This window comes from Capricornis sumatraensis, chromosome 1, assembly GCF_032405125.1.
Source record: "Capricornis sumatraensis isolate serow.1 chromosome 1, serow.2, whole genome shotgun sequence".
Taxonomy (NCBI): Eukaryota; Metazoa; Chordata; class Mammalia; order Artiodactyla; family Bovidae; genus Capricornis; species Capricornis sumatraensis.
The window spans coordinates 103747459-103887378 of record NC_091069.1 but is presented as its reverse complement, the minus strand read 5'-3'; the positions used below and the strand labels follow the sequence as shown (position 1 = coordinate 103887378).

At 50.2% G+C, this 139920-nt stretch overlaps 6 protein-coding genes, 1 non-coding gene and 1 pseudogene across 9 annotated transcripts in view; 4 read left to right on the top strand and 4 right to left on the bottom strand.

Moving 5' to 3' along the window:
* STARD7 (StAR related lipid transfer domain containing 7) overlaps positions 1 to 4501 on the bottom strand; it is a 19994-nt gene extending 15493 nt beyond the window's left edge. The window contains exon 1 of the mRNA XM_068969651.1: positions 4173 to 4501. Within this exon, the coding sequence (XP_068825752.1) occupies positions 4173 to 4501 (329 nt within the window). The remainder of the gene's footprint in view (positions 1 to 4172) is intronic.
* A 16713-nt stretch (positions 4502 to 21214) lies between these two features.
* On the bottom strand, positions 21215 to 33851 carry TMEM127 (transmembrane protein 127). Of its 3 annotated transcripts, XR_011144936.1 has the most exons (4): positions 33016 to 33259; positions 24269 to 24433; positions 23185 to 23584; positions 21215 to 21791 (listed from the first exon to the last, which is right to left on the bottom strand). XR_011144936.1 is itself a non-coding variant. In XM_068972392.1 (3 exons), exons 2-3 carry the CDS (start codon positions 24423 to 24425, stop codon positions 23277 to 23279), a joined length of 465 nt encoding a protein of 154 aa, XP_068828493.1. In that variant the 5' UTR covers positions 24426 to 24433; positions 33757 to 33851; the 3' UTR covers positions 21215 to 23276. The 3 variants fall into 3 exon arrangements, 2 of the variants coding, with proteins under 2 accessions (XP_068828493.1, XP_068828488.1); XM_068972392.1 differs by lacking the exon at positions 33016 to 33259 and adding an exon at positions 33757 to 33851 and having other exon boundaries at positions 21215 to 23584; XM_068972387.1 differs by having other exon boundaries at positions 21215 to 23584.
* Positions 33852 to 34146: 295 nt separating this feature from the next.
* On the top strand, positions 34147 to 40889 carry CIAO1 (cytosolic iron-sulfur assembly component 1). The gene is made up of 7 exons (XM_068975254.1): positions 34147 to 34363; positions 35288 to 35436; positions 35890 to 36001; positions 36112 to 36200; positions 36445 to 36646; positions 37714 to 37801; positions 38609 to 40889. The coding sequence occupies exons 1-7, from the start codon at positions 34225 to 34227 to the stop codon at positions 38847 to 38849; spliced, it is 1020 nt and encodes a 339-aa protein (XP_068831355.1). The 5' UTR covers positions 34147 to 34224; the 3' UTR covers positions 38850 to 40889.
* Positions 40890 to 41922: 1033 nt separating this feature from the next.
* SNRNP200 (small nuclear ribonucleoprotein U5 subunit 200) lies at positions 41923 to 69551 on the bottom strand. The gene is made up of 45 exons (XM_068975763.1): positions 69391 to 69551; positions 68713 to 68876; positions 67023 to 67194; positions 65972 to 66164; positions 65438 to 65493; positions 64202 to 64300; positions 63410 to 63562; positions 63205 to 63304; positions 62904 to 63040; positions 62235 to 62318; positions 61964 to 62137; positions 61526 to 61663; positions 61158 to 61313; positions 60290 to 60460; positions 59087 to 59280; positions 58749 to 58872; positions 57604 to 57753; positions 57257 to 57367; positions 56344 to 56475; positions 55992 to 56180; positions 55481 to 55678; positions 54696 to 54848; positions 54503 to 54583; positions 54150 to 54233; positions 53453 to 53559; positions 53185 to 53303; positions 52751 to 52905; positions 52442 to 52631; positions 52094 to 52267; positions 51001 to 51161; positions 50506 to 50733; positions 50016 to 50207; positions 49756 to 49934; positions 49469 to 49620; positions 48520 to 48628; positions 47682 to 47790; positions 45024 to 45213; positions 44762 to 44926; positions 44467 to 44588; positions 44056 to 44199; positions 43787 to 43963; positions 43264 to 43424; positions 43098 to 43179; positions 42377 to 42469; positions 41923 to 42294 (listed from the first exon to the last, which is right to left on the bottom strand). The coding sequence occupies exons 1-45, from the start codon at positions 69433 to 69435 to the stop codon at positions 42151 to 42153; spliced, it is 6411 nt and encodes a 2136-aa protein (XP_068831864.1). The 5' UTR covers positions 69436 to 69551; the 3' UTR covers positions 41923 to 42150.
* A 2945-nt stretch (positions 69552 to 72496) lies between these two features.
* Positions 72497 to 73077, bottom strand: LOC138075563 (protein BEX3-like; annotated as a pseudogene).
* A 649-nt stretch (positions 73078 to 73726) lies between these two features.
* TRNAR-CCU (transfer RNA arginine (anticodon CCU)) lies at positions 73727 to 73799 on the top strand. The gene has a single exon. It is a non-coding gene; the product is annotated as a tRNA-Arg (tRNA).
* Positions 73800 to 96179: 22380 nt separating this feature from the next.
* ITPRIPL1 (ITPRIP like 1) lies at positions 96180 to 97862 on the top strand. Its single transcript, XM_068967388.1, has one exon. The coding sequence runs from the start codon at positions 96219 to 96221 to the stop codon at positions 97860 to 97862; it is 1644 nt and encodes a 547-aa protein (XP_068823489.1). The 5' UTR covers positions 96180 to 96218.
* A 13483-nt stretch (positions 97863 to 111345) lies between these two features.
* NCAPH (non-SMC condensin I complex subunit H) lies at positions 111346 to 135130 on the top strand. The gene is made up of 17 exons (XM_068964894.1): positions 111346 to 111447; positions 111578 to 111668; positions 112355 to 112447; positions 112769 to 112907; positions 113392 to 113516; positions 120256 to 120445; positions 121789 to 121880; positions 122658 to 122863; positions 126562 to 126710; positions 127231 to 127334; positions 127641 to 127763; positions 130102 to 130212; positions 131352 to 131525; positions 132166 to 132279; positions 132594 to 132682; positions 133098 to 133173; positions 134737 to 135130. The coding sequence occupies exons 2-17, from the start codon at positions 111600 to 111602 to the stop codon at positions 134794 to 134796; spliced, it is 1914 nt and encodes a 637-aa protein (XP_068820995.1). The 5' UTR covers positions 111346 to 111447; positions 111578 to 111599; the 3' UTR covers positions 134797 to 135130.
* The last annotated feature ends 4790 nt before the right edge of the window (positions 135131 to 139920 follow it).

The following is a 139920-nucleotide window of genomic DNA, read 5'->3' as shown; positions in this document are numbered from 1 at the left end:
CTTAAGTAACAAGGGAGAAGTAAGGACAAAACAGATTAAACCCAGAATAGCAGCAGAACCAGATTAGTAAGAGGATCAAAGAAAGATAGTCAATGCCTTCCTTTCTTCAAAACAGTCATTTCAACATTTAAGAAAGGCTGTATGGAAAGCTATGGAAACTGAGGGCATAAAATCATGAAAACAGAAAAAGAAGTATAATCATATTAGGCTCATCTAGGGGAATCCTACCCTAAGTGTAGAGCTTAATATAAGGCCCCAAAATGACTCACATGAAGCCATTCCTGTAATGAGTAATTTACCAAAGTAACACTGCTGTGTTTCAATGATCCCCTCCTCAAATTCCCAAGTTATTGGGCATTCCCAATAATTCTCAAATTATTGTCAAAGTTGAAGACCTTGAAGAACAACTGTCATGGGACAAACCCAGAAATGAGACATCAATAGCTCCTTGCAATTCTGACCCAACTGGATAACCATCAGATAATGAAGACAATCTCAAAAAAAAAAAAAAAAACACCTCAGCTTTTACATAGTTCTGATTATCTAAGAATGTATGAGAGTAAAAACATCCTTAAGTGACAGTGGGGGGAAAAAAAAGTCCCTTTAAGCCAAAAGGACTTTTTCTTGATCATTATTTATCTAATTAATAGCACAGTGAAAAGTTTAAAGGCTGAAATAGGAAAATGGCCAATTTTCTTCATGCAACTTTATTGGTACATATTTATTCAAATTTCTAGAGCAATGAATTGTAAGTTTTTTTAAAAAGAAGAGGGAAATTAATGGAACATCTTCCGCTAGTCTTTCATATTTCTTAACTTGCTTTTTGTTCCTGTAATTTTTTTAATGTTCCAAAATAATTTAAAAAATTACTATTAATATTTTTCCATAAGATTTGCCCTGTGCTCACAGAATGCCAGTCAACACCAAAAACAGTGGTTAAAAGTTATTTTGTCTGGTCATTTAATTAAAGTCAATCAGGTAAGAAAGCATTAAAAAAAGCATTAAAATACCTGATTTCTATACCTGGACCATCAATGAGCACAATTTACTTCTTTCCTCAAATTTTTGTGCTGATTCTCAATTAATGAGTTCCTATTTAAGATGTTCACATTCAAAAAGGGAGCCTTACAGCCCACCACTGTGTAACAGCCGCCGTATCAGAATGAGTGTGTACCAGGACAAGCTGGTACAGAAATGGCACAGAAAAGCCAAAGGCTGTGATTTAGGGGCCATGGGACAATCACGCTCTTCTTCCACGAACAATGAAAGAAATGCACATGTCCCGAAGCACAGTGGACTCTGCTCATTCTGGAAGCCACCCAAAATCATCTAACCAGCGCCAATGGAATCTAAGATCTTCCAGCCTCAGCAGCGCATCCTGTAAAGCAAGCAAAACGAAGCACCAAGCCTAAGCGCGGATGGGAAGGGACTCGGGGGGGAGAATGGACATCGAGCCTAAGTGCGGACGGGAAGAGACTCTGGGGGGAGAATGGACACCAAGCCTAAGCGCGGATGGGAAGAGACTCTGGGGGGAGAATGGACATCAAGCCTAAGCGCAGACGGGAAGAGACTCTGGGGGGAGAATGGACACCAAGCCTAAGCGCGAATGGGAAGGGACTCGGGGGGGAGAATGGCTATGTGTATATGTATGTCTGAGTCCCTTTGCTGTTCACCTGAAACTACCACAACATTGTTAGTTGGCTATACCAATATGAAAGTTTAAAATATACATAAAAAAACCACCAAACCTAAAAAGGCTAACCGGTACCCAGAATATCTTATTCAATAAAATACTGGGGATTCCCTAGTAGTCCAGTAGTTAAGATCCATTGCTTTCATTGCCAAGGGCGTGGTTTGGATCCCCAGCCAGAAAACTAAGACCCAGCAAGCCACACACAGTGCGCTCAGAATTAATTGATTAATAATAAAATACAAACATGACAAGCTAAGAGAACAAAGGCCGTTGAAATCACCGTACAACCTACATACAGTTGACAGCATATCACCTGCCACCCCCTCAATCAAGATAACATTTTTAAAAATCCTCAAAATGGACTTGAACAAATTTTAAGTATATGACTGAACTCAAGCATGAACTGGACATGGAGAGTTAAATGAGGGCCTTTACTGGAACAAGAAGGCTGGAGAGGGTCAAAAAGGGCACCTTAAGTGCTCTTACTGGCCTTTGTCTAGGCTTCTGTATTAACCCCAAGTGGGTTAATACAGAACAATACCTCTTTAGGAGCTGGATTAGAATCAAGTGCTTCAACTGTCTGATTTCTTTCTCCCACAGAGGGTAGTTGACAATGGACTCAAATGTTTACCACATCTATTTCTTATCCTATTTTTCCCCTCCAGCTCCTGGAAACGGGAGACCTACTGAACAGAGAGGTTCTAGAACATATCATCAATAAAAATACATGACGAAAAAGTATGAAACCTATCACCCGGGCCCCAACACTACTCAAACTCCTATTCCCAACAGGGCACCCAGAGGCCCTTTCCTGGTCTTTCTTTCCCAAACCAAATCCAACTAGGAATTTTTCCCTCAAACTTCATGACTGTGGAACATGGGTATTCCATCATCATCAAAAACAGAATGCAAATTCAAACAGTTGATTGGTAATTTTACAACTAAAAAGTTACCTTCCCATATTTCTCACACCTGAGAACAAAATACCCCGAAACACTAACAGAAACTAGGCAGATCACCTCTCATGCTTTGATACCTTAACGTTTTTAAGTAAGGTTGTTCATGGTTATGAGTTTAAAATGCATTTAAATGCATTTAACAGTCCTTTTTACTGCTAGGAAAATTATTACCAGCTCTAAAGATACACTTCGCATTTACCGACAACTCACAATGTTGCCTGGCAACTGGGTGCTACACTTCCAGACAGATCACAGTATTAACTTTACTGAAATATTTCCCCTTTCACCTAACCAAAAGTGTGAAATAACATAAGAAAAGACTAGAACAGACTTGTATCGGAATTTATCTGAGGTAGGGGGACTATCCGAGGTTCTTGAAATCAGTTTCAGAGTACAGGGGGCAGAATATGTGGAGAGACACACATTTTTTGTTAATATAAGCACACTGTAAAGCAAGACCCAAAGCAAGGTTTCCTCATGATTTTACATGAAAACTGTAAGGGCTCAGTTTAGAACCACAGATTAACAAATTCAACTAATGGTACCATACTTCTCACAGAAGTTTTTGATGATGACAACGTGATTACAGAGCCTAAGGAAACCGTAGGAGTTCTAGTGGAAGTAGCAAGAAAAACTGACCTAATTCTTCCAGGTTAAACTGCGTGGGCTACTGGTTTGTCCCTGGAGGGCAGAATCTCCAGTCTCATAATCCTGCCATGAGTCACAACGACAGAAGAGCTCTCCTGGCATTTCTCACGAAATCCCGTTTGGAACAATGTAACTTTGTAAATTGCTTATCTACATCCTCAGGTCCATTTTAAAACCTGTTTGGTTTTTGCACCTTCTATGCGTGCGTGCTTGCTCAGTAGTCCTAATCTCTGCGACCCCAGGCCCCTCTGTCCATGCAATTTTCCAGGCAAGAATACTGGAGTGGGTTGCCATTTCCTCCTCCAGGGGAATCTTCCCCAACCAGGGATCGAACCCACGTCTCCTGCATTGGCAGGCGGATCTTTTACCACTGTGCCACCTGGGCAGCCTTTGCATCTTCCTGAAAGAATGAAAGATTGCATGAGCAATAGCTTAGATGTCTTCAATACCAAATTCCCACGTTATTTTTTTTAATTAGTAAAAAAAAAAAAAAAATTGGCCGCACCCTTGCGGCATATGAGATTTTAGTTCCCTGACCAGGGATGGAACCTGCGCCTCCCTGCATTAGAAACGCATTCTTCTTAATCATTGGACCACCAGGGAAGTCCCCAAAACGTTATTTCTATAGTGGCACGCTCCCCCAAAGTCCCCCTCTCCACTAGCCTACACCTGCAGTTATTTCTAATTCAACAAATCAAGTTAACCCGCAGAGGCAATGTAGAACGTAACTTGCATCGTCACTTCCAGTACCACCCGGTCAACGGGAGACAGTGATCACCAAGGCCGGCCCCAGGTTTCAAGGTTTCCACCTCCCAGCCCCCCGCCCCCACCCCCACCCCAGAGAGGAAGCACGACCTCGCCACCAAGCCCACCTCTGCAACTCCTCCTCCCGGATCCTCTCCTCGTCCCACACGAACACGCCGGCGAGCGCCGCCATCAAAGCAGAGGCATGGCCCGGGCGTCCACGCAGCCGGCGCCAGAGGCGACCGAGGAGGACGCGGCGCGAGCTCTCCGAGTACAGGCGGCCGTAGAGCTGCGCGATCTGCTGCGCGCGCCGCACGCGCAGGCCCGTCACGAAGCGGCACTGATTGGCCAGCAGGGCGAGCAGGCCCCCACCCCGCGCGCCCGCGCGCCCGGCCGCCGCCGCCGCCGCGCCCACCAGCCAGGCGGCCAGGCCGGCCGGCGGCCTACGCGGGAACATGCCGCCCGCTCACCCCGCCGGGGCCCCGTGCACACGCCGCGCGCCCGGCGGAGCGCGACACCTCGCTCACGGCGCCGAAGGAACAAGGCCGGGAGGGTGCGGGCGCCCTCGCGCCGAGTCCTCCTAGTTGGCCGGCCCCGAAGTCGCCTCGCAGTCTAACAGGTCCTTCATCTCCCTCTGCAGCAACCGCCGAGGAGAAGTCTCCTTCAAGAGAGAGTCGGTCGAGGCACCGGCCGCGGCGGTGGGCCCGCGACCACTGCAGCAGGCTCTCCGCGGTTCCGGCTGCAACGCTGGAGGGCCGACAGCGGGACAGTTTCGGCCCCCTGCCTCCTCGGCCTCCCCAGGCCGGCGCCAGGGGCCGGGGTACAGAGCGCGCGAAAAGCGAAGAAGCTGGCGCAGAGATCCCAGGCGTTCCGCGTCCACCACATGCGCTGCCAACTTGCGCCCTACACCCAGTCTCCGCCTCCCGGCCCTGATTGGGCGCGGCCCGGACTCCGGGTTTTGATTGGTGGGTCCAGGTGCTCGTCACTGCCCCCTAGCGCGGCGAGCCTGGAACCCTCTCTAGCAAGGTAGGTGGCGCGGCGGCGAGAACTAGTCAAGGGCGGCTCGGAGAGTGACCGGCGGTCCCCGCCGCCGCCGCCATCTTCCGGCCGCCCGACCCCGCCCCGCTAAGGTCGGTGGCCAGGTGCCGCTTAGAACCCGGCTCAGTGCCCTCTCGATTGTTTTAAGAGGCTTGCGATCGTCGCCTCTAATTTGAGTCTAGGGGGAGGGCGGGATCTTGGCTTTGCGTCCTCGAGGCTCTGGAGATATCCAGATTGGGGACTGGGGGCGGGACAGTGTGGACGCCTTTGGTGGATGGAGACCCTGCCGAGCCTTCCTCGGCCTCCCTGCTAGCTTTCCCGGAAGCGCTGTACGTGCCAAGACCACTGAGCACCGACCCTCTCTCTGCGGCACCTCGACCGAGAGCGGGCCAGTGGGACATCCTTCGAGCCTAGGACACTGTCAGGAGAGCGCGTGGGCAGGTGACCCACCTCAGTGTGGAAATACAGTAGCCCTCTCGTAAAAGGGCAGCAGAATGGAGTTACTTGGGCCAGATGGCCCTGGTCGCTTAGTAGCTGTCCTTCTGTCTTTGACCCGAAGGTGACAGCGTGAGAAGGTAAACAAGTTTCCTAAAACCTACTTGGCACAACCCAAGAACAGCCTGGCTAAATGATCTTGAAGAGTACTAAATGACTTTTCTGTGCAGAACCTCGTTAAAGCGAAAGGGCTGGGTGTCCAGTAGGAAAACCTACACGAAATTGTTTTATTTTTTAAACTTATTTTAAGCTTATATGTTACAGTACTGTAAAAGGAAGTCTTCATTTAAAATTAAAAAAAAAAAAAGGAAGTCTTCATGTGAGAGACTGCTCATTCCAAGGCAGTGAGTGCATTTAGAAATTTCGCACTTAATGTACCTACATGAGCAGTTTTATGTGGTCTTAATAAAAGATATTTCTCCAAAAAGAAAAAAATTGCTTTACTGGGAGCTGAAATTTAGATCTATCCAGACTGTCTGCTTTTACTCTGGGGATTGTTACTGATGTTTATTTTCCGTTGAAATAAGGAGAAATGGGTATATAATAGAAAATGGTATTTGATGCTTTGTGGAGCCAAACTTTTCTCACTGGTGGTAGGATAGCTGGAAGCGGATGTGAGGGTGTATGGTTAGGCCACTCAGGATGGTGGTTCACCTCTCTGTGCATGCCCGGCGAGACCTACACCCTACTCACATGATTGACCTTCCTACACACCTCCTAGGTACTTGCCCCAGGCCCCAGCTAGTGATAGCTTATCAAAGGGGTGGTGAAGGGCATGTCCTTTTGCTGTTTTCCCTGGTAACTAATGAGCCCACCTGAAATCAGTTCCCCTACACCTGGCCATCTCCCCTTCCCTTCAACAGCAAAGCCTGCCACCATGTCCTGCCTGCACTGCATTTCACAGTGTGGGGTGTCGCTTCAGAACCTTGCTTGTGTAAGCTCCCCCATCCATTAAACCAATGATGTCTCTGTTGCTGACTCCGTGCTCTTCCGTTTGGAAGCTGGGCAAGCACAGAAGCCTTGTGGGTGCAGTCCGACGAAGGGGAAAGGCTGGATTTTCCTTCTCTCTGGCTTCCTTTGATTTAAAGGAGCTTAGGGCTTCTGCTTTTGTTCTTTTGGGGTTTTTTTTTTGGGGGGGGTTGTTTCTGTTTACCAAAATGAGTTCTCAGAAACACCAGCTGAGCCACTCCGATCCAGCCATTTTTCCCCTTTGTTGCCTCTTTCTGCTCAGTACGTAAACACTGTCAAGATCACTGTGAAGAATGGGACCTGAACTCTTCCTTTTTCCAGACACCACCCATCTCCTTCCTTTTGCAACTGTGGTTTGTTTTTGAAAGTGACGCCAAGCTGGACCCTGTGGGGCTCCCGGGTGAGTAGGCTTTTTTGGCCTTCAGCTTCCAGGACCTTCTCTGAGTTCCAAAGGGGAAAAGACTTGCTAATCAAGGGAGGAGCAGTCACAAAAGGACCTGGGGCAAAATTAAAGGGACCAGAGAGATTCACCAAGATTAGCAGACTGGACCACCTCAGACCTTGTGTTGTGTTCAGTTGCTAAGTCGTGTCTGACTCTTTATAACCCCACGTGGACTGCACCGTGCCAGGCTTCCCTGTCCTTCACTATCTCCCCAAGTTTGCCCAGATTCATGCCCAATGAGTCAGGGATGCTATCTGACCATCTCATGCTCTGCCAGCCTCTTCTCCTTTCGCCTTCAATCTTGCCTCGCACAGACCCTAATTTTGTCAGCAGCCTCGCCCTTTTTGAAGCTTCCCGGAAGGATGGGAGACTGTTACTGCTTCGATCCCTATCACACACTTTGCCTGACTGTATGGCCTCTCCCTGTTGGCCAGGGAGGGGAGCACAGTTCTTGAAGTGCTAGCCTACTGCGTTCCCCCTTTGCCTGGCAAAGTAATAAAGCCACCTTTCCCTTCTCCTCCCCGTAACTCTTTCTCTGTATTTCTGTTTGGTCTTGGTGCACAGAGAGCCAAGATTTTGGCATCAAAAGGACGACATGAACATGCTTGCTGTCTCCATTGCTGTACCTACCTATCCCTTCAGCTTTAGAAGTTTCAAAATCCATTTCTCTATACCATTTTCTCTACCACTTTGTTGTTCAGACCCTAACAGTACTCTCTAGCCTAACCTCTCTTCCAGTCCATCAACAAACTTTGTTTTGCTTGTGTATTCCCAGAGCAACGTTGAAAAAATATATTCCCTTGGTATATTTTTGACTTGATCCAAAATTCTTCATCATTAGCTTGTCTTATATAAGTTAGGTTCTGCCTATTAGACCCACCAAAACATAAAGCTGAGTAGGCATAATAATCCATAGTAAGTGGTGCATCCAGAATTGGGATGCGAGGCCAGGGGCGCAGTAAGCCACACAAGCAGATGACCTAGACATCCGTGTCACCTAGCATTTCGGCACTGAAAACAGGAAGACACAGGGCACAACCTTCCAAAGAGTAGCATGGCCGTTGAGGACACAACATAAACTGGTTAGACTAACAAGATCCAACACAGCAGACAAGTCGACTTCCACTTGAGCCTCAGTGTACACTCCTAATACATTAGCTAAATGACACACCCACAAGTGCCGTTACAGTTCCTAGGCCCAGCACAAAAGACCAAAAAGTGGGTGGTGACCCAATTCTGGGGCCCCTCTCCAGAAATAGTAGGAATAATCCTCCCACCTTATTAGCCTATGAAATTACCCAGCCCATAAAAACCACCCCTCCCCCCATATTTCAGGGCCTCTCACCTGAGATGGCCCACCCTCTTGTCTATGGAGTATCTCGCTGAATAAACCTGCTTTCACTTTACTATGACTTGATCTTGAATTCTTGCCTGCATGAAGCCAAAAACCCACCCTTGGCGGCCATCCCAAGGACTCGCCTGGTGTCTGGGACGTGAGCATCCTTTCACCTACACATTCTCTTTCCTGATACACATTGATGCCTCTCCCTCAGCCCTGCCTATGGTTGCGTAGAAGGTAGAGTCTCTTTATGACCATCTGACCAAGGAGGAAAAAAAGCAAAGCTTGGGCTTCTCTGGTAGTACAGGGGCTAAGGCTCAATGCTTCCACTGCAAGGAGCGCAGGTTTGACCCCCTGGTCCCAGAAGTTCCACATGCCACTTGATGCGGAAAAAAAAAGCTTGATTTGCTTATAGGTCAAAGTGGTGTGTGGGTGCAAGCTGAAAAAGAACCGCAGCTGCACTACAGCCCCACCCTAGGGTGATCTTGAAAGATGGTGCCAAGGGAAATTGTCCCAGTGAATAATTCCTCTCACACTTGGTGTAAACAGAAATGTAGGCAAGGTTGGAATATATATGGACTTAAGGCACTAGCAATAACCTCAGCTATGCAGATGACACCACCCTTATGTCAGAAAGCAAAAAGGAACTAAAGAGCCTCTTGATGAAAGTGAAAGAGGAGAGTGAAAAAGCTGGCTCTTAAAATTCAACATTCAAAAAATGAAGATCATGGCAAATAGATGGGGAAACAATGGAAACCGTGACAGACTTTCTTTTCTTGGACTCCAAAATCACTGCAGATGGTGACTGCAGCCGTGAAATTAAAAGACGCTTGCTCCTTGGAAGAAAAGCTATGACCAACCTAGACAGCATATTAAAAAGCAGAGACATTGCTTTGCCAATGGAGGTCCGTCTAGTCAAAGCTATGGTTTTTCCAGTGGTCATGTATGTATGTTAGAGCTGGACTATAAAGAAAGCTGAGAACCAAAGAATTGATGCTTTTGAACTGTGGTGTTGGAGAAGACTCTTGAGAGTCCCTTGGACTGCAAGGAGATCAAACCAGTCAATCCTAAAGGAAATCAGTCCTGAATATTCATTGGAAGGACTGATGTTGAAGCTGAAGCTCCAGTACTTTTGGCCATCTGATGCGAAGAACTGACTCATTGGAAAAGATCCTAAAGCTGGAAAAGATTGAAGGCAGGGGGAGAACAGGACAACAGAGGATGAGATGGTTGGATAGCATCACCAACTCGATGGACATGAGTTTGAGTAAGCTCTGGGAGTGGGTGAAGGACAGGGAAGCCTGGCATGCTGTGTAGTCCATGGGGTCGCAGAGTGGACAGGACCAAGCAACTGAACTGAACTGATGGTACTACCATGGCTTGGCTGGTTGCACAGGAGCCCAGGAGGAGAAAGAAGACCAAGGACAAGAAGGTGTTGGATACAGGTATGTGGACCGATTATGTGTTAGGGCAAGAAGTGAGCAGATGCCCACCAGAGGGCACCTGCCGTGCAAGAGGCAGTAAATAACCAAATAGAAAGAATGACTCACCGATCAAGATCAGCCAGATGCCGTGACCACCTCATACTGGCAATGAATGGAGTAGCCACAGTGGCAGGGATGGGAGCAACACGTGGACCCAAGAACATGGGCTCCCACTCACAAAGGCTGCTAAAAGTTCCTGCCATTGCTGAACGTCCAGTCTACCAGCAACGAAGTCAATGCTGAGCCCCTAGAATCAGCATTCCTCCTAGAACACAGTCAGCTGCTTGATGCCAAATTGACTACAATAGATAACTTCCATCCTGGGAACGGGCCGCGATTCATTTTGATTGGAGTTGCTGTGTTCTGGGTATGGTCGGCCTTTTTTTGCCTGCCAGGTCTCAGCCAGCACCGCTATCTTGAGTGTTTACTGAGTGTCTGACACATTGTCACAGGGTCCCACATATCATCGAATCCAGACCAAAGGACCCACTGCACAGCCAAGGAGGTGTGTGACAGTGACACGCGACCATGGGATCCACTGGCCCTGCCGCATTCTGTACCACCCAAAAGACACCAGCCTGAACAGAGAGAGGGAGTAGCCTGTGAGGCACAGCTGGGTGCCAGCACAGAGATGCTGCCAACTAAGGGTGGAGCAGCACCTTCCAGGACACAGCTGGCACTCTATCGGTCAGTCAGTACGGCGCTGTGTCCCAACAGGAAGGATAGAGAGGCTCAGGAACCAAGGGGTCGAAGCAGGAGTGGTTCCATTTCCCATTAATCCCATTATTCCACTCGGGTATTTATGTCAGCAGAACTCTGAACTTTGAGGATTTTGAGGTCCTCTTTCCCAAAGAGGAAGTATTTCCATCAGGAGATACAGCAAAAGTCCCATGGAACTCATTCACAGTTGGCACCAGGCACTTTGAGCCAAAGGACCAGCAGGCAAGAAGCAGTAGTCGCCATCCTGACAGCAATGCCACATAGGCAAGTGCCGCCGCCGTGACCGAGAAAGGGCATGGTGACCAGGAGCTCAGCAGAGGTGCTTCTGCCAGTGAGAAGAATAGGAAATGGGGAGTAGGGGAGGGAGACGATGAGTATCAGTTGGGGCCTCAAGCCCAGCTGCAGGGCCGTGGTTCGTCCCATTAACCATCCGTTTCTGCTCCCAGAACTTACACAAATTGGGCCTGAGAGGCGTGAAGAGCAGCAGACGCGAGGACGCACGACCCGGTTGTCCTTCATGGTGGAAGGTCTTCTGCCGCTTGCTGCTGAGAAGGGGCTGGCTTCTAGCCCCCACTTATCAGCCCTCTCCAGGAATTCCCCTCAAGTGAAAGGAGAACTTCACCCAAAGTCACACCCTCCACCCTGGGGATAGCATGCATCCAGTGACTGGCTGAAGCTGGAATATAAAGGCCTGGGCCCCTCACCCCAACTCAGGACAACTCAAAAAGCCATCCCAGGACTCCCCTGGAGGTCCAGTGGTTAAGAATCCACACTTCTATTGCAGGGGTCACAGGTTTGATCCCTGGGTCAAGGAACTAAGATCCTACAAGCTGTGGGTGTGGCCAAAAAGAAAAAAAAAATGGTGATCCCAGCTTCAGAACTCTGTGGTCAGCTAAGGTCTTTGTTAGAGCCCACCTTCTCCATCTGACAAAAGCTGCTTCCTCCCCTTCCTCCGTAGGTGTGAAACTCCCAATCCACATGCTAGTCTCTGTCTCCAAGCCTGCTGCCCAGGGAACCCTGCCTGAATCAGGCTCTGTCGTGGAGCTCAGTAGAGTACACCTCTCCAGAGAGTGGGCTTCCTAGGTGGCTTAGTGGTAAAAGAATCCGCCTGCCAATGCAGGAGACGCAGGAGATGCGGGTTCAATCCCTAGGTCAGGAAGATCCCCTGGAGAAGGTGATGGCAACCCACTCCAGTACTCTTGCTGGGAAATCCCGTGGGCAGAGGAGCCTGGTGGGCTACAGTCTGTGGGTCACAAAAGAGTCAGGTGATTGAGCACACACCATGCACGGACGTCCTGAGAGCTGGTATGGGGAGTTAGGCCATGGGCCCTCTCTCTGCCTGGCTGGGGCACTGAAACGCCCATCCAGCGGTCCTTCCGTGGTGTCCTTTAGCACACGCCCTTACCCCTGTTCTGTGTTTCCTTAGGGCCTGCAGGTTGCAGGTCCTAAACTGCGCATCATCCTAATTTCAGGATGTGGCAGAGAGACAGAAAGCACCTATTTATTGGCTTAGTGATGGTGTGTGTAGAATTCAGTTTTTAGGCATTACACCTGAGGACAGGCATTCCTGGAGGTTTAATGGACCCACTCTAAGTGGATTAGGGTTGTTGCTGTTCAGTCACTAAGTCTTGTCTGACTCTCTGCGACCCCACGGACTGCAGCACGCCAGGCTTCCCTGTCCTTCACCATCTCCTGGAGCTTGCTCAAACTCATGTGCATTGAGTCAGTGATGCCATCCAACCATCTCGTCCACTGTCGTCCCCTTCTCCTCCTGCCCTCAATCTTTCCCAGCATCAGGGTCATTTCCAATGAGTCGGCTCTTCGCATCAGGTAGTCAAAGGATTGGAGCTTCAGCTTCAGCATCAGTCCTTCCAATGAATATTTCAGGGTTTATTTCCTTTAGGATGGACTGGTTTGATCTCCTTGCTGTCCAAGGGACTCTCAAGAGTCTTTCCCAGCACCACAATTGGAAAGCATCACTTCTTCGGCACTCAGCCTTCTTTATGGTCCAACTCTCATATCTGTACGTGACTACTGGAAAAACCATAGCTTTGACTAGAAGGACCTTTGTCCCAAAGTGATGTCTCTGCTTTTTACTACACTGTCCAGGTTTGTCATAGCTTTTCTTGCAAGGAGCAAGCGTCTTTTAATTTCATGGCTGCAGTCACCCTCTGCAGTGATTTTGGAACCCAAGAAAATAAAATCTGTCACTTTTCCCTCATCTGTTTGCCATACAGTGATGGGACCAGATGCCAGGATCTTAGTTTTGAATCTTGAATTTTAAACCAGATTTTTTCACTCTCCTCTCTCACCCTCATCAAGAGGCTCTCAGTTCCTCTTTGCTTTCTGCCGTTAGAGTGGTATCATCTGCATATCTGAGGTTGTTGAAATAGAGTTAGGTTTTTTTTTAGGCTGTGCCGGGTCTCAGTTGCAGCATGCAGGATCATCGGTCTTCACGGCAGCATGCGGGATCTCTTAATGGTATCATATAGGGTCTAGTTCCCTGACTAGGCTTGGAGCCCGGGCCCCCTGCATTGGGAACTCGGAGGCTTACCCACTGGACCACCAGGGAAGTTCCGAGGGTTAGCTCTGATGCCTGTGCTTTAGTCCCTTTCCCCCAAGAACTTGGAAATTAATTTGCTTGAATCTGATGCAACCCCTGGGCTCCAACTGTCAGGCCAAAAGATAGCAGTAATTACCTTCTTTCCCTTCAAAATGATGTGTAACCCAAAGCTCTATTCATCTATTATTTAGAATGGAGAGTGTTTACAGTATTCACCCACTTATTCATCAGTATGTGAAATCTTTTCAGGGCATGCAATTTCCCCCTAATTCATAACCTAAAAGCAGTGCATGAAAGCATCTCTTTGTGTCATCAAGATGGGGCTGCACATGGAACTATAAGACCAAAGACATCTCAGATCAACTCGTCCCAGAAGCACATCAAAATCCCTGATGAGCATCATGCTCAGACAACCTCCAGGAAGCCTTCCTTTGGAGCAAGCCCTCCCTGCCTCGTGGAGGCAAGAATTGCTCCCCTTTTCCCAGCTGGACAGTGGAGGGCCTGGAGCCCAGGCAGTGAAGTGGCACGTGACTCCTACTGCTGCCTTCCCTCCTAGCAACCAGTGCTTTTCTGGCTCAGCTCAGGTTGCCCTCATCTTCAGCCTGGCCCAGTTCACAGCGGGAAGAAACCCAACTACTGGGGCCGCTGCACCTGGGAACAGACTGCTCATTGCAGTGTAGGGCTGGGATAGGACCAGAGATGCACAACCGTGTGCAAGCAAGTCAAGACCTGAGTAGCCCAGCTGGAAGGCAAGCAGGAGAGCAGTCATTTAGGACCATGAGACAGGGAGGTGACTAGAAACTGCATCTTAACTTCCCTGGTGGTCCACTGGCTAAAATTTCCCCCTCCCAGTGCAGGGGGCCCAGGGTTTGATCCCTGGTCGGGGAACTAGAGCCCACATGCTGCAACTGAGAGTTTGCACACCACAGCTAAAGATCCTGCGTGCTGCAACGGGGGCCTGGTGCAACCAAATAGATAAATGTGAAAGACAGAAAGAAACTGCATCTAAGAGTGCTGGCCTGAAGCCTCTTCAATGCCTCCTGCTCGGAACCCAGTTCAGTTCAGTTCAGTTCAGTTCAGTCGCTCAGTCGTGTCCGACTCTGCAACCCCATGAATCGCAGCACGCCAGGCCTCCCTGTCCATCACCAACTCTCGGAGTTCACTCAGGCTCACGTCCATCAAGTCAGTGATGCCATCCAGCCATCTCATCCTATGTCATCCCCTTCTCCTCCTGCCCCCAATCCCTCCCAGCATCAGAGTCTTTTCCAATGAGTCAACTCTTCACATGAGGTGGCCAAAGTACTGGAGTTTCAGCTTGAGCATCATTCCTGCCAAAGAAATCCCAGGGTTGATCTCCTTCAGAATGGACTGGCTGGATCTCCTTGCAGTCCAAGGGACTCTCCAGAGTCTTCTCCAACACCACAGTTCAAAAGCATCAATTCTTCAGCGCTCAGGCTTCTTCACAGTCCAACTCTCACATCCATACATGATCACAGGAAAAACCATAGCCTTGACTAGACAGACCTTAGTTGGCAAAGTAATGTCTCTGCTTTTGAATATGCTATCTAGGTTGGTCATAACTTTTCTTCTAAGGAGTAAGCATCTTTTAATTTCATGGCTGCAGTCACCATCTGCAGTGATTTTGGAGCCCCCCAAAATAAAGTCTGACACTGTTTCCACTGTTTCCCCATCTATTTCCTGTGAAGTGATGGGACCGGATGCCATGATCTTCGTTTTCTGAATGTTGAGCTTTAAGCCAACTTTTTCGCTCTCCTCTTTCACTTTCATCAAGAGGCTTTTTAGTTCCTTTTCACGAACCCAGTAGACCATCTTAAATACCACCTTCCATAAGGCCATTTCCACCTTAGGAAAACTTACCTGTTTATTTCCATGTGCAAGGAACTCCACTAGGGGTCATATTCCTGTCCTGTCTCTACCCCTTTATTTACTTTCAATGAAAGTAAAAGATGACCATTCTGAGGACTTCCCTGGCAGCCCAGTGGTTAAGACTCTGAGCTTCCAATGCAGGGGGTTGAGTTTGATCCCTAGTCAAGGAACTAAGATCCCACATGCTGCAGAGCACAGCCAAAAAAAAATAATGACAAATTTTCAAAGTCCGTAAAGCTGCCTGTTGTGGTGGAGGTATGGGGTAAACAGGGGCACTGGGCATGCATCGGGCAGCCCACCCCTCCTTTGTCTTGGAAGTGAGCTGCCTGCACTGTACAGAACCCCACTGCTCTTGCTGATGAGGCTCTACCCTCCAGAGCTCAAGGGCCAGGGCAGGCTTTCTCTTTGTCTCCTGCTGCCCTGACTGAGTGGGTCAGTCAGCCTCATTACAGGATCTGTAGTAACAGCCCACTTAGCAAACAAACCTAAAACCATATCCTCCAACTCAGCCTCTCTACCAGTAATAAAGGAGATATTTTGGCCTCTGTTGGCCACTCCTTTATTTCTTAGACCCGCAAAGACACCTTAGTACAGCTTTCCTGACCCCATCATCTTGCCCTTCTCTGAATTCCCACTGCACTGTTTTGTTGTAACTCTAGAATGACCTTCCATCACTTGGGTTTCCCTTCCCTTCCCAGCTGAGAAGATCTCAGAGAAGACGCTCGAGATTAGCTGGGGAAACAAAGATGAATAAGGTGAAAAGCTTGAGGCAGACACAGAAACAAACAATGAGGAGGCCACGTCATGAGGGTGCTCAAGGGGACTTTGGACAGGGGTGCTGAGGAATGGAGCCTGACCCTGCAGGGGAGGGAGAGTTCAGCATGCAGACCACCAGTTCAGCATCCTCTCCGTTTTTGGGAACCACTGTGTCTCAGCTGCTCAGCCTCCATCCCACCTTCTCTTAGTGAGATACTTTGGTTTCCTTTTCATGGAACCACCCCTCCCTACCCCTCCTTCCTTTCATTCATATGATCCTATTCCCAGCATCAGGGCTTGACGAGTGACCCTCGACCAAGCCAGTCAGGGCATCCAATCCTCCTGGCCAGGAATGTGAACCCTGGGTCCTGAAGCGTGAACCCTGAGACATTTGTAAACGGCAGGAAAGAAAAGCTCGCTGTGTCTTCAGCTGGACTTGGTGCTCGGAGGAAAGCCTGAAGCTAGCCGGTCCCTGTATCACCATCAGGGAAAAGCCTGGCTGGGAAATGAGTGGGGCCGAGACGGAGAGAGGTGGTCCAGAGAGCCCCCGTGGAGCCCCAAATTCACTGCATTACTTGACTTTCCTGGTCCTCAGCCAGTAAATTCCTTTCTTGCATGACCAATTTGAATTTTGAGTCATTTTTCCAACTTAGATAATATCAGAAAAGAGGTTTCAACATGAAGAAGGAAAAACAAGTGTTGGCGAGAATGTGGAGACATTAGAAACTTCATATGTTGCTGATAGGAACATGAAATGGTGTGGCTACTTTAGAAAACAGCCTGGCAGTTCCTCAAAGTCTTCAGCAGGAGAGTCAGCGTGACCCAGCAGTTCCTCTCCTAGGCATGCATAAAGGAGGGCTGAGAACATGCTCACAGCAAGGCCTGGACAGAAATGTGCATGACAGCACTATCTACAGTAGCCAAAATCAGAAACCTGGGTCCCTTGCCTGACTGATGGATAAGCCAAGGGTGCTAAGTAACTATGGTGGAATACTCGCCACACAAATCAGTGAAGGAGTGCCATATGTTACAACATGGATGAGCCTTGAAAACACTATGCTAAGTGATAGAGTGAGTGAGTCAAGTTGCTCAGTCGTGTCCAACTCTTTGCAACCCCGTGGACTGTAGCCTGCCAGGTCCCTCCACCCATGGGATTTTCCAGACAAGCATACTGGAGTGCGTTGCCATTTCCTTCTCCAGGGGATCTTCCCGACCAGATACAAAAGGACACATAGTCCATTTACACTAAATGTCCAGAACAGAGAAATCCATTGAGACAGAAAATAGATTAGCGGTTGTAAAGGGCTGGGGCAGGGACAAGAATGGGAAGTGACTGCTGATAGCCACAGGTTTCTTTCGAGGGGTGACAAAAATGTTCTGGAATTAGTGGTGATGATTGCATAACCTTGTGAATATATTAAAAAGTACCAAATTATACTTCACGAGGGTGCATTTCACGGTACGTGAATTATGTTGCCATTTAGTCACTTCAGTCATGTCCGACTCTTTGGGACTCCACAGACTCTAGCCCGCCAGGCTCCTCTGTCCATGGGATTCTCCAGGCAAGAATACTGGAGTGGGTTGCCATCCCCTTCTCCAGGGGATCTCTCCGACCCAGGGATTGAACCCACGTCTCTTGCATCTCCTGCATTGGCAGGTGGATTCTTTATCACTGGGCCACCTGGGAAGTCAGGTGTGTTAATTTTATCTTAATAAAAATTAAATATGAAAAGAATGTTGCCATTTGGTACATGTAGCTGAAAGGTATATGGGAATTCCTTGTCCCATCCTTGCAACTTTTCAGCAAGTGCACATTTTTTTTTTCAAAACAGAGGTGTTTTTTTTTAATGTACATTTTAAAAATGTACATCCTTTTTTTTTAAGTACATTCAAAGTCATTCTGTCTTGATTCCCCCAGAGTGGATATAGAAGGTGGCACCTCCTTCTGAGGAAGCTGGAGATTAGGATGACAAGAACATTAAAGTTATTCAGTTCTGCTCCTCATTTACAGATAAGGAAACTGAGTCCCTGAGGGCAGTGCTGACCTGTGCAACCCCATGGACTGTAGCCCACCAGGCTGTCCATGGACTTCTCCAGGCAAGAATACTCGTGTGGGTTGCCTTTCCCGCCTCCAGGGGATCTTCCTGACCGAGGGATCAAACCCCAGGTCTCCGGCACTGCAAACAGATTCTTAAACTGTCTGAGCCACCAGGGAAACCCTTTTAAGGTCCCACATCTTTTTTTTTTTAATTGGCTACAAGATGTGGCATGTGGGTCTCAGTTCCCTGACCAGGGATGGAACCTGCGCCCCCTGCAGTAGAAGGCAAAGCCTTAACCACTGGACTGCCGAGGAAGTCCCAAAGGTCACACATCTCGTTGGTAACTATCTCCTCACAGGTTGCAGATTGTTATTGCATCCTTTTGTCTAGAGCTGTTTATTTTTCTCCCAGTCTTTCATCCATGTAGGTTGCTTACCTTGACTCTCCAATTTCTCATCATCTTTCTGAAGTACGTAGGTCCCAGGTTAGGGGATGGAAACCCATCGTACAGACATGTGTATTAGCTGTTGAACACGTGTCAAAGAAGGCATCATTCCTTCAGAATGGCATTTCAGGACCTCTGAGTTATTCATGCAGAAATGCACACAACCCGGTGGCGCATGGTGTCAGCTCCCTGCCTGTGCCCTGGAGCCTGCTCCCTCCCCATCCCACTGGGGTGGGACTGGGGTGAGGTAGGTGGTTCCCCCAAACAGCCGGATGCACGGAGGCGGTGTGTGTCTTTAGGGGTGCCAGGCACTACTCAAGCAGAGCACTGAGCTCAAAGTAGACAAGAACAAAGTTGGGAAAGTCAGAAGCCAGGTGGACCCAGGAATGGAGCTGAAAGAAAAGGGCAGAGCATCAGAGAGAAGGAAAAGTTAACTTTCTGAGAACAGAGCCAGGGTGATCCAGGCCGTTTGCCTGTTTGAGTGTGGGCCAGCCTGATTTCAAGGCTCAGCCCTGTTCGAAGCTGGGACGCACAGAACGTCTGCAAGAGAGCAGAGCTGGCCGGTGGCCACATGTCACAGTGTCCCAGTCAGGAGGGCTGGAGGCCAGGGGGCGGGGGCGATTCCAGGCATTTCATCTCCATTGTGTAGGCCGGTGCCAGCAAGGGTCTCTTCACTGGTGTAGGTCTCATACATGCCAACCAACACTGTGGTGCCATTGCTGAACCCAAGATCCCAAATGTCACCATCCCCATCTGACCATAGGATAGAGCTCCAAACCCTCAGCCACACTGGAGGGGAAGGGCCATGATCTCAGATGGGCTAGAGAGACTCATCCTGGTCTTTAAACAAGAGGTTAGTGTGCACCTGCGGCTGCCGTCTTCACTGTCGTTGGAGGGAGACTGCCTGAGCACGGAGCAGAGGCATGGAGAGCAATCACACCTCCACGTCATTGTCTGAGTCCCCTCGCCACGAGCCCTGCTGGCTCAGATGGTAAAGAACCCGCCTGCAGTGCAGGAGACCCAGGTTCCATCCCTGGGTGGGGAAGATACCCTGGAGAAGGAAATGGCAACCCACTCCAGTACTCTTGTCTGGAGGATCCCTGGCAGACTACAGTCTATGGGGTTGCAAAGTCGGACACGACTGAGCGACTAACACACACACAGTCACCAGCCACCTAGTCATCCAGCCAAGTCACCCTTCAGTTATGGAACCAACAAATTCCATTTAATTATGATGGCTCTGCGTTAAGGGTTCGGTATCTCGCAACCATGTTCTGACAATAAGGTTAACATTCCAGACCCACACAGGCTGGGTCCAGCCACTAACCAGCCCCCTCTGTGGCCGTCTCAGAACACCAGCTCGCTGTTCCCTAAAAGCCCTGTCCCTCTCTGCTGACTACCTCGTTCTCTCAGGAAAGCCTACCCATTCCTCAAGGACCATGTTAAGTGTCTCTGTCTCTATAAGCGCTTCCGTCTCAAGGCTGAGCCTACAGTCTGAAGGGGCATCCAGTGCCCCTTGCCAGGTTTCTGCCTTCCTCACAGCTGGGTAGGAGGGCCTTGGTGGGGACAGAAGCTTGTGACCCATTTAGTGGCTGAGACACCTGTGGGCAAGATGTCAGCTGGAAAGACTTTCTAGTTAAGTAAACTGCTCTCCCACAAGATGCAACAGCCTCTTCCTCTTGTCCCCAAGTCCTCTCCCTGCTGCCCTTCACCTCACACACACAGCCTTCTAGCTGTGATGGGTCAGCAGGAACTGGGGCTCCCGTGTTCCCTACCCCGGGGGCCCTGCCTTTCAGGGTCCCGGCCTCCACATGCTCTCAGATTCTCCCACTTGCCAGGCTGACCCTCCTTCCGTCACCAGTCATTCAGATAAACCCTCTTTTCTCTTCACAAAATCCTCCCAGGGCTCCCACTGCTCCTGGCCCCTGCAATGGGCCCCCATGCCTTTCTGGCCTCTTCTCCCACCACATCCAGGCCGCCAGTTACTCCTCGGTGCTTCCCCTCGGCAGCAGTCCCCCACCCCACTTCCAACACCCCCTCACACGAAGCTGCCTCATCCAGCCTCCCCTCTGGGCCGGCACTTCCCCAGCTGTCTGTTAGTCACTTACTTGTCTTTCCACGGACAAGTCCATCTCCTAGACTAAGAATGTAAAATCTTTGGTGAACGGCCTCTGAATGTCATCACATTTCACTCACGGAGACTAAACAGTGCTTTTTATGCAAAGCACCTTTCATTAAGTGTCTGAAATGAAATGAGAGAAGAACACATTCCCAGCTCCTGAGAGACATGTGTACTCTCCCCAGTAATAATAATAATAATGAAAAGGCCAAGTGGGCTGCTCCTTCCAGGGAGCCCTGAGCTCTGTCACTGTGATGCACACTGGGGCCCGGGTTCCAGCTGTCACTGTGAATGGATAAAGGGAACGTGGGGAACCGTCAGGGATTTCCATGGCTTCTAAAGAATGTGCATCTTCTTCTGCAAGTCCTGGCCCTGAAGTCTGTGCACACAAGGGCTGAACTTCTGAACCGATGCTGTTCTGCAGCTCACGGGACATAGAGGGAAGAGCTCAGGGTCTGCAGTCAAGACCTGGGGGGAGGCATCCTTGGTTCCCAGCCTTGGAACCTCAGGGTGGAAGTTGTCAGGGTTAGAGGACTGTTTAGGTGCGGACGCCTCGCACAGAGCAAGCAGGTTCCAGTTCCCTCTAACCTTTTAAACACTATGGCACACTTCCTCAATTTGTGTGTGTATATGCGTGTGGCCATGCCCCAGAGGATCTTAGTCTCCTGACCAGGGACTGAACTTGTGCCAGCTGCAGTGGAAGCGTGGAGTCCCAGTCACTGGACCGCCAGGGAACTCCCTTCTTCAATTTCTCCTGCTTCTCCAGCAGGCAGGGAGCAAACCAAATTGGGGAAACTGGGACAGAAAAATGACAGGGAGCCATTGGCAACCGCATTCTTATTCGTGGTTTCTGGCTTTTTTGTTTTGTTTTGCTTTTTAATTTTTTTTTTCTAGGAAAAAAAAAAGAACACAACCAGGGGCATTTATATGACAACTATCAGTGTCAGGAGGGCAAGGGAAAAGAGAAAGAAAGGCTAGAGGCTTGGGGAGCGAATAAAAACTGGAATCTGAACCACATGGAATGGCTCACAGGGTCCTGGGTGTGGGTCCTCGTGAGATGACCAGTCGTTTTGGCATGCGTGTTCAGTGCCCGGTCTCCTGTCTGCCAGCTCAGACCCCCAGGGTCAGAGAGAGCTGTCCGTGCCCTGGAAATCTTCCAAAGACAAACTCGCACGTTACAGCAAGATGAGACTGATTTGAGCTGCATGGCTGTGCTCAGGTATCACACATTCTTGCCTGAGAAGAGTCCAGAAGAGTCACCATGGAACGCTTTGGCATCACACTGAGCCCCAGGAGGCCGCTCACTCAGGCACAGGCACGGCTTTCACCGCCCACACGGACATCTGTCCAGACCCCCTTGGGCAGTCTGGCCACGGAAGGACAGGGGGCATGACAGTCCCTTCGAGCCACAGGTCAACAATGGTGTCCATTCTCCAGTCTTACTCTATGGCCTGTGAAGGACATGAAGATCTGTTTGCTTTTCTGCTCAACCCTGGACACTGATTCCCAAGAAGCGTGGCCATCTGGATCCACACCGAAGCACTCAGGTTTCTCCCACTTGATGCCCTAGGTCTCAGGGCAGAAAACTCAGCTGATCCAGGGCCATGTGTGGCAAACAGGACAGCCGGTGACGGCCAGGCAAGAAAGAGCTGGTAGCGCACTGTGAGACCAGAGTACATTCAAGAAGGGGAGAGGGGTGTGCAGCAAGCCGCCGCCCCGAGTCACAGTCCAGGGGACCCGCTGAGCCTGAAGGACACGGGCAGGTCTGCTCGTCTTGACCAGGCGGCTCCAACGCCTCAGGCGGCAGGGGTCCCCTGGTTGTGGTCCTATGTGGAGGGCAGTAGGCTTCCTGCCCTGCTGCAGCCCCTGTTTCTACACGGAGGCCAGGTTATGTCTCAGCGCTGCAGTTCTGAGGAGCACCACGCTGGCCAGCCAGCCAGGCCACAGTCCTCAGCCTGCCGCCGGGCAACGATGCAGCTCTGGGTCCCACAGGAAGGCCCCCAGGAGCCACGGTCACTGGGAGGGAGGGAGGGAGGGACGGAGGAGGGCTGCATTCTGCAGGGAGAGATTCAGGGAGCAACGGCCAGGGACTGGAAGGGACAGCGGCCCTAAACACTGCAGGGCCAGAAGGAATGGGATCAATAGACGACGTTCTCGTCACTAGTTTAAAAAGAGAGTATTGGTGGTGCTGCTTGGCTGTTTTTCCCTTTTAAAACCACTCACATTTTAAGAGGTGATGGGGCTGGGGAGATGTGGCCCTCGTCACACTGGTCCTTTCCGGGCCTCAGGAGACCCACTGTCCCCACCGGGTCTCGGGGCACCAGCCAGGGATGGGGCGGGGCAGGCACATGCTCTGCTTCCTGGAGGCCACCCCTTCTTCCCGCAAATACAGGACCCATGTGCCGGGCAGTCCAAAGACTAAAGTGCAGAGAAAGCCACAGAGCGGGCGGCCCTGTGCTGGGTTTTCCCAGAAGGGGCGGGAGAGGGGCTCGGTCCAGAGTTACCGCTGGGGGACATATGGGGACAGCTATGAGGCGAGCCTGCGGGGCATGGTCCCCTTTCCCTTGGGCTCCAGGGATGCTTCTTCCATCAGGGACTGTCCACTGTCAACAGCACCCCAGGGAAAACCTCAGCCTCAGAGATCAGGCCCACAAAGGGGGGAACGTGTATGACCGTCCCTGGTTGGTAATGACCAGTGACCGTGGAGGGAGAGGCAGGTTCAAGAGGGAAAAGGGTGTGTTATCTAAAGTCAGTGAGCCCCAGGTTTCGAGAGCGGGGATCCAGGAACAGCCCCGAAGTAGAGCTTCTCCCGGGGAAGGTTGGTGGCGGTGGTCAGGATCCTACCAGTGAGGCCTGCTGGGAAAAGGAGCACCTCTGGGTGGGGGCGGCGCTGTCGAGTGGGGAGGGCGGCCCAGGACCAGAGCCCACGGTGGGCACTAGGGTGTATAGGCCGGGGGCGGCTGGAACTGGTTGATGACCTCGTACTCTGCCGGGTAGGGCTCGTTCTCCTCCATCTCCGAGAGCAGCTCCAGCGCTTGCTCCTCCTCCTCTGTGGGGTAGTGGCGCAGGAGATTGGCCGCTGTGGCCAGGATGGAGGCCCCGCCAGCGCCAGCCACCAGGTAGAAGCTAACAGCAAAGGTGACGTAAACCTGGGACCCGTGGTACTTCTTATGTTGCTGCTGCTGGGCCAGGATGAGTTCGGAAGCCCAGTAAGAGAAGCCAATGACTGTGGCACACTGCAGGACTGGGGGGACAAGGGGAAAAGAGGGTTAGCAGGCACCCCGCAGCCTGGATGCTTGAGGAACCAGCTGCAGCCTTCCCACCCAAACCCAATTCCCAGAGAACCTGCCTGGCTCCACACCCTGTGCCGGGGAGCTTATATGGCCAGGGTGGGGGACAGAGGCCTGACCCTGCCCAGGCCGGTTAGATTCTCTCTGTCTTAAGAATTTGGAATTGGGCTACTAGGCCTGCTGGAGGTGACTGGATGCCTAAGAGGAATAGGTATCCGGAGTCAGTACTAACCCAAGTCAAATCAACACAGCAGCCCCGTCATGAGGGACGAGAGAAGCCTTTTACCAGCAGAGCAGCCTGGTCTACAGGAATGGGGAGGAGAGGGAATCTAAGACCATGCGTTCCGGGGAGACACAGCGTTTCCTCTCTGGCTCCTTCTGGGCCCCATGAGCCCAGCCAAGCTTCAGATCCCGTTCTTGGAGAATGATGACAGTTCTTAGAAGTTCTAACATTTGCTCCCTCCAGCTTGGCCGAGTGGGCCTGCCCTGCCACCCCAGTGCTCTGTGAAAGGCCAGAGCTGGAACAAGCAACAAGAACTGTCTGCGCGTGGAAAGCCCTCGGTCCCCACTTGCAACTCCAGACAGGATGCCCCGGCCCCATGGCAGTCGCTCCCGCACTGGAAGTGGCCTGGGCTTACCCGTGAGAATGTGGGCGAAGGCATAGCGACGGGTGATTTTCAGGGCGGGGTGCTTGGGCCCGAAGACATCCAGAAGGAACGCAGAGAGGCTGCACAGGATGCCCAGGAAGCAGAAGGCAGCAATGACCCGCAGGAGCAGGACTGTCTGGGGATTCATGCAGAAGTCTACAGGGGAAGAACCAAATCCTCAGGGCTCCCAGGAACACCCTGGGGCAGGAAGTCCCCACCTGGGAGGAGTTCTCCCCACACCACAGTCCAGGAGAGTTAGGAGAGGACCCAGGGGGTCTGCAGAGAAGGAGGCGGACCCTCTATTAGCAGACAGGGCCCCTGGGTCACTGCTCCCATGAGCTTCAAGGCCTCCCCCTCCCCATCGGGACCATTCCAAGCGCAGCACCCCACTTCAGTGGAGAGTGGACCCTTGAGCAATACGAGGGTCCACTCATATGTGGATTGTTTCTCAAGAGTACTATACGATCAGAGTTGGTTAAATCTGAGATGTGGAATCACGGATCCAGAGGCCAACTATAAATTACAAAAATCATACACAATTTTCAACTGCTGGGAGGGTCACCATCCCTAACCCCACTGTTGTTCAGGGTTAACTGTACTTGCCACGCTCTTCTAATCATCTTTAAAGACCCTAAGAATTAATGTGACACACTAACCCATTCTTCTCCACCGGCTGGCAGGAGAAGCCCCTTGACTTCTGAGCTGAGACAGCCAAAGGGACAGGGCCAGAGTCCCATTTGAGTCCATTCTCTATCCAGTCACTCATTCGTCCCCCTTTTCACTCAAAAAGACACTGAAGGGACTTCCCTGTCTGTCTAGCAGTTAAGACTCTGTGCTTTCACTGCAGGGGGCAGGGGTTTGATCCCTCGTTAGGGAACTAAGATCCCACATGCCACACAGTGTGGCCAAAACAAGTACATAAATAAAAAAGAAGCTGAAGCAGTTTAGAGAACCAAAGAATTACAAGCGAGAACTAAATACGCAGGGAAAGCTGGTAGACTGGACCTCCTTTTATATAACCCAGAAATGGGAAAAGCTAAGAAGCAATCAGATTTATACCACAAAAGCATGAAAGGTTCAGAAACTGAGAGCACCAAATACCTTCTAAAATGAGGGCAAAGCCTTTGGGGGCTGCTCGCTCTAGCAAAAACGAGGGAAGGGACCAAGAAAAAGATGCTAGAACAGGAGATGCACCGTTCAAAGAGTAAGGAGCCCCAGGGTCCTGGTGAGAGACCCCAGGACGACAAGCGCACACGACACAGCGAGCAACCTACATGTTCTTCTGGGACTTTAATATCGTTCTTGCTTTCTTTAAAAAAAATTTTTTTTTATTCCATCTAGACTGCACTGTCAGCTCCCTTTGATATCTACGCAACTTGCCATAGTTCTAGAGACACAGACGGGATAAAGGCTGATCTGAAAAGAAATCATTTTAAGCTTTGATAAAAAGGAGAAAATGGGCCTTAACTTCCTCTATTCAGCCACCAGCAAGCTCTTCTTTTATTTAGACCTTGGATCACCAAAATGGATTTGGAAAATTTTGGAAAGGGCTGACGAGATTTACACTGTCCACTCCTTTCCTGAGTTTGGATCTCAGGCCAACAGGCTGTGGGATGGTGGTTATCCCTCTCAGGTGCACAGAAAAACAGCAGAGTGCTGGCTGAGAGCATGTGCCCAAGCTGCAGAGGATCTGAGCTCTTGGTTTGGAGCAGGGCCTGGGAATCTGAAACGCCACAAGCGGCACAGGCGGCTTGAGCCTCACACTCCAGGAAACACTGGATCCAAAGGAAGAGGTCAAAAGCTGGGGAGGGCACCTGAGCTCAGTCAAGCTGCCTCGAATCACCAGCCGTTGACTAGCCTTATGGTGTCACCCGGACTGAGGCCTGGCCTCCCACACGGAAGAACCAGACCAGATACCCAGGGGCCCTGGGCCTTTGTGACAGCGCATACTTCTGCCTCGGGCACAATTCGCCAGGCAGATGTTGGCCGAGCCCACATGACTCATATGCCTTGATCTGGCTTCAGGTCACCTGCCAAGCTGCCCTCAGAGCTATCTGTCACTCTCATGTCAGCTGACCATCTGTTTGGAGCCCACTCATCCAGCCTGGGTGATCGCCTGCTGCCAGGAGGCTGCCTGTGCCTAAGCTCTGCCAGCAACAAGGTCCAGCCTTCATTTAATCTGGCCCTGAGGGCCTGAAGGAGTCCAGAAGCCCACAGGGCCTCTCTGAAACAAAAGCTCCCAGAGACAGGCTGTGTCCTGGCTACACTGTGAACGTTGCTACAAGCTCTATGCCACAGTTCTGGGGGTCCACATAGCACACGGCAGGGACCCGGCAGGACGCAAGCATTCTTCTAGTGCCTCCAAGAATAACTTCTGAGCGGCAGGGTGGAAGGGTTTACATCACACTCTGCTCTGCAGCAGGCTGAGTTCAGATTCCTCCCACATTACTCAACATGGCCAGGCCCTCTGAGCGATGCTTTAATTGTGCTACTCGGTTTTAATTTAACAACTAGTTTTAACTGAAAAATGGAACACCCAAGGCTTCAGAGATCCTTTCTTTGGTGGCACAGTGACTACAGGATGTCCATAGTATTAGCATCCTTTTACAATGTCAAGGATCCTTTACACACGTCCAGGGGTCGTATGTTTCAGAATATCCTTATTTCAGTCACAAGGAAGACTTCCACAGATGTTCAGCTGCCCCTCCCAAGAGATAAACATCTTTTTTTTTCATTTAATTTTATTTTGGCCACACCACATGGCATGCAGGATCTTAGTTCCCCTACCAGGGATTGAATCCAAGCCCCCTCCAGTGGAAGTGCAGCGTCTTAACCCCTGGACCTCCAGGGAAGCTCTGAGAGACAACCTTGTTGGCAGTTTCTTGTGTTTCCCTCCAGGTATGCCTGCCTGTGCACATAGGTGGGGCAAATGTTGTCTTAGTTAAGCCTCACTCCACTCCAGGGGATTCATCATCCGGTTCAGATGAGGACTCAAGAGGCCCCAGGAGGTTGTGACTTCCTGCAGGTCACACACAGCACATAGCTAGGCTCCAAACCAGTGTCAGGCTCCCTTGCACTGTGATGCTCACCATCACCAAGCACCAGAGTCAGCCGCTTTACATTTCCCCGATGGAGCTAATCGATCAAATCCTGAAGAGCTGGATTTGAGTGAGAAGTCAAAAGGGACCATGGATGCTGGCAGAGCCCCGTCAGCACCAGTGGCCGCTGAGCTCACTATGGAAACAGCTGGAGCGTGAAATCTCTTGTAGGCCAAAAAGGTTTGGGTTGTTAAGCGATAAATGGAGCTCCTCCTGGGAATTATTGAGCCAAACCTGTTGGTGTGATCTAAGCTTCAGCAACCATCAGAGCTGGTATTTTAATTTAAAAAATACATATACTGTGTAATTTTATTTATTTATTTTTGGTTGCTCTGGGTCTTCATTGCCATGTGTGGGCTTTTCTCTGCTTGTAGCAAGCAGAGGCTACTTGAGTTGTGGCGCCTGGGCTTTTCTCATTGCGGAGCCTTCTCGTGTTGCAGGGCACGGGCCTAAGGCCTTGGGCTTCAGCAGCTGCAGCTCCCGGGCTCCAGAGCGCAGGCTCAGTAGTTGTGGCGCATGGCAGGTGGGATCTTCCCGGATCAGGGATCAGGTGGATTCTTTTCCACTGGGCCATCAGGGAAGGCCAGAGTCTTGACTCTTACAAGCAGAAGGCAGGGGACTTCCTTGGTGGCCCAGTGGCTAAGACCTCGAGCTCCCACCACAGGGGGCCTGGGTTCAGTTCTTGGTCAGGGAACTAGATCCCACATGCCACGACTTAAAAGACTCGCATGCTGCAACTAAGACCTGGTGCAGCCAAATAAAGAAATATTAAAAAAAAAAAAAAAAGCAGAAGACGTATAAACTGGGCACCCAGTCTCAGTCCCACCACAGGTTACGCATCACTTCGAGCAAGTTGCCCTTCACATCTGCCTGCTCACCAGTCAATGGAACCAATGACACCTGCCCCATCTGCACAGGGGCCCTTGAGGGCAGCCAGACCCCAAAGTGCCAGGAAGGAGCAGCCCCACTCCCTCTGTGCTGGGTGGCCACAGCAGTGTCTTCCTTGGCTGCCTTTCCTGCCAACACCAGGAACTGCCCCATCCACGCACATCAGCCAGTGGGGGCTAGAGGATCAGCGCCACAGGGGTGATGACACGGTCCAGAGAAGGGGCTCTGCACCCACAGCTCAAATAGGTTTTGTTTTCACCTGACTGCCTTATGCCTTTCTCCACTCCAAAGTTCTGAGCAAACCTTCCGGGTCAAGGGGGAAAGCCAAATGGGAACTTCCCTTGGAGTAATGCTGACAGATATCCGAGAACCCTGCCCCACGTCCCTGGTGCGCTCTCATCAGAGGGTCTCAGAGCACACAGCTGAGACAGGCAGCGTTACGCCAGCCCTCCTTAGAACCCTGCTCAGGCTCTCCTGGGGTCGGGATCTCAATGTCTCTTTCTCTCCTCCCCTGCAATGAATATCTGCTTTGTTGAGAGGGCTGCCTAAGAGAAGCCCATCCTCAAATGCTGTGTGTATGTTATTTTATTTGTGAAGAGAAATGGCAGGTGGAGCTGAATTTAAATTCCACCAGCGCTGCACGCACTACGCCCTGGTCAGACCGAACGCACCCTGTGCTCCAGTTGCGCTGTGGCCTGTTTACTTCGGTAACCATTGCTTGCCTGTCCCCTCCAGCGACTGGGGAAGAAGGCAGCTGCTGTGTAATAGGATCCCACAGACCTGACTTTGCCCAAGGTCACTGGTGAGTCACTGGGCTGGATTTGTTTGGAAGGCCCCTGCTCTTCCTGTCTACCTGCCCATGGCTCTCATCCCCTCCTGACCCAGAGAGGCAGCAGGCAGGAAGCTTCTAGTGGCTTCTCGCCAGTTCCCTTCTGTTTCTTCTCCTATTCCACCCTCACTGGAGTCCTTGAGTCAGTCCTTCCAGCATTCATCCACCCACTTTATACAGCTGCACCCTACTCTTGACTTTTTAGCTTCCAGACAAAACTTCTGACACAAGACTCCAAGAGGGCCCTCCAGTGCCAGGCCGGGTCGTCCCACAGATCCCAAGGATCCTGGCCAAGCTGCCTGCAAGGACACGCCCCTACAGGATCTGGAAATGCCAGCTGCATTGGTCACCACCCTTCAGACACGCCAGCCCTTCCCAGAAGGCCCTTGACCTTCCCATGGCTTGCTGTCAATCATGATTCCCTCGACTTCACATCCTACACTCCCTTATTCTCCAGAGATGCTTCCTGAGCCTGTGGTCCCTGCTGCCCCCTTGCTAGGCGCACTTGAGGGGCAGAGAGGGGTTGAGGCTCAGAAGGAATGGCTGCTGGGGGCCCCCTGGCCCAGGCTGAAGAGCTGTGTGAGAAGGGGGCAGCCCTGGAGAGCAGAGGAATTCCCAACAGGATCTTTTGAGCCACGACTTTTGTAAAAGCCTTCAGGGCTCTGGGAATGAGAAAGGATGATGGGCTTTGACTCAGCCCGGCAATGAGAGGGGAAGAGGAATAAAAAACATAGTTTTGCTGGGCTTGTGAGGAAAAACTCGGCCAGAATGGGGAAGTAAGAGGCCCAGGACAGCTCGGATGGAGAAACAGTCTAGTGTGCACTGAGGCGCAGCGGTGAGGGTGGAGTCCGTGCCACTTGGAGCAGCTGGGTGCCCCTTAGCAAGAGACCAGTCTGGGCCCAAGACCTGTGAGTGTGTGTGCATATGGCGGGGGTGATGACAGTTACCTACCAAATAAAGAAGTTGTTTAGGTGACACTACAGCCAGGCATGAAGGGTGCTTAGCGCGATGCCCGGTACTCAGGCAAGGGGCCAAGAAACGGGAAGGCATCATGCCAAAGCCTGTTGGCCCGCTCCACTCCCCATCACCTGCAGAGACCTGGCAGGGTCTGCCCTCCCTCTGGAAGCGCCTACAGGCACGAGGCCTGTACCCCACAGCTCTGCCCTCTACTGAGATGGGGAATAGCCAGGCTTCCACACTAGGATATCTGCTAGACCCTGGGGCTTGGCACAGCCCTACAGAGTAGCAAACGACTGAAGGCCCAGCAGGCACCCAAAAGCCAACTGGTACAGAGAAGAAGGGGGCTTCCCTGGTGGACCAGAAGGTAAAGACTCCACCTGCAATGCAGGAGCCCTGGGTTCAATCCCTGGGTTGGGAAGATCCCCTGGAGTAGGAAATGGCAACCCACTCCAGTATTCTTGCCTGGAGAATCCCAGGGACGGAGGAGCCTGGTGGGTTACAGTCCACGGGGTCACAAAAGAGTCGGACACGACTGAGCAACTAAGCACGGACAAAGAAGAAGAAGAGAAGCAATCAGGGACCTTCAGATCCTTTACCACCTTCTGTGACAGCTCACGAGTCAGCACTGTCAGCTTTGTTACAGGACACCAAGCGCTCCCAGCTTGCAATGGCGGAGGAGACCAAGGAAGACCAGGCTGAAACCATTCGTGGGCTGAGAGCCCTAAACACATGGACAGGCAGGCACCATGTGAAGGCGAAGGCGACCTGCCTTATAAAAGACAAAATCCAGCTTGGATAATTTCTCCGAAAAGGTAGACACGTGTGTGAACAAAGGAGAACAGAACCAAGAATTTATTTCTGATGTGCCTTTGACAAGGATGTGGGCCAAAGTGGGATAAGCCATCGCGAGGTCGTTCCTTATGACAGCTGGAGGAAAGCAAACATAAACGAGACGGCATCACTTTATACTGGTGCCAAAAGTGAGGCGCACTCAACTCTGCCGTTCCCTGCTGTGCGCCCCTGCAGAGGTCATTTCACTTCTCTGAGACAGTTTCCTGGACCTTTGGAATGAAGACATGGAATCAGATGGGCCCCTCGCTCCATTGCAGGAATTTTACAAGCCTTCCTAGGAATGACCTGAAATAGAGCGGCATCATGAATTCCCTTTCAGCTTGGGGGCTTTCCAGGAAGCTAGCGGTAAAGAGTCCGCCTGCCACTGGAGAAGACGCAGGAGATTCGGGTTCGATCCCTGGGTCGGGAAGATTCCCTAGAGAAGGAAATGGCAACCCACCCCAGTATTCTTGAGGAGCCTGGCAGGCTACAGTCCATGGGGTTACAAAGAGTAGGACACAACTGAGCATGCACGCACACTCCCGGTTTTGATACGACACCAAGCACTTGAAACACTGACCACCAAGGGCATCAGCTGCCAAGGTCTGGATGAAGCAGTGCAAAGTGGCAGCTGTGCCTCAAAGAAGGCAAGTTCTGAGGAGCGTGCTAACAGAAAAGTCACCCTGACTCGACTCGAGCTTGATGGGCTTTTTGCCACAGAGAAAGCTGCATAGCACGTGGTCTCCATCCAGTGGGTAAGTGTTAGTGTTAGTTGCTAAGTCGTGTCTTTCTGTGACCCCAGCAACTGTAGCCTGTGAGGCTTCTCTGTCCATGGTATTTCCCAGGCAGGAATACTGGAGTGGGCTGCCCTTTCCCTCTCCAGGGGATGTTCCCCATCCAGGAATCGAACCAGGGTCTCCCGGATTGCAGGTGGATTCTTTACCATCTGAGCCACCAGGGAAGCCCATAGGTCTTAGTGAGCCAACACAGTGAAAGTTATCATCACTGTGATATCTGGAAACAAACCAGAAGCCCCCATCCTGTTCTCTACAAAATCATCCGAAAGCTTTGAAAACTCAAGAGAAATGCAAACCAGCAAGAGAACTCTCAGAGAAAGATAACATTAGGCCACAGGACAGGGTTTTTCAGCCTCGACCTGCACAAGTGGTGTATGATCCAAGGCACTCAAAGAGAACTTGACCTTTTCACCAAACCCCAGGCAACATGAATCCTTAAACAGACAATGGGGCAACACACATCTGGAATGAATTACAGCCAGCAGTGGCACACGGAGAAAACCTTCAGGAATGGTTCAAAAGGCCTTGGGGGTAATGAACTCTGCTGTTAATCAGGGTTGTTTGCAATCCACTGACCATTTTCCCTGTAAAAACCAGGCAGTGCAATACTGCCCCCACACCACACAGTCTGTACCTTCATCACCAGAGAGGAGGGCTGGGAAGGATGGGCTACAGACCTCCCCTGCATCCAGTAAAGATGATGGTCTGGTTCCCCTTTCTTCTGCTTCCCTGCCCAGGAAGCACCATAATGAACAAAGCAACCTTACCTCATTCCCTCACACTTGTGAGGGTTCCACGGGCCAAATTCCTATTGTTTTGCTGAGGGTGGCAATGGAACTGACTTCTGGTTATTGAAAATACCGTAGACTCCCCTTTTCTCTAACAACAATCCGAAGACTGCAGAACTCACAAACATCTTTTAAAATCTGGCCGTATTTTAAAGTTCCTTTTTCTCAAGCTGACCACCCCAGCCCCCGACAAAAAAACAACAAAAAAAATCTTCCTGTAACTCGGGCTCCTTAGAAGGAGACAGGTAATTGTGATGCCTAGCACCCTTATCTTCTCTCTGATATACTGCGCCCTTCCCCCAGCAGAAGCCGAAAATAGCAGTCCAGATTACCATGGCGTTGAGGAGTGGGTGCTTGGCTGAATAACATCAGAATTAATAAGGGGCCGGACCCCAAACAGAGCCACCTGGTGGGCAAGAACATCAGACAGCAATGGGCTGTTTCCTTTAACCAGGTGCCTACCCCAGGCTATCTCAGCTCCAGTCCGCACCCTGCCAAGGAGGCCCGGGCGCCTAGAAAGAAGAGGGCTGGCGCGCAGCGCCCTCACCTTTCAGCAGGTCCGGGTGCACGTAGCCTAGGACGTCGGAGACCCCCAGCTCTTGGCGGGAACAGGTGCCACCGTGGATGTGCAGCCAGGCAGGCTCGGCGAGCGCGGTGCACAGCGCGGTGATGGACAGGGCACCCGGCAGGGCCGAGGCCAGACTACGCTCCGGCTGCTTGGGCAGAGCGCTGCCTCCCGGGCTCCTCCGCCGGCGCCCGCCGGGCAGCCCTGCGCCTCCGGGGGCGTACATGTCCGGGGCCGCCCGCCGTCGCTCCGCGGTCGCTGCTGGTAGCCGCCGACCTCCGCGGGGCGCACAGAGCCTGCCTGTCCGGGGGGAGGAGAGCAACGTACTGGGTTCGTAGCAGGTGAGGCTGGAGGAAGGCGGTCAGGGCCGACCCCAGGGGATGGGGGTGGGACCAAGGGCCGAGCAGAGACTGGAGAGCTGCAGAGGTTCGGGGGGCGGGGACGGGGTCCCCGGAGTGGAGCTGCGGAGGTGCGGGACGAAGACCCGGAGAGGGCTGGGGGCCCGCTGGACCTCGGCAGAATACAGTAGGGAGAGGGGCTCGGGCGGAGGTATCCGTTACTGGTGGAAGAAAAAGCCGGACTCGGGGTCCTGGCCAGAAGGTGCCCAGGGGCGGAGGGCCAAGCTGGGCCGCAAGGATCGGGGAACCAGGATCTGGGAACGGCGCTCTGCGGTGCGATCTCTGCCCAGATAGGACCCACCCCTCAGCGACTTCTGATCCTCACCAGTCAGCAGGCTTCAGTGCCGGTATGGCGTCGCTCCGTCCCGGTCACGGGCTCCTCAGTTACCCCGACACGAGCGATCTCAGGGCCCAAACCCGCAACGCCCGGACAGACCCCGGCCCGATCCACTTCCGGCTTCCTCCACCTCCGACCCCGCCTCCTCCGGCTCCCCGCCCCGTTCCCAGCGCGCGACACAGCCCGGGCGCGCCGCCGGCTCCCTGCGCAAGGCCTCATGGGACTGGTAGTTCCAGGCCGTGCCGCGATGCTTTTCGTTGGAGGTGGGGCCGTGGTTGGGGGAGTGGGGTGGGGAAAGGACGACTACAACTCCCAGAAGGCAGCGCAGCCGAAGCAGCGGGCGCTTCGTTTCCAGGGTGGACCCTGGCAGTCGGGCGCGAGGGGGTTTGCTCTGTGAGAACCGCAGTCGGAGCGGCTGGCTCTGCTCATTTTTGTCTCCTCCTGCGCCGGGCAGCCATGAAGGACTCGCTGGTGCTGCTTAGCCGTATCCTGGCGCACCCGGACTCCCGCTGCTGGTTCCTGGCCTGGAACCCCGCGGGAACCTTGCTGGCCTCGTGCGGTGGTGACCGCAGCGTCCGAATCTGGGGCAGGGAGGGTAAGCCCCGATCCGGCTGCACGACCCCTGCCGCCAAGGGGTCTCCTTGCGCTTGATGTGGGTGCCAGTCTCTGGGAGTACGCAGCCTGCGGGGCAGGCAGACCCTGGACGAGGGTCACGGGCCGAGGGAGAGGATGGAGGGGTTCTCTTCGAGTTGAACCTTAGCCACTTTGAGAATGGGTTTTCCGGTGAAGGAGTCAGCAACTACTAGAAGCTAAAATGTCCTGTTCCTCTTCTGAGTGAAGTGAAGTCGCTCAGTCGTGTCCGACTCTTTGCGACCCCATGGACTGTAGCCTACCAGGCTCCTCTGTCCATGGGATTTTCCAGGCAAGAGTGCTGGAGTGGATTGCCATTTCCTTCTCCAATAGAGAGAGTCAATAGAGAGACTGAAACTGTTAGGGAAATTGTGATAGTTGCTGAGGCAGGAAAATGAGAAGAGAAGGAAGAAAGTAGGCTTCAAAATAATTTGCAACAGTTGAAGAAGTTTAAATTTTATCCCAAGGGCATTTACCAGGTGGCGACTGCCAACACAAGAGAGGCCAGTTGGATCCCTGGGTCAGGAAGATCCCTTGAAGGCGGGAATGGCTACCCACTCCAGTATTCTTGCCTGGAAAATGCCATGGACAGAGGAGCCTGGCAGGCTATGGTCCATGGGGTCGCAAAGAGTGAGAGGTGACTGAAGTGACAGGGCGGTCGCGCGCGCACGCACACACACATGCATGTAGGTGCTCTTAACAATTTTAAATCAGGAGGGTGATTCCTCAGATTTGTTTCAGAAGGATGCCTCCAGCTTTCTGTAACTTTACTGAGCTCCGCCCCCCAGCCTGGCTCTGATGCTGGACCCTATTACCCAATGGCATGGCTCTTGCTTCAGTACATTCTTGTGGACCCAGCTCCAGAACCTGACCTGTCCTCTGTTTTTAGGTGACAGCTGGGTCTGCAAATCTGTCCTTTGTGAAGGCCACCAGCGCACCGTGCGGAAGGTGGCCTGGTCTCCATGCGGAAATTACCTGGCCTCGGCCAGCTTTGATGCCACCACTTGCATTTGGAAGAAGAATGAGGATGACTTTGAGGTAAATAGATGGGACCAGGATTGTTGCCTGTTTGATCCCCAGGGCTGGTTTAGGAACTTTTTTTATTCTAGTGTTTGTTTTATTTTTGGCTGTGCTGAGTCTCCGCTGCTTTGCGTGGGTTTTCTCCAGTTGTGGCAAGTGCAGGCTACTCTTTGTTGCGGTGCATGGGCTTCCTGTAGTGGCTTCTCTTGTTCTGGAGTGAAGGCTGCAGAGCTCCTGGGCTTCAGTAGTTGTGGTGGACGGGCTTAGTTGCTCCAGGGCGTGCAGAGTCTTCCTGGGGACCAGTGTTGGAACCTGTGTGCGTTGGACTGGCAGTTTGATTCTTAACCACTGGACCACCAGGGATGTTCCTGGTTTAGGAACCTGAGCCAGCCTGGGTCAGTGGGACTGGACTTGCAAGGACCACAGGGGTCTTAGCTGGCACTGATTCCTGTTCCTCTTCACTGTTCGCAGTGTGTAACCACTCTGGAGGGCCATGAAAATGAGGTCAAATCAGTGGCCTGGGCTCCGTCTGGCAACCTCCTTGCCACCTGCAGCCGAGACAAGAGTGTGTGGGTCTGGGAAGGTGAGTCCAGATCCCTCCTGGTGCACTGGAGAGCCTGCCACCCGATCTCTGCACCCCGCCCTGTGTCCCTGACGGTCAGCTTGTGTGCCCCCTTCTTTTCTCCTCCACAGTTGATGAAGAGGATGAGTATGAATGTGTCAGTGTCCTCAACTCCCACACACAGGATGTCAAGCATGTGGTTTGGCACCCGAGCCAGGAGGTAAGAGCCGGGTATCTTGGTGGGAAGTAATATAATGTGGAGGGTTGTACCCAGCCGCCTTCTGCTCTTCAGCCTCAACCTGGCTTTCCCAGGAATCTCTGTCTGTGACCAGAAGATGTCAGTGAGTCCCTTTATAAAAGCACATCCCTGGGACTGTCCTGTCCCGGGAGGGAGAAGTCTCGGAACCGAAGACACTCCCAGGCCCTACACACACATACTGTGCTGTCCTTGGCCTCCCCCACAGCTGCTGGCCTCCGCCAGCTATGACGACACAGTGAAGCTCTACCGGGAGGAAGAGGATGACTGGGTGTGCTGCGCCACCCTCGAAGGCCACGAGTCCACCGTGTGGAGCTTGGCCTTTGACCCCAGTGGCCAGCGCCTGGCGTCTTGCAGTGACGACCGCACCGTGCGCATCTGGCACCAGTATCTTCCAGGCAACGAGCAAGGTGAGGGCCCAGCCTAGGACCCATCTCTGCTGAGGGGCTGAGACACATGGATGAGTCACAGAAAGCGGGGCCCTTCATAAATGTGCATGGGAGGGCTCCAGGGAGAGTGCTGGAAGAGTCCAGAGAGGCTCTGGGGAAGGGGGGCCGTTTCATCCAGACTGAAAGGAATTTTTAACATAAGAAGAGACTTCTGTGACTTCCGCTGGTTAAGACTCCATGCTTCCAATGCAGGGGGCACTGGTTTGATCCCTGGTCAGGGAACTAAGCTCCCAGACATAGCCACAAAACAAAAAAAGGAAATTCTAGATGCAAAGACGACCACGTGAGCAAAGGCATTGAAAGTAAAGGCGGCCTAGGTTTACACCAGGAACAGGGATTTTCTTAGGGTAGATGGAGCATAGGGCATAAGGAGTTTGGAGAGAAATAAGGTAGGTTGGGCTGGGTAGCTGATGTTTAGTCACTAAGTCGTGTCTGACTCTTTGCAACTCAATGAACTGTAGCACATGAGACTTCCCTGTCCTTCACCATCTCCCAGAGCTTGCTGAAACTCATGTCCATTGAGTCAAGTGATGCCATCCAGCCATCTCATCCTCTGTCGTCCCCTTCTCCTCCTGCCCTCAGTCTTTCCCAGTGTCAGGGTCTTTTCCAGCAAGTCAGTTCTTCACCTCAGGTGGCCAAAATACTGGAGCTTCACCTTTAGCATCAGTCTTTCCAATGACCATTCAGGGTTGATTTCCTTGAGGATTGACTGGTTAGATCTCCTTGCTATCCAAAGGACTCTCAAGAGTCTTCTCCAAAAAGGCAGGATAAGTTGTCAGACATAGTCTGTAGCAAAAGGGATTTTGAGGAGCAGGACGTCTCCTTCTCAGAATCCTGCTGTGAAAATGCCAGTCTGGCTGCAGTGTCTAAGGCAGATCAGGGCGTATGGGGACAGAGGAGTGAGCATGAGGCCTCAGATGTGCGGATGGGGGAGGGAAAGTTAGGGTCTCCGCTGCGGTGGGGCAGGTTCTGCCTGAGGTGCCCAGGGCATGGATACGCCCAAGGCTCAAGAGAAGTCTGTCACACAGGGGTGGCGTGCAGCGGCTCCGAGGCCAGCTGGAAGTGTGTCTGCACCTTGTCAGGCTTCCACTCCAGGACCATTTATGATGTCGCTTGGTAAGACCTCCACCCTACCCAACCATTCTAGAGATTTTCGAGAAGTCAGGGCGCTCTTTCATCTTTGGGAATACATGGGGATATAGAGCAGCCACCCTCATGTCATCAGATCAGGCTAGACTGTCTCCATGCTGGTTTAGCACTGGCTGGCCCAGGGTTCACAGGAACAGGGGACAGACTTAGACCCAGGCTGAGGGTAGCTCCATACCATCCACAGCATCAAACCATCCAGAAATATGTATTCTTGAAACTGTGGCTTCATGGCTGGGGTTTTATGGTTTGGTAACACAGCTTCTACCTTAGGGAGTCTAGGAAAGCCAGACCGTTCACATAGGAAAATCGGTCAGAGGGCAGTTCTTGCCCTGAGAATCTGTCCTTAGGAAATAACCCTAAATAACTGAAAAAGTTGACGTGCATCTAAGTTTTACTTATACTGTCAAACATTTGGAAATAGCAAAAATGGACTCAAGTAAAAGTATGGTAAATTTAAGTGACCTGTTGTATCAGTTTAAAAAAACGGTCAGGAATACTTGATGTCAGGGCAACTGCTTGTGCCAAGTGAGAAAAGTACAGTTCAGTTCTATGTAGGTTTTTAGGTTAATGACGTGGAAAGAAACCTAGATGGCAGTACTTGAAGCTTGGGGTGATGTTTGCAGCTACATGTTTGTTAGAGAGGCTCTAGGCTGAGACTTGCAGCTGTGTCCGCGAGTTTGGGACTAGAACCAGCCCCTCGCCCCTGACTTGCCAGGTGGGGAGGGAGGAGCCACCTGCACGCTCACGGACGCACCTGTTCCCCCCACCCCCCAGGTGTCAGCTGACAGGGGCCCTGGCTACCGCCTGTGGGGATGATGCCATCCGAGTGTTTGAGGAGGATCCCGGCTCAGACCCGCAGCAGCCCACCTTCTCCATGACAGCCCACGTGCCTCAGGCCCACTCCCAGGATGTCAACTGCGTGGCCTGGAACCCCAAGGAACGGGGGCTTCTGGCCTCCTGCAGTGACGATGGAGAGTTGGCCTTCTGGAAGTATCAGCCGTCTGAAGGCATCTGAGCCACTTTGGCTTTGGACAGAATTGTGCTTCCCCGGAAAATGTCCTCAGACTTCCCCAGCCCCCGAGAGGGCCAGGAGGGGCTTCCTTGCCCTTGCTTTATTTGGCCCTCCTGCATTCAGACTTGGGGAGAGGCCCAGGGCCACCGGACCACTCAGACTCTTCCCCTCCTTCACACGGAGCCCCTTGTAAAGAGCTGCAGAGCATCTGTGCGTTGCACTTCAGATTTTGCTTTAGGGCAGTGTTCAATCTGAGAGCAGAGGTTAAGTATACTATTTATAATCATCATATCTTTATGTAGGAGGGATGCAGCTCAGCCCTTTCTGAGACTATAAGCTTTATACAAATAATCCGAGTCCCAAGTCCTATTTTATGTTATAGGGACATTCACAATTTAAAAGAATTTCATGGTGAGTCCTTCTCTGAAGTAGGCCCTGTCTTCCCATTTTCTGGGTAAATCCTTGAATTTAAGACATGCAATCAATACTGAAATTAATTCCTTAATGTAGGTTTGTTAGAATAAGAGACCCCTGTGCTTTCCCTTAGAAACCCTTGCATACCTTCTGTGCCAGGTGCTGTGATGACAGCGAGGGAGTGCTGAGAAATAAATGGAGAGGATGTGAACCCTAGCAGGGAGTTACTGTTGGCCACAGGTCATACATTCTTAGTGGGGGGGTGAGGGGCAAAAAAATCCTAAAGGGACAGTATGTGCCCTCTCAAGAACCACAGTACCTAAATACTCTGTGGTCTGTCCTGTTAGATTTCCATAGTGGGGGTGAGTGGTAAGCAGCAGCCCCTTAGGGAAATAATGCTGAAGAGAGGTAGAGAAACACGGGCACAGGCCGGGGGCACTGGGGTCTCAGGCTGTCCTTGGACAGGCACGGCCAAATGGGTTTGACTTGAGGACCATCCTCAAGGCCATGGCCTTCAGTTCAGTTTTATACCACAGAAATCATGACCTTAGATTTTGAAGACAGCTGGGGCAGTATCTAGAGCTGTGGTTCTCGAGATGTGCCTGCCACTGGGCTTCCCTAGAGTGCTTCAGGGCAGGCAGAGAGCTCAGCACCTCCGGAGCAAGGGGATGGCACCAGATGCTGCAGTCGCGTCTCCACGCCTTGCCCTCAGTGAGAATACTGCCGACTCCGCTGAGAAGCCTCCCCAGTAGAACCAGCACGAATGAACTGCATTAGATGCCCCGCCTTGGGCATACAGCACTATCGGAAGCCGGTGTGCAGCGGCCGTGTTGCACGCAGAGGCAGGCTGTCCTGAGGAAAGCAGCTGTGCAGTTGCGCGCTCCATCAGCCGTGTCCACGGCGTAACCGTTTCTCCTTGGAAGAACTAGCAAACTAGTGCTTAGACTTGGCTATTTGGGAGACATTTTCTGGGAAATGAATGGAATGAGCCTGTCACTTCACGGGAAACTGATGGTGTTGCCAATGATAAAACAAGCTTTCCAGCAAAAATTCAAATTTGTGAAAACTCCTATTGACATCAGGAGCTTGACATCTTCTCGATGCTTAGGCTTTTCTGCGGGGATTGGTGGTGATAGGAACACATGATTTATGATGAAGTGTATTAACATTTGAAAGATTTGCATAATTTTGTGAATGAGCATTTTCCAAATGACTAAGGCATGTTACAAAGACACTCATGGGCAAGACTCATTAGAAGTGTAAGAGAGGCAAGTGGGTTTTAATGCAAGGTGTTGCTCTTGAGAAGTATGCTCACTGATAAGGTTTCATGCCCACATCACCTTTAAGAGACTACCACCTGTGTAGTGACCTAGTTATCTCATAGCCCCTATTACCTGAGAAGCCTATTTAGAAACTTCTTCCAACTTCCTACCTATGTGAAGTCAGCTTTACATCAATTCACACAACAGGTTTTGGAAACAGCTGTGAGAATCCAACTGTCTTATTAAGCTGGACATGAGAGAGACTTACAAAAATGTAAAATGCTGTTCTTCTCCCCGAATTTGTTTTCGAAGTTGTTCTTCATAAAATGTTAACATAATTAAGTTAGTTATTTTAAAATGCGTTTACTCTAGTAAATAAACATCAGTGGCTATAACCCAAATGATAAAAGCTGTTTGGTTCATTTTTGTAGTGTAGAGGGGTCCTAAGCCTAGAAAATTGCCAACCTAGGGAAATTACCCATCAGAATCATCTTCCAGTTTTATGCACATTTATTCCTAAAAAGGGGCTTTTCAGGTGGCACAGTGGTAAAGAATACACCGGCCAATGCAGGAATTGTGGGTTTGATCCCTGGGTTGGGGGAGGAAATGGCTGCTGCTGCTGCTACATCACTTCAGTCGTGTCCAACTCTGTGCGACCCCATAGACGGCTGCCCACCAGGCTCCCCGTCTCTGGGATTCTCCAGGCAAGAACACTGGAGTGGGTTCCCATTTCCTTCTCCGATGCATGAAAGTGAAAAGTGAAAGTGAAGTCGCTCAGTCATGTCCAACTCTTCGCGACCCCATGCACTGCAGCCCTACCAGGCTCCTCTGTCCATGGGATTCTCCAGGCAAGAGTACTGGAGTGGGTTGCCATTGCCTTCTCCAGGAAATGGCTACCCACTCCAGTTTACTTGCCTGGAGAATTTCATGGAGAGGAGCCTGGAGAGCTACAGTCCATGGGGTCACAAGGAATCAGACACGACTTAACACACACAAAACAATATTCCCAGAAAACAACAGAAGGCAAGAATCTGAGAAGAAAATTTATAGATCTGAATCTTGCAACTGCTTTAAGCACCCAGCCGGTACTGCCTCCTTATGGGAGGGGACACTGCCGATCTTGAGAAAGCGCTAACCTGTTGGTTTCCACCAAAGTTCAGTGTTAGCTCTGCAACGACGCTGACCCAGAAGGGCCCACAGGCAGTCCTGACAGCACAGGGCACCAACACTGCCCTCTGCTGGCTGAACGGGTGCAGCCCAACTGAAGAGCAGCCTCGGCCTTGAACTGGCGTTCACTCTTAAGCAAGCTCACAGGCTGAAAAACCAATCCTTCGATTGGGGAAAGGACACTTTTAATTTGGAATCACTGCAAAGACACATGGTTTCTCCGTCATTTTATTAAAACATGTGACTCAAAAGGAACTACAAAGAACATGCCTCAAAATGCTGTACAGGGTTTGTGCTCGACACCTACAGACACTAGAGCCAGGGTGTGGATGGCAAGGGAGCCGGGGGAAAGCAGGAGGGCGGGGTGGGCCCAGATCTCCTCCACTGAGGTCCCATACGCTGCACACACCCCTAACTCGGGCTCAGCGCTCCTCTCTGTGCAAGAGTGAATGCCTCTGGACTCAGTCTGAGTCACTGTCTGTCTCTGCTTCTTTCACATCCACGCTGAATTTGTACTCCTGGTCGCACCCCATGTAAGCGTCACTCATGAAATACAGGGTGTAGTTGTGGGCGCCAGTGGCCGGGGCCACGAAGTCGAGTTTCACCTGGAGAGAGCAAGCACAACTCACGGCCCGCTCAGATACCTGCCCCCTCTCGCAACCCGCTGGGGCCAGCGGACACACTCACCTTGGCCTTCTGCTGCAGGGTCAGCCTCTTGATGGAGATGAGACTGTTGGACTTGGCGTCTCCGATCACCACCCACCAGCCCTCTTCACGTTTCTGTAGTGACCAAAACCCAACAAAGTCAGTGTGTAAAACCTGATGGCTGTGACACCAGGCAAAAAGTTACAAAGACAGGAAACCAAAAAGCAAGCTTCCAGAATTTTCGTACCAAAAGACAACTGGATACAGGGTTTTAAACTAAGGCTTCTCATGTGGACTCAAGTTTTAAGCAGACAAGTGAACTCATGTGTTGGTTCTGGCTCACTTCCTTGTCCCAGAGTACCTCCTCCCGCTTAGTGCCCGACACTAGGTCCAAGACTCCACTATCAGACATCTAGTCTTTGAGGCCGGCAGCTTTGAGTTCCTCAGAGACCCTTTTAGGTAAAAGGCAGCCATGTCAGAGGACAAAAACATGTCAACGTGAGGTGAGCCTGCCAGCAGAGTGGATCCAAAGTAGGCCTTGTGCCAGGACTTCCCTCAGGAGCCAGTCACCTAAATTGCCTTAAAGCAAGAAAACTACAGACTTCCACAAAAGGCACTCACAGCCCCCAAATTAACCCCCAGCTTTGTGGCATCATCACTGCTCTAGACCTCCCCACGCTGACGACTAGGTGCCCACACAGCACAGACCCTAGCCAATGGCAGGGCCTCGAGGGGACCCCAGGAGGCCAGTTCCAGCACATACCTGCGGGAAGAGAGGCGCAATCACAGGGCCCGTGACTTCCTCCTCCCGCTCCAGCTGCACCAGCACGACGACTGGCCCGCCACTGTGGGGAGACACCCGGGGCACCATCACAGCTGTGCCCGCTGGGGGCGCACCTGGGGCGGCGCACCTGGCCCGCGTGGCTCACCTGCGGATGGCGTCCTTGTCCACCACCTCATAGGACAGCTCGATGTTGGGGTAGCGGTTACAGAAGCGGGCCACGTCTGCGATCTGGCTGTCCGACAGCTGGAGCAAGGCGTTGCGCTCTTCGTCCTCCATTTCCATGATGTCGAAAACACTCTCCACCCCCTGGGTGGGCATCAGAGAGGTCAGGGAAGGAGAAGGCAGAAGACCGCAGAGGAAACGCTCCGGCGACTCATCCTTGGCCAGGTGACTCCATGAGTACTCTAAACTTCCCTCCCCAGTGACTCCAGGCCAGACTCCAGCCAATGGAGCGAGTCCACTGGCTCCACAGAGTGGCCATTTTTATTCCCATGCTATCAGATCATCCAAAGAACACAGCTCACAACAGTCAGGCTCCCTGGCGCCTTCCTGGGTAACACCTTCAGAGAAGCCAAAACGAGACGCCTCCCCTCCCACAACCACCCCCAGCACAGGATGCCTGGCCTCCAGACTTGGCCACCCAACACTGCGATGCAGGCCCAGCTCACCTTGTCTGTGCAACGTTTGATGTGCTCAGAGGTGAAGTGCGGCAGCTGTTTCAGGTAGGAGTCCTTGGACCACATGGCTTGGGTGGCCATCTGGGCCAGCTCCATGGCCGCCAGGGCCGGGCTGAGCCACCCGTTGCTGGAGAGGACGTCCACACAGGCCTGGATGAGCCGGATGGCCTGCAGAGGGCCCAGAGAGCAAGAGTAGGCATGGGCACTGCTGCCGCACGGGCCGCCCAGGCCTCCATGCCCGCGGCGCCCTGCCTCCATACCTTGCTGAGGATCTCCTCTGTATCTGACTGCAGCTCGGCACTCAGCTGCATGCGGGACAGGTGAGCCTGCAGAAGCAGGTTGGTCTTGACGTGCGGATCGTTGAACTTAGGGTTATTCAGCTTGTGGGGGACCTTCTGGGCCAGCTGGAAAGCGGAAGAAAGAGCGGTTGGTGAAGAGACCCGCACTCAGGCCCAAAGCACCACCCGCCCCAGGCCCACAACCATTCCACGCTAAGGGGGAGACGATGGCTGTGGGTGGTGGGGGTTGAGATGTGTGTGGAGTGTGTGAGGGAGCTCAGGGCGGGGGAGTGGGTGTTTTCCTGACCCGAGAACGGGATCCTGTGCTCTGGGTATGGGGGCCGAGTTTCACGCGGCTCGGAAGACGCGCTCCAGAAGCCAAGACACGCTCACCTGCCGCAGGAGGTTGTCCTCGTGGTGCCGGATGGGGATGTTCTCATACTCGGCCGCGTTGGAGATGATCTCGATGAGCCCTCGCACCTTGGTCTTGGCGTTCAGGGACATACTGAAGAGCTCTGAGAGAGGAAAGAAAGGACATTTGGAGGAGTCAAAGCAGGCAGACGAGAAGCAGAGTTAACCGCTGGGCAGGCCCGGCTCCACCCTGCAAATGTGTCCCTCTGACAAGCACACGAGGCCCTGGAAGTCTCGTCATGTCGTCCCCGTGGCTGCAGGCCCTGCCGGCCCTCACCGATGGTGGTGTAATTGATGTAATAGTAGGCGGCGATCATGCCCAGGTTCAGGGGCGCCACGTCCATCTCGTCCTCGACGCTGATGCACTTGGACTGCTCCAGGTCACTCAGGGTCTGCTCCACGAGCTCCGACAAGTGGTCAGACAGGTGACGATGGGAGATGCCTGTGAAGGTGACAGGTAAACAGGGGTGTCCCAAGGAGACAGTGAATGAGGGCTGTGCCAACCACCAGAGGAAAAGGCGTGCAGCGCCGCCACCGACCCTGCAGGTTGTAGTAATTGGGGTTCTGCGTCATGCGGCGGTACAGGAAGGTCCAGGTGAGGTAGTCCACGGCATCCTGCTTGTTCTCAATGGTCTTGGTGACGATCTCGGCATTGAAGTGGTCATGCATGCAGTGGTCCAGGTGAGACTCCACCGGCAAAGGCTCATACAAGAACTTCTTGAAGAAATCCTATGGGAAAGAATGTCAATGACGTTACAGTACACAGTCAATGACAGTACAGTCACAGAGAAAGGCCAAGGGCAACTATGGCCGCTGTGCAACAGGCACGGCTCATACGAAACGAAGAAACCAGCTGCACAGACAAGGTGAGCTGGGTCTGGACCTGGAGAGCTGGGTATGTTTGCCGGTTCCCCCGGCATCTCTGGTTATTTCTACCCTGGAGAGCTGGGTATGTTTGCCGGTTCCCCCTGGCATCTCTGGTTATTTCTACCCTGGAGAGATGGGTATGTATGCCGGTTCCCCCTGGCATCTCTGGTTATTTCTACCCTGGAGAGCTGGGTATGTTTGCCGGTTCCCCCTGGCATCTCTGGTTATTTCTACCCTGGAGAGCGGGGTATGTGTGCCGGTTCCCCCTGGCATCACTGGCTATTTCTACCCTGGAGAGCTGGGTATGTGTGCCGGTTCCCCCTGGCATCACTGGCTATTTCTACCCTGGAGAGCGGGGTATGTGTGCCGGTTCCCCCTGGCATCACTGGCTATTTCTACCCTGGAGAGCGGGGTATGTGTGCCGGTTCCCCCTGGCATCTCTGGCTATTTCTACCCTGGAGAGCGGGGTATGTGTGCCGGTTCCCCCTGGCATCTCTGGCTATTTCTACCCTGGAGAGCTGGGTATGTGTGCCGGTTCCCCCTGGCATCTCTGGCTATTTCTACCCTGGAGAGCTGGGTATGTGTGCCGGTTCCCCCTGGCATCACTGGCTATTTCTACCCTGGAGAGCTGGGTATGTGTGCCGGTTCCCCCTGGCATCACTGGCTATTTCTACCCTGGAGAGCTGGGTATGTGTGCCGGTTCCCCCTGGCATCACTGGCTATTTCTACCCTGGAGAGCGGGGTATGTGTGCCGGTTCCCCCTGGCATCTCTGGCTATTTCTACCCTGGAGAGCGGGGTATGTGTGCCGGTTCCCCCTGGCATCTCTGGCTATTTCTACCCTGGAGAGCGGGGTATGTGTGCCGGTTCCCCCTGGCATCTCTGGCTATTTCTACCCTGGAGAGCTGGGTATGTGTGCCGGTTCCCCCTGGCATCACTGGCTATTTCTACCCTGGAGAGCGGGGTATGTGTGCCGGTTCCCCCTGGCGTCTCTGGCTATTTCTACCCTGGAGAGCTGGGTATGTGTGCCGGTTCCCCCTGGCATCACTGGCTATTTCTACCCTGGAGAGCGGGGTATGTGTGCCAGTTCCCCCTGGCGTCTCTGGCTATTTCTACCCTGGAGAGCTGGGTATGTGTGCCGGTTCCCCCGGGCGTCACTGGCTATTTCTACCCTGGAGAGCTGGGTATGTGTGCCGGTTCCCCCGGGCGTCACTGGCTATTTCTACCCTGGAGAGCTGGGTATGTGTGCCGGTTCCCCCTGGCGTCTCTGGCTATTTCTACCCTGGAGAGCTGGGTATGTGTGCCGGTTCCCCCTGGCGTCTCTGGCTATTTCTACCCTGGAGAGCTGGGTATGTGTGCCGGTTCCCCCTGGCGTCTCTGGCTATTTCTACCCTGGAGAGCTGGGTATGTGTGCCGGTTCCCCCGGGCGTCACTGGCTATTTCTACCCTGGAGAGCTGGGTATGTGTGCCGGTTCCCCCAGGCGTCACTGGCTATTTCTACCCTGGAGAGCTGGGTATGTGTGCCGGTTCCCCCGGGCGTCACTGGCTATTTCTACCCTGGAGAGCTGGGTATGTGTGCCGGTTCCCCCTGGCGTCACTGGCTATTTCTACCCTGGAGAGCTGGGTATGTGTGCCGGTTCCCCCTGGCGTCACTGGCTATTTCTACCCTGGAGAGCTGGGTATGTGTGCCGGTTCCCCCGGGCGTCACTGGCTATTTCTACCCTGGAGAGCTGGGTATGTGTGCCGGTTCCCCCTGGCGTCACTGGCTATTTCTACCCTGGAGAGCTGGGTATGTGTGCCGGTTCCCCCTGGCGTCACTGGCTATTTCTACCCTGGAGAGCTGGGTATGTGTGCCGGTTCCCCCTGGCGTCACTGGCTATTTCTACCCTGGAGAGCTGGGTATGTGTGCCGGTTCCCCCTGGCGTCACTGGCTATTTCTACCCTGGAGAGCTGGGTATGTGTGCCGGTTCCCCCGGGCGTCACTGGTTATTTCTACCCTGGAGAGCTGGGTATGTATGCCGGTTCCCCCTGGCATCACTGGTTATTTCTACCCTGGAGGAAGGTACACTGAGCCCCAAGGGCTGAGCAAGGCATGAGGAAGACAGACCCGGCCAGAGGATTAAGATCTCAATACACAAGAGTCAACAGCAGCAACAAAAATCAAAGGCTACAAAATTCTACACAGGGAAAGGCTTGTTACAAAAGCAATGTGGAAAAGAAAAGAAGACAGAGAGAACATAAGGAAGTAAGTAAAGACGCCTATGGAGAGAGAGATTAAAGAATCTGTTCCGAGGCCCAGGCTCGGAAGCCCATGCCAGAGGCCAGGGCTGACCTTCTTGGAGCCCTGGCACATGATGACGCAGCGGCCCTCGTCATCCTGCAGAGGGCGGTTGGCGTGGCCCACCATCTGCAGAACGTCGTAGATGGGGTAATCCACGTACCTGGAGACAGAGGGAGAAGAGGACTCAGGACACTGCCTCCCTGAAAGTCGAAGAATAAAATGCAGATACAGGGAGACGTGGAGAATCCCAGCAAACCTCTGTGAGTGTGCTCAGGCCCTAGTGTCACAGGTTATCTATACATCAGTTTAGTTTTCAAGTGTTAAGAGTCAGGACTTTGTTGCTCAGGTCTGTGAACCAAAGGTGTTAATCCATCTAATGTGTGTGTGTGTCTGCTCCCTCATGTCCATCTCCTTGCAACCCCATGGACTACAGCCCGCCAGGCCCCTCTGTCCATGAAATTTTCCAGGCAAGAATACTGGAGAGGGCTAACATCTCCTCTTCCAGGGGATCTTCCCGACCCAGGATAGAACCTGTGTCTCCTGCATTGGCAGGTGGATTCTTCACTGCGCCACCTGGGAAGTCAACCCATCTAACGGCAATAGCCAGATGACTCCATATTAAAGCATTTTATATGTAAGGCAGGCTCCCAAACCTCACAGCCATATAGTTCATGAGTGATCAAGTCCACCCCACTCAAATCCAAACCTATAAGCAGGTTCAAGCATCAAAAATAAGTCTGCACAAATAAAACCCTAGCTGGGGTGGAATCTCAGCTAGCTATTTATTTCCCTAACACCTTTCCTTCACAACAGTGACCTTCTGGATCTGCAGAGGTTACGCTCATCTTAGGAGAGAGGGGCCTGTTAACGCACAGCACGCTGGACTCACGCGTGGATCTTGCCATTGTAGTACTGGGTGTCCATGATGATCACCAGGTGGGCGGCCACGTTCATGCCCCAGCAAAGACTCCGAGAAGCGACCACCACCTGGATGGCCCCTGAGCGGCAGAGGGGGGGAGCAGACTGAGCACAGGGCCCCCGAGTGGGGCAGGACCCGCTGCCTCTGGGGCAAGCAGTGGCGCACCCTGCTCTACACTTCGGAACTCAGGGCGACGCTGGGCGGGGACAAGGTTTCAGGACTAAGGCTAACGCGGTACTGCAGGAGGGTCTGCCTGTCACTGCTGCTCTGCTGGGGGGCTACCCTGCAGGAAACGAGGTCACCCTGGAACAGACCCCTGAGTCCAGAGAAAGTCAGGCTCACATCCCTGCCTGCCAGGCAGGCTGTGCCGACTGGAACATGCTTCCACCAACTCAGCCCCAGGCTGGCCAGTCCATGGCAGCAAATGGAGTTCTGAGGGTGCCCCACACGAGGCAGATTCAGGACTCAGAGTGACAGCAAGTGATTCTGGCAGGAGCACTGCCACTGCGGCTCCCTGAGCACCGTTAAAAGACTGCTCCGCACGAAATGCCTAACGTCGACGAGACGCACAAGCACACAGCCACCCCAGGGAGACACAGAATGGACTCCATCTCTAGAGCCCAACTACCCTGCTGGGTCTGCATCCATGGAAAATTAGGTCTAGAGGCCAAAGGTCCAGGTCTAAAAGCCCAGGCTCGAAAGGAGCACGACCTCACGTGCCTGCCTGCTTTCTCCTCTCCCAAGTAGGTGGTTCCACCTTCATCTCAAGGACATTAAGTTCAAATAAAAGATGAGAAGCATTATGAGAATGACGGGTGTGCCTGCTGCCGAGAAACATCACCCACACGGGAAAGTGTGCTCCACGCCCCGCTGACCCCTGGAGCTGGTCTCACTCTGCTCCTCGAGGCCTGCTCTCTACCTGAGCTGAAGAGCTGCTCCACCAGACGCCGCTCCAGGGGGCTCAGCCCCTCGTGCAGGTAGCCCACCCCGTTCAGCAGCGTCTCCTTGAGTGTGCTGTCACTCAGCTTCTCCAGGTATGGGATCAGGTCCTTCTCAGTGCAGTGCAGGAATCTGGGTGGCAGGAGCGCTGACTCAGCCCGGAGCAAGGCCACCCCCCCAGAGCCCCTCCCAGGGGTGCTTGCTCAGGACCCAGCCAGGCGGGGGCTGCCCCACCGCACACACGGCACCTGGCAGTGGGCCGCCCACCTCTGGCGCTGGATGTCAGCTGCGCATGTGGTGAGGATGTCGATGGCGGTGAGGCGCGTCTGCTTGCGGGAGGGCACGAAGACGATGACGGGCTTCTTGGGTGAGTGCTTGGTGATGGCGTGGTACACGGGCTTGGCCATGGACAGCAGGCGAGTCTGCGTGTGGCTGATGTTGAAGCCCTGAGGCCGGGGAGGGAGAGGTTAGGAGCCCGGGGAAGCTGGGCGGTGGGGCCGCGCGGGAGCCGGAAGCGCGGGCCCCACCTGGATGTGCAGCTCCAAGGGCACGGGGCGCACATTCGGGTGGAAGTTGAAGGTGGAGGTGGCGCTGCAGCCCAGCCAGTGGGCCACATCCTTCGCGTTGGAGAGCGAGGAGCTGAGAGCCACGATGCGGATGGGCCGCTCGATCTGGGAGGAGATGTAGCGCATCCGGGAACAGATGACCTCCAGGACAGGCTGCGGAGAGGGGCGGCTGGTCACTGCAGGCCTGGGTGCCCCGGCCTCAGCCCTGAGCGCCTCCGTGGGCAGCCCAACGTCCTCGAGAGATCTCCTAACTCCCGCTTGTGATCAGGGCTCTCCCGTCTCTGGGGGCACCTCTCCCCAGCCAATCCCCACTAACCTATGCTGGTCTCAAAAGCACCTACTAAAAAATCTCAGGTCCTCCTTTTGAGACAAGGGGACAAGCAGAAGCAGCCCCCATCTGTGGCGGACACGTAAGGCCCAAGGGCCAGGGCTACAGCGAGGCCAGCCGTACCCCATTCTCGCCCCCGATGAGGTGGACCTCGTCCACCACGAAGAGGTTAATGTTCTGCACGTTCTTGCGCTGCTTCCACCGCCGGGAGAGAATGTCCCACTTCTCGGGTGTGCTGATGATGATGTTGCCTTTGCCCAGGAGCTTCAGGTCCGTGCTGGTCTCCCCCGTCAGGAGCACCACCTTCTTGCTGAGCCTGTCCTGGAACTTCTCATACCAGTCCATGTACACCTGGCAGAAAGACGTCAGGGCCTCAGCATCAGCTCATTCATTTGGAGAAAAACCTGAGAGGCCGAACACAGACACCTGTCGCCCTTTAGATCTCAACCGACTACACCAAGTGACCGGAGAGCTTTCCTTTAGAGTGCAAAGCAAGGAAGACGGCCCCCAGCAGGTAAAGCCTGGCCCCAGGTAGCGCTGCAAATTTTAGGGCTCTGAGAGACCTCAGTCTGGACTCAAGATGAGGACGGCTTCTGGGAAAACGCACACAGGACGCACCTGTTCGGCCAGGGCCTCCATGGGCGTGATGTAGACACAGCGGCCCTCCGAGTTCTGCAGCAGCATCCGCAGGATGGCAAACTCCGCACAGATGGTCTTCCCGCTGCCCGTGGGGGCCCCCACAAACACGTTGTCATCACTGTTGTACACTGTGTTGAACACTGAGAACCGACAGAAAGGCAGTGAGACCCCAAGGGAGGCTTGACAGAAGCCATGTGGGAAAACTCTGCCCACAGGTCCAGAGGCAGCCAGCAGGGGTGAGGGAATGGCGCCCCCACTGCAGGCAGGCCTGCGCCTTCTCTCCCTCTCACCTGCCTCTCCCAACACGAGGAGGAAAGAGACCCCGGTAAGGAGCTCAGGTCTCCTGGAGGTCTGCAGGAGGACGCAGGAGCGAAGGAGGCCGGGGCTCCCTCCTCGCTTCTCCATCGGTCTTCTCAGCGACCAGGGCGCCAACCCGGAGGGGCCCGGCTCCCCACCTCTGGCCCTCCGAGCCCTGCCCATGCCTCCTGGGAAGCAGCTAATACAGAGCGAAGCTGAACATCTAACCCCAGCCCTCACACTGGATAAAGCCCAATCCCACTGTTCACTAGGGTCTCCATCGGGGCGCCTCTCTCGTTCTCCATTCCTCACCCACAGAACAGGACCGAGACAGCAGGGTCTCCAAAGGAGAACCATGCATAGCATCGGTGGGAGCAGGGAACCACTCGGGCTGCACCCAGCCCAGAGAACCTGAACACGGGGCGTGCTTTGGGAACACAGCTGTCATTTCAAGCAGTGAAGCGGAGGTGGCCTCAAAGCCTTCCCACTCTGGCTCAATACTGGAACCTCCCAAGCCTGAGAAACAGCCGTGCACCATAAGACCTGCTCGACCAACCCTCTGCAGGGAGACGTACGATGACGTGAAGCAAATCTAAGTCACCAAGGCCGGCTGAGGACAGAAAACGCCCTGGCTGCTCCCACAGTTGACGCTGAGCTCCCACACCTGCCAAGCCCCTGGGCGCCCCCTCCCTCTCTTCCTGCAGAACCTACCTGTCTCCAGGGGACCTTTAAGTGTCCCCAAAGGAACTGCCCCCCTGGAAATGCAAACACCTACCCTGGGTCTGGATGGGGTTGAAGAAAGGAAACTTATCCTGGTAGAGGCTCTCAAAGGCACTGTTCCTCAGGGCAGACACAGGCAAGGGCTGAAGGTCTAGCAGCTCAGTTGGGGGCGGGTACTTCTCTGGCAGGATCAGGTGCCGGAAAGAGACGGGCAGCTGGGTCTCACAAGCTGCCAGGAGAGAAATGGGAAGGGCTGTGAGTGCGCTGGAAACCCCAAGGCAGCTCGTGTGTCCCTCTTCCCAGCTAAGGCCAGCCCAGCACAAGGGGCTAGATCTCCTCTAAGAGCCCCAAGGGGAACCTGGCCCTGGGGACCCCACGGGCCCCATGGAGCAGGCGTACTCACAAAGCCAGCGGTCAGACACCACACGGATGAAGTACTGAGGGGGCAGCGGCTCAAAGACGGGCACGAAGAACGTGATGAGGTGCTCGTCCTGGGCATACTTGGCCTTGAGCAGGAAGTACTCGTGGTGCAGGATCACCTCGCTGTCCACGTCTTCCACAAGAATCCAGAAGGCCTCCGACGAACCGTGGACCTGCCCACCCAAGCACGAGGGACGGGAACATGAGCCGAGGGGTGGGCAAGGGGGACTTAGCCTCCCGCCCCGCTCGCCGCCAGGCCCCGAGGCCTGCCCCCTGGCGCTCCCGGCCGGACCTTCTCGTCCCACTGGAAGTCGGGCGTGACGGTCAGCTCCACCTTCAGGGTGGAGCGCGTGATCGGCTGCAGGTGCACCGACAGCTCCAGCTTGGGGAAGAGGTGGACGTACTTGTGGATGGTCTTCCCCATCTTGGGCATGCGGATGAGCTCGCCTGCGAGGACACGAGGGCGCACACAGCTGCAGCCCAGCCGGATGGCCGGTCTGGCAAACCCAGCCCTGAGGGAAATGGGTGGGTTCTACTCCAGGCACGGGCTCTTCCCTCCACTCAGTGGGGCTCAGCGGATTCAAAACTCCGAGACCAAGGGCAAGGAGCCCAGCACTAATGGCACAAGACACGCAAGCACAGGGCTTGGGGCCAGGAACAGGGAAGCGGGCGCAGGGAGACATCCGAGCTGTGCAGATGAGGAGGGAAAGACGGCTCCCCACACACCTATCTCATTGTGATTCAGGTCGTACAGACGCTCAAAGGGAAAGTTCTTCTTCTCAATCTTCTTCACAACCTCCTCAGGGAGTTTCCGGAACTGGCGCAGAGGGCACATGGACTGCCACCTGTCCAGGAAGGAAACAGGACCTTCTTGGTCTCAACTTCTACCCTGGTGCCCACATCACACGTCAGGGTGTGCTCTAAGGCTTTCCCAGCAGGCCCTCAGCCTGAGGACCCCCAACCCAGGACCAGCTTCCAGCCCGCTGGGACTTACATGCGTTTGTCAATCATCTTGCAGAGGTTCAGGGTCTTATCTGTAAGCTGCGCCCAGCCTCGGTTCAGGACAATTTCAAAGATGGCCCGCATCAAGCGGCCAGCCGACTGGGGAAGAGGAAGCATTTCCTCTGTTAAGTATCCACTGTCCCCAGACCTAATGAAGCCGCTCTACACACAGTGTAATCACCTCGAGCTTTGATGTAATCAGACACATCAACTCAAAAACCAAGTCCCCCAGAGACGCTCGGGGACACGACAGAAATGGGGCTTGAGCTCACAGCCCAGTATTTAACGTACTGTTCACTGCATGACTTTACAGTTTTTGGCCCATTTAGCATTTAGGATCCTAGCAAGTGAAAAGATGCTAGTGACTTGCCCTGAGGAAAAGACAGAGTAGCTAACAAAGCCTGTGGCCATCTCTAGGTTTATTTAGGAGCCCAGCAGTTATAGTGGGAAGCGCTTCTCTGCAGAGAAGCAGACATGTGGAGCCTCCCAGATCTCTCTGATGGCCTCACCTTCCCAAGAGCTCAAGATGAGCAAATCAGAGTATCCACACCATACACACAGCAGCCAACAAGCCAGCTGAGGCACAACTCAGCATTCTTCTCCCTCGCTAGTATCGGCCTCCTCTCTACCAGACACACACGGCACACAGGGGATCGGAGCGTATCAGGGCAGTACAACCCCACCCGCACCTGAGTAACGTAGACCATGTCGGCCATCAGTGCAAAGCCCTCCAGCTTCAGCTGCGAGATGAAAGCCTGGAGAAGCACGTTGATCTGGAAAAAAGCAAGAAGGAGGGCGATCACTGAACCATCCAAGGTGAGTAACGCTGCTGCTCCGGGCCTCCGTGCCAGGTAAGATCTAAAGCTCTTCATCTACAGACACTGAGTAACTGATATTCCATGCAAAAAGAAGATGTGAGAAAGATGCAGAGACTGGGAGAAGGGAGCAAGTTACGAAGCACAAGCCCAAGTTCCAGGCTCATCTTTTAGAAGATGAGGAGAATCACCTGACTCTGTCCCGAGCAGAGAGGAGCTGGGCTCACCTTTGCACTGGGCTCCTCAATGCTCTCCTTAACGGGGATGGGCACCCTCTCCAGCAACTTCTGTAGCTCCAGTTTCTCCTCCTGCCACAAGCAGGACGCAGGTCAAGGAAAAGCCCAGAGATCAAGGAGAGAACCATCCAGCAACCTGGTGGTGAGCACCAGCTTCCCGCTTCCACATGCTGGGTGGACTCACCTCTCTCACAGTGATGTTCTTGAACTCTGAAGACAGCGAGAAGACTCTGAAGAGCTCAATCTCGCTCAGGGTCGGCTTTAGAAGCTGGTTGTAAGTCTGCACCGTGTCGTTGGTGATGTAGTAGTGGCTGGCTATGCGGCCCAGTTCTGTCACCTAAGAAGAAGGAAGACTCAATCACGGCCGATCGCTAACGAACAGTGACCTCTCACTGTGGACAAGAGAATGAGCTCAGAGCAATACAAGTGCCTGGCTCGTGTGCGAGAAGAAAGACGGCACACAGATTTCCCTGGTGGTCCAGTGGCTAAGACGCTGAGCTCCCAATGCAGGGGGACCGGGTTCAGTCCCTGGTCAGGGAACTAGATCCTGCATACCCCAGCTAAAAGATCCCCCGTGCCACAACTGAAAAGATGCCACATGCTGCAATGAAGAGCAAAGATCCTGTGTGCTGCAGCTAAGACCTGGCACAGCCAAATAAATGTATTTATTTTTAAAGAAAGATGGCCCAATAAGCTGACCTACAGTGACCTGATGCCCACTGGGAAGAGAGCGCAGAATCACCTACCACAGCTCAAGATACAGAAAGGAGGCACCGGCAGGTTGTACACCACTTTAGAAGCTCCTAAGTTCAAAGAGCACAGTCCAATACTGCCTGTTTTTCCGCCCTTCCAAGCAAAGGGTAAGTAGACAGGCAGGCCTCCAATCAAAAAAGAAAGCCATCTGAAAGGCTGTCTCCAGGGGCTGCAACTTTTGTGGGGATCTGTGCCTCCCTCCCGGGGCCCACTCACCTGGAAGTTGCCCGTCTTCTTGTCGTACTTGACCAGGTTGTTCTTATCCAGCATCAAGGCAGCGGTGTGAACCAGATCCAGTCGGCGCTGGTCTAGCAGTGGGTCTCCCTTGAGGTCGTCGTGAGAGATGCCATAGAGGGTCGGGGACCGGAGCATGCGGATGTACAGGTAGGCGTAGCCCAGCCAGTTCACTGCATCCTATCAGAGACAGAATGCGGGTCTCTGCATGCAGAACTGACGTCCACATGAAAAGCTCCCATGGAGGACTTCAGAATTAATTCCCAACTATGAAACTACGTCTTACGCTGCCTCATGAATGTTCATGATATTTCGTTCTTTAAGAACACAGTCCTTACTGAGATTTTGGCGACAAGGGGAAACTGTCGCAGACCCGAGAAGCCTGAAAGCACGCTTACACGGAGGATGTGGCGCCCAGGGCTGGAGGGCCCAGGTGCCGATGCCCTGGCCCCTCTGGAAAAGGCCAGAGGCGCTGAGCGCAGAGGCTGCCCACCTTTGCGTTCTGCACATTCCCCAGCACGACCTCGGCGTTGAGCATGTCGGGCAGCTTGGACACCATCTGGCTCTCAATGGGAAGCTGCTGGTTGAGCAGCGACAGGTAGTACTGCAGCTCCCCATGGGAGGTGATGAGGATGCCTTCGCCCTTGGTGTCGTACTGCGGCCGGCCTGCTCGTCCCAGCATCTGGGTGGAGACAGCAACCAGAGGGCCACGGCTCAGAGCTTCCGGCTCCTGACTCCAGGCTCCTACGCCACAAACCTCACCCTCCACCTGCCACCTCTGGGGTATGCTGGCATCTTATACACAGCATACTTTTCCCATAAGAAAAAACTCAGAAGCTCCATACTTGCAGGATGTCCAGCGCTCCTAGTTCAGTCCAGCGGCCCTTCTCCGGACTGTACACCTGGGTGCCTTTGATGATGACGGTGTGGGCAGGGAGATTCACACCCCAAGCCAGGGTTGCTGTGGAAACTAAAACCTACAGACCCAAGGCAAGGCAATAAGAAAATCAGACCTTGCCACCAAGGGTACCTATCCTCAACTTCTCTAGGCACCTGGACTCAGGGCGTCTAGTAGGACTGAGGTTGGTCCCGTACTTGTCAATGAAACGTCGGAGTGAAGAGGAAAGGAGTCTTTGGGTTCCTCATCTCTTCCAGAATCAACATTTCAAGGCTCTAGAGACACTTCAAGAGGCAGTAATGCAGACCTATCTGAATCAAGGTTGCGCTTAGTCACTCAGTCGTATCCAATCCTTTGTGACCCGATGGACTGCAGCCCACCAGGCTCCTCTGTCCATGGGTTTCTCCAGGCAAGAATACTGAAGTGGGTTGCCATGCCCTCCACCAGGGGATCTTCCCAACTCAGGGACTGAACCCAGGTCTCCCACATTGTGGGTGGATTCTTTACCATCTGAGCCACCAGGGAAGCCCAAATCAAGGTTACTAGACAATTAAAACTACAGACTCTCCTGAGAGAAGGAATGAACAAGGTCCTGACTTTATGAGCCTTTTGTGACAGTATCTGGAGTCACCCACACCCTGGCTTTGCTGTGCTTCTCAGACGCTTTCCTAAACTTCCTCAGCTTCCCTCATGTATGATGGGAAGAGCTGGGAGAGGCGGTGTGAAGTTCCACTGACTGTACCGACCACAGCCCTCTGACCTGGGCCACCCGGGCCAGAAACAACAAAGCGCCAGGCACAAGCACGCGGCCCAGTGCCCAACGTTTCCAGTCTCCTCGCCTGAGCTCTGCCCACCCTCACCTGGATGTGTTTATCTGCGAAGAGGTCCTCGACAAGTGTCCGGTCAACTCTGGTCATGCCCGCGTGGTGGATAGCAAAGCCATAGGGCAGCAGGTCCTTCAGCTCCAGGTTCTGGGCAGCAGAGAAAGAACAGGTGAGGAAGTGAGCCTGCCAGAGGGGACTCTCCTGGAGAGGAAGCGAATCCCCTCAGCCAAGACGCTGCCCCCTCGCCTAGTCCACAGAGACACAGGCAGTCACACCCTGCCCCATGAAGCAGTACCGCCAGGCAGCCCTGGAGGATGGCCTGGCCGACGCGGACTGAGCCAGCGACCGGGGAGGAACGAGGGACCCGGGCCTAACCCCCTCACCTTGCACTGCTCAGCTTCTGTCCGGAGGACCTCTGTGGAGGCCGAGCCCTCTCTCAGAAAGAGACCCAGCGTGTCCTTCTCCAGGCACATGTCCCGGATGGCCCTGGCCGTCTTCCCGGTCTCCTTCCGGGAGTGCACAAACACCAGCACCTGCAGAGGGGCCACAGTCAAGGGGCACCACTCCAGCAGCCACCCCCCCGGCCCGGGGAGTCGGCAGCAGGGAGCAGAGGCTGCACCACTAGCAGGCCAGAGACTGAGGTCTTGAAGCAGGGAGATGGTAGGAGCGCACACCGGCCTGGAAGCCTAACAGAGCCCTCAAGGCCCTAAGCGAACAAATCTGGCTCATGACGAGGACGAGGGTCCTGTTACTAGGAAACCCAACTAACTCCTAACACCCTGTCTTTAATAGCAAGTTTAAATATACTATAGGTGAGAATTCAGGAGTCTCAATTAAAAATTTGTGTGCAGGTATCTGATGAGATTCTAAACAGTTAAGAAACATAACAGGCACTGGCCTATATAAGTGGACTTAGTAGAAAACTAGCACCATTTGCAGGAAATAAAAGCCATCCAAGTCTTTCTTGCCAAGGAAAGATTTGTCTCTTCCTCTAAATCCTTATGCTTCTTTTTTATGAGACAAAATACACAGTGTTCAACTAAAAAATTACATCACACTATCCAGCAAAATGCCCTTTCACTAAGTTTCCATTTTTATCTTGATTTTTAGAATATTTTTAGTGTAAGCCACTCAAATCTTTCATGGAAGAACCCCTGATGATCTAGATAGACAGACTGCTTATCTGTGCATGGGGATTCCTTTTCTGGGCGTTTTATAATTACAGATTCAGTTTAATGGTTATAGGACTATTCATGTTTTACCTATTTCTTCAAGGCTGTTTTGCTAATTGGTAGTTTCTGAGACTAGCTCACTTCTTTAAGGTTGTCAAATTTAAGTGTAAGGCTGTTCACAGTATTCCTTTAACAGCCTTACAAATTCAAAGGTAAGGGATTCTGCAGTAATATCCCATTGCATTTCTGGTACTGGTGATTTGCTTTGTTTTTTTCTTTGTCTCTATCAGTGCTGCCCAATTATCAGTAAGTCAAAAATTCAAAGAGGTCAGGAGAGACAAGAAACCACGACAGACCTGATTTTTTCCAGCATGTTCCATGATTTTTTCATAGACAATTTCATTCATGATTTGGAAACGCTTGATGGCTTTCTTCTCCGTGATGCCCACATATGTCTGTTCTAGAGGCACTGGGCGGAAGCTAGAAGTTGAACAGTCAAATCAGTAAGACTTTGGCACAAAGCACTGAATAAAAAGTCCTTTTCACTGCCAGGGAGTGACAGGCCTCTTTTAGGATTTGTACCACATCAAAACCAGGGCCACTCTAAAACTCGAATCTAACAGAGCTCCTTGGCAAAGAAGGAAGACATCAGGAAGGTCACCCTGCTTAAACTTCTTCCCGTCTCTTCTTTTACCTGTTGTCAAAGTAGAAGAGGCCCTTGGCAGGATCTACACGCAGAAAGGTGGCCACATCTTCATAGTTGGGGAGGGTGGCGCTGAGGCCAATGAGGCGGACATCCTCCTGGGTCATCTCAATGTTCCGGATGGCCCTGGCCACCAGCGCTTCTAGGACAGGACCTCTGTCATCGTGGAGAAGATGGATCTCATCCTGAGGGATGGGAGGGCAGCAAATTACCTTTGGGACCAGAGAAATGAGGGCCCCTTTCCTGAGAGTAGTCCCGTTTTCTAAGTACATAACTACCACTGCAAATGAAGAGGACAAGAGAAGGGATCCCAAGCCAGGGAACCTCAAAGGATGAGACAGTATTCACCGTGAAACATCCCAGCAAACGTGCTCTGAGCATGAGCCGCTTTGCTCCAGTTCAGTGAACAATGCGTTACGGTCAGAGAAATCTGACACTTGGGTAAATGAATTCCTAGCTCACCTCAAAGACAGATTTCTTTACTAAAAATGAAGCTTCTGATGAGACCAAATTTGTATCAAATTAAGTTTCACCTCTAGGCAGTTATCTTTACCAAGAGCAAACAATATGATGTATCAAATAAAGAATAAAGGCGGTACATCCCAAATCTCAGCAGGCATTCAAAGCATATGGAGACCTTACTAAAATGCAGACTGTATTTCAGTAGGTGGGAGCACGGCAAGGGACTTTGAATTTCTAACAAGACTTTGAGTAGCAGGCTCTAAGCAGGGGTCGGCCAACTTTTTCTTGAAGGCCAGAGAGTCAACATGTAAGGTCTCCTTTCTGCTTCCCGGAAAAACCTAAAGAAACTACTCTTAGACTGTCGCTCCTCCCTGGGGGCTTCTGAGTATTCAGAACACCGTATTCTGACTCCTACTCATTCCCTCTGAGAAGGGATTACTTATAAAGCCCTTTTAGTTCTGGGAACATGCAAGCAGCTTTCTAAATTGTTTACATTTATTTCAAAATATTTCAGACATAAAAAGCCACAAACGATACGGCAGACATCATGCCCCTGCTGGGAAGTGTTTCCACTTCGTGCAGACCCTCACTTCGCAGAAAGAGCAACGCTGACAGCAGCTGCCGTTACAAAGGCCAGTGACTGGGGACAGGCCCTGAGGAACACAGCGTGAGAGCCCGGCAAGCCCTCCTTGCTGGTCGGTCTCCACATCCGCACCAGGGCGCCCTGCTCACCAAGATGACGAGCCGCACGAGCTGGGTGTAGGTGCGTTCCCCGCCCTTGCGGGTAATGATGTCCCACTTCTCGGGGGTGCAGACGATGATCTGGGTGGCGCTGATCTCCTCCTTACACAGCTGGTGGTCACCAGTCAGCTCCGCAACGGTGATGCCATATGTGGCCAGGCGCTGGGTGAAGGAAAGGCACGTCAGGCAAGAATGCTGGGGGGCGGGGTGGGGGCCGGACTCCACAGTCTCTGTGAAGTCTGAGTGCAGGGTGTTAGAGGCAGGCATCGGCCCTTCAGAGAAATATCAAGTGTATGAGATCAGTGATATGAACGCTCATTTCTAAAACAAATCTGGACTTCCCTAGTGGTCCAGACGTTTTGACTCTGTGGTTCCACTGCAGGGGGGCTAGGTTTGAACCTGGTTGGGGAACTAAGATCCCACATACCACACAGCATGGCCAAAAGATAAAAATTAGTAACATTAAATAAAGATTATCTGGGAGCTCTACACACAAGAGGGGGAAATGGAAGCTTACAGGAAACAGACCTGGAGTAACATCAGGTCTGTTACCAAGCACTCATGTGAGCATTTCATAAATATTCCAATAATGCAAATGAATCCAGCTGCAGAAAATGGCTAAGAGGAAAAGTAAAAAAATAGTAAACCCTTGTTAAAGCCCAAAATAGACCCAAGACTTTCTTACTTCACAAACACTCTATATGGGTCAAGCTCCACCTTTGAAGGAAGAAAGAAATACCACATGAGGTGTTCTGGAAATGCAACAAGAATGTAAGGCGAGAAGCAGAGAAGCACCAGAGCTGTCCCCAGGACTTTGAGAGCTGCACCCAACACCTGGAGGGAAGTTCTGCCCTCTTACCTTTCCAAAACTGCCCACCATCTCCTGCACCAGAGACCGCATGGGGGCGATGTAGATGATCTTGAAGTCGTCCACGTTGATGGTGCCGTCCATGTTAATGTGCTTCCCTATCTCTCGGAGCATACACATCAGGGCCACGTTGGTCTTCCCAGCACCCTAGAGATAGGGACCAGAAGGCCTGGTACCTAGTATACTCACTGCCCCAACTTCCAAGGGCTTATCACCAAAACAGAGTGTGTCCGGGGAATTTTATCTTACCATTTAACACCTCTTCCGCCAAAGGATACAAAATTAAGGAGTAAGGATGGAGAAGAACCTAAAATATATATCGCTCTCCACAAGAAAAAGGCAGGCAGGGCAGTCCTTACTGTAGGAGCGCAGAGCAGCAGATTTTCATCCGTCTCCAGGGCGGCACGGTAGAGCTTACTCTGGATCCGATTCAGCGTTTTGAAGCCCTCAAAGCCAGCCTGGGCATACTTGGGCAGCTTCTCCACTGGAAGAAGTTGCTAGAAAAAAGAAAGGTTGTGTGCATCTTATTAGCAACATCCCTGAGCAGACCATGGCTTTGCAAGATTACACTTCCTGGAAAGCTCCGTGTGTAACTCTCCTCTGAAGGTCAGACCAGAGAGACCAATACTGTCCCCTGGGCTCAAAATCAAAATGGGAAACCCGGCAGCAGCTTCCACCTCTGAAATAAACCTACAAGACAAGTAAAATCTACAAGACAAGGCTACGCGGAATGGGTTGCAATACAAACTAGAAGGGAGGCCAAGTGAGCAAAATACTGAGAACAGCAATTCCCTCACTTCTTCAGAGCCGAAGGGCTTGGGCTTCAGGGCAGGCACGTGCACCTCTTCATAGCCCTTGCGCTGGCGCCGGAAGGACCCGTCAGGAAGCTGGCAGCGTTTGTTGGCCATAAAGTGGCTCCCCTGGGTAAATACAAGGTCCTCCAAGTCCAGAACCTGCCGTGGAGCCAGTGCCTGGGAGTATGCGAAGAACAAAAACACACAGGAAGTGAGCAAGCTGCGCAAACGAGTCTCCACCCTCCACGGCCTTGGACATGACCCTGGTCCCTACCTCTCCGCCCTGGTCCAGATCCATGGTTTCCAGGTCAGTGTCCATCCGGGACTGACGCACTCGCTCTCTGCGGGACCGTTCCTCCTGGGGTGGGGAAGACAGAAACAATAGCAACAGTTCATCACCACCCCAGCTTCTTGTCCTTTTCAGTCCCTTAGCTGAACTTGACTCATAGGTACTGACTAGCAAGTCCTAAAACAGACAGATGGCCCTTTATGTTCAGACACCTGCCATGGGGACCACCAGAATGATGATATCAAATCACTTTCAAGGGACTATACATAGTCTAGAGATCTCAAAAGTCAACATTCAACATCCAGCACCAAGGGCTACCCGTGAGGGGCAGAGTGTGGGTTCTGTGTTCAGCAAACACGTGTTGTGTTACTGTGCTGTCGCAGACACGACTTATTGTGTGAACAAAAAGAGGAAGACCCAGGTGCTGGTGATGACAGCAACCGGTCAGTGGTCTCTCAACCACACCAGGGTGAAGTCACTGGTTCCATTCTGCACCGATGACCACACTCAGAGCATCTGGAGAAATACGTCACTTCTTCAACTTCCTCCTTTAATAGGAATTTGGCTTTATGCTATAATCTTTTAACTGGTGTCTCTTTTCCAAAGTGAACACTCTAGCTCAGCAACTGGACAGACAAACAACCCAGCCCTTACCCGGATCAGATCCTCCTTCTCCGTTTCGTGCAGCTGGTAGAGGAACTTGGACAGCTCTGGGTCAGCCTCCATCTTTCCCATGATCCTCTCCTTTTCAGCTTCACTCTGGGCACTGGCCAGCAAGGTACAGTACAAAACTGCCGACAACAAGAGGGAAAAAGGAAGATGAGATATAAAAACGACCTTCAACCTCGGGGTAGAAAGGAAAATGACCAAGTGGGCTGTGAAAGCAACACAACCTCCATCTCTCTCTCTCTCTCACACACACACACACAGACAGAAGGATCCACAATCTACTCACTCATCATCCTGTGCTGCCGCAACACCTTGATAAAATCAAAAGTGTTGAAACCGAGGAGCAGAACCAGCTGGTTCTCACACTCCCGGTCGTCGCTGGCCGTCTGCAGAGAGAAGGTAACACCATGATTAAGGCCACAGCCACCCGCTTCCTACACTGCCCCATCTCCTAAGCTACACGGGACACAAAAACGGAATCCTGGCCGTACCTTCAAAATCTCCAACACCTCATCTGCTTTCTTCTGGGACACGATAGCATCATCGTAGAAGCGACTGAGCTGCCGCTGAAGCCAAAAGGCATCAATGTCCCGAGGGTGCAGATCCTTCTTCTTGGAACTCATCAGTTCCCCTGAAGCCACAAGCTACGAAGGAACCAGGCGCTGGGCTCACCCTGCTGTCCCTCTGCCCCAAGCGCTTTCTCACCGTCCTGCAATAAAGCTCTGCAGCCTACCCACAGCCTACCCTCTTCTGAGGGCTTTCTGATGAGAACCACGGGATGGGGGGGGGAACTCTGCTATACTGAACTCAGAAGCACACCAACCCAAGATTTCATCAACACATGCCTTTCAGAAGCAGGCTGCATCGACATATATACAATACGTGGGTAAAACAGACAGCTAGTGGGACGCTGCTGTCGAGCACAGGGAGTTCGGCTCTGTGCTCTGTGATGACCTAGAGGGGGTGGCATGGGATGCAGGGTGGGAGCAAGGCTCAAGGGAGGGGACATGTGTACACATATAGCTGATTCACGCTACTGTATAGCAGAAACGAATACAACATTGTAAAGCGATTATCTTTCAATTAAAATAAACAAACCACTTACATGGCGGGGGGGAGTGACTGAAATCTTACGAAAATCAAGACACTACACATTTATTACAGCTCACCCTATAAAAGGGTAGCTCAATAAACACTACATAAGAGGACCAAGGTACGGGAAAAAGTGCTACACCCAGAATTCACCCGCATGGCGGCAACAGGCAAGAGTCATCTACACTCACATTAGCTGAGAGGGTGCAGCGCACCACGGCCTCATCCCCTTCCATGTCGTCGTCAGATGCCTCTTCACGAACCTCCCCGTACACATCTTCATCACCTTCCTGTGGAAAGAGCCCCAACCCCAGCGCGTGATCTGAAGCTGATCCCGGCATCCCCAAAGAACCTCTCCCTTGCGTCTCACTTAAAAGTGCACTCCAGGGTTACAGCAAAGGCGTGTGCGGTGAAACCAAGCTTACCGGAAGCAGGGTCAGCCTCACCTCAGAGCACATTTAATGGAAGAATACAGAAGCACGCACGGGAAACCACACAGTGACCAGGAGTGTGGAGACCACACTTCACGTGCTCACTACTGTCTTTACTCACACTGTACTGTGTACTGAGCACAGGGTCATGTTCAAAGCAAGTCCTTGATAATAAGCATTTACTCTATGAATAAATGCTCTCAGCAAAGCATTCTTTCAATTTGTTGCTACTTGAAATCATAAAATCCTACTAACTATTGCAGGAGGGCATTTAGCAGTCTTCTGTTTCAATCATCTCATCTGATAGATGGAGACACTGAAGCAAAATGACCTCCCTGAGATACAAGATCAAAACTCAGCCCTCTTGGCTCCCAGGTCAATGCTCTTTCCTGACTCTCCTGTGCAATCCCTTCAACCTGTCCTAGTTTATGACACTGCAAAGTCAGCATTAATGATCAGGAGCCAAACGCACCCACTGAGAATTCAAATGCAACTCTGCACATTTCTGTCAAGTGTTCCACTGGCCCCTATTTTTATTTATAGTCAAGAAATCCTAATTAGATGGGAAACCTCAGTCGCTGCTGCAACTGTCACTGAAACAACCACGCTCAAAACACAGGCACGTTTTTGGGCAAACGTGCATTCTTTTGAAACGGGCAGTAGTGCTAAAAAGAAGGAAATTAGCACAATATGGTGAAAAAGCACTGAAACGTGACAGCATATTCCGCAATGAAATAGACACGGTACTTTTTTCTTTTTGCTGATCCACTTGGTTTATCGTCAATTATCATACAATTAATGTAAGTTCAAATTTGCTTTACAGTATCAAAAGATAACCACAACAATTTCTCAGCAAAATACTACTGACGCCCAAGTCTGACGTCCATACACCACCATAAAACTTATCTGGCTTAAGTTAGGTAGCTTCTTTACGCTAGAAGTGGTCCCCTCACCATAACAATTTAAAAGACTAGTCTGAGTGTGTTGATCACTTACCTCCTCATCAGACTCAAACTGTACATTCACACCATATGTCTCATCAATGTTGTCGTCTGAAATAGTGAGGGATTAGAAAAAGACGACAAGGAGCAGTTAGTGAAATGAGGCACTTGGGAGCTAATTTCCCCCCCTAACTGCCTGACGTGCCTCCCCTCAGGACAGACCTAAGGTCTAAAGACTCACAAATGATCAACAACAGAGGGTCTTCTGCGCTGCCACCCTGAGGCTTGCTCCAACCTGCCAGCTTCAGACACAGCTCTGCCTCCTCAGCCACGTGCACCCCACCCCCATCCAGGCGCTACCCAAGTTTTCTCCCACATCCCATACAATAAAAGGGTTTCAGAGTAGAAATGGTGGCTGGAATCTAGGGATTCTGGTCTCCACCAACCATAACTCCTCCAAAAACACCGAATAGGATATGGGACCCTTTTAAGGCATCTTTCAGCTGCTTTAATGACTGAGGCTAGAAGATCATGTTGAGGGGTCAACAAGCAGCCATGTAACACAGTCTGGACACCAAGAGCTCCTTACCCATATTCTGGATCTCCTTGTCTCCACCATAGTCTGTGATCTTTTTGCCCAAATTTACTAGCACATGGTATCTGGTATCATCTGTCTGACCGAGCAGCAGATCAATCTCCTTTCTCCTTTCCTTGTCCCGAAGCTTTTCATTCTTTAAAACAGCGAGAACTTCATCTGCTGCCCCACAAAGAATATCACGTGGCTGGAGGCAAAAAAAACCCAACTTAGACGAGACCAAGAACATGACTGATGGGCTTTACACAACAACAGGATGTGGAGAGCCATGTCTCTTAAAGCCTGCATACCAGGTTCTGATTATTTTCACTGAGGTTAATGTAAAAATGCCACCAAGGGTCACACAATTGAAGGGAGACCCCTCTGCTTCAAAAAAAGATTACAATCAAAAAAAGAAGGGGGACTTCCTGGTGGTCGAGTGGTTGGGACTCCACACTTCCACGGCAAAGAGAAAGGGTTCAACCCTTGGCTGGGGAACTAAGATCCCACAAGCTGTACAATGTAGCAAAAAAATAAATAATTTTTTTTTAAAAAAGACAGAGCTTGCACAGCCATCTGCCACATTCCTCTAGATGACAGAGGCACTTGGCAGTCCCACCCTGGCCCACCGAGCTTTTGGTAATTCTTTCTCCTCACCTCCTCTAGCAACCACCTCACCAGAGTCTCTCAGAGACTCGCAGAGGGCCTTAATCTAATCACAGACAATCTTAAGACCGCAGATTCCGAATACAGACTACGTGGGCTCATACCCTAGCTCTGCTAAACACTACTTCCATGACTTGGGAAAGTTACTTAAGTATCCTTTGCCTCACATCTCTCCAGCAAAATAAAAAATGAATATTAATAGCACCGGGTCACAGAGTTAACAAGACTGAAAGAGAGAACACACATAAAGTGCTACGTCATGTAAAGTGAACACCAGCCACTTCTGCATATTGGTATGGCCCACACAGGAAAAATCCACAAACAAGGTTCCTCTGGGGCCTCCTAGCTATGACTTCCTCCCTCTCCAAAAACACATGGCTCCACCTTCGGGCTGCCTTACCTGGTCCCCAAGGGCAGCCTGGATGAAACTCAGCAGCACTTCATAGGTCTCCCGGGTCTCCTTGGTCTTGGGCTTATAGATGATGCCCACCATCTCATCGATGCCCTCTGAGAGCAGAGTGTAACCCTTCATCTTGTTGATGTCGTGCCGGTCCTCATCACGCTTTCTTCGCCTAACAAACACACAGTATGACACTGAACAGGTAGAACCTTCCCTGTTAATGGTAAGACTAAGGCAAGCCCACCCTCCTCTTCTCAGCTTCATGATTCACAGTAGTATTTAAAACCACAAATGTGTGCCTCAGCAAATGATGCCCATCGGGCCTCAGTCACTTGCAGCAGTATCCCTACGGGAACACAATAAGAGCAAGGGAATCCCGTCATCCTCTCACTAGATGCACTGCATGCTATGAGACATCCTCCCCGTTCATTTAAAAAGACAACCCTTTCTACTTTGTATCACAACATTATATGATCGGATTTGACTAGTTTTCATCCCTCAGACACATCTTCCTTTCCCTGCCAGAGAACTGAAGCTCCAAAGGAATCTACTGCCATTGATTCCTGGAAAAGAAGTCATACTCTGCAAAATGGAGGACCAATGATATGTAACTCATCGCAAATGTAACTGCTTTAATCAAAACTGGACCTATGAATTTTTGAGACTTCATCATGGGACAGACGATGATCAGGTTCAAAGGATAACCGTGAGATAAAGTTCAATGATTCTTTAAAGTCTGGAAAAATATCCCCCTTCCCCAAGGTAAAAAACCAACTAAAAAGCAAAACAAAACACCGGCCTTTCACGCTCAAATGGTAGTTTATAACAACAAAAGAAAAAGCAGGCAACAGCAAGCCAAAGAAGTAGCGGAAAGTGAGTAATAGAAGGAAAGAGTTACTCTCACAAGAGTTTACCAAGCGTCTTGAAAATACCATGAAGAAAATTAAGATCTCTCTATGGATGTTATGACCAACCTAGGTAGTATATTCAAAAGCAGAGACGTTACTTTGCCGACTAAGGTCCGTCTAGTCAAGGCTATGGTTTTTCCTGTGGTCATGTATGGATCTGAGAGTTGGACTGTGAAGGCTGAGCGCCGAAGAACTGACGCTTTTGAACTGTGGTGTTGGAGAAGACTCTTGAGAGTCCCTTGGACTGCAAGGAGATCCAACCAGTCCATTCTGCAGGAGATCAACCCTGGGATTTCTTTGGAAGGAAAGATGCTAAAGCTGAAACTCCAGTACTTTGGGACCTCATGAGAAGAGTTGACTCATTGGAAAAGACTCTGATGCTGGGAGTGATTGGGGGCAGGAGGAGAAGGGGACGACCAAGGATGAGATGGCTGGATGGCATCACGGACTCGATGGACGTGAGTCTGAGTGAACTCCAGATGATGATGGACGGGGGGCCTGGCATGCTGCAATTCATCAAGTCGCAAAGAGTCGGACACGACTGAGTGACTGATGGATGAGAAACACATGCTGGAAAAGGGTCTAAAAGCTGTTTTCCACTTCAGGTACACTTGTTAAGGCCAAAGAATCTTTCCATTCTTATGTTGTTACCTTCACTGAGTTGTCTTAATGCCACTGATGGCTCATCCTGCACCAAGCAATTCAGCAAAACCACTGCTCAAATACCAAGGGAAAATGGATTCTGCATCTGAAGAAAATCATTTTTTCCCTTTGATACTCACTTAGCTCTTCTTTCCTCTTGCATCTGTGGTTTGGTTCGTTGAGCCTTATCTCCCATCCGGGTGCCCTCCAGCTTCCCAACCAGGGACAGCACTTCTCCTGTGGGTTCATCCCGGCGGGTCCGGTCAATGAGAGAGCGATCAGCTTGGAGGACAAGATTCGAGTTCTGAAAAGACCACAATATTATTGAAGCTTTGAGGTAAGCAGGACTCAACTATATCACAGGGATGCCAGCTGACAGCAAAGGGAGAATCTAAGCGACTAAGTGTCGATAATCACTAGTCGAAATAAAAAGATGTTTTCCTTGAGAAGCGCATCCTATGATCGCGCATGAGCAAAGGGCAAACAAATCAATATAACAATCACTGCTTCTAATACTGCTCGTAATAACTCCCACGTGGGAAAAGTGTCGGGCACGTTGGGGATGACACATGGAAGGGGGCGGGAAGAGCGCTGCCGGGACTGGGACAAACACTCCTCGCAGAGCTCTTGGCCCATGCCGAGCCCCAATCACCAGTGGGGTCATTCACATCGCCGTGTACCCCCACCTTCGCCAGGTTCTGATTTCTCCTCTGCTTTCGCGGTTCTCGCGTATACCTTTAGACTGAAAACCCCCTTCCTCAGCCTCCCGCTCCCTATCAGACTCCCCCCCCAGAGCCCTCTGCCGAGCCCATACGCACCGCTTTGTACTCGTACTGCAGGCTACGGGCGGTTACATCCGCCATGGCCGCGGCTGCTCAAGAGTCTCAGAGCTCCGCTCCCCGCACCACACGCTAACGAACGGTGCCGGAACGAAGCAGGAGGGGCGCACTTCGGTCGAAAGAGAGAGAGCAAGATGGTTTCCCTTCCCCTTTCGGGTCGGACGCCGGAAGTGCAGGCGGGAAATAGACCGGGCGCCTGCGCTCCGATTTGGGACCGGCGAATCCTGGTACCCTCGAACGATGGTTCCGGAGCCACGGCCCGTACTCTCCTGGGCTCTGGCCTTCGGCTCCCAAAGACTTCCCACGTCAAGCGAAACGTATGTCTGCTTAGCACCCCATCCTGTCCCAAGTGCTCTTCTAACCCCTTTTTCCTCTGGTAACAGTCCTATGAGCTATGCAGGCTAATGAGCCGGATTTCTGGCTGAGGAAACTCGCATCTTGCAAGAGACTGAACCGTGTATGTGTGTGTGTGTGTGTGTGTGTGTGTTATCTTCCTTTCGGTTTTTCCTCTGTATTAAACAATTGATAACAAAGCTCTGTTCCTCACCTACCCCCACCTAGAACCCATGCTTCCGCGACCTTCGTTCTGGGCACCCAGGCGACTCCCCTTTGCCCCTAAATGCTTGTCACGTTCTGCAGGAGGGCCCTTTCCAAGGCCCCAGGAACATCAGTGAAGGAAGCAGCTGCCCTCCCGCCAGGGCCAACTCGTTGAAGACAGTGACTTAATTTCTTCTCCAACAATGAAGCGCCCCCCACCCCCATCCCCTGCCATGGAGAGGGGCAAGAGGCACCTCTGCCCTCCTACCACTAGTCAACCAGTTCTACTCTGTAAAAAAGACCCTGATGCTGGGAAAGATTGAGGGCAGGAGGAGAAGGGTTAGCTACACAGGATGAGATGGTTCGACGGGCATCACCAACTCAATGGACTTGAGTGTGCGCAAACTCAGGGACATAGTGAAGTGTAAGGTCGCACCCCGGGGGCCATGATGGGCCGCCCCTCCTCTCCCTCCCGCCAGCGAGGTCCCTAACGGAGGATCCTCCCAGATCCCGGGGACCAATGACAGCACACTTCCCTGGTTGCCTCGATGAGCCTCCCCTCCTCTCCCCCGCTGGGGGTGGGGGGGGAAATCCCTAACGGAGGGCGCCTCCCGGATCCCGGGGACCAATGACAGCACACTTCGCCGGCTAAAGCCGCCCCACCCCAGCCACGTAGAAGGACCTGTCAGCCCGCGACGCCTCGCCCTGGCGACCTATCCAAACCCCCATCCATCTAGCCTGACCATCCCTCGCAACTAGCGTACAAAAGCCACCCGCATCACGGTTGGGGGCGGTCTTCCTCGACCTGCCTCCTTCAGGTCCGGGAACCGCGCCTGGGAGCGCTTCGCCATTAAAAAGCCTGTTAGACACTCTTTTCAGGGTCCTGGTCGTCTTTTACCTAACATGAAGGATAGGGAAGCCTGGCACGCTGCTGTCCATGGGGTCACAAAGAGTCAGACACGAAGACTATGTAAGAACAATTAAAGACTGAACAATAACAGTTACATGGAATGGTGATGAAGAGCTGAATGGTTACTTAGAGCCTGTTTGCTTTTTTTAAAATTGCTTTATTAACTACATTTTTTCATGCACATGTGCTGGGAGCCAGTGTGAGGAATCCCGCCCGTGACAAGGTCATGAGGAAGGAAGCTGACATACGCAAGGCGTGCTCAGACTTCAGGGGCCCCTCTGGAAATTCCTAAGCATGTACCCCAACAAAAATCTGCCGGCTTTTGTGCTCTGCTTTTCCACTCTTGTGACATTTTCTGGAAAAAGTCAATTCAGGGCTTTAGTCTTCTACATTTGAAAGAGTGTTTCAATCCAAAAAACCCCTCTGATGGCTTTCTAACCTGCCTGCAGGACTCGTACAGCTGCGCGTGTGATTGTTTGAGGCCTCCTGACCGCAGGAGGCACGGGAAGCTTAAAACATCCTAGGAATGTAGGGGCTTCCGAAGAGTCAAAATCTTTAGAATAGGACTGATTAAAAGTTTCATTTGTTGAGCCAATGCTTGCTGCTAAATTTTCATATCCTTTATTTTTAGATATAGTTGGTATATAGAAAAACAAGTAGTAGACCTTGTATTAGCAACATTGGATCTTTGAGTTGAGTACCTTCTTTGTTATAACCCACTGCGCCTTTGTTCTATAGAGATGTAACTTTAGTGCTTTAAGGAGATGTAGATTAAAGAAAAACACTTCAGGGGAAACAAAATTAACATTCATTAAGGAGGAGAGCCAAAAAGTGTTAACAAGCCTCTTGGCCAGAAGATAATGTAAATCACCTGAGACCTTTTGTATACAAAATGATATATAGAAAGAGTCTGGGCTGCGAATGCTACATAATTTTGTGTTACCCATTGATCTCCGTGTTTTATCAAAAGTATAAAAGGCCTTCTGAACAATAAAGGATGGGACCAGTTTCTCGAACTAGTCTCTCGGCCTGGTTTCTGGGGAATCTGGCTCCCCCCGTGTCTCTCTCTCTCTCTCTTTTTCTCTCCCTTCCCCTCTCTCTGCTCTTTACTTTAATTTCAAGCTGAATCTCCACCTGGGGCGCGGAGGCTCGCCAGGTCTACTTATTTGCCCTGGCTGTAAAGACCCGCGAGAAAGGGAGCTTAAGGCGAGGCACCCTTAGATATTCAAGCGGGCGCCGGTGGCCCAACATAGATGGTGCAAATTCCTTGTCTGGAATTGTATTGGTCTTCCGCGTAAACCAAGCTATTCAGCCCTCTTTCTTCACTTAATCTTCTTACTACACTATAGTTTCTTAATCTAATCTTATATTATAAATAAACAAGTCTTTTCACGCCAATGCCGTCCACCCTTTGAATTCTCTGGATCCACCGGGGCTGGACCCCGGCACAAATGGGTAAAACTTTACTGTTGACAGATACTTAGATTGTGTGCCAAGGCAATCTCCAGTTAGAGGCTGGTAACACAGAACCCACCTGACACATGGAAATTACATAAGGGTCACAGAAAACAGATCAGTAAAGGCATTATCAGGACAATGCAAGGAAAGAGAACAACAGTGGGAATCACAGTGATAATCTCATGGAAATGGCAGGAGCCAGGGCACAAGGCAAAATTCATCATGATGGTCACGGCGATTCGGCGATTAGAGAGCGCCCCCAGGAGCATACACAGACTATTCCTGAATTGCAGCTCCCAAAGTTTTCTCCTGCTTTCTCTCATCTCTTCCATGAACACTTCCATATCATCTCCATCTCCACCCATCCCACTGTTGACCTGCCTGTTAGGTACGGCCCATCAGGCTGCCCAGGTGGCACTAGTGGTAAAGAACCCTCCTGCCAATTCAGGAGACATAAGGGACATGAGTTCGATCCTTGGGTCAGGAAGATCCCCTGGAGGAGAGCATGGCAAGCCACTCCAGTGTTCTTGCCTGGAGAATCCCATGGACAGAGGAGCCTGGCAGGCTATGGTCCATAGGGTTGCAAAGAGTCGGACATGACTTAGCATGCTCGCACTCTGGGAATTAGAGGCAAGTCTGCAAGCCTGTCCCCATCTGATTTCTTTCTGGCTCGTGGCCTTCACCCTCTCCCAAAGGGTGTCCTTCTCTCCATTCTGCACAGGCTGCTCCATTTCTCCGTTTCCCTGGTGGATATTTGCCATGATGAGATTTTTTTCCCCTTGGTTATTTTTCTGGGCCCATCCTCACTGTCTCCTGCTCCTTCCAATTCTTGCCTCAAGTGTGCTGCTATCACGTTTAGTTTCATAGACCTGCTCAGCTTGCCCTGGGGCCTGATGCCATCCCACTGTGTGCAGGGCAGCGCAGAGCTTGTACCCAGACAGGAATTGGCTGTTTGCTTTTGAAAAATGAATTAAAGGAGGCTTAAGGAATTCATCCTGAATGGCCATCTGCTGGGCCAAACTTGGACCTATGGAGATATTTTGACTCCAATATTGGTGCCTTATTTAAAAATTGCGATAGTTCACACCATGTGGATGGGATCCAGAAAAGAGTCAGAATACCAGCCACATGAGACCCACATCCAGCAGCTGCCACCCTTAGTAGGTGCACATGCGTCTCTCACAGAACCTGTTTTCTTTCTCCTGAATCCCTCACTCCTTGGTGTTAGCTGCTTGGCCCCCAGAGGCAAGATATTTGCAGCCCTGACTGTGTTGGTATATCTAACTAGGCCTTCCAAGGGACAGTCAAATCCTGTGACAGCTCTGCTCCTCAGCAGCTGTGTGACTTGTAGCTCCCTTGTCTCTTTAGGTGAGTGGCATTTTGTCGTCCTTAAAATTCAGGCACGGGCCTTCCCTGGTGGTCCAATGGCTAAGACTCTGCCCTCCTGATGCAGTGGGCCCAGGTTCGATCCCTGGACAGGGAACTGGATCACTAAGAGTTTGACTGCCATAACTAAAAAAAAAATCCCACATGCCGCAAGTAAGACAGCCATTTGGAAACTCGTAAATTGGATCATGGAGCGGCTCCTGAACGAAATTTTTGGCCAACCCAATAAATGACTGGTTGTCGATAAGGTGGGAATAGAGTGAGGGAGATAGGTGCGGTGTAGGAGAGGATGCATGGTGGGTAACTGCTAATGGGAAAACAGTTTCTTATTGTGATAAAAATATTCTAAAATGCAACTGTGGTGATTAGTGCACTTTTTTTTTTTTTTGGCCACACCATGTGCCATGTGTGATCTTAGTTCCCTGACCAGGGAATGAAAGTTGTTTTGAAAAAATTCAAAATAAATTTTAAATTTATTTGAAAAATAAAGATTTTTTTGAAAAAATTTAAAAACAGAATTATTCCCAGGAAGCTGAACGACCTGGAAGCACTCCGAAAGGCACACACCGTTGAGGGGACATTAGTTAGCAAGTTGGCTCAGCTCTAGCCTCATTTCAGTTTGTGTGGGCCCCATTGTGTGGCCTCTCTCCAAAGATGACCTTCAGGATTCACTACTTCTTAAGCCCGAAACCAGACATAGGGTTACTCAGGCTCCTAGGCCCTGTATTTCTGCACCGTAAGACCTGTCACCTCATTTAGTTACCTCTGAAATATGTATATGTGCACTAAACTCCATGAGCATTTGTGGGTACACAGAGAAAAATGAGCCACAACTAGAAACCTTGAGAACCAGTCTTACAGGAAAAATAAAACCTGAGGAACTGCAAATAAAAAGCAGAATGCAGTCAGTGCCACAAGGGGGCGCTGGACAGTCAGCGCTCACTTCTGATTTAGGAGTCAGTGAGGCTTTGTATCCCAGGGACCGGGGAGCCTGGGGGGCTGCCGTCTATGGCGTCGCACAGAGTCGGACACGTCTGAAGCGACTTAGCAGCAGCAGCAGCAGCAGCAGCAGCAGAGGCTTTGTAGTTGTGATGTAAAAATGCACACCAGGATTTCAGTAGAGACAGGGAGTGGGAAAGATTTCAGGGAGACACAGAGAAAATAACAGCACAAAGGCAGAAAGACGGAGGCAAGTCCCAAGTGTTAAGAGCTCGATTCAGCTGCGTGGGCCCCTGCTCAGTTATGTCCGATTCTTCGTGACCCTGTGGACTGTAGCTCGGCAGGCTTTGTCCATGGGATTTCCCAGGAAAGAATACTGGAGTGGGTTGCCATTTCCTCCTCCAGGGGATCTCTCTGACCCAGGGGTCAAACTTGCATCTCCTGTGTCTCCAGCATTGCAGGCAGATTCTTTACCTGCTAAGCCACTGAGGAATTCAGCTGAGTGCAGGGCAAATGTAAGGAATGGAACAATGAGACATAATTTGGGTGGGCTTCCCTAGTGGCTCAGCTGGTAAAGAATCCCCTGCAATGCAGGAGGCCCCGGTTCGATTTCTGGGTCGGGAAGATCCCCTGGAGAAGGGATACCCTACCCACTCCAGTATTCTTGCCTGGAGAATCCCCACGGACAGAGGAGCCTGGCAGGCTATAGTCCATGGGGTCAGACATGACTGAGTGACTTATGTTGTTGTTACAACTTAGAATCTCTTGAAAAAACAATGCCATTGTAAAGAGATTTTGCTTTTTCCTAGGAGACAATGGGGCTTCCCAGGTGGCAATAGTGGTAAAGAATCCACTTGCCAATGCAGGAGACATAAGAGACACAGATTCAATCCCTGGGTTGGGAAGAGCCACTGGAGAAGGAAACGGCAACCTCTCCAGCATGCTTGGAGCTTCCCAGGTGGCTCAGTGGCATAGCACCCACCTGCCAGTGCAAGAGATGCAGGTTTGATCTCTGGGTCAGGAAGATCCCCTGGAGTAGGAAATGGCATCCCATTCCAGTATTCTTACCCAGAAAATTCCATGAGCAGAGGAGCCTGGAGGGCTATAGTCCAAAGAGTCACAGAGTCAGACACGACTGAGCAACTAAGCACGCACAGCAGACAATGGGAAGCCAGAGCAGATTTCTGGTTTGGGAGGAACTTTATAGCAGGTGTTTGATTAGGAGGACCAACATTTAGATTAAGCAAAAATGAAACCATACTATGTATCATGCCTTTGGCAAGCATTTGCAAAGTACCATTTTAGCATACATTATCTCATTTAATTCCCACAAAGTCCTATGAAATAGATTGATTTTTCCCCATTATACCAAGGAAGAAACTGAGGCCCAGAGAAGACAACTGACTTGCCTGGATGCTCTTTAGAGGGGTTTCCTGGCAGAGCTAGTTATGGGGAAGGTGATACTTGGATGGATAGTGGAAGGGTCGGGGTGGGGAACCAGAGACAGGGAGTGCGGCTGGGAGGCTATCGCAGGAGGCGGGGCAGGAGACTAGGGGCGTCTGATGGAGGGACCATGGGCAGGGATCATGGAATGCTGGAAATGGCATTGAAACACCAGGGAGCCTCGAACTCTGGGGGCTGGTAAAGAGGAGTTCTGGGTTACCCAAAAGGCCTTTGGTAACTTGCATGTTGGATGGTGAAATGGGTCTTGACCTGGAATTGAACATATACCTTATAGAGTTAGAGTGAGGTTAAATCAAGTGACTTCAGAAAACACAGTGTCCTACAAGGACACTTATTGATTCCCAAGGACATTTATTATTTATTGATTCCCTTCTACAAGGAGAAGAGACTCAGTAAATGATATCTCCCTCTTTGCCTAGAACACCCATTGACCCATTAATGCACACTTTGAACTACTTTATTCCTTCACTCACATCTTCACTTAGCAAAATATATTGTCTCCTATGTGCCAGTCACTGTACTAGGTTCCAGGGCTGGACCAAAACCAGACAGATTTTATATATATAAATATAAATATACATTATATATGTAATATATTTATATATAATGTATATACATTATACATAACATTTATATATAATGTATATATGAATATATGGTTTAGATATGTAGAGGCAAAATTGATTTTCTAACCCTTTCATTTGTGTATGTTTCTAAGAAAGATTTGTTCTCTTCCGAGTCTTCACCTTAAGAGGCAATGCCCTTGTTTTAACCAAGAGGCAACTTGTAGTGATTAAAAGCATGGAGTCTTGGGTTTTCCTGGTGGCCCAGAGGTTAAGAATCCACCTTGCAATGCAGGGGACGCAGGTGCAATACCTAGTCCAGGAAGATCCCACATCCTAGCAGGGAGGCAACTCAGCCCATGTATCACAATTACTGAGCCTGTGCTCCAGAGCCTTCAAGCCCCAACTGCTGAGCCTGCGTGCTGCAACTACTGAAGACCCAGGTGCCTAGAGCCTGTGCTCAACCCAAGAGAAGCCCCCTGCTCACTGCAACTAGAGAAAGCCCGCACACAGCAGCAGAGACCAGCGCAGCCAAAAATAAATTAAAAAAAATTTTTTTTAAAGCATGGAGTCTTGTGTCAGACTGCCTGGGTTCAAATTCAAATTTCACCCCTTACTAGCTGTGCAATCTGGGTAAGTTCTTAGTGACTCTGGACCTCGGGTGCATTGTCTGTGTAACAGGGTAGTTTTACCTACTCCATAGGCCTGCAGGGTGCCTGGAACAGTGCAGGAAGTATTTTTTCTCAAAAGCATCTATGGAACGCTGTATTTGGAGGCAGTTTGTGACATAAACACAGGAAGACTGTCTCATTCTTTGTCATATCCTTCTTTTCTTATCCCACATGACCCTATGAAACCTGATGGCCCTTCGACACAACACACTCGGTTTTTTCTTTATTTTTTTCTCCATACTGAGCCGTTCGTGGGATCCTGGCTCCCGACCAGGAGTTGGGTCTCTGCAGTGAAAACACTGAGTCCTAATCACCGGTTTGTCAAGGAATGCCTCAGTCCACCTCGTTCTGAATGACTGTTGGCTCTTCCCCCACATTCTAGCACTCACAAAGATAACGGGTTGCAGGCATTTGGTGTGTTTAGCAGCGTGGCTGTAGGTTGGGTGGCTGTGCCTGAACGCACTATGAGGCTGACTATGCAGCCCCACCTCACCAGGTGGCTGATTTGTAGGGAACTGAGAATTCATCTCGGCCTGCAGGTTTCCATATGCTCATTTTAAAATGAGATAATATCATAACTATGCATAAATGTAGACTCCTGCAAAGGCAGTCACGTGTCAAGGCATGGCTTGGCATTGGAACAATACTGACTCCATGACAGATCCATCCCAAGCCAGGTGGGCGGTGACTGTCATTTTGAGGACTGGCTCCCGCCACAGATGGAGGAGAGACTCTTCTTGACCGGCTTATCTCCTCCTTATACTGGGCAGATCCTCCGTTAGGCTTCCCAATCCGGACCATGCCATCCCCTGCAATTTCTATGGCCAAGGAAAAAAAAAAAGAAAGAAACCTGCACTGCACTCCTGCCCACCTTTCTCTCTAGAGTCTGATTTTGGTTTCAGCTCGGCGGCTCTAATTCTTGCCTATTAATCCTCCCCAGCACAGACTGCTGGTTCGGAGCAGTCCCAAGTTCTAATCACTTTTTTTCCCCCAGGCACTATAATTTTCCCAACTGTGTATCTTCTATTATTATTATTTCAACCTCGCTGTGCAGCATTTTAGTTCCCTGATCAGGGATAGAACCCACACGCCCTGCAATGGAAGCTCAGAGTCCTAACCCCTGGACCGCCAGGGAAGTCCCCAGCCAACTCTAAAGCAAGCCAACAAGCATAGACACAACATCTGCATGATTGGGCCTGGTGTGACGGGGATCACCAAGCTCTTCTCAGAGGCAGACACACAGCTGAAGGCAGGCTTCAGGAAGGTTTGGAATACAAACTACTGCCTGAGACCAACGTGCCAAGGAAACAGGAAAAGAGATCACACACCTATGTGCCCATCACCCTGGCACCTCAGAAACCCCGTGGGGGGCTCCAATGGTTCCTCCCACCATCCCCCTACCAAAGGCAACCACTTCCCTGAATTTTATGTTAGCTATTCTTTTGCTTTTCTTTATAAATTTACTACGTATGTATGATCTCTAGTCAATGTATCTCGAGATCACTGAGCCACCAGAGAAACCCCATATATATAGACATACACATACATATATATTCTCTATAGGTTATTACAAGATATTGAATATAGTTCCCTATGCTCTACAGTTGGAGAAGGCGAAGGCACCCACTCCAGTACTCTTGCCTGGAGAATCCCGTGGACAGGGGAGCCTGGTAGGCTGCAGTCCATGGGGTCGCTAAGAGTCAGCCCCGACTGAGCGACTTCACTTTCACTTTCCATTTTCATGCACTGGAGAAGGAAATGGCAACCCACTCCAGTGTTCTTGCCTGGAGAATCCCAGGGACGGGGGAGCCTGGTCGGCTGCTGTCTCTGGGATCGCTCAGAGTCGGACACGACTGAAGCGACTCAGCAGCAGCAGCAGCAGTAGCATGCTCTACAGTAGGTTCTTTTTATTTGTTTTGTATATACTAGCGTGGATCTGTTAATCCCAAACTCCTAATTTATCCCTCCCTACCAAGGCCTCTATTTTTTTTTTTTTAAAGGCCTCTATTTTTTTAAGGGTGTCTTATTCTAGTTTTATGGATAAAATGTTTTCTCAAAAGTCTTTGAGGGTATTAATGATAGTTCATTCATGAAGCATTCTTCTCACTGCTTTGTAATGAATTCAGAATTAATTGAAATATATAACAGTGGTTGAGTTAATTTCATTAATCTATAGAATATATTATAATGATTATATTTATAGAAAAGACTAATAACATAGGACTATCATGATACATCTTAGAGCAAAAAGAGCAAGTTAAACAGTACCACAGTATTATATATTCTTTTCCCCATACTTTATATATTATTATAAAAATTTTTATTGTGAAAAATACCAATGAAAGAATTTTATGATGAACACTGCTTCAATTCTAACACTAACATTTTAGTATACTTGCTTTATTGTTTTTCTATCCATCTGGGCAACCCTCTATCCATCCATCAGTCTACCCCATTTTTTGATGCATTTCAAAGTAAATTACACACGCCAGTATTGTTGTTGTTGTTCGGTCACTAAATCAGGTCCAACTCTGTGCAACCCCATGGACTGCAGCATGCCAGGCTCCTCTGTCCTTCACTGTCTCCCGGAGTTTGCTCAGATTCATGTCCATTGAGTCAGTGATGCCATCCGACCATCTCATCCTCTGCTGCCCCCTTCTCCACACCGGTACACTCTCCCCTCAATACTTAAGCATGAACATCATTAACAATATTTCCATATTTGCTTCCAGTGTTTATTCATCTAAAATTAAAATAAAATTTACATATAATGAAATACATAAACCTTAAAAATGTAAAATTTTCAAACTTTAGACAAACTAACATATCTGTGTCAAGTCAAATGCCTACCAAGGTGTAAACATTATTCATTACACCAGAAAGTACCCTCATACCCTTCTTAATCAATGTCTGTCCCCAGGGTGAATCACTGCTTTGATTTTTTCTACCTTAGGTTGTTTTGCCTGTTATTTCAGTTTTAAAAAAAGAGAAAAAGAAAATTATGCAATTGGCATGTTGTTTTACCATATGGCTGGCATGTGCCAGCACTTATTCTGAGTGCTTTAGAAATAGGAACTCACCTACCCATATCAACACTTGGAGCAAGGTAGTATTATTTTCTCCATTTTACAGCTAAAGAAACTGAGATGTAAAGTAGCCAAATAGCTTAATCAATGCCTCATTACTGAGGAGCAGGGCTTGGGCCCCACAGTCTGCACTGTTAACCACACATCAGCCTCTGTGCGAACATCTTTCAGACCTACATCAACTTCAAAATGCTGACAGCGGTTCTCTTGGGTAGTAGGGTTGTGGGTGACTTTTGTTTCCTTCCTTTTGCTTACCTGTATTTTCTAAGCCCTGAATAATCATTGGAGGGACTGATGCTGAAGTGAAAGCTCCAATATTTTGGTCAACTGATGTGAACTCACTGGAAAAGACCCTAATACTGGGAAAGACTGAGGGCAGGAGAAGAGGGCATCAGAGGATGAGATGGCTAGATGGCATCACTGATGCAATGGACATGAACTTGGGCAAACTCCAGGACAGAGTGAGGGTCAGGGAGGTTTGGCGTGCTGCAGTCCGTGGTGTTACTGAATCAGAATCAGTGTCGCTGAATAAGAATCAGAAATGACTGGGCAACTGAACAACAACATTTTCTAAGATTTCTTCAATAAATGTATATTACATCGAACAGACTAGTGAAGAAATTACTGAGAAGTTACTGTAATTCCAAGACACAGATGCCTTTGAAGAGAACAAGAGCTTTTACATCATTTAAATACGAAAGAAAAAAACGATGAATTTATAGTTTAAAATTGTATACCTGTTTACACTGAATTTCAAATAAAGGGACTTTGTTATTTTCCTTAAGGGCTGCAATATATACATACACATAAATATTTGTTTTTAAATAAAAGTAATCCTTGATGTGTTAAAAAAATAAAATATTCTCGACATGTCCCAACACTACTCTTTTCTAAGTCATGACACCCCCTCACCTGATCTCTCTTCACACTCACAGCCAAACCCTTGAATATCGACAGGCTAAAGTATGGTCACTTTCTGCACCAGTGTGTCTTCCCAACATTCACTTATTTGATCATTTCAACCAAAGAACAAGCAGACATCTGGTGTCACATAAGAACTACGTCTATTAGTTGACATGTGAACGCGGGTGGGCGAGAGACAGGAAGTGACTCATTCAGCAAGGTTTCGGAGTTTGCTCTTCTTGAAATTAAGCGTAGAGTTTCAATAGATGTGCTCAGCATCTTGGAATCAGTAGAGTCTGCTTATATTTCTGAAATCTCCATTTAATCGTCAGCATCTATCTGCTGTCCTCCCAGCAGTACAAGCGCTGCATCTGAGAGGAGCGAGCCTGCTGTTCAGTGTGTGACGAGATGCCATTCAGACTGATGAAGCAGGAGGTGCGTTCCATGCAGCTCCTCTATTAATGATTAATGATTATTCTCTTAATGGTTATAATCATTCTATTAATGATTCTCCCCCTTCTCAGGGCATTCCTGGCTGACTGGAAACAAGGCTGCAAATTGTGACTTTCCCGCCATGTTCAGCAGCATCAGCAACGCACAAGTCTGCCCACATAGGCTTTGACTGCACAGCAAGCTTCGAAAAATGTTTGTCACCAGAGCAAGCTAACTCTTCCAGCTCGTGATAACAAGAGGTTAGTTCGATGAAAACCTTGTAGCTGTTGAAAAAATTGATTTTTTTGAAATTTCTGGTTGAGAAAAAATGTTTTTTACTGTATCATGATTATTTTTCCTTAGCTTCCTTGATGTACCACCCATAGCCCAAACCAAGTATTTTATTTAAGATCCAAATGTTTATTTAGACACCTCCCTGGTTTCACTGATTAAGACTCCTTGCTTCCAAAGCAGGAGGCCTGGGTTCAATCCCTGGTCAGGGAACGATGCCCCACAAGCCATATCTAAGATCCAGCACAGCCAAATAAATTAGTAAATAAATTAAAAAATAAATGTTTATTTGCTTATCTAATTCTTGGCCATAGACTCAATTTCTACATCTTCCTGGTCAGGATTCTGTGTGGATCCTAGGCATGTTTCCTGTAAATTATCCGCAACTTCCAAAAAGCCTATAAAAACACAAAGATACCTATCCAAACAGTTCCTATTCTTCATAGCTGGAACACTCGGGATAATGAATAAATGTGTCATTCATTTATTCCATTCATTCATTCCAAGACACAGCTGTTGCAAAACCAGCATTGAACTAAGTTTAATTTTAGTCTTTGCCCTCAAGAGTCCCAGAATTTCATTAGTGACACCAACAACTTAGTGGGTCTTCTCTAGGTATCCACCTGCCAATGCAGGAGACACAAGAGACTCAGGTCTGATCCGTGGGTCAGGAAGATCCCCTGGAGAAGGAAATAGCAACCCACTCAAGTATTATTGCCTGGAAAATTCCATGGACAGAGGAGCCTGGTGGACTGCCGTCCGTGGAGTCACAGAGTCTGACACGACTGAGCACACAGACACACTGCTGCTGCTGCTGCTGCTGCCAAGTCGCTTCAGTCGTGTCCGACCCTGTGCGACCCCAGGGACAGCAGCCCACCAGGCTCCCCCGTCCCTGGGATTCTCCAGGCAAGAACACTGGAGTGGGTTGCCATTTCCTTTTCCAATGCATGAAAGTGAAAAGTGAAAGTGAAGTTGCTCAGTCGTGTTCGACTCCTAGCGACCCCATGGATTGTGGCCTACCAGGCTCCTCCGTCCACAGGATTTTCCTGGCAAGAGCACTGGAGTGGGGTGCCATTGCCTTCTCCAATGCGTGAAAGTGAAGTCTCTCAGTCTGTCCGACTCCTAGCGACCCCATGGACTGCAGCCCACCAGGCTCCTCCGTCCACGGGATTTTCCTGGCAAGAGCACTGGAGTGGGGTGCCGTTCACACACACGCACACGACTAAGCAAGGTGCAGCTTTCTGTGGTAAGTACCATGTTTTGCAATGTGAATATGGATGACAGATACCAACACCCAGGAGTGGGGGTGGGTACTCCCTGAGCAAGGCGCTCTACATATATGGGGTTATTTAGTCCTCAGGTTGCAGCCACGCGTTCTAGGAAACAAACTCGCTCAGCACAGTGCAGATAGTGGAGTGCAGTCTGTTACGTCGGCGCGCCCAAGGCAGTCTCCTCTTAGCCCAGGACCCCGACCAGGTTTACGAAAACCTTATAGACCCTAAGCGTACGTGCCCAAACCCACCTCCCCAAATTCCCTGAAACTAGTCTGAGCAAAGGAAAAAAGAAAGATACAATCAAAGTTAAAACCGGCGATTCATATGCCTTAAGCCTAGGTAGTTAACAGTGGACAATTATCAATAGGCTTGTGGTCATACCTCAATAAGCATAAGAGGATGTATGATTCTCTTTGGTTACACAGATAATTAGGGTATTCTTTGAGGCGATAGAGAGCCCTGGGGCTCTTCCTTGCGGGGGGCCTGGTTTTCCAGTAGGTATGTTGTTTCCATAGTTACTGGGCATATAGCTCAAAGTCCACAGTCCGGCCCAAGATGGAGTCCTGCTTCCAAGATAGAGCCTGTTCTGTTTCCTCCTTTACTCACACTAACCTTAAGAGAAAAGGAGTCTTATCATCGTGTTTATCAGATGAGGAAGCTGGGGCTCTGGGAGGGTCAGAACTTTTCAGGCCTCAGACAACAGGCAGCAAGACAGGGCTCTGAGTCTTGGTACTGTTCCTTTTCTCCTGCCACACAAATCTTCGTCCATGGGGGAAGAATGGATCATGCAAAGTGTTAGGCACTCAGTCCTGTCTGACTTTTTGAGACCCTTTAGACTGTAGCCCACCAGGCTCCTCTGTCCACAGAATTCTCCAGGCAAGAATACTGGGCTGGGGGTGATGGGTGGGGTGGGGCTGGGGTAGGCTGGAATTCCAGGAAAGTGCCAACATTCCCCTTGCACCAGTACTCTGCTCGTATGTGCAACTCTGGGAAGCACTGTCTCAGACGTTCATTTACCTTGGGGCGGGGAGGATGGGGGGTGGGGTTGCGAGCTTCTCTCAACCACGCGCCCCAGGCACTGTGTGCCCCTATACTCTCCCGAGGTGACCTCAACCTGCTGATGAGCAGACTCCGCTGAGAGAGTGTAGAGGTGGGGGGATGGCTCCTGGGAGAGTGCAGGAGCCACTGGGGGCACAGTTGGCAGTGAAGGGCTGAAGGGAGAGTGCTCGTGGAGCCCCAACACTGACCCGGAGGAGGAAGCCCCTTCCTGAGTCTCCGGAACCAAGCAGACAAATCAAGCCCGGGGTTACACAGGCCAGCGTGGGCACACCTGTTTCTTTCAGTTCAGTTCAGTTCCTCAGTCCTGTCCGACTCTTTGTGAGCCCATGGACTGCAGCACACCAGGCCTCCCTGTCCATCACCAACTCCCAGAGTTTACTCAAACTCAAGTCCATCTAGTCAGTGATGCCATCTAACCATCTCATCCTCTGTTGTCCCCTTCTGCTCCCGCCTTCAGTCTTTCCCAGCATCAGGGTCTTTTCCAATGAGTCAGTTCTTCTCACGAGGTGGCCAAAGTATTGGAGTTTCAGCTTTAGCATCACTCCTTCCAATGAACATCCAGGACTAATCTCCTTTAGGGTGGACTGGTTGGAACTCCTTGCAGTCCAAGGGACTCTCAAGACCACAGTTCAAAAGCATCAATTCTTTGGTGCTCAGCTTTCTTTATAGTCCAACTATCACATCCATACACGACTACTGGAAAAACCATAGCTTTGACTAGACAGACCTTTGTTGGTAAAGTTGTCTCTCCGCTTTTTAATATGTTGTCTAGGTTGGTCATAACTTTTCTTCCAAGGAGCAAGTGTCTTTTAATTTCATGGCTGCAGTCACCACCTGCAGTAATTTTGGAGCCCCCCAAAATAAAGGCTGTCACTGTTTCCACTGTTTTCCCATCTAGAAAATTCATTTTGAGCGCCATCCAACCAAGACACACCACCCCATTTAATATTTTATGATTTATTTTCCATGTTTATATAGATTTACATTCTATTTTTCATATATACAGTATTTTTCTGTGTTTTTAATAGGCATATTGTGTGATGATCAAAGCATAAGGTTTACATTAGTGAATTAATTTTGGTAAACGTATTTCAGATACCGGGGTTCATGACAAGACCCTTTTATAAAAACTTTATCATTTTAAAAAATCTTCACAGATCTGTGGCTGAGCTTATCCCAATGATCATAATTATCTTTTCATGCATAATCTGCTGTTCACTCTAGCTGTGGGAGTCTTTGTGTGGCCTGTTGGCACTTTCTCTAACGTCATCTGAGACAGTCTACTGATGGCTCCCTCACTTTTAAAGATCAGCAAGATGTTCTAGGCTTGCCCCACCTTTTTGGATATCCTGACAAATTGTGCTGTCACCCTCCAAAGAATTCTGACTCTTTTTAGAGAAGAACAGCAGCACACTGGGCTTCCCTGGTGGCTCAGCGGTAAAGAATCTGCCTGCAGTGTACGAGACCCAGGTTCGATCCCTGGGTCAGGAAGATCCCCTGGAGGAGGGCATGGCAACCCACTCCAGTATTCTTGCCTAGAGAATCCTATGGACAGAGGACCCTGGCAGTCTGCAGACCACAGGACACGACTGAAGTGGCTAAGCAGCAGCAGCAGGTCAGTGAACCCAAATCTGGTCTTAAACATATGGATTCAAGGACTTCCTTGGTGGTCCAGTAGTTAAGTCTCTGTGTTTCCGATCTAGGGGCTGTGGGTTCAATTCCTGGTCAGGGAACTAAAATCCCACATACTGCATAGGACAGCAAAAAAAAAAAAAAAAAAAATCGTGGATTCAAATGTGTTTGTGTAACAGAGTGAGTGGGCTTGTTGCCCACTGCACATGAAAGCCCAAATATCATTTTGGGCAATTTTTTTTTTGCTGAAAGAAAAAGGCTTTATTGCAGGGCAACCAAGCAGGGAGTGAAATCAGTCCATCCTAAAGGACATCAACCTTGAATATTCATTGGAAGGACTGATGCTGAAGCTGAAGCTCCAGTACTTTGGACAACTGATGGGAAGAGCCAACTCACTGGGAAAGCCTTTAATGCTGGGAAATATCGAAAGCAAAAGAAGAGGACAACAGAGGATGAGACGGTTAGATAGCATCATCAACTCAATGGACATGAGTTTCAGCAAACTCTGGGAGGTAGTGAAGGACAGGGAAGCATGGCATTCTATAGTCCACAGGGTTGCAAAGTGTTGAACACGCTTAGTGACTGAACAACAACAAGCAGGGAGACAGGAGGCAAAGTTCGGATCTGTCTCTCCCATGCCTTGTGACTGGGATGTTTATTCTGAAAGTGGCAACTTATAAAGGGAGGGGGCTGGGAAATGACTGGTGGAAAGTACGTTTAACTTTCTATGTAAACTTCAAGAGTTCTCTTACGGGGACATCCCTGGTGGTCCAGTGGTTAAGACTTCACCTTCCAGTGCAAGGGGTACAGCTGGATCCCTGGTCGGGGAGCTCAGATCCCACGTGCCTCATAGCCAAAAAGCCAAAACATAAAAAACAGAAACAATATTGTAATAAATTCAATACAGACTTTTAAAATGGTCCATGTAAAAAAAATCTTTAAAGAACAGTTCTCTATGCAGGTCCTTTAAGCCTCTTCACGGATTGCATGTGCAGCTTGCGGGGAGCACTTCCTGCGTAACACGCGGTGGATTTTTGGCCTGTGACCCCCCAAGTTCACTCGCAGTCATTCTAGGCCCTCAGCTCATCTGCACGGTGCTCAGTCAGGAGGAGCTGTCAGCAAGCTGTTTGCTTAGCTTTCTCTGTGTGCCGTCGCTTCAGTCGCGTCCAGCTCTTTGTGACCCTACGGACCGTAGCCCGCCGGGCAACTCTGTCCATGGGATTGTCGAGGCAAGGATACTGGAGTGGGTGGCCATGCCCTTCTCCAGGGGATCTTCCCAACCCAGGTATCGAACCCAGGTCTCTTACACTACCTGAGTTGGCAGGTGGGTTCTTTGCCACTAGTACCACCTGGGAAGCTGGTACTCTGCAAAACAAGCTTGGTGCTCCTGGGGCATCATCTTGTTTCTATCTTGTTGCCACCTTAAGCTACAGGGTGTAGGGTGTGGTTTCATTTGCCTGTATGTGGCTGAGGTGGCGGGTTGCTGTGCGAATTCACAGACTGGCACTTGTTTGGGACAAACTTGGGTGCCTTTGGCAGTGACGTGCATCTTCTCTGTCTGCCCCTTGCCCACCCTCTCTCACCTTTCTCTCCCAGCTCTGTGCCCTGGGGAACTGGCCCTGAAGGATTAAATCAGAGACTCGCCTGTCCACTGGCTTCCAACTGGTTTTGGCCAGTAGGAAGCATCAGTCAGAAATCAGTCTTGAGAGAACTCAGCTCTTTTCCTATGGGGTCCCAGAGGTACAGTTTCATCCTCTCAACTGAAGGCCACATTTTTTTTTTTAATCAGATTTTCTCCAAGTAACTACTCTTCTCAAGTTCTAGTAACAAATCACTGCACCCTCCTAACCCTTACCCAGAGCTGGGCTGGCTCCAGGAACAATAGCCATCCCTTGCACGCATGCATGCTAAGTCACTTTAGTCATGCATGACTGTGTTCGACCCTATGGACTGTGGCCTGCCAGGCTCTTCTGTTCATGGGATTCTCCAGGCAGGAATACTTGAGTATGTTGCCATGCCCTCCTCCAGGGGATCTTCCCGACCTAGGCATCGACTCCAAGTCTCTTAGGTTTCCTGTATTGGCAGGCAGGTTCTTTACCACTAGCGCCACCTGGGAAGCCCGTTATCCCGTGCAGCTTTCCCCAAATCCCCACCCTTTTTGTTCCTTTATTAAATTCTTCTCAATTACCCAGCATGAGGATGCCATCAAATCCCGCTGGGAACCCTGATACCACAGTTTCAGGACTTATTTTTTAAAAAAACAACTGATGTTTTAAAACTTTTCTATATTTTCCAAGCTTTTCAAAATTATCATGGTTTGCACTTATGAGTTGTTAAAATATTATCCAGAAACATCATACACATTCTTTTTTGAGGGTCATCTTGAGCAACTGGTGTTCCAAAGGGCACATTTTTGGAAATATTAGCACAAATCACTTCTAGAAGGTACTCCCAAAATCTCTAACACTTATCTCTGGGTCAGGGGTGTGAGGGTAGCTTCTTTATTCTATTCCTTCTATATATATTTACAATGAGCATGTGTTATTTTTACAAAAAGATAAAAACTTGAAAAATTTCTAGGGAAATGTGTATATTTTGATGCTTAAAAGCGAAAGTGAGTTAACTTTTTCTGTAAATGACCAGGTGGTAAATGTTTTAGTGTTGCTAGTCAAGAGGCAAAATGGAGAATATTATCTAAGTGCTTACATAATCAGAGAGAAAATAAATTTTCACGAAATTTTCTATAAAGTTCATAATAAAAATAATCAAGTGCATTTTTTTTGGTAATATGGGCCTACTAATGGAAGAATTATTCCATGATTATACAGTGGAAGTGACAACTACATTCAAGGGGTTAGATCTGATAGATACCTGAAGAATTATGGACAGAGGTTCGTGACATTGTACAGGAAGCAGTGATCAAGACCATCCCCAAGAAAAAGAAATGCAAAAAGGCAAAATGGTTGTCTGAGGAGGCCTTACAAAGAGCTGTGAAAAGAAGAAAAGCTAAAGGCAAAGGAGAAAAGGAAAGATATGACCATTGGAATGCAGAGTTCCAAAGAACAGCAAGGAGAGATAAGAAAGCCATCCTCAGCAATCAGTGCAAAGAAATAAAGGAAAACAATAGAATGGAAAAGACTAAAGATCCCTTCAAGAAAATTAGAGATACCAAGGGAACATTTCATACAAAGATGGGCTCGATAAAGGACAGAAATGGTATGGACCTAACAGAAGCAGAAGATATTAAGAAAAGGTGGCAAGAATACACAGAAGAACTATACAAAAACATCTTCTCGACCCAGATAACCATGATGGTGTAATCACTCACCTAGAGCCAGACATCCTGGAATGTGAAGTCAAGTGGGCCTTAGGAAGCATCACCATGAACAAAGCTAGTGGAGGTGATGGAATTCCAGTTGAGCTATTTCAAATCCTAAAAGATGATGCTGTGAAAGTGCTGCACTCAATATGCCAGCAAATTTAGAAAACTTAGCAGTGACCACAGGACTGGAAAGTCAGTTTTCATTTCAACCCCAAAGAAGGGCAATGCCAAAGAATGTTCAAATTACCACTCAATTGCACTCATCTCACATGCTAGCAAAGTAATGCTCAAAATTCTCCAAGTACATGAACTGTGAACTTTCAGATGTTCAAGCTGGATTTAGAAAAAGGCAGAGGAATTGGAGATCAAATTGCCAACATCTGTTGGACCACAGAAAAAGCAAGAGAGTTCCAGAAAAACTCTACTTCTGTTGTGTTGATTACACAAAAGCCTTTGACTGTGTGGATCACAACAAACTGTGGAAAATTCTTCAAGAGATGGGAATTCCAGACCACCTTAACTGCTTCCTGAGAAACCAGTATACAGGTCAAGAAGCAACAGTTAGAACTGGACATGGAACAACAGACTGGTTCCAAATCAGGAAAGGAGTATGTCAAGGCTGTATATTGTCACCCTGCTTATTTAACTTGTATGCAGAGTACATCATGCGAGATGCCAAGCTGGATAAAGCATAAGTTGGAATCAAGATTCCCAGGAGAAATAACAGTAACTTTAGATATGCAGATAATATCATCCTTATGGCAGAAAGTAAAGAGGAACTAAAGAGCCTCTTGATGAAAGTGAAAGAGGAGTTTGAAAAGGCTGGCTTAAAACTCAACATTTATAAAACTAAGATCATGGCATCTTGTCCCATCACTTCATGGGAAATAGATGGGGAAACAATGGAAACAGTGACAGATTTTATTTTCTTGGATTCCAAAATCACTGCAGATGGTGACTGCAGCCATGAAATTAAAAGATACTTGCTCCTTGGAAGAAAAGCTATGACCAACCTAGAGAGCATATTAAAAAGCAGAGACATTACTTTGCCGACAAAGGTCCATCTAGTTAAAGCTACGGTTTTTCCAGTAGTCATGTATGGATCTGAGAGTTGGACTATAAAGAAAGCTGAGCATTGAAGAATTGATGTTTTTGAACTGTGGTGTTGGAGAAGACTCTTGAGAATCCCTTGGACTGGAAGGAGATCCAACCAGTCCATCCTAAAGGAAATCAGTCCTGAGTGTTCATTGGAAGGACTGATGCTGAAGCTGAAACTCCAATACTTTGGCCACCTCATGAGAAGAACTGACTCATTTGAAAAGACCCTGATGCTGGGAAAGATTGAAGGCAGGAGGAGAAGGGGACAACAGAGGATGAAACAGATAGCATCACTGACTCGATGGACATGAGTGAGCAAGCTCCAGGAGTTGGTGATGGACAGGGAAGACTTGTGTGCTGCAGTCCATGAGGTTGCAAAGAGTCAGACTCGATTGAGCGACTGAACGGAATGGAAGAATGGAATTAAAAAAAAAAAACATGTCAATGAGCTGGGGCTCAAAGTTAGTGTTCCCTATCATCCAAATTGATTGCAAATTTCATCTGTAAGTGCTGATCTGTAATGAAATATTACATATTGCTTCTTTTTCTGTTGAGGTGTGGTTGATGTACAGTATTATATGTTTCAGGTGTATGATACAGTGATTCAGTTCTAAAGGTAACATTTCATTTACAGTTATTGTAAAATATTAGCTATATTCCCTGTGTTGTACATAGTAATTCTTTGAAAATATTTTTCAATACAGATAAAGATTGTTAATTGATATTAATCCACAATTTATGATTTTAATTGAGCATATTTATTCTTATATGGAGAAGGAAATGGCAACCCACTCCAGTATTCTTGCCTAGAGAATTCCGTGGACAGAGGAGCCTGGTGGGCTGCTGTCCATGGGGTCACACAGAGTCAGACACGACTGAAGTGACTTAGCAGCAGCAGCAGCAGCAGCAGCATTCTTATATAATTAGATTTATCTCGATATTTGACTTTTAGTATGTCATTACACTGCAGATTAATCACTCATTAGAGATTACCTGGAAGATCCTCAAGTAAAAGTTAACAACAAAGTTAAATGGATTTTGATATATGGAACTGTTCTTTCCACTTGCACCAATATCTGGCAAACTGCTGGAACTGCAGTTCAGAAATAATTCAGAAAATACATCTACTGCAGATTTATGTGGGAATGGACATCCTGCTTCTTGCTTTATCTTTTGACAGCATGGGAAGTGTACTGAGCAGCTTGCTATTACTTGTGATTCAGTTTGTTGAAATGACTTTATCACAGAATAAATTTCACATATGCCATTTTGCCTTGTAATTTTAGGTTGACCTCACTATGAAACAATATCAAGTCTGCAACAAAAACTAATTTCCAAAGCCACTCAGTGTTTGAACAAAGTAGTTGAGGACAGTTTCAGAGAGAAAAATGTTAATCTCAGCTCCAATCTTGAAAAAATTGCAAACTGCTGTGTGGTAGGGCAAGTCAGTATATTCAGCTTCTTTTTCTGAAGAAAATTCGCAGAACTGATGGTTTTTAAGTCCATGAGAATAAACTAAGTTCACTGTTGACACTGTTGATCACTGAAACATGATGGATTCAAATATTTTCCACAAAGTACCTGCCGATGAATAATAGGATGAATAACCATGGACTTTAAATACCTTTCCACTAGTTTTGTAAATTTGTTCATCGAAGGATTTCCCTGTTCGACAAATATTTTTCCCACCATCAGATGTAACACATATTAGCAGATTCTACTTCAGGTTATACTGAATGAGTGTTTTCTCAACTTTGAAATATTCTTACCTCTAGCTGTTCCATGCAGATATTCATGAAGTCTACTTCTTCAGTAACTACAAACTCTGCTCTGGCTTCTTGAATAAACAGCAACAATTGAACAGTATCAATAATACCTATAGGTCCATCAGTTCTGGGAAGACCACTCAAAATCGTTTGCCTTGTTTTTTAATTATTGATCTCTCTGCGAATGTTTTCAAGTCATTGAGCAACTGTTCTCATTGGTACAACAGTTTTCAGTAAATTTTAGATTTTACAGGCTAGGAGGCAGAATCGAATAAATTATTTAGGTACTTTCTGCATATTTATTTTTTAATGATGAAAATAAATTTATTAAATATAATTTGGGGGAAAGCTACTATATATATATTTTTTACTATATATTTTTTAAATGAGTGACTGCTGCTACAGTTTATTCTTGTGTCATTTGTATGCAATCACCAGTTAGTGTGACTGACAAGGCGTCCAAACAACTTGGTTTCCTACCAATCCCACTGACTAAAGCCAACTTCATCATGTTGAAGAAGAAAAATCACTAGAAATCAGACCAAGAAGTGTTCACCGCTAGAGGGCTTTTTGTTGATGTGCAGTCTATGTGAATTCTCCAGGCAAGAATACCGGAGTGGGTTGCTATTCACTTCTCCAGGGGATCTTCCCAAAATAGGGATCAAACATGCATGTCTTGCATTGGCAGGGACTTCTTTACCATCTGAGCCACCAGGGAGGCTCTTAAATGGATTAGTAGGTCTCTAATTTGGAGTCTCTAATTTGGTATAACATTTAACTTCACTTCTGTGCAGACCATCAATTAGCAAATGTCTTCTAACCTGACAATCATTTTAAAAACAAACCCTTAGCTGATCATGAAAACACACCTTTAAACACATGACTTTAAAACCCATTGTTTTGCCCACTTTGAAATGTATTTTTTTTCACCCTGACATTGTCATGTCATCAATTTTAAAATAATAATTTCCTTATCACTGATTGATTGCACTGATGCTTAGTAACAGGAGCCTGTGGTCTATTCTTCATCATGAAAGTTTATAAAGAGTAACTTTGGAACTTCAGTAATGGGCAGTGAGAAGAATCTTTCCCCGTCCACCATAAGTCAGTATTTTTGGAAGTACCGTCCAAGTTGTTTGACATCCCTTCTGCCTAGGGACATTCTGCATCACTTGCCACTGGCTAGGAGGTGTGAAATTTATCTTTCAGCAGAAGGATTTCAACTGGTAATTATGGAGAGATTATGAAATCTTCCTTTTCTCCTTGGACAGCCAACACAAGACAGAAAGGCTAAGATTCCTTCTGAGTCTCTAAAGATCCTTTTCTTTATTTTTTAAAAATTTTTGGCCACGCTGTGAAGCATACAGGATCTAACCCCAACCAGGTATTGAACCTGTATGCCCTGCAATAGAAGCACAGAGTCTCAACCACTGGACCACCCAGAAAGCCCCTAAAGATCCTTTCTAAAAAGCCCATTCCATTGGCGAATCATAGGCTCGTCTGGTCTTGACACTTTGTAAAGATCTCTTTCACCCACTCATCTCACCAGCTGAACTACTTGGTATAGATTTAGGATTCTTATTCCAAGTGGCTAGTGAGTGGTGAGTAAGACCTCCAGCCAAGTCTTTGGGTGAGGTCTGGGCCTTTCATAAGTTACTTTGATAAGAAAAAGGAGTTGTAGAAAGACACCCGAGTCTGGGTGTTGGCTGGGAGTGAGGCATACTAAGGAAACCTCAGGTGCTGTACTGACTCAGGCTAGGAGCTGGGACCCTTTGCTGCAGTGCTTGCTTCTGGAGAAACATCTCCTCTGGCAACAGAATACAAAGAAACCATAAGCGACTAAAAATAGCTACATGCATGCTGCAGTTGGGACAATTTACAAACAGCAAGACACAAGAAGACCAACAACCCAGCTGCCACTTCTGAGGTTCCCCAGCAAGTACAGTGTTCTGGGCATGATTTCTGCACGTGGTGCCACCAAGGGGATGGGCAGACCACCGGGCCACCACTCTCCCCAGAGCCCTGGACCTGCCCCTACCCTCATCCATTTAAAGAACCAGCTTGCCGCTACCCCCGCAGCTACCCCCCACCCCCATGGAAGGAGTAAGGGAACCTGTTTTCTCTCCCCTGCTGCAGCAGAAGTCCCGATACAGCCTTGCCTAAATTTCTCATCTGGCCTCATTAATTTCTATTGATTAGAGTTCAAGGACCCAGGTTGGTCTACCATTTTGCGCAGTGCCAGCTGCAAGTGGAAATGCTAAACACCCCCCCCCGCCCCCCGCCAGCCATTCTTGGTTATGCCACCATCATCCTTACAGTAAGCATATTCTAAATTCCCATTAAGTATATTCTCCATTGAACCCCGCTGAGTGGAGTTGACAGCCGGCCCTGCAGTGCCCCCTAGCGCCACCTTAGGGAGGCTGACCGGCCAAGACGTGAGTGCCCCTCAGCTGCGAGTCTGGGGCCACAGCCCCTCCGCAGGGCCTGAGGAGCGGAGGCGGCGGACATAAAGCTCCGGTTTCGACGGCGAGGTGGGTCCCCGGGCCCCACTCCCGCCGCGAGGTCGCCGGGCGGCCAGGCACTGGGAGGGCGGGGCTGGGCGGGGCTGGGCGGAGCCTGGACGGCGGGAGCGCCTAGGCCGGCTGGCGCCCTCGGAGCCGCCCGAGGCACCGTGGGGTCTCGAGGCCTGCGGCTCACGGGCTATCGGACACTCGGGCGAACACGATGCGCTCCCCGGGAGAGGGCAGCGGGACCACTCCCGCGGGCGGACTCGGCGAGGAACCCGGAGCCCCCGCCGCGCGGGGAAGAGGGCGGGGACCGTCAGGCCGCGCGGGCTCTTTAAGACCGTATCCGTGCTAACACCGACTGTGAGTAACCTGGCCCCGGGTCCCGGGAGAAACCGTGAGTTGGCTTGGAAAAAATAGACGGATGAGAGTTCAGATCTCTGGGCGTGGAGTTTGGGGAAGTTATGAATGGCGGCCCGGGGCGGGGGAAGGGGTGTGGGTGGTGGTGTACGACTTTGATCCAAACCCTAGGTACCTTGTAAATGTTAACAGGGCTCCTGGAGAGGGCGGTGAGACTAAGCAAGGACAAGTTCCAAAGGGAGGAGAGCCCCCCACGTGGCTTCAGGGCCCACACGTTGTAGTCCTTCAAGATCTCGGTAAGGCCTATAGCTTGTGAACAGGTGGGGTGGATTCAAGATCCAGGAAGCGTTAGGCCACTGCGGTGGATGGAGAGGCAGAGGAATCCACCACCGTGGGCTGTTGGGAGGCCTGGGGCTTCTGGTCTTGAGGAAGTTTCCTGGGCTGAGAGATGGAGCTGCGCCTGCCTTTGGGCCTGGCTCACCAATGGGGCATCCCGCAGCCCCCTAAGGATCTCAGAGAGCACAAGGGCAGGGGTGGAGAGGTGACTGGTGGCTCTGTGTCTCCTTGGCTCCCACTGGGGGTTGGTCTACCGGGCCCTGGGAAGAGGAGAAGCTGAGTGGTCTGATGACACAGGGTGTGCCGAATGAGGATTGTGAAGTCACAGAGGAAGTGGGGTGCTACAGCCAGGCCTGGGGCTGACCTGGGGCAAGAAGAGGAAAGGTGTTGCCCAGGCAGATCTGTGGAAGGGACTCTGGGATCAGCGGGGCACACCTGGTGCCCACGGTGGACTGATGAGTCGGGTGAGGCCACCCTGGCCCAAGGGTCCCCCTCCCCCTCCTCCTCAGGAACGCAGACAGTTCTGTTGTCCACATTCTGGAAACCTTAAACACCACCCACACCATGTGGAAGGAAAGCAGTTGAGAGACTGGGTGGCACATCTGGTTGCTCCCCTCTCCCTCCTCCAGACTCCTCCCGGGCACACCGCCCTTGCTCTGCCTAGCCCCAGCTCTGTGAGCTTTCTGTTCCTCCTGAGTAGCTGACCTCCAGGACCTGGGGTTCCCAGACTCCGGGGAGTGTGCGCCAGAGAGCAGAGGCGTCCTGAAGAGCACCACTGACCCCCACCCTCCTGCTTCTCCAGATGCAGGGGCCTCCATGGCTGTGATAAGCCTTCTGTTCTTGGCAGTGATGTACGTCGTCCACCACCCCTTGCTGGTCAGTGACCGGATGGACTTGGACACGCTAGCCAGAAGCCGGCAGCTGGAAAAGCGGATGAGCGAGGAGATGCGCCAGTTGGAGCTGGAGTTTGAAGAGAGGAAGCGAGCAGCGGAGGAGAAGCAGAAGGCAGAGAACTTCTGGAGAGGGGACACTTCTGGTGACCAGCTAGTGCTGGGGAAGAAGGACAGGGGGTGGCCGTTCCAGGTGGACGGCCAGGAGGGCCCCCTGGGCTGGATGCTAGGAAATCTGTGGAATGCTGGCCTCTTTTGCATTTTTCTCATTTTTGAGCTCCTGCGACAGAACATGCAGCACGAGCCAGCCTTTGAGTCCAGCAGTGACGACGAGGAGGAGGAGGTCCGGGTGGTGCCCATCACCTCCTACAACTGGCTCACTGACTTCCCCTCCAGGGAGGCCCTGGAATCTTTCCACAAACACCACGTCCAGAATGTCACCCGGGACCTGCCCTGCACCTGCGAGTTTGTGGAGAGCTTTGTGGATGACCTCATTGAGGCCTGTAGGGTGCTCAGCCGCCGGGAGGCTCACCCACAGCTGGAGGACTGCCTGGGCATCGGGGCGGCTTTCGAGAAATGGGGAACCCTCCATGAGACCCAGAAGTTTGACATCCTGGTGCCCCTCGTCCCCCCACAGGGCACAATGTTTGTGCTGGAGATGAGGGATCCGGCCCTCGGCCGCCGCTGTGGCTGCGTGCTGGTGGAGTCAGAATGCGTGTGCAAGCGCGAGAAGCTGCTGGGGGACGTGCTGTGCCTGGTGCACCACCACAGGGACCACTCGGCCCTCGTGGGTAAGTCTAACAGCTCCATCAAGGCGGCGCTCTGCACCGGCTCCCACCTGGACGTGTACAAGACTGTACAATGGTTCCGGAACATGGTGGGCAATGCCTGGGCCCTTGTGGCCCACAAGTATGACTTCAAGCTCAGCTTGCCACCGTCCACCACCTGCTGCAAGCTCAGGCTGGACTACCGCTCAGGCCGCTTCCTCTCCATCCGCCTGGTCCTGGGGGTGCAACGGGAAGACACCTTGGTCTACCTGGTGAGTCAGGCCCCCAACCAGGAACAGGTCACCAGTGTGGACTGGCCCGAGTCCTTTGCGGCCTGTGAACACCTGTTCCTAAAGCTGGTCGGGCGTTTTGCTCCCGAGAACACCTGTCACCTCAAGTGCCTCCAGATCATTTTGAGTCTCCGGGACCTTCAGAGTTTACCCCAGGGAGCGTCCTGCCCCATCCTCACCTCTTACCACTTCAAGACAGCCCTCATGCACTTGTTACTGCGGCTCCCCCTCACAGACTGGCAACACGACATGCTCTCCCAACGACTCCAGGACATCCTCTGGTTCCTGGGCCGAGGCCTCCAGCAGAGGTCTCTCCATCACTTCCTCATCGGCAACAACTTTCTGCCCCTGACCATCCCGATTCCCAAGACATTTCGGAATGCTGAGCCTGTCAATCTCTTCCAACACCTGGTGCTAAACCCCATGGCACATTCACAGGCAGTGGAAGAGTTCCACAACCTTCTGGCTCAGGTGAAAGCTCTGCCCTGTTCCTCGCTGGCCGGGGCACATTGACTCATATACAGGCCATTAAAAAGGGGGAGACGGTATTTCTGATTCCTCAGGCGGCAAAAAGAGTTTTATTTCTCAGACACATCAGTGATATGTGTGACCTTCACCTTGCCAGTAGGGGGTTATGATAGATTAAGACACTTAGGTATACATGAAGCAGTTATGAGGGGTCCAGCCTGCAGGGGCTAATCTAGGGTGGGTCTTTGAAGTTTTCTTCTCCTGACTTAACTTTCATCATGACCCAAAGAGGGCCCAGGGAAATGGATGTTATGGGATTGCCTTGCTGCTAAAGAGTTGAGATCTGGAGGGGACCTGTGAAGTTGGGATGTGTAGTAACACTGGAAGTGAAAGAACCAGAGAATACCTCCACTCCAGCTTATTTGTGTGTGTGTGTGAATGACTCCACACACATCCCTTGTAAATTGTCTTCCTTACTGAACTCAGCCCAATTCACAGCCAAGCTGGTAGCACCCCATTTTATCCCAAATACTGTTATGGTAGCTTCTTGTTATTTTAGGATCAGAGTTTTCAGACCTTCATTATTTGAAGATGTTTATTTGCCATTTTTCTTCATTTAGCCCTTTCTTCATGTTATGTGAAATGCAGCTGTTTTATACATCTGAAAAAAACTCCAATGCTACCCAAATAACTTATCAGCATTGATTCACAAAACAAATATTAAGTCGACAATGGCCTGTCCCATAATTGAGATGATGTGTATTCTAAAGTTAATGACATTGCCAACATCTGATGGCCAACTTCGTGCCTGGAAACATCAAAAAACCCTTAAGGAGGACAGTCTCTTGGGAGGCTTGGAGATGAACAATTCCTGTTTCTGAGGGGAGTCACTTGTTTGTTAAATGGAAAGGTTTAGCTACCACATGTAGCTATCCTTCTTTTCAGTCTGGTAATGCCTTTGTATTCTCTCTTCAAAGATGACAAGGTATTATTTGAACTATGTTTGTGAGTTTGCAAAGCAGGGTCATTGCAATCCAGGCCCATTGCCAGGGCTGGACAGGAAGGGGCTGTGAAGCTGATCAGCTCTAACAAAGCCATGATTCCGGAGATGTGATTGGTATATTTCCCCATCTTTCAAAACCCTGGGTATCCTGGGGAGGAGCATTAAGAAATGTGACTCTAGCTGTGGGTGTGGTTGTTTTGGAAATACCAGTGCTATTCCTAGCCAGCACACCAGCACTGCCAGGAGAACCGGGCCCCAAGTTTACCTTGACCTTGGGTGGTTGGACCTCGGGGGGGGTTAGATGCTGGCCGCAGAGGCTGTGCTTATAGAATCCACACCCTCCCTTCCACAAAAATAAATGACAGGGGTCCCAGATGCTGATGCCAGCCAATATTTAGGGCCCCCACTGCTGCACAATAGCTGCTGTGTTCTCACGCTGTCTGTTGGTATCAGCCAGGTACTGCTTTCAAGTTCAGATGCAGTGATGTTGGTCCTCTGCTGGTGGGATTCTGGTGTTTTAAAAACATCCATACGCTTTTGTTTAGAAAGTAATTTGCTGATGTTTTACTTCCAAATCAATAAAGGAGACTATTTTCTGTATCAGCTGGAATCTGGTGTAGTAACACACAGCAGATCAGCCTGTTTCTTTCATCCAGGGCCTCCTGGTGTTTCTCAGTGTATGCGGAGCCAGTCTGCCCTGTGGCTTCCCATCAGCGTGGCCAGTAGCCAGGAAAGAATAATTCAGAATCTTAAGGAACACCTAAGTTACATATTTTCAGGATGCCCACACCAAAATATTCAGCCACACTGAAAGGTCTTAATGTCTACAAGCAATATATATAGACTCCAGAAGGTATATATCTGTCAGGTAGAAAGAAGGTGGATCCAGGACTGGGTGGTTTCTGGTCTAGGAGGAGACACGGAAGAAAATGTAAAGTTATGAGTGGGCAGAAGAATACAAAGCGAATAGTCAGCAAAGCTTGGGTGGGGCAGAGTGTGTAAGAAAGAGTATAGGAAAAACAAGCAGTAATGGGAAGAACAGAGCTGTTGTGCTCTGGGAACATTTCTGCAATAAAAGGGGAAACTTCCAGATATTTAGGAAGCTAAGTTTTATTCTCAAACAATATCTGGCTAGTACCCAGGATACAACAGCAGTTATAGTAATGGGAATACTTAGTGTTCACTGAGCATTGCCAATGGCCCAGACACATCTGGTAATTCATTTAATCCTCACACTATAACCCCGTGAAGTGGGTGCTTTAACCCCTCATCTTACCTAGAAGGAAGCTGAGACTCAGAAGGAATACACAGGGACTTTCCTGGTAGTCCAGTGGTTAAGACCCAGTGCTCTCAATGCAGGGGGCCTAGGTTTGATCCCTTGTCAGGGAACTAGATCCCACATGCTGTGCCTGAGAGTTCACATGTCACAACTAAAGATCGTGCATGCCACAGCGAAGAACCCAAGTGCCACAGCCAAATACATTTTTTTTTTTTAGAGGATACAATTTCTCCCAGTAACATAGCTCGTAAGTGGCAGAGGCTAAAAGAAAGTACCCATCCTACCACCTTCCAGCATAGTCCTGGGAATAAATCAAGATGTAGGGTTTACAGAGTTTTGAAAAGCAAAAAGCACTATATTAATTTTAAGATAAAAGGTGGTATATTATTGTCTGGGAATTCTGGAAGATAGAAATTGTTGGTTCTTCGTTCAGTCTTTAGGTCAGGAATTTCTTTCCACATAGAAAAAGGCATTTGCTCAGAGCCATTTCAGCTACGTGTTGAACCCCAGTGACTTGGTGGTTTATACCAGGAACTACATTATGTACACTATGATATGAGCCAGCTGCAGGCTGGAAGATCTGGGCAAATTTAAGCTGAAAGGTTGTTTGTACAGATAGCCAACTGAGAACACTATTATTCCTCACCTAAACTAAGGCTGTTTGGCATTCGGTTTGAGGAAGCAGAATCTGGGTGAGGAGTGAAAAATAGGAAAGGGGAAATGGCTCCAGCAAGTCTCTGGCCAGTGGGGTGGGGGAGGGGCCCCAGTACTTTCACTCTTGTAGACAGCAGAGCTGAGTTTTGCACACCACTGATGAATCCATCTCTTGGCACCCACTGTAGTCCTAATGCCCCCAAACAAAGACGGCATTCAGAACGGGAGGTGCAAGACCTGTCTGCAGCAGGCGGGCCTGGCTCAGGGATGCAGGGGGTGGAGCTGGCATTGCCTCCCTGCATGTGGAGCCCCAAACAGTCTGCTCAAGAGCTCCGTTATAACCAGCGGACAGCTTTATGGGTCTGCTAGGAGCCTTCCTTTGCCACACATTCCAAGCCGGTTCTTCAGAGGCTCTAGGTTCAGTACCTGCCAGCCTCCCAACCCCCCCCCCCGCTCTTAGATGGTGCACGCAGGGAATCCAGAGGATCACACCCATTCCCACTTCCTGTCACAAATGCACATAGAGAACGATAGCTGGGACCCTAGTGTATCCTGAGTCCACGTGCTCACAGGATCTATTATCTAATTCCTCATAAAGCCTAGTGAAAGGGGGGTACTGGCATCACTGCTTTATAAATGGGGAAGAACATGTGGCCCAGAGGTGAAGATGCCCACCCCAGGATTTAAAATTGTCTTCCAACTTTGCTCGTTCAATATGTATTTAAGCACTTGCTGTGTCCAGGGCTAGCACCAAGCTCTGGGAAAACAATGGTGAGCAAAGACACGCTTTGACCTCATGGAGATGACAGTCTATGGAGGAGACAGATACAAAATAGTCACCCCAGCAGATGTAAAATTAACAAAGGTAGGGACTTCCCGGAAGTCCAGTGTATAAGAATCCGTGCCTTCACTGCAGGGGGCACGGGGTTCCATCCCTGGTCAGGGAACTAAGATCCCGCATGCTGCGTGGCACATGGCACAGTGCAGCCAAAGAAAAACACAAAAACAAAAAACCACAAGGGTGACAAGTTCTACTGATGCCTCCAGTAAGGACGCTTGAGTGTATCCGGGAAGGCCTCCCTGAGGAAGTGACATGAGCTGAAACCTGATGGGAGTTAACGGGGTGAAGATGAAGATGAAAAGGATCCTGAACTTAGGAAACATCACCCTGGGCCCCAGGAGAAGGGGGTCAGAGCAGGTTTGTGGCTGCTGTGGACCAGCAGGAAGGAAACATGGATGAAAAGAGATGTAGGATTGAAGAGACTTTTAGCAACTAAAGAGAGTCCAGCAATGGATCAAGCAGATAGAGTGAGGGAGAGGGAGGTGCCCAGGATGGCTCCTGGGTGCTGATTTCGGTTCCTGGGTAAACTCATTTTATTTCTTCTATCGAACATTGCCTTATGCTAAAGATTTGAAGGTGGTCACTGGGAGCACAAGTTTGTGCAAAAAGTAAATCGGCCTAAAAAGTCGTTTTCAACGGGTAATAACTTTCTTTGGTTACCAAAATGACTGAAGGGCATTCAGTGAGCAGATGGTGTTAGGGACACTGAACAGTCCTACAAAGAGGGCAAGAGTGTCACATGCTAAGAACTGTTTCACCCTGAATGCCAACAGCACCCTTGCAAAGAAGCACTGTGTAAAATGTCATGTGTTAAGAAATTATAGGATGCTCTAGGAATATTTGAGGGAACAGCCTTTTCTCCCATAATACAATTCTTTGGTTGCAATGAGTGGAATGAACAGACAGGCAGCACAAAAACACCTGTCTCACTTCCAATCTTAACCTTACTTTTTTGAGCATAAGATATCTAGGAATCTTTTCGCAAGAATATATACTAGCGAAAGTCTTCATTAAAGTACACACAACATCTTCCATCAGTTCTTCCCCGGCCTGTTAACGCTCTGCATTCCGGCGTCCGCTCCCTCTCACCTCCATCCCACACCCAGTCCATCACTTTCCCCCTCCTTAGTGACTGCTCTGCTGCCCTCACAGCACAGGTCGCGATGGCAAAATCAACCTCTGTTTCCTTGGTCACCTGCCTCCTCCGTTAGTGAATTTCGTGAAAGCAAAGGTGCCGCCCGCTCAGCTCCACGCTCGGTTCTTAGGGCCCAGTTTCGCGTCTAGCGCTTGAAAGGACGGAGTCTCCATACTATTTCGTGAGGTGGGGGCGTGCGCCACAGATCCACTACAGTCCACCCTCACGACTCGAGCCGAGAGCCCTCAATACTGATTTCTCCCTTCCACGCGGCTGGGCCGACACTCCTCGCGCGGAGGACCAAAGCGGTCTGCGCAGGCGCGCCTCCGGCCCCGCCCACGTTGGCGTCATCACGGCCGTTACGGCGACCTGGCGTCTCGGCGCGCAATTTAAAACCAGCTCTGGCGACGCGGAGGACAAGATGAGACCTCCCTGCCCTGGTGAGGCTGTGTGGCGGGGAGGCGAGGCGGGAAGGGCGCGGTGCGAAGCGGTGCGAAGCGGTGCGAAGCGGTGCGAAGCGGGCGGGTCTGAGCGGGGAGTGCGGTTATTCTCGGCCTTGTCGTTGGTTTTGTTTTCCCGGGGCCGAGCGAGGGGCCGGCAGGCTGGGAGAGGAGGGCCGGCGCGGGGTGGGCAGGCGGGCAGGTCCGGCCAATCAGGACGCGGCGTCGGCCCGGGCTGCTCTTCCGGCCTTGAGCCGGATACCAGACGCCTTTTCCTCGGGCTCTTACACCTTGGGTGGTGTCTCTTCTTTTAAAAAAGAGGTTTTCCCGGAGTGCACGTTTGTTCAGGGCCATAGAAGTATGGAGGTTACCGCTATATGGTTATTACGCTTGCATTTATTTTTACATCCTTTCAACAAGTACCCAGTGTCCCCATTGGGCTAGACCCTCTCTCAGATGTAGAGGTCGATTACAATATAGAACAAAATAGATAAGATCCCATCCTTTTAGAGCATGTGTTTTAGTTCGGAAGAGAGGAAACTAAATAGTTACAGATGAGGCTGAGTGCTCACTTTGAGAAGAGCAGACTCGGGGGAGGAACTCAGAGATCTTTAAGATTCTGCAAAACGAGTTCCAGGCAGAAGGAGCAAGCACACAGAAAAGAGTAAGCGAGAAAGAGCCTTACACGGGCAAGGACCATGACATTGTAACTGAACATCGAGTGACGTCCGACCGGTAGGCAGGGGCTTTGTAGGTCTTGTGACGAGGTTTGGAAATTGAGAGTTACTTTTTTTGGACGTGGTAAGTGACTTACCTGAGTGGGTCAGGTGAAAGGGTCAATAATCACTTGGATAAGAGTTTGACGCTAGGGGCAGTGATAAGAACTGCTCAGGGAAGTGGCCTATGGACCGAGAAGTAAATTTGGTCATCATTACTGTATAGCTCCCAGCTCGTTGGTGGCTCAGATGGTAAAGAATCTGCCTGCAATGTAGGAGAGGCAGGTTCGATCCCTAGATCAGGAAGATCCCCTGGAGAAAAGAATGGCTACCCATTCCAATATTCTTGCCTGGAGAATCCCATGGACAGAGGAGCCTGGCGGGCTACAGTCCGTGAGGTCACAAAGAGTCTAAGCTCCAGGCCTGAGCGGCTAACACTTCCACTTTCATTGTATAGCTGGCAAAACCATGGAAATAGGTGAGGACACCAGGAACACCCTGTAGAGAAAACACTTGGGACCAATGTTTAGAAGCTGATTAGAAAAGGAAGGGCTGGAAAAACTCAGAAAAGAGTGGTATAGAAGCCAAGAAGCCTTGGAAATCTCAGAGGCAGAGTGTTGTCAGCTCTTTCAGGTGCCGTTGACTCTCAAGAGGGACGAGGCCTGAAAAGTGACCATTGGGTTTGGCAGCATGGAAGTTGTGGGTGATGATGATGAGACAGTTTTCATACAGTGGTGGGCAATGGGAGCCACACCAGAGGGGTTGAAAAATGAGTAGGAGGTGACGAAGTGGATATACAAAGTGTTTTTGAGCTCAGTAATCCATCGTTGAAAGAATGGATGCAAAATGTTAAAGGGAAGGGGAGAAATTTGAGGAAAGACAATTCTGAGAAATAAGGTGTGGCTCAAATTTCCATTTTAAGTTTCCCTCTTAGATTCCTCCTTTAATGCTTTCTATATCTGTTTTTCTTCTGAGGTCCAACTTCCTTCCTTAGATTGGTTGCAGTGCCCACATTCAAGTAGTCACAAGTCCTCTTGATTTAGCTTCTAAAAGTGTCTATTGCGTCCTTCATATTTTTACTTTCTTTTGTTTTGCCCTCAGCTGAAGTTTCTGTTAATCATACTCTTTAGCTTGTGGGACGCTATCAGGGAAACTTATAAAGCTGTATTTTAAATTCTCTTTTATCCCCAGTCATCATTCCTTTCCTTCCTCTTGCTTGGGCAGCCTTTTAAATTTATATCATTATTTTCTTTTTGGACGTGCTGGGTCTTCGTTGCTGCGCAGGCTCTCCTTGCAGCGAGCAGCAGCTGCTCTTTGTTGTGGCGTTTGGGCTCAGTAGTGTGGCTCCCGGGCCCTAGAGCCAGGGCTCAGTGGTGTGGCACAGGGCTTCACTGCCACTTGGCGTTGGGATCCTCCCGAGCCAGGGATCACAGCTGTGTCCTCCATCGGCAGGTGGGTTCTTTACCCCTGAGCCACCAGAGAAGCCCGTGGGCAGCCTTTTAGTGTTTGTTTAGTGTTTGTTGATGTGTTTTTATGAAACTAATGTGTTCTTATCTAACGTGTGTTATATTGTGGGGTTTTTTCACATCACCAGTTCTGAACCAGCCGAGGTATACATTCTTATTCTCATTTGGAGGATGAGGAAGCAAACCTTTAGAGCATTTACTTAAAATTTCTCCAGCTAGTAAGTGATGGAGCTGGAATTTGAAGCCAAGTCTTCTGATTCTTAAATCTGAAAACTGCCCCCAGGTTCCTTCACCTCTCCCCTCCAGTGATCGTTCCTTGGTCTGCTCTCCTCGGCGGTGGCTATCCACCCTGTTGTCGTTCCCTAGACCTTATCTGCCACTCTCACCCCAGCGCACCCTGCCTCTCACACACGCCTGTCGTTCCAGCTGACTCCTCGTTCTCCAGCTCCAGCAGTCCTTCGACCCAGCAGACCTGTGCTCTGCTTTTCCGTGTCTCTCACCTCTCTCATGCCCTTGTTCCCTTCCTACATAGCTTACATTCCGTGGTCAATCAGTGTAATCACTTCCTTTCTTAACACCCATAACCCCTTACCCTCTTCTTGCCTCTTACACTTGCTTGTGACAAAATCACAACTCTGATTAATCCCTACTCGGCCCCAGGCCCCTTGCACCCTGTCATCCCAAGGGGACCCTAAAGATGCCCAGCGGCCATGCTGTATTCCCTGGTTCACCCCGTGTCCTTCTAGATGATGACTTTCTCTTTGTTCCTGGCGCTCTGGGAAAGCTGCTCTTGTCAGTAGCCTCCAGGTCGCTGAATCTAACGGTCAGTTCTCCACCCTCGCTTAATTTGACCTGTCACGTGCGTTTGATGTGCTTTACTCCTCCCGCCCCTGAAATATTTTCTTCACCTGACTTGTAGAACGCCACCCTCTCCTTCGCTTGTTATACGTTACCCATCTCTTCACTGACTCCTTGTGGTTTCCTTCTCTTCAAACTTGGAAGTAGTCTAGGACTTAGCCTTTTGCTTTTTTCTAACTGTCCTCATGTTTTTGGTCTTCTCATCCCCCACAGCTTTGAATATCCTCTCTGTGCTTACAACATCCACATATATATTAATATATCCAGCCCAAAACTTTTCCCTAAACTCTACATGTAAATATCTGACTCTCTACCCCAGTTGAATGACTAGTAAGCCTCTGAAGCCCAGCAGGCACCAGACTGAGCCCCAGTCTTGCCTCCTTTCCCCGCAGATACGCTTCTTCTGTAGTCCTACTCTCTCGGGCCCTGGTAACTCCCTTCCATCAGTTGTTTAGAGCGGTGTTATCGTTACCCTTTATTCTTCTGTTTCCTCTCATGCCGCACATGTAATCCATCAGGAAATCATTTTGGCTCTACTTTGAGACTATCTTGTTTGACCTCTGCCTACCACCTCCACGGGCTTCCCTGGTGGCTCAGACGGTAAAGAATCTGCCTGCAATGAGGAAGGCCTGAGTTTGATTTCTGCATCCAGAAGATCCCCTGGAGAAGGAAATGGCAACCCACTCAGGTATTCTTACCTAGAAAATCCCATGGACGGAGGAGCCTGGCGGGCTACAGTCCATAGGGTTGCAAAGAGTTGGATACATTTGGGTAGCTACACTTTCTTGCTTGCTTGCTTGCTTTCTCTCTCTCTACCACCTCCACCATCCCCTCTCTGGTCTGAGCCACCAGCCTCTGTTGTTCTGGGGTTGGTTGTTGTTTAGTCGCTCAGTCGTGCCTGGCTCTTTCAGCTCCATGGACTGTAGCCCACCAGGCTCCTCTGTCCATGGGATTTCCCAGGTAAGAATACTGGAGTGGCTTGCATTTCCTTCTCCAGGGGATCTTCCCGACCCAGGAATCAAACTCGTGTCTGCTGAGGAAGGCTTTCTTATCTCTCCTTGCTCTTCTTTGGAAGTCTGCATTCAAATGGGTATATCTTTCCTTTTCTCCTTTGCTTTTTGTGTCTCTTCTTTTCACAGCTATTTGTAAGGCCTCCTCAGGTAGCCATTTTGGTTTTTTGCATTTCTTTTTTTGGGGGATGGTCTTGATCCCTGTCTGCTGTACAGTGTCACAGATCTCTGTCCATAGTTCATCAGGCACTCTATCTATCAGATCTAGTCCCTTAAAATCTATTTCTCACTTCCACTGTACAATCATAAGGGATTTGATTCAAGTCATACCTGAATGGTCTAGTGGTTTTCCCCACTTTCTTCAATTTAAGTCTGAATTTGGCAATAAGGAGTTCATGATCTGAGCCACAGTCAGCTCCCGGTCTTGTTTTTGCCGACTGTATAGAGCTTCGCCATCTTTGGCTGCAAAGAATATAATCAGTCTGATTTCGGTGTTGACCATCTGGTGATGTCCATGTGTAGAGTCTTCTCTTGTGTTGGAAGAGGGTGTTTGCTGACCAGTGCATTCTCTTGGCAAAACTCTATTAGCCTTTGCCCTGCTTCATTCCGTACTCCAAGGCCAAATTTGCCTGTTACTCCAGGTGTTTCTTGACTTCCTACTTCTGCATTCCAGTCCCCTTTAGTAAAAAGGACATCTTTTTTGGGTGTTAGTTCTAAAAGGTCTTGTAGGTCTTCATAGAACCGTTCAACTTCAGCTTCTTCAGTGTTATTGGTCAGGGCATAGACTTGGATTACCATGATATTGAATGGTTTGCCTTGGAAATGAACAGAGATCATTCTGTCATTTTTGAGATTGCATCCACGTACTGCATTTTGGACTCTTTTGTTGACCATGATGGCTAGTCCATTTCTTCTAAGGGATTCCTGCCCACAGTAGTAGATGTAATGGTCATCTGAGTTAGATTCACCCATTCCAGTCCATCTTAATTCGCTGATTCCTAGAATGTCGACGTTCACTCTTGCCATCTCCTGTTTGACCACCTCCAATTTGCCTTGATTCATGGACCTGACATTCCAGGTTCCTGTGCAATATTGCTCTTTACAGCATCGGACCTTGCTTCTATCAGCAGTCACATCTACAACTGGTGGTGTTTTTGCTTTGGCTCCGTCTCTTCATTCCTTCTGGAGTTATTTCTCCACTGATCTCCAGTAGCATATTGGGCATCTACCGACCTGGGGAGTTCCTCTTTCAGTGTCCTATCTTTTTGCCTTTTCATACTGTTCATGGGGTTCTCAAGGCAAGAATACTGAAGTGGTTTGCCATTCCCTTCTCCAGTGGATACATTTTGTGAGACCTCTCCACCATGACCTGTCTGTTTTGGGTGGCCCCACACAGCTTGGCTTAGTTTCATTGAGTTAGACAAGGCTGTGGTCCATGTGATCAGATTGGCTACTTATCTGTGATTGTGGTTTCAGTCTGTCTGTCCTCTGATGCCCTCTCTCAGCACCTGCCGTCTTACTGGGGTTTCACTTACCTTGATGTGGGGTATCTCTTCATGGCTGCTCCAGCAAAGTGCACCCTCTGCTTCTTACCTGGGACGTGGGGGAGCTCCTCTCGGCCACCACCCCTGACCTTGGTCGTGGGCTAGCTCCTCCCGGCCGCCACCCCTGACCTCAAATGTGGGGTAGCTCCTCTTGGCCACCGCCCCTGACCTTGGTTGTGGGGTAGCTCCTCTCGGCCACCACCCCTGACCTCAGACGTGGGCTAGCTCCTCTCGGCCACCGCCCCTGACCTTGGTTGTGGGGTAGCTCCTCTTGGCAGCCACCCCTGACCTCGGACATGGGGTAGCTCCTCTCGGCCACTGCCCCTGACCTTGGTCATGGGGGAGCTCCTCTCGGCCGCTGCCCCTGACCTTGGTTGTGGGGTAGCTCCTCTCGGCCACCACCCCTGACCTCAGACGTGGGCTAGCTCCTCTCGGCCACCGCCCCTGACCTTGGTTGTGGGGTAGCTCCTCTTGGCCGCCACCCCTGACCTCGGACGTGGGGTAGCTCCTCTCGGCCGCTGCCCCTGACCTTGGTCATGGGGTAGCTCCTCTCGGCCGCCGCCCCTGACCTTGGTTGTGGGGGAGCTCCTCTCGGCCGCACCCACGCCACGCAGCACTTGTGTCTGCAGGTGGGTCCTTTGCCACTGAGCCAACAGGGGAGCCCCTGGTTGTTGGTAGTTCCCTACTAATTGGTCTTCCTGCTCGTCCTTTCGGTCTGTTTTCCACAGAACAGCCATAGGGATCTTCATGAAGCATAAGTTAGATCACTTTATGCCTTTTCTCACCATGTTCAATCACTTCCCTTCTCATGGAGGCCAAAGCCTTTACAGTGGCCGTAAGTAAGGCTCATACACCCCTACCCGTTGTCCCAGCCTTACTCTGTTGGGTGCTCCTGAGCTACCAGGCCTCGCAAACATGACACCCCGTGACCTCTCTCACCTCCCCTGCATTCCTCTTGCACCACACTGGCCCCCAGGTGTGCCAAGCATGTTCCTGCCTCTACTCGCTGTTGCCCCTGCTTCCACGTGACCTCCACAGACATGCACATGGTCTTGATTCTGATGTCATGTTCTCGCTGAAACATTTCCTTGACCACTATATTAAAAATGACCTCCCACCTCCATTCCCCAGTCCCATTCCCTTTCCATGCTTTACTTTTCTCCAGAGCTTGTATCTCCATCTAACATGCTATCCGTTTTCTAACTTCCTATTATGAAAATGTTCAAACATACCAGGGACATGGAAAGACTAAGACAGTAAATAGTCTCACACTCACAACCTAAACCCCACAGTTGTTAACATTCTGCCATGTTCACTTTTCTTCCCTGTCACATGGTACTTCATTGCAGGGGCACAAGTTCAATCCCTGGTCGGGGAACTAAGATCCTACGTGCCCAGAGAAAAGAGACATTTTTCCCTTTGGAGTTAGTAAGTAATCTGTGGGTGACTCCTTGGAATATTCTATTTATTTTATATATTTGTATTGTTTATTCTGTCTCCCTGCTGAGATTAGAACCCAGTCTGTCTGAGGTACACAAGCATGTACCTCACCCTTGTCTCAGCATCTCATCTTCTCTGTCTTGCCTGGCATTGGGGTTGAACATGTCTGTTGTTCTGCTAGTCTGTGGGCTTCTCAGAGGCAGCGACTTTTTCTTACCCACCTTTACATCCCGTGCGGTGCTTCAGGCTCACAGTAACTGCCCAGTGAGTATATGTCCAGACTGGCAGGAAGCGTCAGAACGCCTCACTCGCCAAGTAACTCGAACTATAGAAGTTCTGTGTGTGTGTGTGTGTGCGTGTGCATGCTCAGTCATGTCTGACTCTTTTGTGACCCCATGGACTGAAGCCCACCAGGCTCCTCTGTCCATGGAATTTCCCAAGCAAGAAGACTGGAGTGGGTTACCGTTTCCTTCTCCAGGGTTCTTCCTAGCTCAGGGATTGAACCCACATCTCCTGCACTGGCAGGCGGATTCTTTACCGCTGCACCACCTGGAAAGCCCATAGAGGTTCTGCTGCTGCTGCTAAGTCGCTTCAGTCGTGTCCAACTCTGTGCGACCCCATAGACGGCAGCCCATCAGGCTCCCCCGTCCCTGGGATTCTCCAGGCAAGAACACTGGAGTGGGTGCCATTTCCTTCTCCAATGCATGAAAGTGAAAAGTGAAAGTGAAGTCGCTCAGTTGTATCCGACTCTTAGCGACCCCATGGACTGCAGCCCACCAGGCTCCTCTGTCCATGGGATTTTCCAGGCAAGAGTGCTGGAGTGGGGTGCCACTGCCTTCTCCAGTAGAGGTTCTAGCCATAGAATATTAGAATTGGGAAAGATCTTGGTGGGAAATGCGCAGTGAACGTCCGCCCTGGGACAGGCTGTGGCCCCCCTTTAGACATGGGGAGTGTCCTGCTGGAGGTTTCCTGAGCCAGTGTTTCATTCCCTCGCCCTCAGCCACGATGAAGAACTCTCCTTCAGGGCCCCGTGGATGCCACCACGGCACCGCGTCACCTGCAGAGTGGGCGTTCCCCACGGCCCTGCCCCGGAAGGCCCCTCTCAACACTCCTGGCACCCCAGTCCTTGAAGACTTCCCTCAGAACGATGATGAGAAGGAGAAGCTGCAGCGGCGGCGCTCCAGGGTCTTTGACCTGCAGTTCAGCACAGACTCCCCACGTTTGCTGGCCTCCCCCTCCGGCAGGTGAGTGCGCACCGGGCTGCCTCATTGTGCGCACCGCATCGTGGGTCTCGCGCGTTTGCGTCACCACAGTACCTCATGGTTTCTAGGTCTGGATTCTCAACAGCGCCCATTTCGTTTGTTTTTCCTTTAGGAATGTTGAAGTTTCAGCTACAATGCCCAAATTTACAAACACACAGATTACTGAACATTACTCTACCTGTATCAAACTGTCTACTGAAAATGTGAGTATCTGCTGGTTTAATCAGTGAAGACTTTGCAGCCTGGTCAGAGAGGAGATCTAGCCTTCCTGGTTCTGTAGAGGATGCACGGTCGGTGATGGCGCACTTACATTTCCAGTGACTCTTTGAAGCTGGTGTTTTCAGTGTGGTTTTACTGTTTCTTATAGACCACTGCCACCCCTGTGACAAGTTGCCTGACCCCTCTAGTGTGACTCGAGAGGCAGCATACTAGAGTTAGTAGTGTAGTTCTGGAGCTAAACAGTAGATAGATCCTAGGCTTGTGGGCTTGTTGTGAGTCCCAGAATTAGCCTGAGTTGAAATTCTGTCTCAGCCACTTACACGCTGTGTGGCCTTGGCAGGTCACCCAACCGTTGTGCCACAGGGTCCTGCTCTGTAAAATGAGAGTGAGACTGTCCCTACCTCAGAGGTGTTCTGAGGGGGCACTGAGCCCCTCTGTGTCAGCGCCTAGAACAGGGCTTGCACACGGGATCACTCAGGAATGGTGCTGTCACTCCAGACCTCGAGAACGAAGATGCGCACACAGGGACTTCGCGGCATCCACCAGGCGCTGGTGGGATTGAGATGTGGGCTATTCCTGTTACAAACTTAGCTTCCCCTTGTCAGGGCAGCGTTGTCTACATGAGCCTAGGCTCTCAATGACAGGCCTTTCTGCAATTTTCTGTTTTCAGAAAATCACCACCAAGAATGCTTTCGGCTTGCACTTGATTGATTTTATGTCAGAGATTCTTAAACAGAAAGATGCCGAACCGACCAACTTTAAAGTAAGGATGTCCACCTGCTCTTGCATCTGAGTGAATGCTGATGAAGACTGATATTTAACACAGCACCATAATCGGCTTCTACAAGTACCCGCGAGGCTTCCTGGTTTAGAGCACTGTGTTACCTACTTTACTTTCTTTCTTAAACTGATGAAGAGCTGATGTCTTTCCATTATGCTCTGTTTATTCCCTATCAGTTTTAGGGGCATCTTTGTCATTTTTTTCTTAAGGGCAAATAAAAATTTGATGCAGATTACTGTGTTTTGCCAGTTCAGCTGCTCCTTTCTCTGATCCCCATGTGTACACCTCTGCTTGTTTGACCAGGTAGCTGCCGGCACTTTGGATGCCAGCACCAAGATCTATGCTGTGCGTGTGGATGCCGTCCATGCCGATGTATACAAAGTCCTAGGGGGGCTGGGCAAGGATGCGCCACCTGCGGAAGAAGCAGAGGACCATGGTTCAGGTATACGGGCTGGGATCTGAGTATAAGGGGCTTTTTAGAGGGCGTAGCAGGTAGCATTCGAGTAACATACTGGAATGAAGTCACAGGAAGTCAGTTCCCATTCTATTGAAGACATGGACATTTTTCAGAATTGTATTTCAGAAGATAATCAAACACAAGATTTGCTTGTTTGTTTTGGAAAAGAGAAGGGCCTTATAACGCTTTTTGATTTTGTTTAGAAAAGATTTAGTAAACATCACCAACTAGGGAGCTTGTGATCTGGGGGGAATGTGTCTTTGGAAATTGACTTGTATCAGAAGCCAGATACTTAATCTAGTAGCTTGGTTTCTCCCTTACCTGAGGATTAGATGTGCCTGCTGCTTTGAGGGGATGGTGTGTGTTGCCGTGATGATCACTCTTTAGAGTTTGAAGAGCCTGTATTGATAGATTCAGTCACATGCTCCAAAGCAGCCCCTACAGTGCACAGTCTTACTCCTTCTCACAGATGGAAGTGCAACTGAAACAGGAACAGCCAAGAAGGCCCCAAAGCCAAGGAAGAAGCACTCGTGCAAAACCATCGAGCAGAATGTAAACAACCTCAATGTCTCCAGCGCTGATCGAAAGTGCGAGGTGAGGAACTGTGTGCCCAGTGTGGTCTGACTAATTCAGAACCTCAGAGGTGGAAGTGCGCTGGTCTGTGCTTGTTCAGGCCTCAGGGTAGTGAAACATTCAGCTGGTCTCTCTGCATTGTCATCCTTCAGCTTTTCAGTGAAGACAGAAGAGGGCAGGTCCCTGTTTTCCCCCATTTTCAGAATGATTGAGTACAAGGACATGGCAAATGCCTGAGAAAACCAACTGATTAAAACATGTATTTTCTTCTGTAGTACATGCAGCAGCGGTGATGACAGCTGACGTTTATTGTGTGTCTGCTGGGCACATCTTGCTGCCCTAGGCCTGTGACAGCCCATTCAGTCCTTACAACACCCTTGCTCCATTTTATGAAGAAGTAATTGAGGTGCATGAAACTAAGCGGTCTGCCTCCAGAGTCCTTGCTGTAAACAGCCTTACCCGATATAGCAAATCCAAGGAATCTGCTTAAAGGAATGATTCCAGAGGCTTCTTTTTAAATTAGCAGTTAATTTAAAGCAAACAGATGTTGCTACAAATTTTTTAAAAAATTTGTTGTTGAAAACAATTTCAGTGAACATTCTTGTACATATTTGCATTCTTCTGGGAGTATATTTGTAAAAAAAATTCTGAGACATGGAATTTCTGTTGCCCTCAGAAATGGTTGTATCAATTTACTTTCCCACCAACAATGGGCTCAGTTATTTCTCTTACCTGCACAACATTAGTAAATGGTGATTAATGTCACGAGAGTGGAATTGATCACCAGGGGAACAAGTGGACTTGGAAAAAGGACTAGGGCTCTGGGGTACCCCTATCTTAAGAGTTCAGAAAGCTGACTAATAAATGCCCAGTGACTGGGGGGAAACTAGGAGAGTGTGGAATTGAAATGAGAGTTTCAAGGAGGAAGAAATGGCCAACTGTGTCAAGTATGGCAGCCTTAGGCCTTGGTGAGCTTGGAGAAGGGCCCCTGGGGAGGTGCAGCTCAGGCCTCCAAGGAAGAGGAGCTCCTTGGCTGAGTTTGAAGGAGGGGCCTGGGGCTCAGGACCCAGACCCCTGAGGAGGGCGTCCCTGCTGGTACTGGTGTCTCTTACTGGCTCTGGATAAGGTTGGTCCTGTGAGTGTCAGTAGAAAGCTCAAGCGAAGTTCGGCTGCTGCCACAGGTGGGCCTGCTGCTGCTGGAGCGGGGTGTCACTGCTGGCTGACACCCCCAGGAACGGGAGTCCTGCCGAAAGAAGCGGTTCCTCTCCTCCTCCCAGCCCTACCGCCTCCCTCTAGTGCCTCCTTTCAGTGGAGCCCAGTAGGGAGCTGCTGACACAACTGAGATGTGGCCTCTGACCCAGCATCACGGGGTAGAGCATAGGTGGTAGGTTTGGAGCTGAGTGGCAATAGTTTAATAACTGGCAGAGAGCCAGAGTCTTGTAATACTCACTTTCAAGAAGATTCTGTTGGTTGGGGGACAGGGAGAAAGGAAACGTGAAAAAGGTCACCTGTTGAGGAATTTAGGTGAAAGTTAAGCATAGATTCTTACGACTACTTCAGCATCTTTGTAGGTCTGAAAATTTTTTCGTAAAAAATTGGGAGAGGAAAACAAGTGGGGAGAGAGGCAGTTTTTTGGAAGAGTTTTGCTGTAAATTGGGGCAGAGTAATAGCACGGCAAATGCAGGGAAAGTAAGGTCCAGAGTTTGTGTGGGTTTTTTTTCTTTTCTTTCCTAAACAGTGATGTAGTATTTATTGACATGGGAATATTTGCAGAATATATTCTTTTTAATTTTTAAAAACTCTTTCAGGTATAATTTATTTACAGTGTTATATTAGTTTTGAGTGTACAACACAGTGATTTAAAGTTTTCGTAGGTCACACTTTAAAGCCGCTGTACCTGTTGGCTGGGCTCCCTGTGCTGTGCGTCGTGCTCTTTAGGCTCATTTATCTTGCACATAGCAGTTTGTACCGCTCAGTCCTCCGCCTCTCATGTCCCTCCCTCCTCTCCACTGGTAAACACTAGTTTGTTCACTATATCTTTGAGTCTGTTTCTATTTTGTTATATGCATGCTTTGTTTTATTTTTTAGATTCCATAGATAAGTGATAACATACAGTATTTGTCTGGCTTATTTCACTAAGCGTAATAACCTCCAGGTCCAGCCATGTTGCTGCAAATGGCGGATCATCTTTTTTTTTAATGGCTGAGTAGTATTCCATTGTGTGTATGTGTGTGTGAGTAAATGTTTATACACACATGCATATACACACACACACACAGCCTCTTCTTTATCCGTTCATCTGTTGATGGATACTTAAGGTGCTTCCATATCTCAACGATTGTAAATAATGCCACTGTGAACACTGAGATGCATGCATCTATCTTTTCAAGTCAGTGTTTTCATTGTCTTCAGACGTATACCCAGGAGTGGAATTCCTGGATTATATGGTAGTTCGGTTTTTAGTTTTATGAGGAACCTCTATACTGTTCTCCACAGTGGCTGCTAATGGGCCTACAGTCTCACCAGCCATATACAAGGGTTTCCTTTTCTGCACAGAGTGTTTGTTGTTTGTGGTCTTTTCAATGGCAGCGACTCTGACAGGTGAGAGGTGATGTTTCACTGTTTTGACTTGCATTTCTCTGATGGTTGGCAGTGTTGCACATCTTTTCATGTGTCTGCTTGGCATCTGTGTGTCTTCTCTGGGAAAATGTCTGTTTACGTCTTCTGCACAGTTCTTGATTAAGTTTTGTGGTTTTTTGATTATTGAATTGTATGAGCTATTTATATATTTTGGATTTTAACCCCTTATCAGTCGTATCATTTGCAATTATTTCCTCCCATTCAGTAGATCGTCTCTTCATTTTGTCAGTGGTTTCCTTCGCTGTGCAAAGCTTTTACGTTTAACTGGGTCTCATTTGTTTATTTTTGCTTTTGTTTCCTTTGTCTTAGGAGACAGATCCAAAAAATAATGTTGCGATTTATATGAAAGAGTGTCTGCCTATGTTTTCTTCTAGGAGTTTCATGGTTTCCAGTCTCACACCTAGGTCTTCAGTCCATTTTGTTTATCTTTGTGTATGGCGTTAGAGTGTTCTGACTTCATCCTTTTGTATGTAGCTGTCCAGTTTTCCCAGCACCATTTGTTAAAGAGACTGTCTTCTTCTCATTGTTGGTTCTTGCTTCCTTTGTCATAGATGAATTGACCATAAGTGCACGCGTGCCTTTCTGGGCTTTTTATCATGTTCCATTGATCTCTGTGTCTTGTCTTTTTCTTTTTTAATCTTACTTCTTTTACTTTTGGCTGCACTGGGTCAGACAGCAGAGCGTGGGTTTTCTCTAGTTGGTGGCGAGAGGCAGCTGCTCCAGGTGCAGCACGTGGGTTCTCATTGCAGCTCGCTGCTGTGCGTGGGCTCTGGGGCCCATCAGCTTCAGTAGTTGTGGCTTGCAGGCTCAGTAGCTCCATGGCCTGTGGAATCTTCCCAGACCAGGGGTTGAACCCATGTCCCCTGCGTCGGCAGGCAGATTCTTAACCACTGGCCTACCTGTGAAGTCCCTATGGGTCTGTATTTTGTGCCAATACCATAGTGTTTTGCTTATTGTAGCTTTGTAGTATACCCTGGGAGCACGGATCCTCCAGCTCTGTTATTTCTCAGGATCGTTTTGGCTATTCAGGGTCTTTTGTGTTTCCGTACAAATTTTATGTGTTCTAATTCTGTGAAAATTACCCTTTTTTTAAAAAATAGGAGAATTAGCAGCATGTTTACTTGTTGATGGCACCCGTCTAGTGGAGAGGGAGTTACTGATGATGCAGAAAAGGGAGGATAAATGCTAGGGTGGTGTTTGAGTGGGTGAAGAGGTCAAGGAGCGGACAGCTTGGATGGGGCTTGGCGGAGGAGCACAGAGGCTGATGAGCAGCGGGGCTTGAGTGTGTGCACGTGGGCACCTTCTGGATATTCTCTTCTGGCTGTGTCTCCCCTTCCACTCAGTCCTGCCCCCGTCAGTGAAGTAAGCCAGGTCTTCTGCTGACAGCGAGCATAGAGGAGGAACGTGTTGGAGATTTGAGGAGAGAATTAGGTAGGAGAGACTCGTCCAGGAGGGTGTTGAGTGGAGGGGCTAGGGAAACATAGTCTGATGGCCAGTCAACACTTTGGGTCTCCTTGAGATCTTCCTGGACCAGGGATGGAACTGGTGTCCCCAGTATTGGCAGTGGATTCTTAACCACTGACCACCAGGGAAGTCCCTCACCATCATTCTTGCTCGTGCTTCTGGTTCTACACAAAAATGTTCAGCAGCATGGTTGGACATTCTCTTTTCCGACCACCTTCTTTGTTCCCAGGTAAACCCAATTCTGGGGAGCCTGAGGACACCCACACTGGCTGCTCCATTGTCCTAGAGAGAGCACAAGAGCGAGCAGTGCCGCTCCCTGCAAGCCGCAGCTGTCGGGCTGTGGTCTGTTATGCGAGTGAATCAACAGGGTGTTGAAGAAACACCGAGATCCCCCACACCGGAAAGCCTTTTTTGCTCTGTTACCTGCAGTAAACTTGTAATAACTGAAAGAATGGAAAATACAGAAGGAGGAGGGGATGCACACAAACCTAAAATTTGAAGTTTCAGCGGAACTTCCAGTTTACTGAACCCACATTCTGTGGATGGTGGCGGAAGATGGGGAGGCAGATATTCTGTGGGTGGGTCTGGACCAACTGAGAACCCTGGTTTGCGTGTGAGCTGATCTGGTTTGGACAGAATTCTACTGTGTTCAGAATTCTTGCTGCCACCGGGGTCCAGCCTGCTTAAGTTCCAGTTCTTCAGGTCAGGACAGCACAAACAGAGGGTGTGAGGAAGGTCAAGGCTCCTACTCAGGAGACCAGAGTGGATGGAGGTCAGAGTTTTCGGAAGAGGTGAGGTTTGACTTGGGCCATGAAGGGTGGGTAGGTGTTTGCCAGGTGGTGACAGGAAGGGGACTCCGGGCAGAAGCACAAGCAGAGGTCACAGAGCAGAGGACGCTCTGGTTCCTTCAGCAGCTGGACAGTGTCCAGGTTGGACTAGAGAGGAGGATTTACTCCTGAAATGACTCTAGACTTCATCGTGCAGTCTGCTGTCCACCAAGGCCTGTTTTTACTGCTTCTCTCCCCTGCTGGGACCCTTATTTCAAAGAGTCCCTCTCTCCAGACTGCACAGCCGGCAGCGATTCATTTTCCCATCCAGTCACTCACTCAGAGATGTAAGTCCAATCTAATTCACATGACAGAACCATTGCTCTTACACTGATGGGATCTAATTCTAGGCAAAAGGGAGGAAAGTTGTCTTAGTGTTTTCAGCTGTTAATGTGGGTCGATGTGCAGATTTCGTGTTGACTCTTTGAAATGCTGAGTTTCGGTAACTACCTGCTGAAGACCTTGGAGGTGTGGGATCCAGGAGGAAACCCATTGCTGTGGTGAGCCTTTGAGGAAGGGCATGGGAGAAGCACCTCTGGTGTTTCTAGGATAAGGAATAGGAGAGAGCAGAGACAAGGGTTAACTCAGGCAGGGGCTATATTAATGGCAATGAGGGTGGGAAGGAAGAGGTAGGTGGTAGAGACGGGCCCACCAGAAAGCCCACCAAGCCTTGTACTGACTGGGTGAGGGGTGAGGAGGCAGAACGCAGAGGTGCCACGTGTGCTGTTCTGGGACTCGCTTATCAGGAAGTGAGAGCAGAATCTCAGTTCTGGTGAGGTTGGGCTCGGGGCTGAGGGGGCCAGTAGAGAGCCGGAGAGCCATGTCCACCCTTATAATTAAGGGCCCTGTCTGCAGAGTGGCCTTGTCCTAAGCCGTCAGGAAGGCCTGTGAACCCAGTACCTGGCCTCTTCCCTGTCACTGGCCTCCTGGAGAGTCCGAGGCGCTCCTGCCCTCCAGCCAGGCATGCCTGTGTGCCTGTGCCTGGCCCTGTCCTCCCTGCCCCATTCTGCTGTGGGGCTTGATGACACATGGTTATGCCCCCCCTGCACCCTGACCTCAGCCTTGGGGGTCTTCTGACCTCCTCTCCCCTGATGACTGCCTGTCCTTTGCCTGGATCTCTTGCTTGGGTTCTTTCTTCCACATCTTTGAAAATATTGTTCAGAGGATTGATGGGATTCTGTGAATCCCTCACACAAACTTTTTATAAGTCAGCAAAATTTGTTGTGATAGCATTCTACTAGAGATAGATGTTCAAAAAGTGGCGGTGGAGGGGCGTCCCTTGTGACCCAGGGGTTGAGAGTGTGCCTGTCAATGCAGGGGATGTGAGTTCGATCCCCAGTCCGGGAAGATCCCGTATGCCGCAGGGCAGCTGAGCCCATGTGCCGTGACTGCTGAGCCAGTGCTCTGGAGCTCTCCAGTCACCACCACTGAAGCCCGCTCACCTAGAGCCCACGCTCCAGAACAAGAGAAACCACTGCAATGAGAAGCCTGCGTGCAGCAGTGAAGACCCAGCACAGCCAAATAAATAAAATCTTCACAGAGCCCACACCTGACTGTGGAGAGACCAGCAGAAGGTCCCTGTCCAGGAATACTGTAGGCAAGCACACTGGCGTGGTGTCAGCTTGTCACCACTTACTGTGTGCCTTTCTCCCTTGAGCGCGCACAGCCCTTTGAAGCAGGTGGGCTTTTACCAGGTCAGTTGATCATGTGCAGAGACATTTTGATCCCGTAGATGCAGCTGCGAACAAGCAGGGTCTAGTGAATGGGGTTTCCTGTTTCCTTTGGCTGTGTCCCGTAACCCTAGGGGTCCCCTCTGTTTCTGCACTCAGGTCGACCCCATGTTCCAGAAGACGGCAGCCTCGTTTGACGAGTGCAGCACAGCAGGCGTGTTTCTCTCCACCCTCCACTGCCCAGACTACAGGAGCGAGCTGCTCTTCCCTGTCGACATCCAGACCCTCTCCAGCGGGGAGCCTCCCGAGCTGCCGGATTTGGGCTGGGTGGAAATGACCGACTTAAAAGGTGAGTCCAGTGCAGCCTCTTACCAGAGCAGCTCAGTCATCAGAGAGGTTTCCGTATATAACCATGGCTAGCAAGCCCACTGTGCTCTTGTGTTGCTTATTTACCCAGAAGTTTCCTCTGGAAAGACAAAGTGGGCTTTTTTTTTTTCCAGGAGAAACTCACTTTTAGCCTCGCTGCAGCGTGGAGTCTTGCACAGTAGTAGCCAGTGCTCATGGTTATGTGTCCTAAGGCCTTCTGTGCGCTGTGGGCAGCTGGTTCTCTGGAGGGTGAGAGTTTGGACTGGGGAAAGGGGCTGTAAGAGACTAGTTGCGCCAGAGGCCTTGTGTGCACTTGTTATCAACCCAGGGGGCCCTGAGGGGAAAAGGGCTGTGTGAACTGTCTTCAGAGTCCTCCACGGTGGTCTGAGAACAGACCTGTCCTGCTGTCAGTCCCTTACACTGGCTTAGCAGTGATTTCCACCGCCCCCTGCCGCCCATCCAGCCTGTCCCCTCCCACTGCTGGGGGATCCTCTGAGGATGTGGTAGGCAGTGTGAAGGCCAGGCACTAGCGTGGGACAGTTTTGTGGTACATGGAATTTATCCTCCCCTCTGCAGGACCACACCAATATTATGGTGCCCGTCCTCCTCCTGTCCTTGTCTAGAATTTGCTAAGAATTACTGTTGAGTACTAACAGTTGTCCAGGGGTGTGCACTCAGATGAGGCTCTAATCCTGTGAGGTGGGTAATCTGTACCTGGTCTGGTTGTTGTTTAGTCGCTCAGTCATGTTCAACTCCTTTGGGACCCCACGGACCGCAGCCTGTCGGGCTTCTCTGTTCATGGAATTCTCCAGGCAAGAATACTGGAATAGGTAGCCATTCCCTTCTCCAGGGGTCTTCCCGACCCAGGGATCAAACCCATGTCTCCTGCGTTGCAGGCAGATTCCTTACCACTGAGCCATCAGGGAAGCCCATATCTAGTTTATTTTGGGGCTAAAATAAGTGATGTTGCACAATTGTCTGTGCAGTTAGTACGCTTTAAGGATGGGTTTTTGGTTTCCCAGCTCCAGCATGGGACACAGAGTCCATTTCAGAGTCAAAAAGTCTGTGCTTCAGGCTTCTGCTCTGGTGTTTTCCCCGATTCCTGGAACACCAGTGTGGAGCCTACCTCTGGCACCGGTGTGTGCCTGAGCACACGTCCTCTCCTGGGAGAGCGGTCAGCACACAGGTGGGCGGCCGGCCAGCCTCTCTCCAAGGACGGGAGGTGGCCGCGCCTCCCCCTCCACGGGGCTGCTCTGTCATCTCCAGGGGCTGAGGCATGTCTCCAGCCCGTTCTGATCCTTCTTTGTGATCTTCCTGTCCTCCCAGCGGCCCTGCAGCAGTGTGCAGAAGATCGCCAAATCTGCCCTTCCCTGGCCGGCTTCCAGTTCACTAAATGGGACAGTGAAGCACATAATGAGGTGTGGTCAATTTCTGGACTTCCAAGGGCCCTGGGCATTTCTCCAGCAGCTCGTGGTTTCGGTGAGATGCCCTGAGATGAGTTCTGCCCAGTGGGAACCACACCTGTGGCATCATCTTTATTTAGCTGGCAGTAGTACAGGAAGTATTTGCTGTGGCTCCTCTGTAGGGACTAAACACTGGGGCAGGGCTGGGAGTGGGCTGTGTGCTGCCCTCTGCAGGCCCGTTAAACAGCTGGAGTAGCGTGTGGGGATCAGCTTTGTGTTTCTTCTTGTCCTGCCCCCCAGGGGAAGGCAGTCCTTCCATTCCTGGGTGCACAGTCTTATCAGATTTACTCTGAAACATGGCTGTCCCAGTGGCCTCTGGTCTCTTAGGCTGCTGTCAAGCGCAAGGAATTTCCTGCTCTTCAGAGTTGAGTCCCTTGGCACAGAGTTTCCTGAGAAATTGTCATGTGTGAAGTTTTTCTCTATTTTTAGCCTGACCCCCTCTAGTCTACTTACTACAACCTCCAAAATAAATGGTCTCCATGGAAAACTGTTTAAACATGGGGTTAAAGGATGCAGATTCCGGTTTCGTGTTTTACAAAATGCGCCTGACGACAACCCAGCTCCATCCTGTGCCGCACAATATAAACTTCCTCAGCGCTCTGCTGTTGAGAGAACGCTGGCTCCGGGGAGGCGGGCGTGGGGCGGAAGGCACCTCCAGTGGGGCGGGTCTCCCCGCAGTGGCGGGGTGGTGATGGCCGTGTGGGGGACTGGGGAGCTCTCCGTCTCTTGCAGTCAGTGTCGGCCCTGGTGGACAAGTTTAAGAAGAACGATCAGGTGTTCGACCTCGATGCCGAGGTGGAGGACAGTGACTGTGAGGACTTCCCCAACGGGCCCCTGGAGGATGACTTCGATGCCAACGATGAGGCAGACCAGACCGCCGCTGGGGATCGCACCATACTCCGGAGCTGGAAGGAGCCCTGCCAGGTTCAAAGCTGCCAGTAAGGCGCTCAGGGCCGCGGGAAGCGTTCCCATAGCAGTTCTCCCAGATGTCCTGCTGGGACAGTCCGATTTCATCTCTGTGGTCTGCTGGGCTGGTGTGTCTTGTCACACAGGCTGAGCCATCCTGACTCATGATGGAAGCAATCTGCCTCTGAATATCAGCTCAGCCACTTGCTGGTCATAAGCCTGACATTGCAGGAGTCGATAAGCATGAGACTACGACATAAAAAGCTGGGCTATAGTAGCTCCTTCAGCGGCAGCAGTCATCACCACTTCGATTTTGGTAGCACGGACCGTGCTCCCTTTCAAGACCCTGGACGTGGTCTGGCTTTTGGCTGAATCACTCCATCTCAGTTATAGGCAGAAAACAGGTTTACGTATTGATTACTGAGAAAACGTGGGCTCCACCTAAAGGGCAGAGGGGTCTGAGCAGAGTTAGTTATCAGATTGGTAGACTGGGGGTGAGCAAAGTAAGGAAAACTAAGGCAGCAGGTAAAACTGAGCATAAGAGGTTGAGGAGATGGTAGAATTGGTCTCTGATAATTAAGATTTTTGATTACTCTAGTCAGCATGATAGGAACATCTGAACTTAATCTTTATTACGTGTACTTACTAGGTTAGGTTATGTTAATTTTGAGTGTTATCTGGAAGCAGGATCCCACAGTCCTGCTGTGTGAGGGCGTCTAACGGTCTTGAATGGGCCTGGGTATACCAGATTCCACGAGGCTAGAACAGACAGACCTTCTGATGGCCCTGTGCCCATAGCAGCAGCTTGGCAAGTCTGGGGTCTGGGACAGCCCAGCTGGTTCAGTGTGGGTGAAACTGTAGAAGCTGTCCAGCGTAATTTCCCACCAAGACAAAATTCCTTCAAGAACCTTGCTGAGTGTGTCCAGGCTGAGAGTGCTTTCTTGACTCCCTTTGTTTGCCCACGTGGGGAATGATTAGATCAACAGTGCCTCTTCAAATCTGAGTAGAAGTCAGGGGGCTTTGTGGACTTAAAGGAGAAATTACCTCCACCCCCCAGACCCTTTAGAAACCACCTCTCTTGGTGTGTGTATTACCAGCCTGTGGTTTTGTCCCTGTTCCCATCCTGTCTTCTGAGAAGTGAGCAATGGTAGGCAGGTTGGTGGGATGGGCCCTTTTAATGTCATTTTCAAATGTCAGAGAAGAGCTGTCACTTTTTGTAAACAGTGAAGTGGCATCTGGGGAACTGAGGTAGCGAGGGTTTTCCTCACTTCCGTTGTTATAACCATATAACCTGTAGATGGTTATTTTGAACACATCTTGAACGATTGTCTCCATTTCTCTCCCCAGTTGGACAGAATAAAAGTTTAGACTCCATCCTGCCGAGTGCCTGCATTAGGGGCACAGGGCTTAGGTCCTAGTCCAGGGTCTCGTCTGCCTTGAAATGCCTGCCCCTGGTCTGCTGCTGGCCTTTCCTGGGAGCTCAGCAAGTGTGTGACTGAGCTAGACCCGACCCTGCCATGGATGGCTGGGAGATGTGGGGCAAGCATCCTCATCTTTGGGGCCTTTGTTTTCTCACCTGTGAAGTGAGTGATTGGGGCTTGATGATAATAGTACTGTAGTATCTGATGTTTCCTGAGCTCCTGATGAGTCTGATTGTGCCAGAAACTCTGCCGGGTTCCTTACCTGCATATTTCACACAATTTATATAGTATATAAAAATAATGTCTTAATCCTTACAACAACCCTATAGGTCCTGTTACCCCATTTTACAGGTGAGGAAGAGGGTGAATTAGGGTGGAGCTGGGGAGTTACCCAGCACCCTCGACCAGTCTGGCCATGTGTGATGACCTCTGGGTGGGAGGCTCCACCCCGGGGCGCTAACTCAGGAGTATCTGGGGCCAGGAATGCCTCGTGACTTTCCCAGAGCTGCTGGAGCTTGTGCTGTACGCAGGCCTGTACTGAACTGCAAGGCCTTTAAGAGCTTCTCTAGTTCAAGGTGGGGTGGAGCGATGCCGGATTATAAACACCAGTGTTTGCAGGAAGCCCTGTGCGACTGGCCCCTGGATGGCAGCCCTTTGACCACCGTGCACATCGTACATTAGTAAGGACGTGACTGAGAAAGCGCTTGGTGACCTAGGGCGGCTCAGTTGCCCTCCATCTTCTGCAGCGGCGGGCTGTGTGCACTCTCTGATCTCCTGGGTGCAGGCGCTCACTGTGGTTAGAGGCCTCGCCCGTGGTCCAGCCCAGATCACAGCCTGCTCTGTGCTCGCAAGGCTGAGGCCTGCTGCTGCATGCTGCCTGAGGTGCTAGGAGACAGTTGAGAGAGAGGAGACCTTCAACCTGCAGGTGTTCGTGCAGCACGACTGAGCTGGTGCCAAATTGAAGGAAGGACTGTGGTTGCAGTAGGCTGGGGTGGGGGTAGGAGAAATAAACACTTCCTCCAAAGGGGATGAGAGAAGCCTGACGGAGGGGTAGACTGGATTAGGCTGGCTGCTGAGTTGGGGAGTCGGGTGCCTGCCACATAGCACTGTATTGTATTGAAAGAATGACTCAAAGCTTCCAGGGCCTCAGTCCAGTCCTGGCCCTCAGAAGTCCGACTCTCAGAAGATAGGAGCCAAAGTCTTTATAGCTTTGCCTCTAAGTTCCCAACAAACTGCCAGCTTAGCTGCCAGCATTTTGACAGACGAGTCCCCGAGAATTTGAGTGGGGGTGCTCCCAAAGCCACCTTCTCTCTCGCCCTGGGAAAGTACAGCAGAGTGCAGTGCAGTTGTTACTTAACATAGGAAGGCAGCTACAGACTGGAAGTGGGGGGTTTTTAGTATATTTTAATTTTAAAAGTTGTTTCCATTACACCTTAAATGTACAGGTACAGTTTACTGGATAAAATTTTTAAAAAAGATTCCATAGATGAAAGCAAAGTCCTTTTAAAGCTTTTATCTTATACCATAAGGTTTGATATAAAGGGGATTTATAGGTATGGCTCAGTACAGGTGAAAAGGTCGTCACTGTCTTTACCTTTAGAGGGCAGTACAGCAGCGCTAACAGGCTTTCTGGTGAAACCTACCCGACACCTTTTAGTTACCTTGCAGAAAGGGCGAAACACCAATCCAAAACTGCCATGCTGGACGGGCCAGTTAGACCCTTCATACACAGCAAGAAATACAAGCCAGATGGTTTAACAGATAGGTTATCGTCCCCCAATCACGTGGGAGACATAAATTAGTTGTTTTCACTTTCGGTAGGAACTACAGCAGTGTTAGCGGAGCCCTCATTTATGGAAAGATGGTGAAGAAGAAATGTGACAGTCATGTCACGTGGCAGGAAGCCTTGTGTGTGGAAAGACCCTGAGGCTGGGGTTCAGGGAATGGTGTCCAGTCCCCAGCTCTGGCATTTTGCTAGCCATGCAGTCTCATATAAAAGCTCAGTTTCTTTCTGTTTTCTCAACTCTCAAGTGGGCAAACTTGCGTTTTATGAAGCACTTTGAAACATCTGAAGTACTTGCATAGATATGATCGTGTTGTGACAAATGAAGAGAAGCAAAGCCCTGGCTGAGTAAACTAGAGGATTACTAGCGATGTGTTTATGTTGGGCTCACTCTTAGCAGTGTTGCTCATTTGTGGAAAAGTAGTGTCTTCAGCTGGGTCGCATTCTGCTTTACATGTAAATACACGCTTGTATTGTCTACATCGACACACATGACTGCGTATAAAAATGGCTTTATGCATTGCAGAGACGAAGTGATTCCCCTCGGGGACGGAGACATTTGGACCTTGTGTCCCCTTCTGTCCATGAAACCTGGAGAGTACTCCTACTTCAGCCCCCGCACCATGTCGATGTGGGCTGGCCCGGATCACTGGCGCTTTAGACCTCGACACAAACGTACGTACTTCTAGACAGAGCTGTTAAGAAGAGATAGTGCAGATAACCAGCCAGTCAGCCTTCAGCTCAGGAAGGGGAAATGCTCATCACAGTCTTGTACCTCCCAACAAGCTGTAGGAAATATACAAGATAAGCAGCCTCCTGGTTGGACAGTCAGTTGACCTGGCCCGGGATGAGGGATCAGTTAAGACTGAAGCCTCTAAGTGGGAAGGGTCTGGAGGTGTGAGTTACTGCACGGGTGGCACGCTGCAGCCCCCTGAAGGGCTATGCCAGCATTGTGTGTTCTGCATTCTCTCTCTGAAAAGAGGTGATTAATTAGCATACCTTTCATTGAGTTTTCTCAGCAGAAACGGATCATAAAGGTAAATACTAGGTGTGAGATTGGCCTTCCTAGTGCTGTTCTGACACTCTGACACAGATGCATTCTCGCGGTCAGTAAGGCTGTCAAGTGGAGTCGCAGGATGGGTAAACGAACGGGCCAGAGGGGTGAGCAGTGCTGACATCTGACCCATTTCTGCAGGTGACACTGCTTCACAATCAGAGCACAGAAAGAAGAGCTCAAAGGACTTTAAAATTGACTTTGACGATGATATTGACTTTGATGTACATTTTCAAAAAACAAAGGTTTGTGCTAGATTTATTATCCTTTGTGCTTTCACAAATTCTTTGCACTCCTCTTCCCCTTTCATCTGTGTTTAAGAATTCATTGTAAATTTAACTCTTAGAGTAAATGGATAGTTTCATTCTCCCTCAGTCCCCGAAGGAATTGAAATAGGCCCAGACTCAGTGGCAGAGAGACTCACTCTGAATAATGTCTCACAGAATCACTCCTTTATACAGAAGGGGGAAGACTGTTGCAGTTGTATGTATATAGACCATTTTTATTACAGATGCATAAAAACTACTTTTCTTTTTCTTTAAAATCAATAGGCTGTTACTGTTCTGACCAAGTTCACTTTGGAGAACCAGAATTGGAGAGCCACTACTCTTCCTACAGATTTCCAGTATGAGACTGAAAATCTGGTCCAGCTGCATCTCAAACCAGGCACCAGGGTAAAGCTGCTCTTCGGTTCCCTGAGGTCATGCTGTCGTTGCACCCCTTCTTAGCACTGGAGGTATCACTGGCCGGTAGTGACCATTGGTGCCTCTGAGGAGGAGAGTGTGAGGAGGGACTCGTCTGAGCGCAGGGCAGTTGCCAGGAGATGGCGTGGGGAGGGCAGAGCTGGAGGGTAACGCTTGCAGGGCAGTTGACCTCCAGACACTCTGGCCTACCTCCTCACGGGAAAGGGGGATGAACAGCGCTTTGTCCAGGTTTTACGCCGCGTTGATTATTCCCTGATTCTTCGATTCTCATTAGAGTTGTGGATTCAGAAGCCAGGTGCGCTCTCCAGCGCTCACGGCCTCCCCGCGATCACACCATACACTTGAGCCTCCTGTGATGTGCGGGGGGTGCAGCTGCCAATCCTCGGGCCCCCAGGGCTGCACAGCGAGCCTGCACTCCTTCCATGCCTGCTCAGATGAGCGCTCTGGCCCCGCCGGTGTGCACTGCAGCCGCTGTTTGCTGCACTTGCCCGTGGCCCCTGGTGATGCTAAGCAGCGAGCCTGCACTCCTGTGGCCGGGGTAGCCTGGCAGTGGGTCACGCTCAGTCCCCTTCACCCGGACCCTCTGCTCATTTGCAGTCCTGGTTGCTTTCATCTTTGGTGTCAAGTCTACAAACAGTTGACAGTTTCCTCTGCCTTATTTTACCTTTCTCTCCACAAGTCTTAATGAGACATATACAGTTCCCTGAATTCACTCATAGTGCACATTCTGTTTTTATAATTTAACATTGGCCATTTTCTTTCTAATCAATACTGTTCAGTTAACAGAAATGCTCTTAAAAATGCAGAAAGAATGAATATAATGTTATATGTCAGTTATACCTCAGTTTAAAAAATGCAGGAGGAGAGACAGAGTTGCAGAGGCAGCCATGGCCACGGTCAGTGTCAGACGCAGCAGCTGCTTGCTCGAGTCAGGAAACAGAGCCCTGAGGTGGAGGGGCAGAGCCAGGCTGCGGGGGGCCGGAAGGAAGGCAGTGGTACGCCCCACCAAACTGACCCGGCCTCAGCCACTGTCCTAGCCACAAGCCACCTTCTCTTCTCTCAAGCCCTTACTGTGAACATTGAAGAGCGTGGCTTAGGTGGTAATTTGCATTTTCAGATGTGAAAATGGTTGAAACAAGGTCATTGCATCACTGCACTCCAGGAATTGTCTTTTTTGTATTTTGTGTGTTTTTTTCCATCATTGTTTCTTAGAGAGGAAAGAATTCTTGCTTCTGATTATCCACAGGAACAAGTTTCCCTTCACGTTTATCAGGGCGGGCAGGCAGGAGCCCAGGATTCCTCACCTCTTCCTTCCAGGAGAGCAGCACTAGAAAAGTGACTCTTAAATAGCAGAAAGTGGACACCCAATCTGGCTAGAGACGATACAGGTCAACCACCCATTCTCTTTAATACCTTAAAGAGCGACGTTAATAGCAGCCAGTGAATACATGAGGGGTCTCACACACCCTTCCTGAAACATTTCTAATAGACTATGGGCAATTTAGAGTGTGTCAAGAGTGTTCCACACGGAGAGGGATTTAGAAATCACCATATGAAGAAAAGTGGGAGAAAGTGGGCATTTCTTAATAAAAATCTGTTTTTTGTTTTTGGATTTGTATTATAAAAACATTGAGGTTTGGGGGCTACTTTTGGAGTATGTAATTATATTACATTATACTAAAATATTCAGTGTGCTTCTATAAACTGTACACACCTTTAATCCCGTTTCATCCACCCCAGAGACACACCCTAGATGACGATCAGTGCCCTCAAGGCCTGCAAATCTGGAGGGCTGTGGTGGACAGGCACTCCCAGGAGAGGACGCAGACTTGTTCTGTGAGACCCCTCGAAGGCAGTTTGTGGGCCGCGGGTGCGGTGCAGAACGGGCGGCTGCTGGGGAGCTGTCACGGCCCAGGAGTGGGGCCGGCTGCCTGAGAGTCACAACAGGGAGTGAGGGTTCTGTCAAAACTGGTCAGTAAGCAGCCACAAGTAGACTTCCTTTCAGATAGGCGTAGGTGGTTCTGTTTTTAGTGAGGGAACATGTTTTCAAATAAATTTGTGGGCAGACCTAATTGTGGCCTGGCTGCTCCGGCGTCTTTGGGATAGCTGGCGGCTAGGAGCCCCGCTGCCCTGGGCTTGCTCTAGAGTGGAGTTGGGCGGTGAGTTAGAAGTCGACTGGGTGAGATGATTTTCCAGGACCCTAATGTTCTGGGACATGCATCGTTGGAACTAAGGTCATCTCCCCAGCCTAGTTTACTAGCTGCTTTTCTAGAAATTGCTCTCTGAAGCTGTACTTTGCTCCATTCAGTTACTGAAGATGGCCCGAGGTCAGAAGGCAGGGACCGAGCATTGTGAAGAAATTGGAGACTACGATTACAACAACCCTAACGACACCTCCAACTTCTGCCCTGGGTTACAGGTAGGCAGGAGCAAGCACTCTGTCCTCTTTCCAGCAGGGTCTCTGCCTCCCGTGTCCTTGCCTGTAGGGCAGAAGGCTGCAGGACATTCTGATCCGGTGGGGGTCTGTGTGAGCTTGCCCTGCCCCAGGCCTCAGAACTGAGCAGAGCCGGGGAGCAGCCAGACCTCAGCCTGCCTCACACTGAGCTCTGCACGCAGGAGGAAAGCAGACACAGTCCAATAAACCATCAACATGTAGACGGAGTGTTTAGCCTGTACAAAGCACTTATCTTGGCTATTTTGAGATTTGAGAGGAAAAGAAACGCTCTTCCCACTCAGGAGCTAGAGTTTTGGGTGGGGAGACAAAACACATAGACATGTGATGCCAGTGTGTTCTAATGGGGAAAAAGGTGTATGGAGCGGATCTCAGGAGACCACGTTTATAGCCCTGGTTTTGGTTCACACATTGTGAACTTGTACAAACTTCTCCCCCCTTTAGACCTTGCTTAGACTAGATAATCTCAGAACCCCTTCTGTGACTCTGAATGAGATAGCCTGACAGAGGGGGAGGTATTAGGCCCCATGTGTTCCTGAAAGTGAGGAGAGGAGAAAGAATAGGAAGAATAGTTAATTTACTGTATTTACTTACTTGGAAGAGAGTTAGCTGTTATTTATATTTTAGTGAAAATCTAGTTGGCCGCTTGACCAGTGCTCCTCAAACTTAGTGTACGTAAGAATCACTGAGAGAGCCTATTAAAAAACCACCTCCTAGGCCCCACCCAGAGATCTAGTCTGTTTCTGCTGGGCTCGGTCCAAGAATGTCTTTGTCACCAGCTTCCAGCAGGACCCCTGCCGCTGGCCAACCGGCAGGTCACGTCTCTGGGGTTTCAGGAATGCTGTCTGTAAAAGGAGATGCTAAACTGTTCAGAGACAAAGGACGCTGTGGTGATGACCGTGTCCCTCTGAACTCTCACTGCGGAGGTCTTAGTTATCAGATGCCTCCCTAGTACCGTCTTTGTGCAATAGGAAGATGACTAGAGGACCTCGAAGCCCATGAACTCTCAGGTGCTCTGTTCTTGCTGGGTATGGGATCTGTTGCAAAGCTATTTCTAAGCCCCTCACACAGCTCTGCCTAACTTGAAGAGCTATTTCCTTGCCCAGGCCGCTGACAGCGATTATGAAGAGTCTGATGACTTATTTGTGGGACCAGGTGGAACCCTTGACCATTCTGACCATCCACCTGCAGCAACGCAAGACAGCAGTGAGGCAGCTGAAGTCCACGGGTCGGACATCACCACTTACAGGGAGTCAAATCTGGTAGCTGAGCCTCAGAAGGTAAAGACGAAACCAGGAGTTACAGCTGATGTTGTTTGCTTGAGAGCTGCTTAATTTGCCTCTTTTATGAGAATCCTATTAGTCTGAGCTTGATTTTTTTTTTTATTGATTTTAACCCGTTACTCTCCAAGTGGCTGATTGTTAAATAAGGCTGTAGAGAATGGGCTGATGCTGATTATGTTTGTGTGGAACCAGCCATCTCTCCAAAGATTGCGATAAACCAAATGACTAGGGACAAGCCTGCTATGCACGTGCAGTATGTGAGTGAAGCCTGCAGCAAGAGAAGTGGACTGGGTTAGGTATTTAGCTCTGGAAAATACAGGCCAGATTCAACTCATATAAAGTTAACATGTCTCAAGCATCTATTCCATACCAAAATGGCAAGCTTATATATATTTGATTCACTTCTCTCTTTTACACTGCAGTTCCAGGATACCCTTAATGAAGACTGTACTTGATCAAAAAGAAATTATCAGTAGATTGAAATGAGGGACTCTATTTTAATACGTCCAAAGAAAGCTCAAACTTGGTAGTGTAAACTAGGTTTATTCATTATTTCATCTCCAGACTTTTTTTCAAAGAGCCGATGGTAAATGCTTCTTTCTTCTGCTTAGTTTTATTTGTCGCATACCGTTTTCAGGTAAATAAAATTGAAATTCAGTATGCCAAGACTGCCAAAAAGATGGACATGAAGAAGTTGAAGCAGAGCATGTGGAGTCTGCTGACGGAGATCCCCAGGCAGGCAGATGCAGAGGTAACGGGTTCCCCTCGCTGGTGCCCAGCACCAAGGCTCGCACCTGTGCTCAGCATCAGTAGCGCGAACCTTGTTCAGAAATACAAGGACGGCATCAGACCTCCGAAGCAGAAGTGGACCAGGTGTGTGAACTGGCGGGTCACACAGAAGGTGGTACCGATGGATCTTTTTTCTTCACAATGCACCAGAGAAATTGTTTCGGTTTCATTCCAACCCAGGCTTTCCTTTTTCGAGTTCCAGCGTCATAGCTTTACGTTGCTGACAAGAAGTAAACTGGGCCCATTCTGATCCCGGAGTGTTCTTTCCTCTGTCAGGTAAACCACAGTGAGGATGGAGAAGCAGGACCCCTTGAGGAGGGGGCTGACAAGAAGCTCAGCAGTCTCACAAAGGACCTGCAGAAGAGGTGTGTGCATGCCAGCAGACTTGGCCTTGCCCCCGCTTCTCACCTCTCCTCACACCTCCCGTCCTCACTCCTCCCACTCCTCCCCAAGTTGTTGGTGTAACAGAGCCCCCCTCTGCACAGGACCTGCCATTTTCACACTTCTTGCAGTTTTTCCATTCCTTCTCTGCACTGATAAGTGAGTTACGGTAGCCCACCTTTAAAAAAGGCATTTTTCTGTACCAGTGACTGGAACAGAACAGGAAAGATTTCCAAATAAGAAACTGGAAAAACCTGCTTCTTCTGAAAGGCATCTAAAATATTTCTTTGTTTCCCATTAGTGTATTCATTGGGCATGTGTGTTCATACTTGATGAAAGCGCCTTTGTCCCTGGAGTTGCAGTGACAGCTGAATACTTCTTGGCCTTTCTCTTTCACAGCCTGCCTCCCCTTATGGCCCAGAACCTCTCCATACCTCTGGCCTTTGCGTGTCTCCTACATTTAGCCAATGAAAAGGTAGGTAGACCTGGGAAGCACAGGGTATTACAGTCTGCCTGTAGGGGCTTTTATTAGTCTTCTCAGTGGACGCTTCCGGGAGGCAGGCGCCCCAGGGAGGCAGCCTGCAAGCCCGGGAGACTGGTGCTGCCTGAAACGTGGTGTCCTTTCATGTGCCCAGGACGGGGCTGGGCTGTAGCGCAAGCCGTGAGCATCACCAGGGCTGGAGCTGGACGCCTTCATGGTGTCACTGCCAGCTTCCCTCGTGGATGTCGGTGCTGTGGGCTCCCCCTTGGGTGTGTTCTCCCAGCCCAGCCAGGCCCCCAAAACACAGTGCCACCCCCGAAGCTCAGAAGCACCCTGAGTCCAGATTCTGAAGGTGTGAGCGACTCCGCCACTGAGCCAGCTGGAGGGTCAGCGCTGGCTGGGGCCTCGTGTCTGCTTGAGAGCGAGGCTTCATTACCCTCCCTCGACTCCCAGGCGGCCGGGGGCCGGGCAGACACTGCGGGGAAGCGAGAGTGACTGCATCACCCTCCCTCGACTCCCAGGCGGCCGGGGGCCGGGCAGACACTGCGGGGAAGTGAGAGTGACTGCAGGCTTCACTGGGTCCGCGTGCTGTGCCACCGCGTCACCTCCCACAGCAGCAGAGACAGCTTTGCTTGCTTTGCTACGATCAGATTTCTCTAAGGGGCCCTGGAGCGCTCAGCATTGGGAGAATCAGGAGATGTTCCCAGACCAGGACCTGCTGGGCTGACCTTTGGACTGTTTGAGGAGATCTCACTGGTAGCATGGGCTGACAGTTACCAGATAATCCACTGGGATCCGCAGTGACTCAGAGATTAAGCGCCACCAAGACAGTCTCACACAACACCTTGTGCCAGAGCATGGCGCTTAGGCTGGTCCACCTTCTCCCAGCTTTTCATTCCCATCTGGACTCCTCACCAACCCCTGGTAACGAGCTGCCCCTCAGCCGTCACGTGGGAGGCGAGGTGTGTGCTCTCTATCTTTCTCAGGGGAAGGTGTGCCAGCACACATGCCTACCTCCAGTGCCTAGAGAGGGGCGTGTGGTCCCAGTACAGTTAGGCCTCTGTGTGCCAAGGGGCTTCTGACAGCTGTTTACCCTGAGGGGACAGCTGCCTAGGGTTGGTGGAGATCCATGAGGTGGGAGGGTCCAAGAGGAAGTGGGAGGCAGGGAAAAAGGCCTGTGCAGAGATGGGGGAGAGAGAGCTGGTGTCAGGGCATCACCCAGGGGGAGGTTTCGGGCAGGGCAGGAAGGCCACGCATGGATGGGGCTGACGTACATGTGCCGTGGCCCCTAGTGGGCTCTCTGTCACTTCCCCCAGTCTCCCAGCTCAGCCGTTGGTCCTTGACAGAGATTGTCGCGGGAGCCAAGCTTGCATTTTGCTTTCCTTCCAACATTCGACAGGTTTGGAGCCAGCTTTATCATGCAGGTTATATTTGCTGTTGACAGTGTCACTTATAATCATGGGACAAGCCTGGTCTTTTGTAGTTGCCGCCAAGTTTGTTTTCTGATACCGGTGTCTTCTGTACACCAGCGTTCACCTATCTTTGATCTTCCTTCAGAACCTGAAGCTGGAAGGAACCGAGGATCTTTCGGATGTTCTGGTGCGGCAGGAGGACTGAGCTTGTGGGGGCGGTCCTCACTCCCACAGTGACCAGGATGCCCACACTCAGGGCTGAGATGCCAGGGGTTCGAGGCGAGGCTGCCGTGGCTGCCTTCTCCCAGCGCACCTTCTCTCCTTAACTGTCTGCGAACCAGCTCCCTGACCAACTCTGTCCTCGATAGAAATTTTCTGTTCTGTGGTGACCACCTAGGAGGGAAGAGAGGGCAAGGATACTGTCCCTGATGACGGAAACAGTGTCCGCTCTTCATATCCTCCATTGCTCTCTTCTCCATACTTTATTCTTGTAGAAAAGAATTCCCCAGTAGGCACTTGTCCTTTAACAGCTACCAAAACCTTGTATATAAAATACACCATATATGTGCTTATAAATGTGTATATAAGCTTAAAAATAAAATCCTTTGGGTAATTGGTTTGACAAACTAGCTGAATGCCCGCTACTTAAGTATCAGACCTGGTTTTTACACTCAGGGATGCGGACTTGGTATCAGGCAGGAAATCCTTGAGGGCTGAGGTCTGTCTTGTCGCAGAGTAGGGGTTTCAAGATTGGGTCCATCGGGGGGCTTCCCTGGTGGTCCAGTGGTTAAGAATCCGCCTTCCAGCATAAGGGACACTGGTTCGGTTCCTGGTCCAGCAAGATCCCACATGCCGTGGGGCACCTGAGCCCGTGCACCACAACTGCTGAGCCCCCGACCACAGCTGAAGCCCACACGCCCAGAGCCCGTGCTCCACGGTGAGAAGCCCGGGCCCTGCAGTGATGGGTAGTCCCCCCAGTGCAGCGACAAAGACCCAGCACAGCCACAAGTAAAACAGATTTTCTTTCAAAAAAAAAAACGATTGGTTCTCTTGGGCCTATAGTTCTGCTAGAGGGTGATAAGAGTAAAAATTTCCAACATTTACTAAGTGACTGCTAAGTACCTTCTGTGGACGACTTTTTTCAGCCTTTTCAGCATCCCCTGTGAGGAACATACTGTTAAGTATTATCCCTCCCATTTACAAGAGGAGAAACATACACGAAGGGAAAGTAGCGCACATAGGAGCAGACGGCCAACTGCCAAGACCTTGGCCTTGAACCAGGAAGTCTGCTTTTAGACCTTTATTATTAGCTGCTTGCTCCACAGGCTCGAGTCACAGGCTCCGTACTTGGAGATGTTGGTCCAAATAGTTCTATCCTTGGCAGGTCCTGGGTCTCTGCCAGAGCATCCTGTCACCACCTACTGGGTAAACAGCTTGGATGTTAGGTCAGAAGCAGTGAAGGATGTGGCTGGTGATTACTCCTGATAATAACTTGCTCCTAAACCCCAAAGCACACAAAACAAGCCAGTCCCAGGATTTCCCTGGCAGTCCTGTGGTTAAGACTTCACCTTCTAATGCAGAGGGTGCAGGTTTGATCCCTGGTGGGGAAGCTGAGATCCCACTTGCCTCATAACCAAAAAACCAAAACAAGATAGAAACAATATCGTTAACAAATTCAGTAAAGACTTTGAAAATGGTCCACATAAAAAATCTTAACCCAATCCCGTCTCCCGAGGAATGTACTTTGCAAATTGTGTCCAAGATGCCATCCAGGCTGCTGTATGGAGAGGTTTAGACCCGTGGACGTGCTTCAGGAGGAACAGCAGTGCTGCTGAGTGAGAATCCACACCCTGCCCTGGGGCTGGAGCCGCAGCACCTCTCTCCAGGTCGGGGGAGCGCCGGTCCTCTTGCTGCGATCGCCAGCCAAGCCCCTCTGTCCAGCACATGTCTCTGTTGTGGGGCCTGGCCAGGGCCTGTCGTTCAGTTGCTAAGTTGTGTCCGACTCTGCAACCCCGTGGACTGCAGCATGCCAAGCCTCCCTGTCCCTCACAGAGTTTGCCCAAGTTCATGTCCGTTGAATTGGTCTGCCAATAAAACTGGCAGGGATGGTAACAGCTTCAATGAATTCCCCTTCTCTCCACCCTGCTTCTTGCAAGCTTCTCCCCCTCCTTCACATGGTTGCTTTGCCAGGATTCATTTGGCCACTGGACTTACTCTTCATGTGGGTTTCTCCCCCATGCAGGCTAATACACTTTTTCTTTGTTAATCTGTTTTTTTTGTTTGTTTGTTAAAAAAGATCTCAGATCAAAAGAGCTGTTGGGAAAGTTGGGCAACTGCATATAGAAATAAAAGCAAATATAAGTGGGACCTAATCAAAGACTTGGGCTTCCCTGGGGGCTCAGACTGAAGAATCTGCCTGCAGTGCAGGAGACCCTGGTTGGATCCCTGGGTGGGGAACGTCCCCCGGAGAAGGGAATGGCAGCCACTCCAGTATTCTTGCCTGGAGGATCCCACGGACAGAGGAGCCTGGAGGGCTATGTAGTCCACGGGGTAGCAAAGAGTTGGACACAACTGAGCAGCTAACACTTTCATTTTCAAAGATTTGTGAAATAAAATGTTGGGATTGTATTTGTGTCCCTTTGTAAGATTTTCACAGGAATAAATCCTCAAATCCGGGAGAAAAAAAAACGCTTTCAGATTAAATGGGACAATATGGCACTTGTACCTGTCGTCCCACAGGCCGTGGAGGGCCTCTCTCTTAGCGGGTTGATGTCTCAATCCTGTTCATTCTGGATTAAATGTCTCTGCTTGTTTGTAATTTCACCACCCCATCTTGGCAGTGACAGTTCAGACTTTGTGGTGCTGCAGTGGGCAGTTGGGGGTGCATTTCCAATAAAGATAAACTTCCTTTGTTCTTTGGGGATGGTCAGTTGGAAGGTTGCCTTGTGGAGCTCTGCTAGACAAGCTTATTTTATTTCCCCTGGAAGGAAACAACAGTCTCCCAAATTTCCCTGCTTATCAGGAGTCTCTGGGGGGCAAACGTCACGATTTCTGAATACAAGCCCAGAGTATCTTTCCTAACAGAAATCTTTTTCCTAGGGAGAGTTTTCCTTGGATGAGAATGAGTGGAATTCACATACAACTGGGTTTCCCAAAGTGGGATCTGGTGACCGTTCCTCAGGAATTACAAATATTGCAGAAGCAGGGAGCAGAGAGACCAAGCCCTGGAGGGAAAGGAGATGAGGAGAGTGAACTTGCAGAAAGAGCGGTGAGGCAGGAACCCAGGTCGTGGGGAGGCAGGAAGGCAGAAAGTTCCCATGTGCCAGGAGAGTAGGTTAGTGAGGAAAGAAGACACTAGGTGGACACGCTGCTACAATGTGGGTGTCTTGGCCAAAACACAACTGCTACACTGTGTCAATATGGAGACCTAGGACGGAAAAGAATAAACTGAGGGTTGGGGTTGACGTATACTCACTGCTATATACAAAACAGACAATACGAACACACTGTATACAATGTGTGTGTGTGTGCTGTCGATCAGACTCTTTGTGACCCCATGGACTGCAGTGCGCCAGGATCCTCTGTCCGTGGGATTCTCCAGGCACGGATACTGGTGTGGGTTGCCATTTCTTCCAACAAGGGATCTTCCCAACCCAGGGATCAAACCTATGTCTCTTGTGTCTCCTACGTTGGCAGGCGGATTCTCCTACCCTAGCACCACCCGCGAAGCCCCACTGTGTAGCATGGGGAATCCTATTCAGCAGTCCGTAATAAAACGTACATTTACAACTGATCCACTTTGCTGTACAGCAGAGGTTAACACAGTATAAATCAATTATATTCCAACAAAATTAATTTTTAAAAAAGGAATCCCAGTTGGAAAACCGTCTCTCTGTTCTTACAGATGAATAAGAGTGCTAAACCTATGGTACTGCCTCTGGGTCTCAGTCACCCCTTATGTTAAAATCAAGACGGGAGTTGTGCCAGCAGGAGACTAGTCAGGAGATAGAAATCCGATACACGAACACAGAAATTGTAGTGAGGACTGCTTACTGGGTATAAAGAATTGTTGATACTGAAAGGGTAAGAGGAGAACTCATTCTAAGGTGTCCGGTAAGTAAGTAGCAACTGCCAGAAGCAACCAGGCAAGGACTGGGAAAGCCATGGGCACGAAGAGGAAAAACTTAAGAGACTTTGAACAGGAGTTCCTCAGAGCAGAAACTGACCTGGGCTGATGGCGACACAGCGAGGCCGGGTCTCAGTGTTTGGAAATGTGCAAACTGCAGCCTCAGGAAGGAATAACTGCTGCTGGGGGTGGGGTGGGGGTCGCTGGGAACCCTCACAGGATGGGGAAGCAAGTGACAGCGGCAGGTCCCTTTTCCTCCAGCCCTGTAGTCTTCCTCACATGCCTCTCCTTGGCATCAACTGACAAGGAGCGGCTGGCAAGGTGGAAATGTGGTTTGCAGTGCGCTGGACGCAGCATTGCCCAAAAGAGAACAGGTGGTGGGTTTGGAGCTGAGGATGGTTACTTAAAGGACTTCCCAGGTGACACCAGTGGTAAAGAACCCTCCTGGCAATGCAGGAGACCTAAGAAACGGGAGTTCGGTCTCTGGGTTGGGAAGATCCTCTGGAGAAGGACGTGGTAACCCACTCCAGTATTCTTTCTTGGAGAATTCCATGGACAGAATTCCAGAGCCTGGTGGGGTACAGATCATAGAGTCTCAAAGAGTCAGACACGACTGAAGCTACTTAGCATGCACGCATGAAATATCCCCAGAAACGTTTTTTTTAAGAGAGCCTCTCTTCTATTTCCTTCTAACCACAGTTGAGACTGGGAGTGCAAGGTGAGCAGGAGGCAACCTTGAGCATGGAAGCCACATCCCAGGGATGCAGAAGATACAGACAGACAGAAGGAATCCAAGTGACCCCAGAGTGGCCAGGCCAGTCCCCCACAGCCTATGGCAGAATCCCTTTAATGTGAAAACAAGAGCACTATGTGTTGAAACCACAGGGACGTTGCCCTTTCTGTTAGATGAAGCTGAGTCTCATCCTCAGTGACACAGATGGAGTCAGGCAGCTCACCCCTGAGGACACACCAAGAGCAGGCGAGAAGATGCGGGCCAGCAGGGAAAAGCGAGTCAAGGCGGCAGAGGGATCGAACAGCGGGGAATGAAAGATCTTGTGGAGGGTTTGCAAGACTGTGGGGAAACTGGTTCTCTCTCCCCATTGCTGGTGGAGGTGGACGTTGCTGCAGCCTCTTTGGAGAACAATTAGGCAGAAGATATTTCATAACAAACATATGCGCCCTCCAACCCAACAATGACATTTC

Excerpts from the sequence above, each read along its gene's own strand:
- CIAO1 (XM_068975254.1), top strand. The coding sequence starts at position 34,225 with ATGAAGGACTCGCTGGTGCTGCTTAGCCGTATCCTGGCGCACCCGGAC. Across the intron at positions 36,002-36,111 it reads GAGTGTGTGGGTCTGGGAAG|TTGATGAAGAGGATGAGTAT; the intron begins GTGAGTCCAGAT and ends TCTCCTCCACAG. Across the intron at positions 37,802-38,608 it reads ACCATTTATGATGTCGCTTG|GTGTCAGCTGACAGGGGCCC; the intron begins GTAAGACCTCCA and ends CCCACCCCCCAG.
- TMEM127 (XM_068972387.1), bottom strand. The coding sequence starts at position 33,259 with ATGTACGCCCCCGGAGGCGCAGGGCTGCCCGGCGGGCGCCGGCGGAGG. Across the intron at positions 24,434-33,015 it reads GCACCCGGACCTGCTGAAAG|ACTTCTGCATGAATCCCCAG; the intron begins GTGAGGGCGCTG and ends CTTCCCCTGTAG. Across the intron at positions 23,585-24,268 it reads CTTCGCCCACATTCTCACGG|TCCTGCAGTGTGCCACAGTC; the intron begins GTAAGCCCAGGC and ends TTGTCCCCCCAG.
- ITPRIPL1 (XM_068967388.1), top strand. The coding sequence starts at position 96,219 with ATGGCTGTGATAAGCCTTCTGTTCTTGGCAGTGATGTACGTCGTCCAC.
- NCAPH (XM_068964894.1), top strand. The coding sequence starts at position 111,600 with ATGCCCAAATTTACAAACACACAGATTACTGAACATTACTCTACCTGT. Across the intron at positions 112,908-113,391 it reads AGCAGAGGACCATGGTTCAG|ATGGAAGTGCAACTGAAACA; the intron begins GTATACGGGCTG and ends TCCTTCTCACAG. Across the intron at positions 127,335-127,640 it reads TACATTTTCAAAAAACAAAG|GCTGTTACTGTTCTGACCAA; the intron begins GTTTGTGCTAGA and ends TAAAATCAATAG.
- SNRNP200 (XM_068975763.1), bottom strand. The coding sequence starts at position 69,435 with ATGGCGGATGTAACCGCCCGTAGCCTGCAGTACGAGTACAAAGCG. Across the intron at positions 42,470-43,097 it reads TTGCGCCTCTCTTCCCGCAG|AAACGTGAAGAGGGCTGGTG; the intron begins GTATGTGCTGGA and ends TGGTCACTACAG. Across the intron at positions 42,295-42,376 it reads CCCTGCAGCAGAAGGCCAAG|GTGAAACTCGACTTCGTGGC; the intron begins GTGAGTGTGTCC and ends TGCTCTCTCCAG.